The sequence below is a fragment of the Gorilla gorilla genome, chromosome 10 (genome assembly GCF_029281585.2).
Source record: "Gorilla gorilla gorilla isolate KB3781 chromosome 10, NHGRI_mGorGor1-v2.1_pri, whole genome shotgun sequence".
Taxonomy (NCBI): domain Eukaryota; kingdom Metazoa; phylum Chordata; class Mammalia; order Primates; family Hominidae; genus Gorilla; species Gorilla gorilla.
Window position 1 is genome coordinate 117793351 of NC_073234.2, and position 144179 is coordinate 117937529.

At 39.9% G+C, this 144179-nt stretch overlaps 1 protein-coding gene and 1 long non-coding RNA gene across 6 annotated transcripts; one reads left to right on the forward strand and one right to left on the reverse strand.

The window, feature by feature from the left end:
• Nucleotides 1-31974: 31974 nt before the first annotated feature.
• LOC129525959 (uncharacterized) lies at nt 31975-42874 on the forward strand. Its single transcript, XR_008670542.2, has 3 exons — nt 31975-32106; nt 33293-33387; nt 42762-42874. It is a non-coding gene; the product is annotated as an uncharacterized lncRNA (long non-coding RNA).
• On the reverse strand, nt 37300-119514 carry IGF1 (insulin like growth factor 1). Of its 5 annotated transcripts, XM_004053775.5 has the most exons (5): nt 119185-119488; nt 114499-114655; nt 59942-60123; nt 58385-58436; nt 37300-43062 (listed from the first exon to the last, which is right to left on the reverse strand). In XM_004053775.5, exons 1-5 carry the CDS (start codon nt 119245-119247, stop codon nt 43037-43039), a joined length of 480 nt encoding a protein of 159 aa, XP_004053823.1. In that variant the 5' UTR covers nt 119248-119488; the 3' UTR covers nt 37300-43036. The 5 variants fall into 5 exon arrangements, with proteins under 5 accessions (XP_004053823.1, XP_004053822.1, XP_004053824.1 ...); XM_004053774.5 differs by lacking the exon at nt 58385-58436 and having other exon boundaries at nt 119185-119514; XM_004053776.5 differs by lacking the exons at nt 58385-58436; nt 119185-119488 and adding an exon at nt 117351-117793.
• Nucleotides 119515-144179: the final 24665 nt, after the last annotated feature.

A 144179-nucleotide genomic window follows, 5' to 3' on the forward strand; every position in this document is an offset into this window, starting at 1 on the left:
GAATATGTGAGGAACAATTTCCCCATAGATTATGGAGGTTTTTGATGGCGTTTTAAGGTTTTATGACACTGAAGAGAGGAAAGGAGAAAAACTTGTTCTTAGAAACATATCAACTTTAACATTACACCAAAACATTTCATACACACATATTTGCAGGAATATTCTGATTTGCTGTGTATGTTTCCCAGTGTTCTCTCTAGGAAAGAATGCACTAAGACCTGAAAAAAGTAGTTATGATTGGTTAAAAATGTTTTGTTAAAATAGAAAAAAGTGTAGTCTTAAGTATTTTGCTGGCATAGTAGGAACCGATAACTATTGCTTTGAAATGCAGCTGTGCATTGTGAAGCTGTGAACAAGACTTTCCAAGGAAAATAGCATTGTCTGGGATGGAGGAAGAGGCCAGGACCTATAGTTGTGTCAGATGTGAGCAGGTAGTGCCAAAGTTATTTGTAGAAAAGATCATGATGGTTGAGTTCCTGGGACAATAACCTGAGAGATCAGGGAACACGAAAAGGTAGAGTCAGGAAAATCAAGCTTGGGGAATGGGGATGGGATGTGAAAGGGAGAAAAACTGAGGCAGGAAGAGGGATGAGATCAAAGAGGATACAGAATAAATGCAGAGCTACAGATAAAGCCCTCAGGACCAAAAGTCAGAGACAATCCCAGTTGTTTAATCCAGAGACAGGAAAAAGGACATCCTCTAAAAAGACCTAGGTTATGGGCTGAAGGGAGAAGATAGATAACAGGAAAGAACCAGGTTTCTCTTGGGACCCAGAGAGCAAGAGCAGCCCTAACTTCCCCCCTTCCTTTCTCTGTTCTAACACTTCTCATAAAACAATAATTTAACTTGACGCTAGAATGTGGAGATGAAACAAACTCTCTGAAAAGAGAGAGAACCTCAGAGTCCCCAAGCCGGGAGACTGACAGAGAAGCCCTGACAGAAAGACTAGCATAATGATGGGAATTGCAGTGACAGGCCATGGCCGGAAGGGATTGTCTCATGCTTTACAAGTATTGTTTTATAGAATAAGTGAGTGTGTGCAATAGGAAGCATTGAACTTGAGCTGGGCTTACCAGTAGCATGGCCTTCCACTCCACTTCTGGAAAGCTAAGACCCTAAAATTCCCTCCCAGGTGGGAAAGTGCCTTGCCTAGAGTTCCTGTCCAACAAATAATGTATGAGAGAGACCACTCCAGAGGAAGGTAGTCAGATGTGAGCTGGGGTAGGGAGAAGGGGCAGGAGACGTATATTGTGCTGGAAAGCAAGTGGGAAGAAGAGCATTTTCCTCTTTTCCTTCTTCCAACCCTCAGATAAGGTGAATCATAGGGAACACTGATTGGTAAATCCATCAACCTAAGTAGGTTCCTTTCACCACATAATGGCATTGTGTAATTTGCTGCAATATTTCCATTGTTTAGGCTATACTAGAGGGTCACTGATAATCCAAAGCAAATAAAAGAAGAGTTTGGGAAATAATTGATGTTAGACAAGGCTCCAGAATCCTATGACAATGCAATGTCTTGAATGCCTGCCTATTTTTCCCTTGTAATCTTTATGAATCCCAAAGGAATCAGATCTAATTCAGCCTTAGGGTACTTTAATTTGTCCAATTTGGGTTATTAGACCCTAAGAATTCCTTGACTTACCTCCTTTCTCCATTCTTTGGAGGGAGGGATTCCTAAATGTTTTCTAGAAGGATAGTCTTGGATGCTGTTACCTCAAACTTGGGTCCGCTACTTGTCTTGGTTTTTTTTTTGTGCTGCAATAACAGAATAGCACAGACTAGATCACTTATAATGAATAGAAATTTATTTGGCTTACATTTCTGGAGGCTGAGAAGTCCAAGACTGGGAGGCCACACCTGGTGAGGGCCTTCTTGCTGTGTTATAAAATGGCAGGAAGCATCACACAGGTGAGAGACAGAGAGAGAGAGAGAGAGAGAGAGAGGAAGAAGAAGGAAGAAGAAGCAGAAACAGAAGAAGAAAAGAAGAAGCAGAAGAAGAAGAAGAAGAAGAGGGGGAGGAGGAGGAGGAGGATGGAGCAGAAGAAAACGACGAAGGAAGGAAGGAGAAGAAGGAGAAGAAAGGAGAGGAGAGGAGAGGGCTAATTTTTTTAAATAAAAAATTAGCAGCCTCTAATATAACCTCTATTCTCATGAATGGATTAATGCTGCCATCGCAGTAGCATTAATCCATTCATGAGGGTAGAGCCCTCATGACCTAATTACCTCTTAAAAGTCTCATCTCTTAACACTGTTGCATTAGGAATTAAGTTTCTAACATATAAACTTCTGGGGACCCATTCAAACTGTATTACCACTCATTAGCTGTATGTCCTTAGGAAATTGCCTTAATCACCTAAATTTCAGTTTCTTCATCTGTAAATGGGGTACCACCTCCTTCTTATAGAGAAGTTGTATAAACTCATGACCCAGTAGATTTGAGAAGTACTAAGGTTACATATGGCACCCTTCTCTCAGGATGCTGAGTGCCTAGTATGTCTTCTTTGCCCAAATAATCCTAGGGGATCTTTCCCCAGAAGAAAGCAAGCCAATTTTGTGTGAAGGTCTCAAGGACTTGGCTCCAGAGACAAAGTTTCTCCTAAATAGCCAAACTAGTATGTGCAATGAATTGTCCATTGTTTCTTTCATCTCCCAGCTTCAAATGTTTTCTTGAAAGTCTGGCTGCCTGACAGCTTAAGCTGCTAGCCTCTTCATTAGTCCAACAAAGGACTGGGTATGAGAACTGGTGAAAATGGGTATGACCAGTACACATGTTTTAGGTGAATATGATGGTTAATACTGAGTGTCAACTTGATTGGATTGAAGGATGCAGAGTTTTGTTCCTAGGTGTGTCTGTGGGGGTGCTGCCAAAGGAGATTAACATTTCATCAGTGGACTGGGAAAGGCAGACCCACCCTTAATCTGAGTGGGCATAATCTAATCAGCTTCCAGTCTGGCCAGAATAAAAAGCAGGCAGAAGAACGTGAAAAGATTAGAATGGCTTAGCCTCCCAGCCTACATCTTTCTCCCATGCTGGATGCTGCCTGCCTTTGAACTTTGGTCTCAAAGTTCTTCAGCTTTGGGACTTGGACTGGCTTTCTTGCTCCTCAACTTGCACATGGCCTGTTGTGGGACCTTGTGATTGTGTAAGTTAATACTACTTAATAAACTCCCCTCTGTATATACGTCTATCCTATTACTTCTGTCCCTCTAGAGAACGCTGACTAATATAGCAAGTTATACCTTGCTGAGGTCAACTTAAAGGAAAGAAGTCTCACCAAAGGCTAGGGATGATATAAAATAGGAGACATTCACTGAGTGTAGATTCTTAGGACCCACAAGTACAAAAAGATGACACAATTAGGTTCTTCCATGACCTTCAATCTCATCACCCCTGAACCTAGGGTGGTCATGGTGGCATCAGTGTTCATTGCTGCTTTAGTCACAGGTTATGAAATAATCACTAGATATCACACATGTGTGACTCTGTAATGATGACTTGTGTTCCAGCCATGAGACCTGAGACAGAGTACGTCCAGCCTGACCATGGCAACCCCAGGCTTGCAGTATTCGTGCTGAAGCCTGCTCTGAATCAGGTAGTTGAGTTCAATAGTGTTTATGGGCAACATAGAGAGACTCCTGTGCCTTCTGCTGGACCCTTTGGAGAGCTAATGCCATCTCTGTTGCAGGGAGCTATGTTTCCCAGGTTCCATTACCAACTGGTTTTCAAGTAGGTTTGGCTAATGAGAGGCACTGCAGAGCAGATGAACCAGAGTATTTCTCCTCCTTTTTGCTTTAAATGAGGCTTCCAGCAGTGGCTACTTTTGTTTGTTTATAAAATTTTAGCTCTTATTGGTCAACCCCATTCTTTGTGTTTCCAGCTCCTATGGAGTGATCCCTGCCATGGTTTTAACTCTCACCAAATGGCTTTAGTTTATGGTTCTGGTAATGCTGTATTCTCTCTTTGTCCTTCCAGCCCTAGAGGTGGTGACCACTTTTGGCTGTTTAGCTCTTTCATCATTTATGTAACCAATTCCCTCTATTAAATTCTTTCTGCTTAAAATGCCTCAGTTGGTTTGTTTTTCTGACTAGACTTTCACTGTTACATGTTTCTCAGTCATTGCTACTTCATCTTCATTTTGGATTGAAGTCTCCCATGCAAGTTTTGCAGTCTCCCAAGCCACAAACTGGGAAACCAGGTAATGATTCCTTCAGTCCTTAGGTTTCTCTGAACATACCCTAGGTTTCTTTCACTGAACTCTTTGGGCTTTTGACCCTATGAGGGAGACAGGGTGCTTTTTATTTCCAAGTGACTTACCTTACATAAACACCAGTCAAGATTCCTGAGATTGTTCTCCCATCCAATGGTTAATTTCTCTTAGAATAGAAAAGCTGCTCTTAGTTCATCATTCATTTTCTCCTTTCCTTTGGTTTATGTTATAAACTCTATGTTATCTCTCTAGACTTTACTGTTGGAGAAAAAAGCCTTTCAGTAAAACAAATAAACACAAACACAAAGACAAAATAGGGATGGATGCAGAACTTCAAGGATCACATAGATCTATTGAAGTGATGAGTGGCAGCAACAGCATTACTTCAAATTTCAAGGGACAGCAATGGCTGCAGGGCAATTAGCAATTCCCAGTCATGGGAGTGTGGATCATCACACCCACTTAGTAGTGGTAACAGTGGTGTCTTTATCAACTAGGGTTTTGTAGCATGATTTTGAACATGATCCCTTAATGTATAGCATCGAAGCCTGATTTGCTGACTTTCCTAGAGATTTTTTGAACTACTCAATATAATTTTTTGGTAGATCATTACAAATTTGTTTCTGTAACTAAAAATAGTTACAAAATTGAAATTCTGAACAATGTTTTCTGATTACGAAACCATATATTCCGACATGTCCAGGTGTACTTTAATCTGATGTGCCCTCATAATGAATCTACAATATTTGAGTTCCATGTAACATTGTGGTTCCCCACAATTATTAGGTGATTAATGTAATCTACCCTTTGAAGGGCTTTGTCCTCAGCTTTGTCAATGGTGCTCAGTGGACTTGTTAGTCAAGTGGCCATGGTGGCAGAAACTGACATCCTAGCTTAATTATGTGAGCTTCCCTTCACCAAGGGTTTCTTGACATCACCAATTTGCCAGCTCTGGTGACAAACACTGACACTCCCATCTGATACCATTCCAAGGATACTGGTCAGTCACATGGTGGCTGGTGAGCCACATTTAACTCCTTCTTTTGGGGAGGAAGAAGCACTATACCATAACTAAAATAAGCACTATTTGGATTTGGATTTACTTTCCTTTCCTCCCCCACCTTGCTTCTGCCAAAGCTATCATCTGTAGATAATCTAGATTCCTTGTTCACTATCACAGTATCCCATCCAATGTTGCTTCTCACCAAGAAACTTTTTTGGGAGAGGAAGCCAACAGGCTGACACACATGAAAATTCATGTTCTTATAAACTCTCTGTCCTGGAAGCAACTGGCTTTACGAAACAGTGGAATGACTGAGGTAAGACTCAGTATGATGCCAACTTGAAGTTGAAATCTTGGAAGGTTGGGGTACCATTTTGGAGGTGAGACATGTTTTCCTGTGTTTGATACATGATGAAGACTCTTGCTGAAAAGATAAATCCAGGGACCAAGGTAAGGAAATGGGAATGCCATTTCTCATGATCACATTAATATTACACCTGTGACTCTGGACAATAAACGTATAGGATTTTAGTAGTTGGAGGAGAAATGCTTTAACCACAGGAAACAACAGATACTGCCATCCTGCTGTTTCAGGCTCCTTTTACCACTTGGCAGGGAAAATATGGGTCATAGTATTGGCTGGGGTGACTGATCCTGTTAGCAAAGATTTCTGGTACATATTTTGATACACAGTGGGATCAGAGAGGAATATAAATGAATCTAAAGGAACCTTTTAGGATTCCCCTGTCTGGTGGTAAGTTAAGGGAAGATATAGCAATTCTATATAGGCAGGAACCACTGAAAACTCAGATCCCTCAGGAGTCAAGTTTGGGTCACTTCACAATAGAAACACTGGCCATTTGAAGAGAAAATAAAAGGAACATAGATGAGTAGTTGAGGGTGGAAATAATAAATTTTCACTATGGTCTTTTTACCAGGGAAGCCATGCTTTGAGAGAAGACATGAAAAGAGCAGGACATATTTTCATTTAACCAGTTCTGTTACTGAGCACATAAAATCATAAAGCAAACCCTCCAAAGATTTTCTTCTGCAACCAGAATAAAATCCAAACTTATTTGAATTTATTCAGGCTTACAAAATACTATGTAAATTGGCACTTGCCTACCTCTCTCACTCTATCTCATTCCACTTATCCAATTGCCTGCCATGTTTAAGCCTATGGGTAAAGCTCATTTCAGCCTCAAGGATTTGTTCTAGCTGTTCCCTCCACCTGGAATGTTTCCCCCAACATATCCAGATGGCTTAATCCCTCACTTCATTTGGCTCTCTGCTCAAATGCCTCTTGTTAGTGAAACCTTCCCTTCGCACCCTATATAAACAGCACTACCCCATGTTCTCTCTCTTCCCCTTATCCATGATTTAGTTCCCATGTTAGAACTGATAACTGTATTACATATTAGACATGTATGTGTTTCTTATCTGTCCCTCTCCAGTGGGATATAATCTCCACGAAGAGAGAGACTTTTTGTTGGTTGTTGAATCCTCAGAGCCTAGAACTGTAGAGTTGCTCAAGTATTTGTTGAATACATGATTTAATTAATTTATGACAGAGAAAAGATTTGTTAACAGATTCTAGAAAGCCTTGGAAATCAGACTGAGATGTTTGGAACCTTAACATTTTGAATAAATTAGTAAGGAGTAAAATAGAAGCTATTTTAGAGAGTTTTTGAAATTGCTCAGGGACCTTTGCTGTCTTCCAAGTTCTTTGGTCATTCAGAATTGTGCCAATGACTTGCGCTGTTCTGGGGATGCTTTTATGTTGATCCCTATTCTTCAATAAGTGCCCCCAATCCTCCCTGCTGGTTACCCTTGTTTCCTTTTCCAGCTAGCAACAGACCTCTCTCCCTCTTTCCCATTTTTTGTTTAACATTTTCTTCTCTAAGTGGTATATTTTGATTATTCAGCAGCTGCTTCATGCAGATGGTGGGAAGGGGCCTTGTATATTTGTTATTGCCCAGTATCCTGATGAATGTGCCATTCGCTTCTGTGTATCAGCTTTTGAAGGCTATTCTAAAGCTTCTGCTTCGTACTTTCATTATCAGAATGTACAGGCTGCTGCTCAGATGGCTGGTTCTAGTGAAATAGATATAGTATGGAGTTAGCTCTTTACTGTCCAGCAGGGCAGTTGAGGTGGCCTTCTTTTTCCACTTGTTCTGTCCAAATCATTCTGCTTCAAATCATTGCTGCTTCAAGGTTTGTCTGGAAACTCCTGCTTTTTTTTCAGGCCTTGCTGGTCTTCTCCTTGAGCTCCTTTCACATGTATAGCTTATATCTCACATCTAAGCCCTTAATTATATGCTGTTACACATTATTCCTTCAGGGCTTCAGACACTCTTCTGCCTTCATGTAGTTATAAGTTCACACATTCCTGTCATCAACACATTTCTTCATCAGTAATCATCAGTATTAGAGAGCTTGACATGCCCCACTCCATTCTATTTGAAAACCTCTGCCTATTATTTCATTTGTCTGAATTATCTTCCTCAATTAGATTGTAAATTCTTGCATCCTTGATTGTATCTCATGTTTCTATAGTATTCTTCTAGTTGTGGTTTGATGCCTAGAGTAGTACTGGGCATATAATGGATGCTTTTTTCTACAAGAATTAATTGATTTTTTTTATTGAGTCCTAATTGATTTTTTTTCACTGAAATATAGATAGTCACCATGTGTATATATATTTGCTGTTTTTACCTCCATTCCAAACTTTCAGGACAGCTGTGCTAGTTCTAATCTGTTCTTAGATTGATCCTATGACTATACAATGTGACTACAAGGAAAATCCAGTTTTGGTTCTGTAAGAATTAACTCCATTCCTAAGATAGCAAAGACCAGGCATACCTTCCCTGCCACCACTCAGGCCTCTTCCAGCCTGACCCCCAACATCCAAGAAAGCAGGAGTGCAGCTGAAGACAGGGTACAACCATGTGAGCAATCAATTGATTGATAATTAATGAATCAATCAATCATGCCTATATCATAAAACCCCAATAAAAACTCTAGACACTGAGCTGAGTTCCCCAAGATGGTAATACTCTGTATTGTTAAACATCAACGCTGGAAAGATAATTTGTACTGAGGACAATAGAAGCTTCTCATTTGGAATCCTAAACTCTATTCTGTGTGTCTTTTCTTTTCGCTGGTCCTAATCCTTTTCTGTAATAAATTTTAGCTGTGAGTATAATAGTTTTCAGTGAGTTCTATGAATCTTTCTAAATAATTATCAAACCTGAGGTAGTTTAGGGACTTCCCCAAACTCGCAGTTAGTGTCAAAACTTAGGGCAGTCTGGGAGATTGTTCCCACTTTGGCTAACTCCAGGTAATGAAACACCTACAACCCCCCCGCCTTTCCTGGGTAATGACAACTTATCCAGTTGACTGGAATGACAACTTTACACTGTTGTAGCTTGAGAGAGACAGGACTGGATTTTCTTTGTGTTCTAATTTATTTTCTCACCCACTCCGTTAGTGCTGGCTTCGTTTCTCAGCTTCCAGACCCTCTCTGCATAATATGCCTCATCTTGTACTCATCCCTGCCTCAGCTCCAGGCTTCATGGAGGTAGGATAGATAGGAAGACCTGCAATGCAGCTGGTGCAGCTCACTATTAAGGCTCTCTAAAAGTCAGAAGTGGCCTCCTGGGAACCAGGAATGACCCTTGGCCACTGTCCCACAAACTTACAACTTCCCTCACTTCCAATCACACCTGGGACTTAGTACCACCAGGGCAGATCATTAGGTGCCTGAGGATGCTGGGTTTCCTCTGCATTAAAAACCTTTTCTGCCTCTTCCCAGTACTTCCTGATGTTGGCTTAGCCCCATGTATTAGTCCATTCTCATGCTGCTAATAAAGACATACCCAGGACTGGGTAATTTATAAAGGAAAAATGTTTAATCGACTCACAGTTCAGCATGTCTGGGAAGGCCTTAGGAAATATACAATCATAGTGGAAGGAGAAGCAAACACATCCTTTTTCACATGGTGGTAGCAAGAAGAAGTGCCCAACAAAAAGGGGGAAAATCCCCTTATAAGATTATCAGATCTCATGAGAACTCACTCACTATCACGAGAACAGCTTGGGGGTAACTGCCCCTATGATTCAATTACCTCCCACTGGGTCCCTCCTATGACACATGGGGATTATGGGAACTCAATTCAAGATGGGGACACAACCAAACCCTATTATTCCACCCTGGCCCCTACCAAATCTCATGGCTTCACATTTCAAAACACAATCATGCCCTTCCAACAGTCCCCCAAAGTCTTACCTCATTCCAGCATTAACTCAAAAGTCCAAGTCCAAAGTCTCATCTGAGACAAGGCAAGTTCCTTCCACCTGTGAGCCCGTAAAATCAAAAACAGGTTAGTTACTTCTCAGATACAGTGGGGGTACAGGCATTGGCTAATTACACCCATTCCAAACGGGAGAAATTGGCTAGAAAAAAGGGGCTACAGGCCCCATGCAAGTCTGAAATCCAATAGGGCAGTCATTAAATCTTAAAGTTCCAAAATGATATCCTTTGACTCCATGTCTCACATCCAGGGCATGCTGTTGCACAGGTGGGCTCCCACAGCCTTGGGCAGCTCTGCCTCTGTGGCTTTGCAGGGTATAGCCCCCCTCCCTGCTGCCTTCACAGCTGGTGTTGAATGTCTGTTGCTTTTCTAGGTGCATGGTGCAAGCTGTTGGTGGATCTACAATTCTGGGGTCTGGAGGATGGTGGCTGTCTTTTTACAGCTCCACTAGGCAGTGCCCCAGTGGGGACTCTGTGTTGGGGCTCTGACCTCACATTTCCCTTCTGCCTGCCCTAGCAGAGGTTCTACCTGAGGGCTCTGCCCCTGCAGCAAGCTTCTGCCTGGACATGCAGGTATTTCCATACATCCTCAGAAATCTAGGCAGAGATTTCCAAACCTCAATTCTTGACTTCTGTGCACCTGCAGGCTCAACACCACATGGAAGCTGCCAAGGCTTGGGGCTTGCACTTTATGAAGCCATGACCCAAGCTGTACCTTGGTCCCTTTTAGCCATGGCTGGAGCTGAAGCTGCTGTGACACAGGACACCATGTCCCAAGGCTGCACAGAGGAGGGGGGCCCTGAGCCTGGCCCATGAAACTATTTTTCCCTCCTAGGCTTCCAGGCCTGTGAAGGGAGGAGCCTTTGCAAAGGTCTTGGACATACCCTGGAGACATTTTCCCCGTTATCTTGGTGATTAACATTCTGCACCTTGTTACTTAGGCAAATTTCTCCAGCAGGCTTGAATTTCTCCCCAGAAAATGGGTTTTTCTTTTCTATCGTATTGTCAGCCTGCAAATTTTCCAAACTTTTATGCTGTGCTTTCTCTCGAATGTTTTGCCACTTAGAAATTTCTTCTGCCAGATACCCTAAGCCCTCTCTCTCAAGTTCAAAGTTTCACAGATGTCTAGGGCAGGGGCAAAATGCTGCCAGTCTCTTTGCTAAAGCATAAGAACAGTTACCTTTGCTGTAGTTCCCAAGAATTTTCTCATCTCCACCTGAGATCACCTTGGACTTTGTTGTCCATATCACTATAAGCATTTTGGTCAAAGCCATTCAACAAGCCTCCAGGAAGTTCCAGACTTTCCCACATCTTCCTGTTTTCTTAGCCCTCCAAGTTTCTAGGAAGTTCCAAACTTTCCTACATTTTTTCTGTCTTTTTCTGAGCCTTCCGAATAGTTTCAATCTTTGCCTGTTACCCAGTTCTAAAATCACTTCCACATTTTTGGGTATCTTTACAGCAGCACTCCACTCTCTGTGGTACCAATTTACTGTATTAGTTTGTTCTCATGCTGCTAATAAAGACATACCCAGAACTGGGTAATTTATAAAGGAAAGAGGTTTAATTGACTCCCAATTCAACATGGCTGAGGAGGCCTCAAGAAACTTATAATCATGGTGGAAGGGAAAGCAAACACATCCTTCTTCACATGGTGGTGGCAAGGAGAAGTTCCCAGCAAAAAGGGGGAAAAGCCCCTAATAAAACCATCAGATCTTGTGAGAACTCACTTAGTATCATGAGAACAGCATGAGGGTAACTGCTTCCATGATTCAATTACCTCCTACCATAGTCCCTCCCACGACATGTGGGGATTATGGGAGCTACAATTCAAGATGAGATTTGGGTGGGGACCATGGAGTCCCCACCCAAGTGGGATCATGGGATGATATGGTTTGGCTGTGTCCCCACCCAGATCTCATCTTGAATTGTAGCTCTCATAAACTCCATGTGTTATGGGAGGGACCCAGTGGGAGGTAATTGAATCATGGGGATGGGTCTTTCCCTTACTGTTCTCGTAATAATGAATAAGTCTCATGAGATCTGGTGGTTTTATAAAGGGGAATTCCCCTGCACACACTCTCTCTTGCCTGCCACCACATAAGGTGTGACTTAGCTCCTCATTCATCTTCAGCCATGATTTGAGGCCTCCCTAGCCATGTGGAAAGGTAAATCAATTAACTTTCCATGATAAATTACCCCATCTCGGGTATGTCTTTATTAGCAGCATGAGAATAGACTAATACACACTATGTTTTACAAACTGGACTGATGATAAGAATCACCTGGGGCTGTTGTTAAATATTCAGATTCGCAGCATGTCTAATGGAGATTTTGATTGTAGGTCTGGGTTTTGGCTCAGGAGTCTGTTTTATTTTAATTTAAATATTAAGTGCCCCAGTTATTCTTATGATCATCTACTACATCCCTGTGCCTTAAGTTTTGCTTCATGTCCATTTTGAACTTTAAATTACCATCTTACATATTTCCCCCGTTCTTGCTGGTGTTAGAAAACAAACCTGAATCTGTTCTGCATACCCTCTGTGTTGGAGGAGTCATGCCCTAGTCCTCATCCTGGGGTGGGCAGTTCTCTTACCCTGCCTCATTATGACCAACCCTCCTTTCTGGCACTAGGCTCTTTCCTGTGCCCCATTCCAGTGTCTGCAGTCTTGCCACATGTAAATGGACATCTGATATGGTGATCAACTCCACAAACAACTTCATTTAATTCAATAAACATTTACTGACTTGAGTTATGTCCCAGGCACTGTGCTAGGTGCTGGCGAGATGAAAAAAGGAAAGTACAGTTTAAAGGGTGTGACAGACACATAAAGAAACAGCCATAATATTGTGTGATAAATGCTTTAGCAGAAGCATGTACAAAGTGCTATGGAAACTCAGACGAGAGTGTGATTAATTCCTCCTGGGAAGGGTCAGGAAAAGTCACAGAGAAGAGTTTACATTTGGAAGGTAATCAAAAGTTCTCTCAGAGGTCAGGGAGAGGGGAGGGCCTTCCAGGCAGAGAGCAAAGCCGAAACAAATCCAAGGAGAGTGAGAGTGCTTGATTTACTCCGGCAACTTGGACTGAGTCACCCAGTGGGCCAAGAGCAGTGTTTTTTCCAAGTGTGGTCCTCATGCCATCTTCATCCATAATTCCTTGGGTAGCCTATTAGAAATATGCATTTCAAGATCTTAACCTCATACTTACTGATTTGTAATCTTGGGGTGCAGCCTGACAATGTTTATTCGTAACTAACCCCCTCAGTGATTCTTTAAACTGAAAATAAAGCAGTTGTTCTCTACTTTGGTACATTGTAATCATCAGGGAGCTTTAGAAAATACTGAGGCCTGATCTTATCCTCCAAGGTTCCCATTTAAGAGGTTTGGGATATAGCCTGGGCATCTCCATTTTTAAAGCTCCCCCAGTGATTTTAATGCATGGAACCACTGCACCCAATTTGAGGACCACAGAACGAGAGCATCAGATTTAAGAAGGCAAAGCAGGCACTTGGAGACCTGCTACAAATTATAATGGAGATGTAAAAAGTTCATGCAGAGTTTTCCATGCCATGTTGGGGAGTTTGGTTTCGATTTTGTAGATGGTGAAGAGACAATGCAAGAGGTGGCTCCTACCGGCTCATATTTCTGTTTAGGGCTCAATAAATGGTGGTGTTAGAAAACAAGATTGAATCTGGTTTGTACACCCATGGTGTTGAGGGAAGGGATGCTTTACTACCGCTCCATGAAGTGGGCTCAACTATGCCCTCAGAGTAATTGTTCTTCTTTCAGATAAAGGCTCTGAATACTCCTGTTGCTTTCTTAAGAGACACAGTGGGCACCTATCCTGTGCTCACTGTTGAAAAATCCTCAACTGTATCCCAGGTAAATTCTGAGCCGTGCAAAGCTTCATGGAGGGAAGACCTAAGGGAGATTGGTGGTGGGCATTATATATTCACATGGTCTCCATTAGGCCCAGCAGTTACAGGTATTGACTTCAACCTTGAAGTTCAGGAATAGAAGAAAATGTGTTGTGTGGATTATTGTGCCTACAGGGCACAGAGAAGTTTTGGGATAGATTGCAATGGCATAGAAGAAGGAAAGGTGAGAGGTGAGGGGGGAAAGTATAGTTATAAGCCAATCACCACTCCACAGTGAGGTGTTGGGACTTTTGTGGACCACCTTGATTAAGATAGAACCAGATATGTTGTGGGTACAGTTGTGAAGGAAAAGGAAGGGAGGTCAGAAGTCTAATGCTGGAGCCACCTGAAGACCCTGACTAGCAGCTAGTCATGCAGACCTCAATGAAGTCTCTCCCTCTCATTGTCTCTTCGATTTTCTCCCCTTTCCCTCTTCTATCTTCTCAGTCTTTTCCCCTCTTCTTTAACCCTCTGCATCCTCACTACCCATAGTGCTCCCAGAAACAACAATAAAGCCTACCAGACTCCAACATTTCTTAATGGGCCCATGAGTTACAGCCTTTGTTGAAACTTAGAGCTAAGAAGAATGTTGGTGATTTTTTGGTACAACCTCTTCAATTTGTGAATGGAGAAATGGAGGTCCAGAAAGGAGACATGATTGTCCAGGGGAAAAAAAAAAGGTTACAGAGCTAGTTAGCGGTAGAATTCAAACAGACCCATGTCTTCTGACTTTCTCTATTAGCCTGCATCTACTGTGCTATGCTCCAGTCACAATGGGGAATTCTCATGCTTTGCATGCTTTGAGGGGTAAATTGTACACTCTTCACGTTTGGTTCCTACAACCACTTTGTAAGAAGGCTATAGCAATTAGTTCATCATGTGTGCTAAGTTCATAAAGAAGGAATGTGCTTTGCTTAAGAATGCTGAGTTTCACCAGAAAGGAAGTAGAAATTTATAAAATAGGAAAGTTCAGGTTTACATAATTTTAGGCCATATGAGTAGAATTTTTATATAGTAGATTCTAAAATTACTGTTTTCCATTATCATGATGTAGAGTCCCAGAACCATTACCCTAGGACAAGGAAAGACTTTGTCTGATGGTTGTGTGTTTGAGTGCAGGAAAAGACAGGATGTGGTTACATAACTTTGGTGTTTTGACCTTGGTCTTGCTTCATTTTGAAGGCTTCTAACCTTGTTTACTGGTGCCCTCATGAGTATGTGGAAGATGAGATCATTGCTTCTCTCACACAACAGTGCAATGAGAACATTATCTGTGACATTATGGAGTCTGGGAATCCAGTGTAGCATCTGACTCAGTCCTAGCCCAGTAGCAGGCCCTCATGGGTTATTTTTTGAGTTGAGTTGAGATGAGGCCTGCAGGTCTGCAGCAAATTACTATTGATGCCATCTTGAACAAGTCGTTTTCTTTCTCCAGGCTCACTCTTGTCTCTTACAAAATAACAGACAAGAACAAGACAACTTCTGACATTCCTTCCCACTCGGAGATTGGCATCCCTTTTTAAAAAAATCCCAGAAATTTGGACTTAGGAGGCCCTTTGAAGTCAATTAGCCCAACCCACAGCTTGTTCAAGGCAGAGCCAGATTATTCAAAGAAGTAGAGATTTGGCAACTTCATGGCTTGTATAATAGTGGAAATCAGCCAAAAAGAATAATTGAGGTTAAAAAGTTATTTGAGGGACAGAATTACTCTCTTTGGTCAATATCCATCACATTAATGAGGAATAGTGAAATCTCTATTTTGCTTTGGTTTTCTCCTTTGCTCTCTACTGATATATAACATATATACATCAGTAAAATGCACAAGTCTTAAGTGTATAGTGTGAGGAATTTTTACATATGTATCTACCCATGTAACTATCTCACAAATCAAGATACAGAACATTTTGACAACTGGAGAAAGCTTCCTCATGCCTTCACTACCTTCTGTCAAGGGATAGATCTAATTTCTATCACTGTAGGTTTGTTTTGCCTAGTTTTGAACTTTATATGAATGGAACCACAGCGTATATAACCCATTGTGCCTGACTTTTCACTCGACCTTGTGTCTAAGATTCATCCATATTGTTGCATATGTCAGGAGTCTTTTTGTTGTTGTTGCAATGTGTGAATTGTAAGACTACCACAACTTAAGAATTCATCAGTGCAGATTATTAGCTACAGATGAGGAGAAAAAGTTAGAAGATTTGTCTCCTAATCTTATTATTAAGTAGCTACATGAACCTCTCTCTGGGCCCATTTTCCTCAACTGTGAATGAAGAGGTCAGGCTAAAGAATCACTAGCAATTTTTCTAATTCTAAAGGCCAAAGAATGTATGTGAATCACAGACCAAACAAGCATCTGGAAGATATGAAAAAAATCACATATTTGACAAAGAACTCATCCTAGAATATGTAAGTGACTCCTACAAATCAATAAGCAAAAAAGAAAAGTCAATTAAAAATGGGAAACATGAGTGTGTGCATGTGTGCGTGGTATTTGCTGCTGTTGTTATAGTAAAGAAAAAAATTGTTCAGTGGGAAACCTTAGGGTCATCATGATGACCATGTAATAAATATTTTCAAGTATGCAGAAATGTTGGGCCATCCACATGATGCAGAAGCTGATTTTTGAAAAAGGATTCCTTTGTATTATTTTCTGTAAGGGAGGCACCATGTTTAATTTTAGTGAATGCATGAAATGCATGTAAAAGGGCTTCATAAACTGTAAAGCTCTCTGCAAATGAAAAGCATTATTATTATTCCAGATACAATATAAGTGCAGCTGACATCAACCACCATTTATCCCAGTTGCAGGTGTAACAACCAACAAGGGTATTTTCCTTTGTTCCTTTGCCACAGCTGTGAGAGAGCATCTGAATCCAATACATAAATAACAGCTGTGATTTTAATTGAGACTTTTGAGTGGATAAGCAAGGTGTACACTGAACGCATAGCAACAGATAGGTTTTCATTTGGGCAGCCACATTATTATTTCCTCAGACTTTGAAAAGGGAAAGTTTTAACAGCCCTCTTGGAAGTGACCCTTGTTTTTCCCCCCACCTGTTCGCAGTTACTGTCACAGAATGCGTCATCACTCTCCCACGCGCACAGTGGGAAAACAAGTTTGCCATCCAGAGCAAAGGGAGTTTTTATGCTGTGTCAGGGATACAAGAGTCTGTGTATGGTTCATTGTCCATTTCCCAATTAGGCTCCCTCCCTAGGCGTTGGAGCTTCCTACCCAGAGAGCCTGCCTGGACTCCTTATCATTTCAGCAGAAATAAGTCGCATGAGAAGCCACTGCAAATCAGATTTTTGCCAGAATGCTTGTGGTCTCTGCCTTGCCCTTTTTTCCCCCAAGATTTTGCAACTCTGTTCTTGTCTTAGGAGGGTGAGAAATTATCCCATCAATGTAATCAACCCAGATTGGTCAACCAAAGGGAATTTGCTTGTTGAATCACATTTGCTGCTAGTATGTTCTTGGACAAGGGTATCTCCATGACTCTGTCCCTTGACTGGGGTGTCTAACTATTGGGTATTCTCTTTCTTGTACTGTGCATAGATGTGTTTCAGACTTTGTATTTGCCCCTTAAAGCTGCCCTTATGATAGATTTAGCAGCTCTGTAGTAATACACACTGAAAACTAATCTAAACACTATATAGTTGTAGAGTGGAAAGAGTTTCAAAGCCCAGCAAATCTGAATTGGAATCAAAATTTATCACTATACCTGGGTGATAGGCCTCAGCTGCCTTATCTGTAAAATGGGGGTAAAAATACCTCCCTAGCTCTGAAGATCATTGTAAGGTCAAGAGAGGCAATGCATGTACACCTTCCCAGAGAGGGTCTGGCCCATAGTAATTGCCTCATAATTAGTGAGAGAGATGATTGTTCCATAAACTGTACAGCTGGGGAAGATCCCCCAATGCAGACACATGGCTAGCCCAAGTTTAACAGCAACTTAATGGCAGATGTAGGAGAAAAGTTAAGATCCAGAGCTTCTTTCTACTACATCTAAGAATTGTTTCCTCAGGTTTGGGGAGGAGACAGCAAAGCTAAACACTTCAAGGTAAATTATGATGCTTTGATGATTTCTTAAGCTGAGTGGCCTATAGTTCACTGGCATAGAAGGAAGGTTTTTGTTTTAGAAATATCATCTCTGCTTATGTTTACAGCATATCTTTCCTGTTCAGCCAGACGCATCCATATTGCTTTGAGGAGAGTTAGCATTGTTAGATTAGGACAGCAAAAAGAAAGAAACTGAGGCCGGGCGCGGTGGCTCACGCCTGTAATCCCAGCACTTTGGGAGGCCGAGGTGGGCGGATCACGAGGTCAGGAGATCGAGACCACGGTGAAACCCCATCTCTACTAAAAATACAAAAAAAAAATTAGCCGGGCGCAGTGGCGGGCGCCTGTAGTCCCAGCTACTCGGGAGGCTGAGGCAGGAGAATGGCGTGAACCCGGGAGGCGGAGCTTGCAGTGAGCCGAGATTGCACCACTGCACTCCAGCCTGGGCGACAGAGCGAGACTCCGTCTCAAAAAAAAAAAAAAAAAAAAAGAAAGAAACTGATAAAATAGATTCTTGCACCCCACAATAGAAACATGGATTCGAATGCTAAAGTGTTGACTTGCAAGAGCCAGGTTCTTAATGAGAGAGGAAGAAGCTTGAGAATCCAAAGAGAAGGTCTTTAAGGAAGCAAGTTGTCCATGACATAAAGTTAGGTTACAAAGAGAACAGGGGAAGAACCAGGTCACCCCATCCCCTCTCTGGGCTAGTGGGTAGTTGATAGTGACCTGATTGGAGGAGGGAGAAAAGTGGTGGGCTGAGGGTTGGGATGAAGACGCTAGAGGGGACCATGGGGAGGAGACCTGGCAAGTATAAGTGGACAGTGTACCTTGCTTTGCCATTTAGGGGAGGGCCATGTTAGCTGTCTCTCTCAGCCTTTGCTGTTGAGAACCTTCTGTAAACATATGCTTACATATCAACCCATAGATTTTCAGCAGAAGTGATACCCCACAATGTCCCCAGATTTTGCTAAGGTCCATATGAGTTATCTATTTGGATATCTCTTTTTCAGTGACCACGGTCACTAATAAATACCGTGACACATAGGCATGATTTCCAGAAGATGCCTGGAGATGTGGAGCATAGGCCCTCAGCATTTGTACTGGATGCAGCAACCATCCTCATATCCTAGGTTTAATTTTAGGAGTTAATACAGCATGGCAATTAAGAATGTGGTCTCTGGCATCAGACTGACTGCCTTAGATCCTGATTCTCTCCTCTTATTAGCTGGGAAATTTTGAGGAAGTTTATAAAACCCTTAGATTCTTAGCTTCCTTGTCTCCTCGATCACAGTATCATAATTTCTGCAACATAGTTTGCAGTGACTAAATAAATTAATACACAGGAAGGACTTGTTAGAACAATGCCTGCTACATAGTATAGTTTAATAATTGCTTGTTGTAGTTGTTCTTACTGCCTGTGACCAGCCAAATTTGTGTGTGTGTGTGTGTGTGTGTGTGTGTGTGTGTGTGTGTGTATGGTACAGAGCTAACAATCTCTGACAGCTTTTTTTTTTTTTTTTGCAATAACAAACAGAGAAGTTATTTATTTACTATTTCACCTTTCTGGGGTTGTTAATTTGATTTTCTACTCATTCATTTGTATATGCTTTTAAGAAATATTTATGGAGCCCCTTCTAGGTGCCTATCAGGCACTGGGCTAACTGCTGGGGATAAAATGGCATGTAAGATAGGCATATCCCTGCCCTTATGTAGTTTACAACTACAACTAGTCTATTCCAATAACTCTTTTCCCTTTATCTGATTTTGGGGCCTGGGCCAATCTCCTGAGCACATTTCCTAGTGCTGGCAATCGGGGTCCTGCAGCAGGCCATAAAAGGCATGGTATATGGGTTTAATAATGTCAGGGGAAATTTTCAGTTAATCCCTTGGACTGTGGGTACACCCAGGATTCAAAGGCCAGACCAAAACGGCACGAAGAGAAACAGAGAACTGGTAATTATCTGGTGAATTGGGTCATGTGGAAAGCCAAACTAAATTACTTTCGCCAAGGAAAAAATGATTTTTTTTCTCTTCAAATGAATTTGTTTTGGTGAGATTTTCCTAGGGTCTTCCCTTCCTTGCTTTGCATTATTCAACCAGGTATTTCCTAGAAACCAGCACAGCATGGGTAAAATATAAAGACAAGGACTTCGAGGGAAATGAAAACTGCTCGTCCATGGGGTATTTGGGGAACCCTGGTCTTATTCCCAATATATAACATATAAGGAAAATTGTACTAAGTTGACAGTGCTACCATAAATCCAGTCAGCTCGTAGGTGCTCTAATTTTGAACTAAATCTGACAGCTTCTGTTTATTTGTGAAACAGATGTTTTAAGTTAAACATTTCTTATGTCTTTTTGTTCAAAATTATATCATATTATAATTTTGCATTTCTAAGGCAAAAACAAATGAAGGGAACATGCTTAATTTTTAGGTTATGAGTAATTTATTATACTTTTAATAGAGGATTTCAATGTATTCACCATCCAGGAAATGGTAATGGAAATTGCCTACTTCAACATGTAATCTATAAAATCTTGTTAAATAGTGTAATGAGAATTTGTCACTTTGTCACCTAGCTGACCTTTTACAACCCTGAAACTCAAAGTGAAGTGACACCTCCCTCAATTCAGATGAAATGCCTGCATATTTTACTGTGTTTTCACCAAGAAATCCCTTCAGCCAAAATTTCAGCTAGTCCAAGTCAATTTTTAAGCAAAGTGCATAACCAGAAATTGGCACAAACATTTGTGTATCATCCTTTCCATATTCAAAAGCTGTCTGAGACTCATTTGATTAAGCATAAAAATAACTCTGTGAATGTCATTAGAAAGGCTGCGAACATTCCATGTCTGGTCCCTTGAATTTGTATTCTGGGGATGCATTATTAAGTCACTGCTAAGTCGTTTCTCTTGTAAGAACCTGATCATGCTCTCTAGAGTCTGAAAAAATTATTTTCATTTTGAGTTTAGAAGGCTTAGTTTTTCTATTTCCGTTCAACAGAAAGGAAACAGCTGGTAAGTTAGGGAAGGCCAGTGTATTTGGCTACTGTAATCTCCACTGCCTTCCCTGGTTAACAGAATATCTTTATTCCAACCAGGGCTCCCTCCCTGCCAAATCTCCTTATTAAACTAAATTGTGATTAGGAAAGAATAAATGACATTTTATTTCATATGTGGCTCCTTTCAAACTTCCATACTCCTCTTTAAGTTTTCCTCTTACAAAACTTTTCCTTGGCCTTGGGCATTTCTCCTCCTTGGCAGACCTTCAACATTGCAAAGTTCCTGACAAGTCTTGTAGACTACTACTGCATGAAGCACCTCCTCATTCGTTCCTGTGGGATCAACTGTTATCCATGCACTTATTCATTCCATAAACATTAATTCTTACACACAAAATGGCCCTGTGTATTCTAGACTCAAGTGGTCGTCTCTGAGGATCACGTATTGGTTCAAAAATGGGATGCTGTTTCTCTCTCTCAGATTTGTTTTTCTGTTAGGTGCAGGTGCTTTTTTCCAAAGTCAAGGAAGTCCAAAATGCAGGTTGCATATTGGTGGAATGGGTTCCAAATGTGGACAGATGTTGACAGAAGTGTGTCAGTTGGGGAGTTTATTACAAATGGATATTTAGGGTCCCAGTTTCTAGAAGTTCTGAGCCAGTTGGGTGGGGCTCAGAGGTTTCTTACGTGCAGCTATATGTTGTCCCACTGATGTGTAGGGCTAGAGTGGTAGCAGCGGATGTGGAGAAAGAGGATGGATTGAAAAACGACCTAGGAGGCAGACTGTGCAGGGCTTGATGGCCACAGATAGTTGTAGGAGTGAGAACAGAGGAGTTGAAGATAACCTGTGTATACATATTTGTTCTTAGTTCATTTGCAAAAACAAAAAGAATACTACTTATTTCAGCAATGGAAAATTACCCAGGATTGTTTCAACAAGGCAACACTAAAAATATTCCCCAAACAATTCTGTGGTATCAAAAAATAAATACCAGATGGAGTATACACTTTTTGATTGACTGCAAGGAGTTTATTGAAGGTTGAAAGAAAGTAAAACTTAATGTTGCATTTAGCAAAGACTTTGACTTTTCTCCTTTGTACATTCAACCTGGGGCCATAGTGAAAGTCATATTGGGGATAAAGTGTCACTATATATTTGTAATTCAGAACTTCAAAAGGACCTTCTCTGTTGATGTAGTTTTCTACTAAAGTTGTCTTGCCTGCCACAATGAGCATTTTTTTTTTTTTCTGAGACAGGGTCCCACTCCATTGGCCAGGTGCAGTGGTGTCATAATGGCTCACTGTAGCCTTGACTTCTCGGGCTCAATAGATCCTCCTACCTCAACCTCCCAAGAAGCTTGAAGCACAGGTATGTGCTGCCACATCCAGCTAATTTTTTGTAATTTTTTTTTAAGAGACAGAGTTTCACCATGTTGCCTGGCTGGTCTCAAACTCCTGGGCTCAAGCGATCCACCCACCTCTACCTCTCAAAGTGCTGGAATTCCAGGCATGAGCCATCATGCCTGCCCCACAATGATCATTTTATACCTTTTACGCTCACTTCAAACTTTCACCCTCCAGCCCACTTCTTCACCATTATCCTCACTTTGAGTGATGGCCTTGAACTCTACCTCATGGAGAAGATAGACATTATCACATAGGCACACCCTACTTTTTCTGCTAAGTCTATAAACCTACTTGCAGCTGCACTTTTTTTTTCTTCTTCTCGCCCCACCATTGTCATCAAGGAAGTAACATTTCTCCTGCAAGATTCTGGATTTTATGCCTTCTTATCTTCTCAAGGACTTCATCAAGTTTTCTCTTTTCTCTCTTTTTTACCTTTAGCCTCTAACTTTATACTGGATCATTTTTTTAAATTTCCATAGGTTTTTTGGGGAACAAGTGGCATTTGGTTACATGAGTAAGTTCTTTGGTGGTGATTTGTGAGATTTTGGTGCACCCATCACCTGAGCAGTATACACTGAACCCAATTTGTAGTCTTTTATCCCTCACCCCCTTCCCACCCTTTCCCCCTGAGTCCCCAAAGTCCATTGTGTCATTCTTATGCCTTTCCATCCTCATAGCTTAGCTCCCACTTATGAGTGAGAACATACAATGTTTGGTTTTCCATTCCTGAATTATTTCACTTAGAATAATAGTCTCCAATCCTATCCAGGTTGTTGTGAATGCCATTAATTCATTCCTTATTTATGGCTGAGTAGCATTCTGTCATTTACATTTACATATATACACACATATATATAATACATATAATACACACACACATATATATATCTCACAGTTTCTTTATCTACTCGATTGATGAGCATTTGGGTTGGTTCCACATGTTTGCAATTGCGAATTGTGCTGCTATAAACATACATGTGCCAGTATCTTTTTTGTACAATGACTTCTTTCCCTCTGGATAGTTACCCAGTAGTGGGATTGCTGGATCAAATGGTAAGTTCTACTTCTCATTCTTCAAATAATCTCCACAGTGTTTTCCATAGTGGTTGTACTAGTTTACATTCCCACAAGCAGTTTAGAAGTGTTCCCTTTTCACTGCATCCAAGACAACATCTATTATTTTTTGATATTTTGATTATGGTTATTCTTGAAGGAATAAGGTGGTAACACATTGTGGTTTTGATTTGCATTTCCCTGATCATTAGTGATATTGAGCATTTTTTCATGTTTGTTGGCCATTTCTATAACTTTTTTCGAAGATGTATAGGTTGTGATTTTCTCCTACTCTGTGGGTTGTCTGTTTACTCTACTGACTGTTCCTTTTGCCATGCGAAAGCTCTTTAGTTTAATTAAGTCCAAGCTATTTATCTTTGTTTTTATTGCATTTGCTTTTGGGTTCTTGGTCATTAAATCCTTGCATAAGCCAATGTCTAGAGGGGTTTTTCTGATGTTATCTTCTAAAATTTTTATAGTTTCAGGTCTTACATTTAAGTCTTTGATCCATCTTGAGTTGATTTTTGTATGAGGTGAGAGATGAGGATCCAGTTTCATTCTCCTACCTGTGGCTTGCCAATTATCTCAGCACCATTTGTTGAATAGGATGTCTTTTCCCCACTTTATGTTTTTGTTTCCTTTGTCTAAGATCAGTTTGCTGTAAGTATTTGAGTTTATTCTGGGTTCTCTATTCTATTCCATCAGTCTAGGTGCCTATTTTTATACCAGTACCATGTTGTTTTGGTGACTATGGCCTTATAGTATAGTTTGAAATCCGGTAATTTGATGCCTCCAGATTTGTTCTTTTTGCTTAGTCTTGCATTGGCTATGTGGGCTCTTTTTGCTTCCATATGAATTTTAGGATTGTTTTTTCTAGTTCTGTGAAGAATGATGGTGGTATTTTGATGGGAATTGCATTGAATTTGCAGATTCCTCTTGGCAGTATGGTCATTTTCACAATATTGATGCTACCCATCCATGAACGTGGGATTTGTTCAATTTGTTTGTGTCTTCTATGATTTCTTTCCACAGTGTTTTATAGTTTTCCTTGTAGAGGTCTTTTACCTCCTTGGTTAGGTACATTCTTAAGTATTTTATTTTATTTTTGCAGCTATTGTAGAAGGGGCTGAGTTCTTGATTTGTTCTCAGCTTGGTCACTGTTGGTGTGTAGAAGAGCTACTGATTTGTGCATATTAATTTCACATCCAGAAGCTTTGCTGAATTCTTTTATCAGTTCTGGGAGCTTTCTGGCAGAGTCTTTAGGGTTTTCTAGGTAAACAATCATATCATCAGCAAACAGCAACAGTTTGACTTCCTCTTTACCAATTTGTATGCCTTTATTTCTTTATCTTGTCTGATTGCTCTAGCTAGGACTTCCAGTACTATGTTGAAGAAGAGTGGTGAGAGTGAGCATCCTTGTCTTCTTCCAGTTCTCAGAGGGAATGCTTTCAACTTTTCCCTATTCACTATTATGTTGGTTGCAGGTTTGTCATTTTACTTTGTCATTTCTGTTAGCATCAATACCTTTTCTAGCATCTTCCATTAAAAAAAATCTCTTAATTCCACAGCCCTGTTTCTCTGATTCCTCCTGGTCAACATTCTTTCTAAAAGTCTTCTACACATTTTTTTCTTCATTTCCACACCTCTCACTCATTCTTTACTTCAGCCTCAATGTGATGTTTGTTCTAATTCACCAAAGCTACTCACGAAAAGCACAAATATCCTTTACATTATAAAATACCTTACTGAATATTTTATTACCTTTCAATGCAGTAGGACACTAACTGGCTCCTTGCAACACTTTGTCGTCCTGACATTAATTTGGGGGAAATTCCCAGCCATTATTATTTCAAATATTTCTTTTGCTTTTTTTTCTTCTCCTTCTGGTGTTCCTATTGTACATATGTTACACCATTTGTAGTTGTCCTACAGTCCCTGGATATTTTGTACTGTTTTTGTCCCCAGTATTTGTTCTCTTTGCTTTTCAGTTTTTAAGTTTCTATTGCTGTATCCTCATGCTCAGAGATTCTTTCCTCAACTGTGTCCAGTCTACTAAGAAGCCCATCAAAGTCATTCTTTATTTCTGTTATGGTGTTTTTGATGTCTAGCATTTCTATTTCATTCTTTCTTAGGATTTCCATCTGTTTGCTTACATTGTCCATGTGTTCTTGGATGCTATCTCCTTTATCCATTAGAGCCCTTGGCATGTTAATCACAGTTGTTTTAAATTCCTGGTCTGATAATTCCAATATCCCTGCCATATTTTGTTCTGATGCTTGCTCTGTCTTTTCAAATGATGTTTTTGTCTTTTGGTATGGTTTATAATTTTTTGGCAGTTGGATGTGATGTATCAGGTAAGTAAGCCCCTTGTAATGTGGGGTAAGCTGTGGGGAGCAGGCAAGCCATCTATAGTCATATACTTAGGTCTCAGTCCTTTAGTGAGTCTATGCCTTTGAACTGTGAACTTCAGAAGTATTTCTCAGTTTTTTCTTCCCTTTTAGGTGGAACAGAATGGCTAGAGTGGGATGGAGTTGGGTATTTCCTTTCCCCCAGGTCAGTTAGTTTCTGATGATACCCTAGGGGGTTAGATTCTGATTAATTAGTTTATTCTGGGGAAGATCTTGTTAAGAACAGAATTCCCCGGCCTATTTCAAAATGGTTCCCTTTACCCTCCCCCTGATGGAAACATGAGGGGATTTTTCTCTTAGGCTTACTGTGGGAACTTGGTTGAGCTCCTGAGACCCCTAAAGTTTTTAATTATCTGGCTTGTCAGCACTGAGTCCCCAGTAATTAGTCAATTACAGTTCAGGTGTTCCTCCACAGCACTAGTTCCCATGGCAGTTTCTGCTCATGAGCATGTCCTGGGAAGCCATGATTCCCTGTATTTGCCTCTGTCTCCAGTCTTGTGGATAGCAGTTTGCCTTGTGTCTTCCCCTCTCTTATGGATCCAAAAAGAGTTGTTGATTGTTCATTCTGTTCAGGTTTTTACTTGTTTTGAGAATGGAGTTTTGACTTCTAAGATCCTTACCTGCAAGACCGGAAACTGGAAGTTCCTATGTTAAGAACAGACTGTAGAAGATGAAAGGATGGAGTATTATTTTTCTAGAGATGCCACAACATACTACCACAAACAGAGTGGCTTAAGCCAATAGAAATGTATTCTCTCACAGTTCTGGAGGCCAGAAATAAGACATCAAGGTGTCAGCAGGGCCATGCTCTCTCTCTGAAAGCTCTAGAGGAGAATCCTTCCTTGCATCTTACAGCTCTGGTGGCTTCTGGCATTCCTTGGATTGTGGAAGCACAACTCCAGTCTCTGCCTCCCTCTTCACATGGCCTTTCCCCATGTATCAGTGTCTCTGTCCAAATCACCCTCTCCTTGCTCTTAGAAAGACACCATTTATTGGATTTAGGATCCACCCTAGATCAAGAATGATTCAGTCATGGGATTCTTAACTAACTACATCTGCAAAGACTCCATTTCCAAACAAGGTCACATTAATAAGTGTGTGTGTGCGGGCGGTAGGGCTCAAATATATCTTTTTGAGGGATACGGTTCAACCCACTACAGCATTAAGTAACCAAATTAAATTTTAAGTGAGCAGTGGCAGGGCTTATGATGACAGTGTATATATGAAGATTTGGTGTATGTTTCTAGGGGAGATATTATGAGATTTGCTGATGGATTTCATTTGGAGTGTGACAGAAAGAACAGCATCAAAAATGACTTCGACTTTTGACTTGACATAGGATGAATAGGACTTTTGATCTGACATAGGGTGAATTTACTGATCTAGAAAGATGCAAGTTTTGGGGTGAGAGGACTGTGAAGACTTTCCCCAATTACTTTAATAATATAGCATAGAATTTAAGAGCAACACCTCTGGAGGCAAATAGACCTGGGCTCACAAATAATGTTAACATACCTTGGGGTATGTTACTTAATCTCCCTGGGTCTTGGGATTCCCATTTGCAAAATGGGTATAATAAAAATAATACCTCTCTCATAATATTATTGGAATGATTTCACATGATTATGCATGTGAGCTATTAATAGTCAGTGGCAAACAGCAGTACTTCTCCTGTAAATCTTATCTATTAATCTCATTTTGAAAGGAGCCTACAGAGATTTGGAAGACCCCTTCAAATGCACCATTCTTTTATTCTGACATCACTTTGGTGGATTAGGAAGACTGATGTGGGCAGCAGCATATAGATTAGACTGGGGTGGGAAGAGAAGGAGGCAGGGAACGTACTAAGTTGTCCATTGAGAGATGTCAGTGGCATGAGAATAGTGGGGAGAGAGAAAACAGAGAGGACGTTATTGAGGGAACTGCACAGGACCTGGCAAATGATGCACTGCGAGAAAAGATAAAGATGTCTGACTTTCTAACTCTGGAAAGTTGGAACACAGTCACTGATGAAAGTGGCAAAGTGGAAGTGTAGAGTAACCTTGGGTGAGAAAGGGGAAGGAGCATATTCAGTTTAGACTCACCAGATTGAAGTACTGACAGTATAAGAAATTAGGCACCAAGTAGAATCATGGCATGCAGTAAGTGCTCCATATCTGAATGGTTGGTAGAACTAGGTCAGTACTGTCCAATAGACATATGAGAGCCACAGATGTAAGCCATGGGTCATTTAAATTTTCCTAGTAGCCACATTAAAAAAAGTAGAATGAAACTAATTTTGATAATATGTTTTATTTAACCTAATATAGCCAAAATACTTTCATTCCAATATGTAATTGCCATAAAATATTGATTATGTTATATTCTTTTTTTCAGGCTAAGTTTTTGAAATCCCATATGTATTTTATACCCGCAGCATGTCCCAATTTGTACTAGCCATATCTCGAGTGCTCACTAGCTGCTGTATTGGACAGTATAATTCTAGGTGGAGGTGATTGTCAGGCAGTAGATTATGATAACTGCACTTCGAAAGACAGGCATCAATCTAAAATCACCTGTATGGAAGAGGAAACCAGGTAATTAGGATGAACTTTGTAAGAGAGAGAATACTAAAAGAGAAGGGAACCTAAGACAGAATGGGGGAACAATTCACTTTGCAAAGGTTTGGTTTTTCCATTAGACTGCCCAGCCCCTGAAAAGAGGTGAATTAGTAATAGTGATTCAATGCATGTTTTTAACATATTGACCTCTTGGTTTTTTAATTCTACTATTTGCAAGCATCTTGTTCATGTATTTGTTTATTGTCCGTCTTCTCATTACCATAATGTAAATCTGTTTTGCTCACAATTATATTTCCAGAATAACATCTCTCACACATTAGTGCTCAGTAAATGCCTGTGAGATAAAAGTCTAATCTCTACCTTCAGAAAATTTACAATATGATGGGTAAAAAACCATTACATAGAGGAAAATTATACTAATGATAGATTCATAGAGAATTAGATTCCTGATGAATGATATTGCTAAGGCTGGGTCCAGGAGTTCAACACAGAGAAAGAGTCATTGATTTTGGAGGAGCCTAGAAATACAGAATTGAAACATGGTCTATGCCTTAAATGATGGCTAGCCTTTGAATATTTGGGAAGCAAGGGGAAGCTTTCCAAGTAGGGTGAATGACTTATGCAAAGGTGTGGTGCATGTGAATATTTTAGTTGCAATAGCTATGAAGAAAAAGAAAGATATCAAATTGAAAATGGTGGCCACTGAAGTTTTTCATAAGGTATGCCAAGCAAAACTTTAAAAATGCTATATCAAATGGATTGAGAGAGGAGTACTGGTGAGCAGCCATTTCAATTGTCCAGAAGGCAATAAGGATTGGACTAATAAGAGTGATGCCTTTGGGGGTAGGAGGAGGAAAGATATAAGAGATGTTTGAATAATGGCCTTAGCATATTTTGATCTCTATTTTTAAAAAGAGGCTGTTATTTAGCATAAATGACCTTGAAGGATGACCTAATGAGCACTGGATGTTTGAATGTGTTGCTGAGGAAAACTCCAAGGTTCTGAACTTGGTTGACTGAATTATGGTGCCATAGACAGAAAGTTCCAAATAGCAAATTGCTTTTAGAGGTGAAGACTAGAGAGGAAAATGGGTTGAAGTCAAAGTGTTGGAAGATATCCACGTGGAAATTTCCAGTAAGCCTTCAGATGACTAAGGGATTCAGAGAATGTAGGCTCTTTCCAAATCTTCTGTTCTTTTTGCCTATATAGAAAGTGTTTACTTTATGTGTTTCGTTGTGGCTCTGTTGATTACATTTTTATGTGTGGTTTGGAGCTCCTCTGGCTTCAGACCTGTATTTGTTTTGGGCATAGTTGGAGTAGAGTGCTAACAAGCTCAAGGTCATAGGTTTGATCCCCAAAAGGGCCAGTTAGTTTCATGGAGAGGAAAATTGCATTCCATGGTTCACAGACTTGACCCCTAATCCTGTCTGCTTGTCTCAAAACTGTCTAGCATTGGTCCCAAGGGGGCCCAGTGAGAAAGTGTGAGCAGTTGTGTGTGCAATCTATTTAAACTACTGGAAGAATAACTCCAAGTGGGTTTATCTAGGTTGCTTCTTCAGGAAGTTTTGTCCGCCCTCCTTCCTCAACTCTTGGGACAGAGATCACCTTTTCAGAGACAACACCATGAACAAATGCACATGAAACTCTCATGCTCATGTCTGCCTGCATCTGCATTCCTATGTTCATTTACTTCTCAAGCAAAGGGCAGTGTGAGCACCCAGGAGCGTATAGTTCTTTGGTACAAGTGTCTGCTTGTAAGTATTGGAGTATTATCAGTTTGACTTTGAGAACTGGCTTACCAGTGTTGTACAAAAAAGCCCTAGAGAGCATGAATGTGCCCAAAAGACTCTCTAAGCAAACCTTTCCCCAACAGATTTTCCTTATCAGACTGCTTTTGCTTGCTTCATACTTTTACTGGGAAATATAAGTCAACACAGAATTCTTGTCAATTGGTCATACAAGGATACAGCATAGAATGCTCAGTGTTCTTGAGAAGAATGCCGGTATCCATAAAACAACTCCTAAACAAACCCACAGAAGGCATCTTCCACACAAGTACAGAGTTACCAGCACCTGCTGGGATGGCATCTAAAATCTGTTTTTTTGGATACTGCATTTTCAAAAATCAGTCTTAGAGGTTCTCAAATTGCTTTTTCAGTTAACAGATATACCCTGGGTCCTACAAGAGTTACCCTGAAGAGGACTTGGAATAATGCTATGCACACACTGAAAGATTCAAAATAAATCTTCATGTCTTGAAAAGGACTTGAAAATTCTTTTCAAGTTCACTTCTCTTTCAGGGAATTGGAGATTGCTACACCAGGGATATTTCTCTTATTTGGCATTGTGGAAAATTTTGAAGGCTGAGAAGTAAGAGACCAGACCATCAAATCTTATTTCATTGATTTCTAAGAATAATAGTGATGTCTTAAAAGAATATGTTATGGAATAAATATGACTAAAAGTAAAAGGCAGAATAAAATTATATGTTGATGAATCCAGCAAAACTGGTTGAAAAATTCTTAGTGTTTGGTTTGTACACAGACAAGCAAAATACTTATTTGCATTGTTCCTTCAAATTGATTACATTGAAGATAAATTATTTTAACATTATAAAGGGACAGCCTGAAAATATCAAATAAGTAGTTAAAAATTATTACATGAAAACTTTGCATGTCTGCTGGCTGGGCTGGGCTGGGCTGGAGTGAAGAAAGATAAAGAATTATGACACAGTAAGAAAATGTTAAACTTGAAATTTTTACATCTACGTTGTGGTGCAAGGATCTGCACTAGCACTTTTTACCTGATTTTTCTGGTCAGAGTCAAATTAGGGGGAAATGTGGTCAGTGTCAGAAATGTTGAGGCTATGAGTTAAGAGTATATATAGAAAACGGTGTGACACACACCGGGACCTGTCAAGGGGTGGGGGGCTGGGGGAGGGACAGCATTAGGAGAAATACCTAATGTAGATGATGGGTTGATGGGTGCAGTAAACCACCATGGCACATGTATACCTATGTAACAAGGCTGCACGTTCTGCACATGTACCCCAGAACTTAAAGTATAATTAAAAATAAAAAATAAAAAAAAGAAAGAAAATGATGTAACAAAGCCAATGGAGAGAATTCTACTTTGGCTATCTTAGATCCTTAATTAATACTCTCATTCTTAATAATAGCAGAAGTAATGATAATAGAAGTAATAGTAAAAATACCAGAAACCACACAAAACGAGCTGATAAGCAGACAAGTGCTGGACTATGCCAGTGGTTTCATCTAGCCACAGAAAAATTAAAAAAGATGAAAAAATTAAATTAATGATGAGTTTTCTATAAAGCTTAATTTACACAATTAAAGAATCTGCCCTTTTTTCTTAGGTTATATTCTTGCCATGTTTTTAAAAAATTAATTCATTTTCAGTGATACAATGGTGATGATAGATGATTTTTTTATTTCCTTATTTTAGGCAAATAAAGATTTTGACACCTCAGGTTGATTTTTCTCAATTTCTACTTTTATTTTTGGAAATTTCAATATTTTGAGAAATCTAGAAGTTTAGGAACTATTGTATGACAAGGTTTAATCCTTAAACACTAATTTGAGGCAGATATTGCTGTTATTATCAAAATGAGAGGAAACTAAACCCCACAGAAGTCGTTTTAATTTGTCCAAAGCACATATTAGAGCATGACACAAGCCCACATCTGCCTGATTTCAGCACTTGTTTCTTACTACTATGTAATTCCTGTTTGTACTAGTTAGGGCCTAGTAAGGAGAGCAGAAACCCTTCTAGACCAGGCATTTTAAACAGAGAGGATTCTTTTTTTTTTTTTTTTTTTTTTTTAAGACGTCTCGCTCTGTTGCCTAGATTGGGCTGCTGGGCTGGAATGCAGTGGCGTGATCACAGCTCATTGCAGCCTTGACCTCCTAGGATCAAGTGATCATCCCACCTCAGCCTCTTGAGTAGCTGGGACTATAGGAGCGCACCATCACACCCAGCTTTTTTTAAATTAATTTATTTATTTTTATTTTTAGGAGAGATAAGGTCTCACTCTGTTACCCATGCTGGTCTCCAACTCCTGGAATCAAGCGATCCTCCTGCCTTGACCCCCAAAGGTGCTGGGATTATAGGTGTGAGCCACTGTGCACAACCAACAGAGAGGATTTAATACAGGTGATGGAAGAGATGAGTAGCTAAATAAGGGAGGGGAGTCAACCCAGAAAAAACAACATCCTAAAATCACTACCATCCCTATGGCTAGAGATACTCAGAGAGGGGAAAAACCATCTGCATGGATCTAGATCCACTAGGGGAACAGAATGCTGCTTGCACTGGGAGGAAGGGGTTATGGAGCCAAGAGCTGCAAGTACTGCTGAAGATGCTGTTGGAGGCAAAGAGAAAAGGGGGATAATACCTGGCTTCTCCCTTCTTCTTGTCTTTTGTCTTTTGCTAATGCCTCCTATTGGCCAAACTTACCCAGAAACCAGAGCTCATAGGTGCTGAGAAATGTAGCCCATTGTGAAAACAAGCAAATCAAGGGAATGTTGGGAAATGGATATGAGAGCAGACAAGTAATCAGCCAGCACATTCTAGCACAAATCTGTATTAAGTTATTCCACTGTAACTTTTACTATAGCAGTGAGGTCTAGAGATACCAGAGGACGCTTTTCAATATTAACTATCTAAGAGAATCTACTTGGTGATAGTTGACAGATAAGGATGTCTCTATTTCCAATTCATCTTTAAAGCAGAGTGAGGCAGAAGAAATAAAAAGAAATTTGGCTCTGGGGTAGCATTATTTTTGAGTATTTTAGATCATATAAGGGTGGCTGAATTTGAAGCTCTGAACTAAATAAGATGGAGAAGCACAATCCTGGGTAGTGTTTCTTTCTTACTGTTGTCTCCTTCCCTCTCTCCAGGAACAATCACCTCCCACCTCTGTTTCCCTTTTAGAGATTTGGATTTGGGAAAGACAGTTCCATATTCATGGAGTGGAGTGGTAGCTTCAGCGATAGCACGTGTATAGGGACGTTTCTATGATCCCTGTTATCCCCTACATGTCCATTTGAAGGGAGAGACCCTACTCAGGGTTCTTTCTGAAGGAGGTTTGCACCTAAGCAGGAACCACTGAATTAAATAAGTGGGGTGGAGTTAGAAAATTATAGCACAGTTACTCAAATTTTAAATCTCCTCTTAAAAGGGAAACCTCCCTACCAGGCCACATTTCCTACCTTACTTGTAGTTCAAAGTCAAATTTTACTTTTGATGTACTGCTGCAATTGTCTCAAATCCAATTTACATCTGCTCCTGTTTTTAGTGATTGTTTTATTCTTTTACAAGCCATCTCATTCCATCACAGGGTGAAGAAAAGAACATTTAGAAACCAGATGTTGTATTAACTATAACCATTATCCTTTATGGGATCCCAGAGGTTTAATCTCTATCCATAAACAGGTGAGGAAGATACCAGCTTTCAGCTGAGCTTTACACTTAGGATGCTTCACTGAGAAGGGGGCGAAGGCTCTGCCATCCATCTGTCATTATGACTCGGGGAGGCTCATAATGGATGGGTGTAGCCCAGCAGTTTCAACCCTATCAGACCCAAAGCTCTCCTTTTTATAACATATATTTTATGATCTACCCTTTAATGTCCCTAAGTGAAATTCACAGATAATATCAACATACACAATTTTAACTAAAAGCAAAATGATGCCTGAACTGTACATAAAGGAGAAATAAAAGGAAAAGAGTTTGTAATAAAATAACATGCATTACAAGATAGAATGCTTAGGCACAACTCTCCTAGAAAACACACGGAAGTGGTCAGATGTTTATACTCGTGGAGAATCACGCATGGGACAGCTGCATGTGCGGACTGATGCAGATGTGGAGTGGAAAGATTCAAACAGCACAATTAGCATTGCCACTGATGATGTGATTTTCTAAAACAGTGAAAAAGACTTGGTAAAGTTCTACCTTTTCTTAATTTGTATGGTAATTGCATCCCTGAAGAAGTCGGTTTATGTTAAAATTGTGCAAAAACACTTTGAGTTTATAAAAATTGGAGTTATATTCCGGACTTAGGTGATTATAAACAGGATTATCTCCTACTTGAAATGTCTGGAGACCTGGTCCATACCCAATAAATGTCAGAAATGCTCTCCCCAGTCATTGCAACAGTGCCAAACGTCTCCCAAATTATCTAGGACCAGCACCACTCCACCCTTTGGGAATGCTTGTGTGGGCTGTCTAAGACCACTTTGGAGGGCAGGGATATGGGAATGTTTGTCTCATGGAACTCTAGGCTCTAAGTCCACAGTTTTTCTCCAGAAGCCCTGATTCAACCATAGCACTTGAGACTACACTAACTTCAGTAAGCTGTCAAGAGAAAAATAGTTGGATTGTTGCCAGAGGTCTTGGTAAGATTCTTTATAATCAGCTTCCAGTTTCACTTAGATGGGAATGGTTTATTCCTAGACTGTGTAAGAGCCAATACATAATCTTCTTCATGGAGGTATCCCGAGATTGGCTCTATATCCCTGGGTGTTACCTGCATAGCATGAAGTACTATCCAGAACTGATGTGCACACGTGGAAGAACGGCAGTGGAGAATGACACATTATTAGATACATTGGTTACCATGCAGAAATGCTTCTTTATCCTGATAATATCATACTCAATAATAGGTCATCACTCAAAGGTGCCATTAGCCATGTGCCTGCCTGTAGCGTGTAAAGCCAATTTTGAACAAGAAAGTATCAGTCAGTATTCTGAGCTGTCCTCATGCCTGGATTGGGTGTAAGTGGTGGAGTAGTAAAAGCAAATGTCTTCAGACCCAGATTTGATGTCCTCAGACCCAGATTCAAGCCTTCTCTGCTGGTCTGTGACCTTCAGTAAACTAAGTAATGTCTTTGAGCCTCCATTTCCTTATCAGTCAGTGTTTACAATAGTGCCTGATGCACAGGCTTGTTGGAAGGATGAATGAGATAATATAGGTAAACCACTTGGCATAATGACTGACTCACAGTAAGTGCTCAGTAAATATTAACCACCCTTATTGTTGGAGTGGTGGTAATTATCTCCAGTAAAGATCTTACAGAAGAAAAAGATGTTCTTTTAAAAAAAAAGAGGCTGTTATTTGACGTAGATGACCTGGAAGGAAGATAGAATTCCTCTTAGGGATAGAATTGGTTTTTCCTTTAGGAAAGAACACCTTTTGTACATATTCAGTAATAAAAGGTGAGCCAGCCCTGCCCCCACCCCCACCACTGGCAAAGCTGGGATGGGGGAAGATTGCCCTGCATAAGAATACAATATAATTTTCTTATAAGTTCTTTCCAAAGGAGGGGATAAAGGGTTCGATAGAAAGTAGTTCCTGGGAGAGTTTGCAGAAGAGTGGAAAAGATCTTGCTAAGATGACAGGAGGCACATGAGCCACCAGAAATTCCTTGGATTCATAGTAATAGTGATGTTTGCCATTGAAATGGAAGGTATTTTCTGTCCTGTGCTTAACTCATCCCCTTTTCATTGTTTACAAAATCTTTAGTGAAAGGCTGTGGCTAGATCACCCTAGTGTGAATGAAAGGAGAGAGGGATTGTCTGGAGTGGAGCGGGGGGAGAAGTAGTACAGAACACCATGACTATAGAAGGCAAAATGCTAAGAGCATGAACAAGACATTTGGAGGAAGAAGGGGCCCGCACAATGTTAGTCCCAGGGAGATTCTTGGACATTTTGAGGCAGCAAAGGTGGGAATGAACGTGAGATGGGACACCAATGGCACGTGAGAAAATATTAAAGAAAACTTTACTATAATTTCCTTAAAACTAAGTACAAAACTTGTGAGACTTTTTTTATATTTGGGTAACTTTCCAAATAGTTAATGAATTTTTAAAAAATGAAATGAGATGCTTTTAAACGAGAGAGATTACCAATCTTTATACCTTGTACTTCTATAAATGCTGTTGTGAATTTGATATTCACAGTATCTATTCAGTAAAAAATTGGAACGATTTATTGAAACAAAAACTCAATGCTGAGAGATCACATTCTTATAAATCTCTTGGTATGGGAATGTATTAGATGCCATTTATATATTATGTGCCTTATTTGATACATTTGAACGTTCTGGCAATAGAATATTTTCCAAACCACTTTGTGTCAGGGATTATAAGTCACTGTTGGGTGACAGTGAGGGGATTTTATGTACAACTGCTTTATTGTTAATGCATATATTGTACAATTCATACATCTCTTACATAGCTTTTGCAAGTCCTTTGAAACATATTTACTTTTAAATAGAATCTGTAAATTCTATGAGATATCTTCATTTTTGTGTGTGATTAGTTTTGTTTTTCTGGGTATGTTTTCATGTTTATTTATTGCAATGACCTTAATAAAAATGCTATATAACAGTAGAATTCTTAAGGAATGACACATTACACCAACATTATCCAAAAGAACTAATTAATCAAACATGACTAATTTTAATGTAATTACTAAAGAAAGATATACCATTTTATTATGACACTCTAGCCATACATTTTCAAAATATGCTTATTAAACAGTAAATGTGAGATAATGATTCAATTAGTTACATTTTTAGAAGTCATTAGGATTGATATTCCTCTGCCATAAGTGAATTGAATAATAATTTCAAATACAATCAGAATTAATTTAATAAAAAATATGCTTTTCAACTAAGACAGATGTAACGAATGGCCAGTCATTATTTTCTGGTTTCAAAGTAGCAGGGGAAATAATTCAGTGTCTGTAAGTTTATTTATCACACTTGGCCTATAAGTGTGATAAAAATACATGAGGCAAAATACATGATGTAATCCCAATTCTCATAGTTCATTAACTCTTTTACCAAAAAGAGATCTGACATGGTATTTGGGGCCTTTATGTAAACTGAATATAAGCTGCGTGATATTTGAAAGGTTTTGATATTTTGAATAGACATTTTCATGATACACAGACACAGATAAAAGATGTAAGTAGACAGCTTGAGGTTTCAGAGTCCCTCCTGCAGTGTGTTTAGCAGCGGGTACAAGATAAATATCCAAACAAAATCAGATTAAGGGATTAACAGAAGTGACTTTGCTATGAGTTGGTGAGTGGGGTCAATGGGTGGCTTGGAAGGGATTTTAGAGCTCTGTTTTTATTTTTCCTACTTTACATCAGTGCATTTTGGGCAAAATAAAATGAGTAATGTTTACTTTTAGGCCTCAGTAATATAAAAAAAGGCAGATTCTAAGGATTGTGGAAGGTCATGTTTTTGAAAGTGAAAGGTAATTCAGCTCCGGTTATTAGAAGAAACTCTATCTCCATCTTAACTCATATTTCAGTTGAGCAGTAACATTTGGTTTTGTGTCCTCTCTTTTTTTTTTTTTACTTTAAAAAGGCTTGGATTTTTTTCCCCTTGAAAGATCCCATCAAAGATAGTTGAAGAATGAGGAGAGAAGGACCATGTTTAAGATCAATGTAATCATACATTAAGAGGGAACACATGGGCAGGGTGTGGTGGCTCATGCCTGTAATCCCAGCACTTTGGGAGGCTGAGGCAGGCAAATCACAAGGTCAGGAGTTTGAGACCAACCTGGCCAACATGGTAAAACCCCGTCTCTACTAAAAATCCAAAAAATTAGCCGGGCATAGTGGTGGGTGCCTGTAATCCCAGCTACCCAGGAGGCTGAGGCAGGAGAATCGCTTAAACCCAGGAGGCGGAGGTTGCAGTGAGCCGAGATCATGCCACTGCACTCCAGCCTGGGGGACAGTGCGAGACCCCATCTCACAAAAAGGAAAAAAAAAAAAAGAGGGAACACGGGAAATATATGTTTTCAATGAGGTTCCTTTAATTCTAGAGTTTCAGCTTGGTCAGCCCTCTATAAAATTCTGAGGCAGATACTAAAATAATAAGGACTGGGTTGGGATGGGGGCAGAATAAAGACAGCTTCAAAAATCCCCTGGGCCTCTGTCTTATCTGTGAGAGGTTTCTTTAAAAAACAAAAGCATTGTTCCAGATAGGAATTGGTTATTTAAATTGATATCTTTATCCTGTACCATATGCACTTAAAGCTTCTGACAGTCTTCTTTCTTTTTTAAATAGAAATTACACAAAAAAGATATCTATGTATCACTTTCTAATACCTAGCAGGAAGGTCTTATAAAATATTAAAATAGCAATAAGCAAATATGTACTACAGGATTAAACACTAGCATTGAAAACAAAACAAAATCCAAAACCAAGAATCAACAACATTTTCCTTTTGTTGTTGCCCCCCTACCAGATCTGGACTTTATGGTCTTTGCAAGGGAGGGGCATAAAGTTTCACAATTCTTCTATTTTAAAATAAATGATGCCATTGCATAAATCAGATTTATCTTTTGAAAATATTGGTGGAAAGCCATGTGATTTGAGTGGAAAGATTCTTTCTTCTGAGGAGAGCCAAACAGGTTCTGCTCTAATAAATTAGCACAATCTTTTAAGATTAAAAATAGCAAAACATTTTAAATAGTCTGATTATAGCTTCAACAAGTCAAACATACATTTCTATCTAGCCTATAGTTTTAAAGAGTCTATGTGGGTTTAACTTATTATTCCTCATTCCGATATAAAAAAAGAAGAAAAGAACCAAGTCATTTTGAACATTAAGAAATTCATAAAGACTGTATAAAGTAAAAAAAAAAAAAACAAAAACAAGAAACAAAAAAATCTTCACAGATTGTTAGCCATCTCTTTCAACAATTTCTCATAAATTCTTTCTTTATCAGTAGATAACCCCCATCTCATAAGGAAATACTTTCCAACATTTCCCAAATGAGATCAGTGATTGCTTTTCATGAGAGCTACTGCTCTTTGAGATGTCTGGGTGAAGGGAGAATGTCTTCTATAAACCAGTAAATGCCAAAGAATACCCAAGGGGGATTTGGCAGAAGCTATTTTTTGCAGGTAAATCTATGTATTTTTTCTCTTTGTTCTTATTTTCTCCACTTGCTGAATATCTGTTTTAGAGCAGAGAGCACAAAAATCAATAAGGAACATACTTATTTTTTAAATTCTTCTATTTGCCTTTAAGATCTTTTTTCCCGCATTTATTCTCCATGCTCTTGATCAAGTTCAGAAGATTGGATAATATATTGCTAATTTTGCTAAGTTTGAGAGCCAACAAAACAATGGAGCCTTCTAACTTTAAAAAATTTCCAACTCCTGCCCCTGCACAATTTGGTGAACAGTACACTACTTGTGAGTGATAAAAAGTTGAAAGGTGGTGGTGGCTAGATAGACCTAATGCTATTTTATTAAGCCATCTATCTATAGAATTGTTGTTTTTATACTTTAAAAAAATATGTCTATGCTTTCTTTTTTTTCTTTTTTTCTTTTTTTTTAGTCAAGTACTTTCTTAAAGAAACAATAGCACCACATTGGCATAGCTGGCCAAACAATAAATGGGAAAGCAAAATGTGCTACATCTTTTATTCTAAGCCTTCTCCCAAGTGCATAAAATAGTAACAGAAACCCTGGAGCCACAGAGCATCAGATGGTTTCATCTACACAAACATTGACGTTCCAAGGAGAGGAAGGATTCTCAAGGGTGGACAGGCTTTTTGTTTGTTTGTTTGTTTTTTAATAAAATTTTCAAGGAAATGATTTCAGTATTCCATTGGATCCTTAGGGTGAATGTGTGTGTGTGTATGTGTGTGTCTGTGTATGTAGGGTGGGTGTTAAGAGATTTTCATATCCCTAGAAGACTGGATTCTGATGGAGAGCTGCATTAACTTTTTCAGGGGAACTGCCTCATCTTAAAAAGTTCAAATAATACTTTAATATTATTTGGGGAAGAGAGAACAGAAATTTGACCTAAGTATCCAGTATGGCCAATTAAACTGGAAATAAGCCTATGAGTTGAAAGCTCATTCTTACCAATGTTTACTGTTCTTTTACAAATATCTTGAAATTGCCTCATTCAAGAATTATAAAGCAATCTAATTCTGAAGCAAAGCTTGTAAAGTTTTGGGTTGTGACATTTTGGTTGCTCCTTTCTATGAAATCCGAGTCATTCTGCTGTAGTATATAGTAATCAACTGACTTCCAGGGTTTGCATCAATTTGTTTTCTAGTTTTAATTCATTAAAAAATAAAATAGTGAATTGGTATAATGAGTTATTTTCAGTTTATTTATGATCCAGTTGGAGAGGATTATGTGTTGGAAAAAGTTAAGAAAGATAATATGGCAATGCATCTTTCAGCTTTCCTCCTTGGGGGATTTTTGACTGTGGATAGAATTAAGTGAAGGAAATAAGTCATAGACACTCTTAGAATTATCACATCTAACTATGACAGAAAACACGTTAAGTCTGCAGAAGACTGCCTATAAAGTTTTGTTGAGAGGGAATAATTTTAAAAGGTACACACTGGGGACAAGAAATAAAAAGAAGTGCCATCTTGGGAAGAGGAGTCCAGTATCTTATTCCACAGAACCTCTATGTCTGGAAAACAGGCAGAGGGCAAAAATGATGTATAGTTTCTTTTATATCTGTCCATAGTGATTAGAACATTGCTAAGCATGCTTGAGGTGCTCAATTCAAATAATGTTGGACTGAGAGTTAAAATACTTGTTGACTGAACAGGATTGCTGGCTCCACTAAATGGGGCCTTCTTTTTGCATATATTCAGAGATCCAGGGAGTCTTTTTTTTTTTTTTTCCTGGCCTCTGATCCTTGAGGTGACCCAGTGGGAGAAAAACTGAAGATGTTATTTTTGTTTTTCATATAGACTTTCCAAGAATGTAAAATATAGAATTTGCATGAAATAATCAAGCCTGGGTACTTTTAACCAAAAAGTTCTAAGGTGAATAAAAAGATCTGAATGCTGGATAATTCATTGTTCTAATGAGAAAATCTTGATCTGCAGATAGGGATCATTTTCTAGGCTATGATGGACTAGTACACTAACCAGTGGACTCTCTTGATACCAATTTTCAGTTGAATGGATAAAACACATTCACAGAGAGCTAGGGGCTACCCTTCTGAGCAGGCATGGGAAATTTCTTGTTTTGATGGAAGTTTTTGCCTTTCAACTGGAAACTCTAGTCAAGCATATTTTAACAAACTTTTAAAAAAATGTATATACAGCTAAGAATAAGAGTAAAGTTTGTTAAAGAAGATAACTTTGTGACTTTTTATTAGATATTATTTTAATATTTCAAATTTTGGATCACTTTCCTTATATTGCCTAGAAAAGAAGGAATCATTGTGTTTTTCAAAATGAATAGAATATTATTTATAGTATTAAACGAGGTTTTACTACATATGTAGTAACTGCATAGAAGAGTCAGTGAGTGCTAACAAATAGAGTAATTAATTCCCCTTTCACTGGTAGAAATCTCTTTGTTTTTCTCCTTTTTCTTTTCCTTTCTCTCTTTTCACTTATCTTTGTATTCATAAAACCAAATGCAGAATTCAAAATCAAATTGAAAATCAAATGCTTCCCACATATTTTGAAAAGTGTTTTAAGAGATTGAGCTGTTAGCTTTTAACAACTAGTTGGCCAGTTATTTGGATAGCTTCACTGACAAGAACTGAGATGTCAGGAGCATTCAATTCACCAATCTCTAGCTATGCTATGAATGGGTTATTTATAGAATTCCTTGCATCTCAGCAACTCAAGCGCCCTGATGTTGCACCCTTACAGCAACCCAGGGTAAAAAAAATCTGAATCTTTATCTTTTTAAACCTTATACCACCCCTTTGAGGTAGGTAGATGACATATTGCCCCCATTTTGCAGATGAGGAAACTGAGGCACAGAGAGGTGAAGTGACTTGCCCAAGGTCACACAGTGGTGAGTCCATGACACAGCTGGCAGATGTTTATTTCTTCAGTGAGAAAAAGAAACCAGGACTGCTAAAATTCCTAGCCTTCTGCTTTTTCCATTCCACAGTTTCCTCTCTGGACTCGCCAGTCCAATTTGCATCAGTGGACTTTTGTGTCTGAAGTTCCTCTTGGAAGGCATAACTGGGGGGACTTTGCCTTCTTTCCCAAATGGATGGTGTTTTCAGTACCCTTCCCCTTGTGTCGTCTTTGGCTCCAGGCTTCCCCTATTGTTTTGCTTTCACGTATTACCGTTTTGGCCAGACTCTTTCATATAACAAACTACAAAATAGCACCATTATACTAAAAAACAGAGTTTTACATACTGTTTGATATATCCTGTATAATTGATATGCTAAATTTACATAGTGCTCTATATGGAAAAAATAAAAAGAGGAAAGTTACTAATTAGGTTGCACATTAACTCATCATTTGAAGGAACTCTTTTGAGTTGAAGAAACTTTCTATGTTTAAAACATATGCCTAAAAATGATTGGCCTCAAAGTTGCAACTATTTGCATTATTCTTTTTTGTAATCATGATGTGGAAAAATAAAGCTTTGTGTCTAAAATAAAATGCATCCAACTTATATTTGGTACAAATGCCACAGATGGAATCTTGTGGGTTAGAATTGGTGTGCTTCTTGACGACTTGCTGCTGCTTTTGAGGAGGCCAAATTCGGCAAATATAAAGGTTATGAAGGGAGGTGGTGGGTATAGACTAACAAGATTATCAGACACTGTAAAACAAACAGCCCGAGTTGTGTAGAAAGAAGTGCAAATAAGGAAACAATTCATAAACCACTTAGACAAGGTTGCTGAATGAATGGCTCCAGCAGCCAAGATTCAGAGAGGAATTTAGTGCAACTGGATCTATACAACACCCATGCATTTGTGGCTCTTGAGAGGCAGGGACTAAGATATATATATATATATATATTTTTTTTTCTTTTCTATAGAACATTATTGATAAAGGATCAACAGCAATCTACCAACTCCAGGACCATTTTTGCAAGGTGCAAATCACTCCTAAAGACAATGTTGGAATGTTTACTTGTGTATTTCATTGGGGGAAACGCCCATCTTTTAAATGTTATCAGACTTATTTTTTGGTAGGTGTTCCAGAGTTTAACAGGTAACTCGTGCAGAGCAAAGGATCCTGCGGTGGCATGTCACTCTTCACTCCTCAGGAGGGTCTTCCTACATCCTGTAGTTCTTGTTTCCTGCACTCCCTCTACTTGCGTTCTTCAAATGTACTTCCTATAAATAAAGGAGAAAAAGTGACATTAACTTGATGAAGTTTTATGTATCCATCTATTTCTAACATTGGGTCTCAACCTTCCATATCTTACGCCTTACCAGTTGAGCTAATAGAGAGCTTGAACCTTGGTTTTCCTGAGAAGGGCATGTATAGGTGGACAGGCCCTTAGTACTTTTGCCAAACCTCACTCAGGCATCTTCTATGTACCCCTGGTGGCGTGAATACCACAGACAGCTTTATAATCACACAAAGATGAGATCTGATTCATCTGCTTCTATCACAGATTCATTGATTGAAAGGAGATCCTGAAAAATCCAGCCTTCTGGCCTCTAGATCCTTTCCTAGTAAGAAAAAAAATCAATCACATTCTGGATTCATCCTCTGTTGTTTTATTGCAGTTTGTTCTGTTTTAATTTTTGTAAAAAAGAGATATTTATTTTTCATTGTTTTTCTTGTTTTCCTCTAGAGCAAGGCAGAGTTTTAGAAATCGAAGATTAGGAAATCTTATCATTAATTTTGAGTCTGTAAAATCATAGACATACTGGGCTTTGCTCAACTCGTAGCTCTTCTATTTTCTGGCTATGTAAACTTGTATGAGTGGCAATCTCTTGTGTTTCCGTTTCTTCATCTATAAACTAGGGTGACAATAATATCTACCTTATAGGATCAAAGATTAAATAATTAATATATATAAAAGTACTTACAATAGACCTGGCACATGGTAAGCACTACATAAGTATTAGCCACTATTATCGTTATTAAATCATTTTTCTCTTCTTAGTATTGTCATCTTTATTGGAAAGTAACCATGCCGAGACTAAAAGTCCTGGGTTCCTAATTTGGTGTTAACATTCACTCATCAACAAGCAATGATGTTATCTTAAGGATAGTGAGGGTTTTTTTTTTTTGGACAGGGTCTCACTCTGTTGCCCAGGCTGGAGTGTGGTGGTGCCATCTCAGCTCACTGCAACCTCTGCCTCCCAGGCTTACACAATCCTCCTGCCTCAGCCTCCTAAGTAGCTGGGACCACAGACGCATGCCACCATGCCTTGACAATTTTTTTTTTTTTTTTTTTTTGTAGAGACGGGGTTTTGCTATATTGCCCAGGCTGGTCTTCAACTAGTGGGCTCAGGTGATCCGCCTGGCCTTGGTCTCCCAAAGTGCTGGCAGTCCAGGCATGAGCCACTGCACCCGGCCTGGATATTGAGTTTTGCTTAGAATAGAAGCCCTGTGAGACCAGAGATGTATCTGTCTGTTTACTGTTATAGTCTCAGTGTCTAGAACAGTGTGCAGGTTATTGCAGGTGCTCAATAAATATCTGTAAAATGAGTGAAATGAATGAATGAGTATGAGGGACCCCCCTCGTGATGTGCAGAACTAAGTCATTATATTATAATACTTTTCCTACAGTTATTACTTTATCCTTGAATGTATTTAAATTGCAAAGTATGTAGACAGGAGTTTTGAAATAAAATCAAGGAGGAACTGGCATTTATATGCATAAACCTGAGGTACTTCTTTTTTTGGTTTTACCTCTAGCCAGAGAGCCCTCTACAGAAGGATGTAATGGATAATTATTGGTATACAGTGAGGTTCATAACCAAAAACAAAAGTTCTCTCCATGAGACCTGGAATCTGTAAACTGTCTTCTGGCTAAGGTAATGAACACCCACACAGTTACAATATCGTGAGGAGCTAAAGCACATTTGAGATTACACAGACCTGAGACCTGGAGAAGGTGAGCGGTTTTAATATGAAGGCTGGGGAAAAAGATCAACTGCCACCCCTTGGGAATAATACCGATTGGCCAAGGCCCATAGGGATCTGGCAGTTTTTCTTACACATGTTTTCCGGTTCTACCTGGAACATTAGAGTTATCACCAAGTCCTTCATGAAAGGTAGCTAGCGTTTTATGAGTCGATGGTCAACATCTTGTACTGACTGAATAGAAGGAAGATGGCATCATTGTGTAAAAACATTCATTAAAATAGCTCAATGACCACTGCAAAAAGGAAAAAAAGATGGTAGAAAGAAACTGGGCATTTGTATAGAATAACTTGAAATGCCATTTGTTTTAAATTCTGGCACTTTCCCTCAAATATCACAAAAGACCACTTAAGATACATTTGTTGTGGTGCAAAGCATCTACTGCTAAGTTCCCGGTAAACTTATGTTTGTTTGTTTGTTTTTTGAGATGGAGTCTCGCTCTGTCGCCCAGGCTGGAGTGCAGTGGCACGTTCTCAGCTCACTGCAACCTCTGCGTCCCGGGTTCAAGCGATTCTCCTGCCTCAGCCTCCCTAGTAGCTGGGATTACAGGCGCCTGCCACCATGCATGGCTAATTTTTGTACTTTTTAGTAGAGATGGGGTTTCACCATATTGGCCAGGTTGGTCTCGAACTTCTGACCTTGTGATCCACCCGCCTTGGCCTCCCAAAGTGCTGGTATTACAGGCATGAGATAAATGTGTGTTCTTCATCTTCCATTGGGTTCTGCTTTCTTTCTTTCTTTTTTTTGAGTTGGAGTCTCACTCTGTCACCCAGGCTGGAGTGCAGTGGTGCGATCTAGGCTCACTGCAACCTTTGCCTCCCAGTTCAAGTGATTCTCGTGCCTCAGCCTCCCAAGTAGCTGGGATTACAGGCACGCGCCATCATGCCCAGCTAATTTTTTGTATTTTTAGTAGAGATAGGGTTTCACCATGTTGGCCAGGCTGGTCTTGAACTCCTGACCTCAGGTGATCTGCCTGCCTCAGCCTCCTGAAGTGCTGGGATTACAGGCGTGAGCCACCATGCCTGGCCGTGTTCTGCTTTCTTATAGGAGTTCTCTAGAAAAATGAGAGAAGGACACATGGGGCCACAGAATAGCATCACTAATGTTCCCAAACTCCTTGAAATGTTTTTGTTCAATTCTCAATCAACACTGTTGATGGTCTGTAGCTGATCAAACCCCCAAAATAGATATTATTAAGGATGCCATCTCTCTGCCTAACTACTAACCAAATTAATTAACAGGCAGAGAAACACACTAATTTGAATTTTACCTTTTGTTTTTCTGTTTAAGAGGCATACCAGCTCAAAATAAGAAGTTCTTTAAACATCTGCAATGCCCAAACTAAGAAAATATTCAGGAATGAAATGGGAACAAATTAAAAGAAAGCCTCATAAAGCGTTTAATCTCCATTCTTCCTCTCAAGCCAAATTAATCCCAAATTTCTACAAGAAAACATTAAGGTACCATCTATGCTTCACTCTTTAAATTAGCGGGGGGCTATAGCAAAAAGAATTGAGGTTAGATTGACCAACCACATACATCCTATTTTTTGTCTCCAATAGAGAGATTCTTTTTCTTTTCTCTCAAAGCACAAGGTATAAAGTGTAAAGTCTGAGCGGAGGGATTCCCTGGTCTGTTTCTTCTGGGTCTGTCTCAGCATCACAGCAAAGCCATGGGCTGAAACTCACTTGAGTGAAGCAGATGCTGTGCCAAGTAGCATGATTCCCATGCACACACGTGCACGGTGGAGGCCATTCAAACCAGCTGGGATATCGTCTGGTTTGCATTTGGCTCTCTTCCCAGGCTGTCACATGTGACTTCTTTGTTGCAGACAATGACAGTGACAAAACAAAAGCACTCAGGGACTAGGTCTCAGTTGCATCTGTTGCTTTGCTCATTGTCTTAACTTAATTACACCAGCCACCCTTGACAATGGGCGGCAAGTGGAGGCATGTTAGCAGCAGCCGTCATCAGAGCTGGCACCCACCTTTGGTGCACTTCTTGAAGAGTTATGAAACTGTCTCACATTCAGTCAAGCAAAAACTTTTCACTTCAGCAGCTTGTCCAATACAAACAAACCAGCTGAAACTGTTTCTAGTATGCAACTAGACAGATTTTTAAAAGGAAAACAGTAGTGAGTAAATACTGTTTCCTATTGACACCAACGAAGGTAAGACTATTAAGAAAACGTTGATTCTCCAGCTCACTGGGGTTGGTTAAAGAAGTTTACCCTTTAGAAGGAAAAGGTTAACAAACACATTAGGAAATAAGTTTGTGGAGGGTTTAATTTGTGATATATATGATTACCCATTATGGACAGACACGCATATTTAGGGTGCTAGAAAAGGCCCTGAAGAGGCCATTCACCTTCTCCCATTATCTCTTGGTTCTTATCCTAGCTCCAAGCTTTCCTTTGGAAAGCTATCCACAGACTTTTCAATTAAGATTACTGTGCCAGGTGTGGTGGCTCACACCTGTAATCCCAGCACTTTGGGAGGCCGAGGTGGGCAGATCACTTGAGGTCAGGAGCTGGAGACCAGCCTGGCCAACATGGTGAAACCCAGTCTCTACTAAAAATACAAAAAATTAGCCTGGTGTGGTGGCGTGTGCCTGTAGTTTCAGCTACTCAGGAGGCTGAGGCAGGAAAATTGCTTGAACCCAGGAGGTGGAGGTTGCAGTGAGCTGAGATTGTGCCACTGCATTCCAGCCTTGGCGACAGAGTGAAACTCTGTCTCCAAAAAACAGATCACTGAGGACTAATAACAATGGCAATAATAATAATCTTGCTTAACATTTGCAAAGGCTTTACAGTTTACAAAATAATATCACTGAATCCTTACAATCACCACATGAGGTGATGCGGTGTTATTCCTGTCAGTCCCACGTACAAGCTGAAGCTCGCTAACATTTAGTAATGTGCTTGAGGTCACAGAGGAACAAACTGATAGACAAAGGGCTAAAATAATAACAGTTCCCATTACTTGAACATTTGTTATGTGCTGGGGATTGTAGTATGTATGTAAATTGCATATATTTTCTTGTTTCCTATACTTCTCTCAGGGATAAGTACTACTGTCTTGACTTTTATCTTTAAGGAATCTGAAACTTAGGATAAACAACTTGCCTAATTTCTTATGATGGAGATGTAATAGTGGTTGGAATTTGGACCTATTCCTTCTGATTCTGGAGCTCACCAGTTAACCACTCTGCTAAACTGCCTCCCCAAGAGGTAAAAAATATCTAGCGCTTTCAAGTCCCAATCACTTTCCAATAGCAATAGTTGATAATATCATGAGCTGCCCATGCTTCCAGATGGGGGTAGATGCTGGTTTGGAGGGAAAGGCTGAGCCATGGGACAGAAGACTCAATGAGGAGGGTGAGTATTACCACAAGCTGGGACCCATTTATAATGGTATTTATAGAAGTCTAAGAGCACAGTATTCAATTAGCAAAAGCAAACTCCCTAGGTATTATAACCCCGTTTTTTTCCTCCCCACCTATCTTTATGAGATTTTGCCTGAGAGATAGAATCTAAAAGGATAAAAATAGGCTCTTTAAACTTCAGGGAGGAAGCAGTGATGTTTTCAATAGACTATGTTTCCATCTCCACCCACTCCAAACAAGTTAAGTATTGTATGACATGAAGTCTAGGAAAAGCCTGGCACTCTATAAAAAATACCGGGAAAATTCTGTCCAGCATGGAATATCAGCAGCTTATTGTACAGCATAAAGTACTAACTCAGCATTGACCTTCTCCCAAAAAGGGCAAAATGAGAAGAAAAGAGCAGTGGATGATTGGAAAGAGGGCTCAGATAGCAGCTCTTTACCTGTTGAAAGGGATGTGCTATAGCAATTTTGCTGGCTTGGCCTGGGGACATGTGAAATGGTGGAGGATGATTTAGATGTCTCAGTATCAACTTTGATATCTCTTTACTTCAGGGAATCACAAGTTCAAATTCCAGGAGAGTTGGATCAGCCTTTCCTCTCTGGCAGCCAGGCAAAGCGAGGGTCCTGCGATCTACTCAGCACTTTGGGATGTGACTTTAAAACCAAAGAACAAGGTGCACATTTTGAGAAACGTGTACTCCTTGTTTATGTGGCTGCTTCTTTAACAGAGTGAGGGATATGTACTTACTGGACACAGTTTTGGTCAGCCCAGCATCACGTTTTTTTCTGGAAACCTCACCCCACTTTTTATGTGGTTGTAGGAATTCCCCCGCCCCCTGCCAGTACAACGGCTCTTCTTTGGCTCTAGTGGATTGGAACAGGGCAGGCCCCTCCCAAGAGCCAGTGACCAAGTATGGTGGGGACATTGAGGCAGACCTATTTCTGAGAAACAGAAATTTGTTGGGCAACTGTATTGCCCAACTTTGTCTCAAAAACTCCATGATGACTTTGCTGAACTTTCCTTAGACCATAGACCCACCAACAATGTTTCCAACCAATCTACTCTCTCTCTCTCCTTCCCTTGGGGTTAGGCTTGCCTTGCAATCTGATGGCTTTGCCTATCCTCCCCTATTTCTGTTCACACATTAATTCCCCCTAATAAAACCCCTGCTCATTTAACACCTTCTCATCTTCTGTTTCTTGGAGGACCTCATCTTATGCATCTGGTTTAAATCCTAGCTCTCCCACACAGTAGTCGTGTGACCTTTGATAATCACTACATTGTGCTGTCCTCAGTTTCCTCTTCTGTAAAATGAAAGTGTGGGGTAAGAGCACCTACATCACAGTGGTGTTATAATTGGATGTAATAACCCTCAGTCATTTACCTGGCATGCGGTATAGTTGTATGCAGGAGAGTCTACTGTTTAGAAAAAACTTGAACCTAATTGTTAGCACCATCAGTCTGTTCTGGCTTGTGTGCTGTAAGAGCCCTCTCTGGGTCTACATTTGCTCAAGCATTGATGTTCTGTAGAGTAAATTCTGCATGTTTGTCTCTCCACTAAAACATAAGTTCCTTGAGAGCAGGTAGCATATTTCCTTCACTTCTATATCCTCCCCAGATCCAAGCAAAGTGTTTGAGCAAAGTGGCAAACCAGGAAATGCTCATTTAATGGATGCGAATTTCCTGCAGGAATGATGGAATGGAGTTCAGGTCAACAGCAAATATTGCATGGCTGCTTACTTTCTTCCTGTGGTATTCTCTACAAGGACAAATAGCACAGAACCCCCTGCCATCTCATACAAGTGACAGATTGTATATGGTAAATATCAACTAAGAAATGCGGGAGAGAGTGCAGTGCTTGATTAGCACACTGTGGTCTAACTATCTCGGGTTTGGATTCTGCTTGACCACTTGTTAGCCCAAGACGTTGGCGAGACACTTAGCCATACTCAGCCTGAGTTTTCCTGTCTATACAATAGTGATAATTGTGGTACTCACTCTGCAAACTTCATGTGAAGATTAAATGAGGTGATTCCCTATAGCTCTTGCCACAGGGCAAGTACCTAATCAATATCAGCTATTATGATTCTTTTTAATTTACTTTTTAATTGTTACTATTGTCAAAGCAGTTTGCATGCTAGAGTGCTGCCCTTTCTCTGGCTGAATGTGGGGAAACAGTAGCTAGCTCCTTGGTTTCCGGAGCTCCGTTGAGTGCTGGGAGAGTGGACTTACAGCTCTGTTTTCTAGTGACTGGGGCATCCCTAGGAATCCCCAGGAATCAGAGGACTTTATTCCAAGATTATCTTGACTTAGCAACTTTCTTACTCTTTTAAAGACTACCACCTGACTCTATTTCAAATATTTCTGCCTGTGATGTAAAAAATCTCTATCAAAATGGTTTAAAAGCCTGGGGAACAAAGAAAAAAAAATGCCAAGGGTAGTTTCCCTTGCTGACAAGAGGTGTTTATGTTGCCTTTAATAGTCATGAAGGATGTTGTAAAATACTTCAGGATCAGGGCTCCCCAGACTGTTGATTTTATGGGCAGCTTGTTTGCTTAGCTGTTTGTTTGTGTTACATTTTTAAATTTAAAAAATGTTTAAGCTTACTATCTTTCGCAGAGGGAGTTGATTTTGGAATTGCTGAAAGGTTCAAATGTGGTATTTTAAAAAGTGAAACACCAGATTCTAGCAATTTTGCTGCTATGTGCTAAAGATTCAGCACATTCGTACCTAAAAACTGGATTTGATTATTCTTTTTCTCTTAAGCCTCCAAAATGCCGTCGTTTCATCTGACATACAATTTATGCTAGAGTTACTTAAACTGGTGTATGCAGTAACTCCTATTGCAGTGTTCTTGGGAGATGTGAGGCCTAGAGTTTTTACCTTTTGGTGTCATTTCAATGCAATAGTGATGAGTTCACAGGGTTAGGAGGAAAGGGTGTTGCCCTCTTTCACTCATTCCTTGTGTGTGTGACAAATCTGGGCAGAACATTCAAATGCTGTGTTCTGAATTTTCCTCCTCACTGAATTGAGAGAAATTTTGGAAGTTTGGAAGGCTCTCTTGAACTTTTAGGATGAACAAAATAACACTATGACAAGTTAAATTGCTTTGCCTCTGTTTGAGGTTGATGGGGGCCTTCAGCATATAAAAGTAAACATGCAGAGTGCCAGCCAGTGCTATTCCAAGGCAGAGAATGGCTCAAGAACATTTTATGCATGCATACAGTTTTAAAAAAATCAGAATTGTGGCATTGTGCCAAAAGCACCTCTACCTTCATCCTGGTGTTCTTTTGAAGAAGAAAACATATTATTATTTATAGAGAGACAAATCAGAGCATTCAATAGTGACCTAGGTAAAACAATACTGACAAAATAACAGTAATTATACTATGCATTTATTGATTCATTCATATTTTTCATTCCTTCTAGTCTTCCAGTGCCTCACAAGCTAGTCAAGCATGCCACATACTTACACCGTGACATAAACATTGCACATCCCCAACTCTACAATTGTCAGCTGATTGAGAACCTTACTCAACCGTCAACCTGCCATGGTCTTGCTCCTAATCATTTGGAACTTTTGTCTTGCCGTAATTGTGAACTAAAGCTGTGAAAATAGCACATATTTTCACAGATGGCAGGGCTAGTTGGTCCTTGATTACTTGACCTCTTGGTGCTGGCTAGACAGAAAGCCCCAAGTGAATGTTTATACATTGTACCCAGAATTTCGTAGGAACTTTAGCCATGGATCCCAGCTTGGAAGCTTGGACCATTTGGCCGGTTTGGGTTTGATGTAAAATTTCTTGGTCTTTCACTGGGAACTTACGAGTTATTTTATGAGACAAGAGCTGCCATCACACTCAGCTTTTCATAAATCTTGCTCTTAACATCTTATCTTCATATGGGCATTTTGACCATGTCAGTTAGAGAAGCCCAGGAGGACAAGGTAACCCATTGTCATCTTTTTTCCAGAGTGATCATAACAGATGCCTACTCAAATAAATGAATGTTCCTTTATCTGACCCAATGGGCATGAAAGCATATGAGAAACTGAATAGAGGAAGTTAGAGGCTAATGGTTAAGAAATGGGAAAGTGGTAGAAGAGGCATTTGATGGGTTTTGCCTGTAATCCCAGTCCCTAATAGAAGTAAGGGCAGGGGATGACAGAAGGAAGATTGGCTGGATGCATTGACCTTTGGTTGTAATGGGTCAATAATTAGACCTAGAAATTTCTAAAACTGCAAACTGGTTCTATAGGAAAGTTACTGCAGTCTATAGACAGGGACCTAGAGAATCCTTCTCTGTATGTTAGATGGAAAATGGTAGAAGTCCCTGGATCCTCAAAAGATACAATAAAAAGAAAACCAACTTATTTCCACCCCTCCAATAATGTCTTCTCTATTTCCTGAATAATTTTTAATTTAGGATGAGAAACAGGCTTTTGAGAAGACAAAGGAATCCTGCAGTTTTTACTGAATGATGGTTAGTTTTTACAGAGGAATTTACCTTCACTGAAAGAAAATCCAAGAAACTGTTCTCACCTATAATTTTGGAAAATAGTTCCCCCCAGCTCTGTAATGGGTGCAACAATGCTAGAACACAAAGGTGCACACACACACACGTGTGCACACACACACACACACACACGAAGGAAGGGGAGAAACTAATCCCCTTCCCCTCAAAACTGTTTGGTATAGTTTATTACAGATTCTAAATTGCTGCCAAGGACATTTAGAATGAAAATCAGCTTGATGCACCTTTAGCATTCTTATTTCTAACCATCATACTTCCACTTTTTAAAAAGTTAGCTTCTTGACCAATGGTTCTTAAAACTATAATCATATTAGTTAAAAAAAATAAAGATGGGAATTTCTAAAATGTTTTCTAGCTCCTGTTGTTGCTCATCTAACAATAGGCAATGAAAGTTATAATTGAGTTCCTGGTATGATAAGAACTTTCTTAGGGGCTCTCTGGAAGAATCAGACATGGACTCATAAACCTTTTTTCCCATAGCTCTCATCATTTCCCTGTTGTTCTCAATCTCCATTTCTCTCTTCTGGAATTTCAACATACGTTTATATTTTTAAATCATTTCTTTTGGACACTGGATGAAAATGGGATGGCACTAAAGGCATTAAGGAATCCCATTAAAAAAGGACCTCCAAATATGTGGGCATCAGGGAAAAGTTCTGATTCCAGTTAGGCCTTTAGGGATGACAGAAAAGCTGATTTTCACCTTGCAGGTCTGGAAGTTTTGTGGACCTGGAGAATTTTTGCTAACCTCAGCTACTTCCTCTTTAAAAATTGACCTGTCTTGCTTAGGCCAAAGGAATCAGTAACTGGGCTTTAAGTATTGAGGTGAGCATACAAACTGGATATTTCAAAACTCATAAAAAGGGATTTGGATTCTGCTTCATCTAAAACTATTAATCTTTTCATTGCTCCTGAAGGCTTCCCCTTTAACTAGAGACTATCAATGTTGCCCTTGGATTAAAAGTCAACTCTGCGTTATCTAGTGAATATTGCAAAAAAGCACTATTCTTTTCCTATGGGCAAATAAAAAGAATAGACCTCATCTTGCCCAGTGGATGTTAATGGACTTGAGAAATTGCAGAATTTATTACCTAAGAAAACAATGTTTCCCTTTAGTGGGAGGGAGGTCGTCAAGGGATGGAGGTGAGAGAAGGGGTATTGCTCTTTGGGAGCTCATTTCTTTGCCTCCTTTTCCACCCTTACATTCTAACAGTGCACACATTAGAAGCTGTGTGAGGTTTTGTTTGTTTTCAAGAGATGTTTGAAAAAAGATCAAATGCTTGTGAAAGGCACTGGATTGGCAGCCCAAGAAACTAAAGTGTCCCGGAAGCTGTGTGAGCCCAGAAATATCCTGCATTTCTATTTATTTTGGCAATTTTACTTAAGACTACCAATAACTGGAGTTCATGCTACAATTAAATTTTCCCCAGGCACCATGAAATGAAAGCACGTATTACATTTAATTTTAACTGGTTGAGAAAAATGGTGGTTTTCTGAAAGTTCATTATATGACCCGGAAACAGAAGCAATGGCTCTCACTTGGGAGAGCCAAGCTACCTATTTAAGTTGGAATTATTCATAGAACCACGGGTTCTCTGGGTTGGAATGGTTCTTAGGTCATTGAGTTCTCTTATTCTCCTACCACATGCTTGAAACTCTACTACCACATCATGGAAAAGCGTTGGCAAGCTTGGGCTTGAAGTTTTTGGTGACACAAGACTGGCTTCTACTTCAGGAGACCAACTTCTTTTTCACATAGCTCCAATTTTCAGAGGTAAGTAAAATAACGTTAACTAAAACTTGAATAATGCTTACTATGTGCTAGATACCATTTTAAGTGCTGTAATATGTGTCTCTGAATATACACCTCCCACTCCTTGCACAGACACACACATGCACACACTACACTCACACACATACACACACACAATCTCAATAAACCCTCACAACAACTGAATAAGGTAGATTCAGTTGTTGCCCCTATTTAACAGATGAGGAAACTGAGGCACACATAAGTTACATGATTTGCCCAAAGCCACAATGCAAGTAAGAGCCAAGATTTGAACCCAGGTAGTCTGAATCTACATTTTGTACTCTTAATGACTGTATTTTACTATTTATTTATTTTTTAATTTTTTTTGAGACAGAGTCTCACTCTGTCACCCAAGCTGGGATGCAGCAGCAGGATCTCGCCTCGCTGCAACCTCTGCCTCCCAGGTTCAAGGAATTCTCATGCCTCAGCCTCCTGAGTAGCTGGGATTACAGGTGCGTGCCACCATGCCCAGCTAATTTTTTTGTATTTTTAGTAGAGATGGGGTTTCACTATGTTGCCCAGGCTGGTCTTGAACTCCTGAGCTCAGGCAATCTGCCCGCCTTGGCCTCCCAAAGTGCTAGGATTACAGGCATGAGCCACTGTGCCCAGCCTTAAAGACTATATTTTAGCCTCTCCAATGCTTATAACTCTTGTTCATGCCTAGTACAGAGGTTTGCACATTGTAGATGCTCAATAAAAAATACTTTTCACCAATTTTATTTCAGGATGATTATTCAATACATATTCCAATTAGTTTCACACACAGTTATCAATTTGCCCTAGGAAACAATTGAAGTTGAAACACTGGAATTTTAAATGATTATTAATATTCTGCTTACTTCAAAGAAACATTAAGGGGAGTAATAGGTGTATAATATTCACTATGAAATTCTTAGCCAGTTGCCACCTGTAGCAATAGGTCCTTGAACAATTTCAATTTGGCCAGCGAAGGAAATTCCAAACATGCAGTACTTGTATAAGCATAGCTCCTATGCCTTTCCTTTTTTACTCTGTACTTGCCTCACTGTCTTATGTAGGAGAATGGGAATCATTTCATCTCAGCAGTGCCACTTGTTTTTATGGTGTGTCTTTCTACCACTATTCATCGGCCTATGTTACTCATTTGTCCATCCAACCATCCATCCATCCATCCATCCATCCATCCATCCATCCAACATTATATGCCATGTATCACTAGAGGCTTGGGTATTGATACTGGAAAGAAGGAAATGGAAAGATAATATAGATTCTTTCTGTTTTCTTGGTTCATATTATTCAGTAATCACATGTAGGCATTCAAGATAATTGCTTTAGAGTTGATAAAACTCATTCCGAAAAGAACTGTCTTATAGTATGTAGTTTGCTAGTTAAGCATTCTTTAACTAGAAAGTCTTTTTGTTCTTCCTTCCCTTTCCTTCCTTCCTTCCTTCCTTCCTTCCTTCCTTCCTTCCTTCCTTCCTTCCTTCCTTCCCTCCCTCCCTCCTTCCTTCTTCTCTCTGTCTTTGCCTTTGCTTTAGTTCTTCTTGAATGAAATTTGTGATTGGGTATAGTTATAGTTTATTCAAACCTTTCCACAGGACATGAATTCTTAGTTATTCTATGGAACTGTGGTCCTTTGAAGAGCCACCTGTGTCTATATGCTACTATAAGGTGATGGTTGTAGTAGGAATTGGCTTCTGTCTGCAGCTGGTCCCAAAGCATGGATGTCTTAGCTGGAGAACTTAGTATCTCCTGAATAAGGTGACTGGCCACTTGGGCTAAGGCCCGAGCCTGGCTTCTCTCTGCTCTGATAAGCCAGAATCCACTTTGCAACCACAGCAGCAGTGGCTTGGCTCCGATGTGGGGCTTTGGCGTGCTTTCAGTCCGACCTTTTCCTCCTGGATTGAGCCGTGAACATGTCCATCATATTTAAGTAATCCTGGGTTTTCAGTGAACCACTAGAAAGGGTGATCCTGGAGTAAAAAGCATGGCAGAGGCATGGAGGACCAGGCAGAAAGGAGGTTCCTTTATACCATGACATCTTCAAAATAGACTACTTGGATGAAATGCTTCACTTCTGGGTTAGTCATATTCTTACCCCAAAATGTCACCATTTGTTTGGTAGAGAACTTCTGTCTTGTACCCTTTCTCAGCTCTTCTAATTCACAACTTGGAGGATGGCGAGACTTTTTGCTTTATTATCTATGAAGACCCCAATCCTACTGATTAAACCAAGGGATCTGAAGGAGAAGATCTCTAAAATCTGAATTCTGTGATTCTATTTAGCTTTTCTTCATCCTCAGGGAAATCCAGCACTTTTGCTCTCATTCTCTCCCTTCATTTCTGCCCTCTCTTTTCCTTCTGGAATTCTTTCTTAGTTGACCCACTTTGATTATGTGCTGTTGTCTCCTGGCCAAAAGAAGAGCAGCTTAGAACCCAAGCACATCTTTACCCACTTCTGGATCTCAGAGTCCTAGTCTTCAAAATAAGGGGATTTCTGAGGCCTCTTCCAGATCTAACATAGTATGTTCCTGGGGTTCTCATGGAGCAGAAACTCAGGATTTCAGATATAAAAATAGATCTGTGGTGGGGTGGTGGAGGGGAGTGTTTTCTAGGAGCTGTAATCAAAATGCAGTGGTTATCATCAGAGATCAGAAGTCTTCTGTCACTGGCTGAATTTTGTCCAAATTCATGTGTTGAAGTCCTAACTCCCAGTACGTCAAAATATGACTGCATTTGGAGACAGAGTCTTTACAGAGATAATTAAGTTAAAATGAGGTCAGTGGGGTGGGCCCAAATCCAATCTGGCTGGTGTTGTTTCACACAGAGGATGTTTAGACACAGAGATGTGTATGGAGGGAAGATGAAGTGAAGACACAGGGGGAGAAGAAGGAGGCCACCTACAAGCCGAGGGGAGGAGCCCATGACAGAGCCTTCTCTAAGGCCCTTGCAAGGGCTGATACTTTGATTTTGGACTTTCAACTCCCAGAACTATGAAAAAATCAATTTCTGTGGTTTAAACTACCCAGCCTATGATACTTTGTTATGGCAGCCCTAGCAAACTTATACATCTTTTATATCTGATTCCAAAGTGCAAAAAAGATGAAGAAGAGTGCAGTGACCTCTTCTCAAAAGTTACCTCACAGACCTCACAGGGTTTTAGGCAATACCGGATGCCCTTTGGCCTAAACCCTGGACTTGACTAAGAAATGCAGCCTCCAATGACATTGCGGGAAAAGGGAATCTGGGAACTTCTATGACACAATTCAGTCTTGCTGAGCATTTGGGGCTAATATTTAACTCCGAACATATATTGACATAGGCAATTCTTCCATAACAGATTCATACAAAATTTAAAAATGCATATAGAAGCCTTAATTTTTATTTAAATTCTTTTATTTAATTGTGTTTTAGAGGCAGAGAATAGTGTGTCTTTTTTTGCCTCTTTTATAATTTTTATTCTTTTTTTCATTTTTGCCACTGTCTTTCTTTGGGCTTTCTAGGGCATTACATTTTTCTTTTCCATTTTCTCCATGTTTCTTAGCGAGATTCTCTAAAAGGTTACTTCTATTTCCATCACATCATCATCTAGCTCCAGCAGGCCTACTTTTCTTCATTTCCTCTATTGCATTTTCTGCTTTTCATTCTTGCTGTCTGCTCCTCTCTCATCATCCTTGCCTCTGTCTGTTTAATCCTCCTGTCCTTCATTTTCCTTTTTTGCCTCTGCATTCAGCATTTCTACTTCCAATCTCCCTCCTCTGCTCTTTCTTCTTTCCTCTGATCTGCAGACTTGCTTCTGTCCCCTCCTTCTGTTCCCCTCCTGGATGTGTCTTTGGCCCACCTTTCCTTCTCCTCTGAGACTTCGTGTTCTTGTTGGTAGATGGGGGCTGATACTGTAAACATCACAAAAATAATTGCATTGAGAACAAGTGGTTCCCATGGTGTCCCTTTGAATGAGCTCAGAATGCCCAGGCTCCATATGATGCAGGAGACAGCACTCGTGCTGGAGAGGGGTCTAGACCTCAGTCACAAGACCCACCATTCCAGAACTTTGGGACTCATCTCTTGACACCTACTCCCTCCCCAGTTAGAAACCAAGAGGCGCTGGGTCACCTGGGAAGAGAAAGAATGAATCTGCCTTTGCCCCAGCAAACACGCTTTCCTGCCACATTCACCTAAAAGTCTTTTCTGAGATCCTTGCTTCCTGCCTGGCCAGTGGCTACTGTGTTCTGTGTGTGTTGGGTCTTGCCCAGTCCCCTTCCATCCTTCAGAGGGGCTCCCTGGGGTCACATCTCCAATAAGCCACCATGGTCCTCTTCCAGCCTCAGCTGAGGTTTAAGACCAGGAAGCAGCGAAGGTGTCATGGTGAACTTCTTGATCTCTCATCTTGTGCTTTTGCACAATATTATTAGTTCTAGCTCCAAAGATTAAAACCACATGTTGGCATTTCTTTTTTCAACAGAGTCCCCAAAAGACTTAAATGAGAGCTATTTCTCTCCTTACTCAACTTCCTTGCCTTCTCTTTTTCCTCCTTTACCTTCTCTTTAGTTCTTATTCTTTCTACTTAATGGCTAAAATTTTAATCTCTTATATTCATTTGTTCATTCGTTCACTCATTCAAGAGAAATCGATCAAGTGACTAAATGTGCATCAGATGTTTTATGTACTTCTGATGGCATAGTTGGTACCTCTGAGGTTTGTTTACAGTCTAGCTCTTAGAAAATGATGCCTGCAGATTTTGATCATTACAAACGTCTAGGCATTCTTATAGCCAAACAGAAATTTCTATTTTTAATGTTTCATGTTTAATTATGCTTGCTACTGAATATGAATTTTGAATAGTTCCCATTAGCCTTTTATTTTCTTTGCAAGATTATAGAATCTCAGAACTTGAAAGGTTACAAGCTTTGTTATTAAGTACAATTATGGCAGACATTAATGATGGTCCAACAATTACTTTATGCAGGCATGTGAAAAGCATCTCAAAGTATATGCATGAGCTACTTAATTTTGACAACAAACTGATGTGGTAGATATTATTATTATCCCAATGTTACTGATGAAACTGAGGCTTGGGTACATCACATTATTTGGCAAGGGCTCTTAGCTGGTGTGTGAGAAAGCCAGGACTTCACTTTTGTCTGATACCAAAGCCCACGTTTGTTTAGCCACTGTTTTGTAACATCTTCCAATCATCACATCGTCCATAGCGGTGGGAGGGGAAATTTGCAATGCAGAGTGACCAAAGAGATGGGGATATGATCCATCCCTTTGGTGCAAAGGAGCTTTTTTGACTTGTAAGCCAGGAGACTATGGGGCAGGATTTCTGCTTGGCCCACCCACATGCACAAGAGAGAGACCACTTGAGGATGGCTGGATCCCACCCAGGTGGGCTTACCTTCTGGGTCTTGGGCATGTCGGTGTGGCGCTGGGCACGGACAGAGCGAGCTGACTTGGCAGGCTTGAGGGGTGCGCAATACATCTCCAGCCTCCTTAGATCACAGCTCCGGAAGCAGCACTCATCCACGATGCCTGTCTGAGGCGCCCTCCGACTGCTGGAGCCATACCCTGTGGGCTTGTCTGCACAAATCAAACAGAGTGGCCTCATGTTAGGGTGCAATCTGCTTTCTTCAGTCTTCCACCCAGCTCCTGCCTCTCCCCACAGCTAGTCAACCTACATATTCTGCAATGTCTCAACCTTTTCTTGAAACTTCCCCAATGATTCCTGACCCCACGTATCTTTCTGAATGCCAGTATGTCTCCCAGAGTCTGTACCACACTCATTAGCACTAACTCATTCACCATGCTATTTGTGGTAACTCTCCCTAAGTTTTGCAACCTGTAGGCAAGGATCTTGTCTATGCCCAATCCTAGTCTTTTCTTACATATTGGCTTCAGAGGATGATAGAAATATTAAAAGAAGATCATGCATTGTTTTCTTAATCTTGTTGGCAACGCTGCATTGTTTTTATAAGCAGGACAGCTCACATGTTTGCCTTTTTGTTTAACTGCTTTGACTATATAGTCAGGTTGAACATCAAAGAGTTTTTAAGTTTGGAAAGGGCTCCTCATTTTACTAATGTGAAAACTGAGACTCAGAGGTAAAGACTTGCTGAAGGTCATTCATGCAGTAAATCGTGGAGTCAAGATGCAAACTCAGATCTACTTGCTGCAAAGCCCAAGTGCCTCATTGAGGAGCCCAGGAGAACTGTTGTATGACTCTGGAAAAGTCACTAAGCTCTCTGGGCCTCAGTTTTCCCATTTATATAATGGAGTTAATAATATCTTCCTTGTAAGAATTGTTTGAGGATTAAATGAAATCAAGTATGAATAATGCATAGCACAGCACCTGACATATAGTGTAAGTCGTAAGTAAATCATAGCCAGCTTTCTGTGAGTACCGTTTCCAGGATCCTACGTGGTTTGTGAAGAAGCGTTGTCACTATTGACCGTGTACAGAAGTCTTGGGACTTGAAACTAATTACAATACCAATCTAGTAGGGCTCCCTCTCTTATCACCCCAAGAGGCCAGAACAATGAATTCTATTTCTTATTGAGTAACTGCCAAACTGAAACAGTGAACGAAATGTCCATCTTTCATGTGATTCTGTTCTAGCTCAGGCAAGGGCAGAGGGACAGAAACTTGCTTTATGGAAGAAATTTTATAAATCACGGGCACAGAAGAATCCAATTTATTAATCTGACATGTATTCAATCTTAATTCCTGACAGAAGAAAACATTACGTTTTAAATCACAAGTCTATGTTTGTGTAATAATGACACCATTACTTGAGGATAGGGTTTTGAAAGTCAGAATCCTCATATATTTTGCACTCCCTCATTGGGGGAGATCAGGCCCATGGTAATGGCCTGCTACCAAACCAGTTTGGCTGCCTCCCTGCTGGAAGGGCCAGCATTCATGGCAACCTCTAAGAACCCAAATGCTTTCCTGATGCTTGGCACAGGACCCCGGTGGCTGCTTCCTCCCGTAAGGCAGGTTTATTGTCATTCTTAGGGCAGCTGGAGGTAGTAACTCAGTGAGGGTTCATTTGTGGTCTTTCTGGGCGGAGTCTGCTGTGCAGGTCTCGAAGCAGACCCTGTGGACTCCCAATGGCTGTGGCATTTGGGAGGGACTGGGACCTGGCAAGCCGTGTCTCAGCGGGTCCCCTGAGCAATGTAAACAATATTTTTTTTGTTTTTTTGTTTTTATAATCTTTTCCTGGAACTATAAATTACAGGAAAGACACAAATGGGCTTACACTGTCCTTCGTAATCCACAAAGGACTTCTACATACTTTTTGCTAAGTGGCTAGCCAGTAAAGCACAGCTGATACCCTTTGGCTTCTCTCTTGTGGGTGGGGAGGAAGGAAAAGGTGACTTGGCCTATTTTGTGATCATTGTATCTTTTGCCCATTACAGGTAATGATTGCCCTTTGTTGAAACTATAAATTTCCTAATGGGATGTAATTGGGATTCATTTGTTGATTATGAAATGGTAACTTGATGTTTGGGGGTGGGCTGGTAGGAAGAGCTCCAGAAACTTTCAAAGTTAGCCAGCTCAGAAACAACTGATTTCAAAATTCATGGTTAGCCTTTGAAGACAGACAAGGGCAGGCTTTGGGATTCCAGGACCTATTTAGTATTTCCCTTTCAAGCTCCTCTAACTTAATTCTGCTTCTGAGGTCCCACAGGTGCTGGAGCTCCTTGTCTGCTATAAGAGGAAGACATTAACCTTCATCTTGGGATGGCAGAGAGAGTTTCTATGATTGTATATTCACTTCTTGGTGACTATAAACAACCATGAAACTCACCACATGTCGATTTCCTCTTGTAAAACAGAAAGTCATCATCATCACAGCAAAAAAAATAACAGGAAATACCAGGCATCTGGTTTATCACCTTGCTTAAATGAGCTCAGAATTTGACATGACTCAGTCAAACTCTAAGCTCATCTAAACTCTGAGCTCATGCTTTTTAGTCTGTAGATCGATGGGTTTAGGTACAGAGAATTTTAGGACTTTTCTGCAATGTTCCATAGAGAAAGTTTATCTTATGTCTACATTTGTTTTTTTAAAAAATATTGTTGAAATAGTGGTATACAGACTTAGATTTTGCCATAAATATAATTACCAATTATCTCTGGCTACCACAATCCTAGAGAGATGTTTTTCTTTGTCTACTCATAATGTCTACAATGGACTCATTGTACGTCATTGGGAATACATGAATATAACAAGTGTTTACCTATTGCCTTTTGAAGTTTAATTCATCTTTTGAAGTGCCCTGTAAGCTTGATTTCTTCTGGCTTTACATCAAAATATTTAACAAACAAAAAACTCATTTCTCACCAATTGAAAGATCATAGTTGAGGGTCAAAGTTTTGTTCCATGTCTTCAAATGCTACATATTGTTTATTTTTCCAGAACCACAATAAAGATATTTGCTGCTATGGTCTACAGGTAGAAGCCTGATACAATGTAATTTATTAGAAAGGTAATAAAACAATTGGCTTCAGTATTTGACATTTTCCTATTTGAGATAGTTATTTTTAATGACTTCTAAATTATAACTATTGTCATTTCGACTAATTTTTAAATGAGATGGAACTAATTGTTTTATCTTTGCCTTGAGAAACTCTTCATTAGGTGCTGTACAATTCTATTCCAGTGGGCAGAATCAGAGCTGGTAGGTGAATGAAAAACAAATATTGGCTTAATATAAGAACAGCATTCCTAACAATTTGAATTTACAAGTGTTACATATGGGACAGATTTCAGTGAAAAGTAATGAACTCCCCATTGCAGGAAACAGTTAAGTAAAGGCTGTAATAAACATCTGTCAGAGATCCTAGCAGAAGATTCTTATGTTGAACACAGTGGATGACTGCTATGGTCTTTTCTATTCCAGACATTCTATAACAAGTGAAGAGATGAAGGAGAAAACTGGCTTGGGCCCAGTATTCAGTATGGTTGGAAACCACTTCAAGGAAGAGGTGCAAATATATTCTAACTTAGAAGGTGAAAAGTTGTTTTCTATCTATTTGAAGTTCCCCAAGATGCTCTAAACACTTTTTAATTGTCCTTACTCGATGCTACGGAAAAAAAAAAAAAAAAAAAAAAAAAAGACAGGTGCCTGGTATAGTCCCTTCTACAGCAAGGTGTGGTCCAACAGTTGTGTTGTACTGGCATGATGAAGTGTTCATGCACTTACTCAACTGTTAGAATGAATAGGCATGTATAACATTCCACATAATTTTTCTTGCTGACAAAGTCTTGACATTAAAAATTTATATATTTATTTTGTCAGTTTTGCTTCAAAGGTTTCATAGCATGTAGACCAAAGATTGCTTACCAGACAAGTTGGCCACCACCTATCCTAGACTTTGACTCCTCCATGACTAGACATAATGTTTAGTCACAATGTACTGCTGTATCTTAAAAGTTGGCCAACAGACAGAATTCCAATGGTTAAACAGCTGGCTTCTATAATAACAGCACTTCCCTTTAAATAATGCATGGTCAGGGGAGTAATTCAATAATCTTCAGGGCAAACTTGCTAGTTACAAGGGTTTTGGGCAGAACTGTGGCATCATCAAAACCACACCAATTAGCTGAGTCTCACATTTTGTAATGGATGCAAGCAACTCGCTCCCCTCCATCTCTGAAGGGAAATGTGTAATACTGAGATTTAACCGGGGTCATCACTTCTAGAACAAAGGACTCTGGTTGTTCATCACTGGCAAAAATGGTACTACCTCCTCTACTGATGCTGCATAAGTTTGTGTTTCTTATAGATTTCTGGGAATGCAGTTGGGACAATGTATTCAGCTTTAATTTCCTTTGAAACTTCCCATCTTGCTTCTTGAGGAAGTTTTATTTTAACTATTTCAACTCTATCATTGGAAAGGGAAGACATTGATTTGAAGAGTCAGTATTTAAATAATAAAAAAACGCAAACGTTTTCAAGTTGGGAAGCAACTGGTTCTTAAGATATACATTTGTTATTCTTTGAGTTCTAAGGAATAAAACTATTCTTTAGAAATTTGCTAACAGGAAGAGGTTCCAAAGTTGATTGCTTTTTTTTTTTTTTGAAAGGAGGAAAAAAGAGGTAAGACAATTAACCTGGATTTTAAGGGCTATTTCTAGAAAATGTTCAATTATATGTCTGATAAAAAACACAAATGAAATTATTAGCTAATAAAAATGAATCTGCATTTCACTTAGATTAACTAAGGGTTGATTACACAACCAAATATTACGGTTAAGATCTGAAGAATCTGGAAACTTAGGTTTTTCACACCAGTTATTTATTTCAGAACTCCAGACACATTGCCAATTTAGAATAACTTGGAACGGTTAGTTTTTTAGGGCAAGATTTTCTCCCTGGGCCGCCTTATTTAATATAAATTCATTTGGTTTGCATTATTTTGCATGAGATACTAGTAGGAAAATTGTATAAGATATGAATAATCTTAAAGTAGTCTTCATTTTAGCATTTTAATTACTATTTTCATTTGTGGAAAAGGGAGAATCACCTCCCAATATTTCCTACATCTCTGATGGCTTTATAAGGAAGACTTGAGTCCTTTCATAAATTTCTAATATAAGGAAAATTGTGATTATAATATTACCAAGACCCCAATGTAATACATCGAATGGTTGATATTTCCAGAATTCATAGGATTTGCATTTACTTGAAAACCTTTTGACAGTCAATATTTTGCCTTTAAATTTTTGTCTATTGAAATAACAACTTGAATTAAAGCAATTGTTGAGTTATACATTGTCATGTGCTTAGTAAAGATATGGAAAGAAGCTTTTACTACTGTCAACTGGCCACATCTTTTTACATTTAGAATAACATGAGTATGTACACACATATACTCAAACACATATTAGGGAATTAAGTGAATTACTGTAGTGCCAAAGCTGTTGTAAAACATTTTGAAATTAGGATTTTTAAAAAAGATTTTCTAATATATCTATTGCCTGCCTTATACTTTGCTAGGAGACCCTGTACATTTCTGCTTTTCTGTGGAAGGATCTTTCCAAGTAAGATTGACCTTTGGCATCTTAAAAGTGAACACTGAGAAAATGTTCTCTTTTCTATGAACTGCATGTCATAAACTTTTCTTGAAAACCTATCAAATTTAGGCATCGATTTCACTTTTGGCCTGTGTTAATTTTTAATTGCCAGTGTTTGCTGGTCTCACTACCTCTCAATTGGACAAGGTCATCTTTTTCTAGGAATTATGGCCCTCTACGACCTGCCCCCACCCTCACTACTCAGCAACTCTTTCTCAGCTACTAAATCCCCATAACCCAAAAGACCAAAGTCTTCCGTTACCCAATCAAGTCAATGTTTTTGTTTCTCTGAGTCTAAAAGGAATGAAGCAGAGTTCTATGGGGCTGCCCCTTTGGTGAAAGCCTCCTTTCTTTTGGAAGCCCAAGTCAAGAGCAGGTGTGAAAAGAATGCTATTCAGCTCACCTTGGTTTCCAAGGCCAGGAAGCTAAAGTGCAAGTCCTAGGGGCAATAACAGCAAGAGATTCAAAGCAGAAACATTACTGTTTTAGGACTCTTTGGAGAAATGGGCAGACAGAGTGGGAAGCAACATGATGTATTACTTTAGCCTGATACAATGCCCTGGAGGATGAGCGTCTTGCCAGGACAGCACAATTTACTAGCTTAGGTCTGATTCCAGGGCTTGGAGGAGATAGATGTAGCCAACAAAATTATACTTTGGCAAGAGAAATGCTTTGCTGGACAGAAAAATGTTGTCCTAAGGGAATGGTTTGGTTTATCAACGTCTAAGGTGAAAGATAATCAAATGCCAAGAGGTCATTTTTATGTTTGGATTATTTCAGTGGGGCCTGCTATATAAGTTAGCTACCATTTTCTAGTTATATTGTTTGTATTATTTAGAACATATTAAAGAATTTGAGTATGATCTGCCTATGACATCTGTCATACCAATGACAGAAGCAGTATGTGAAGTGGCTAAAAGCACAAGTTTTGGAACCAGACAGTCTGGATTCTACTGTTTCTTTACTGTTAAGCTTTCATTTGGCAAAGGACTCAACCTTCTAAGATTCAGGTCCTCATACGTAAAATGGATATATAAGAGTACCTCCCAGGACTGGCATGAAGATTAAGTGAGAATGTACGCAAAGTGTTTTGCACAATGGCTGGTATATGGTAAACTATATAAATGTTAACAATTATTATTATGGTGTTGAATTGGTTAACATAGCTAGTTGGGCAGGTATCCTCTTCCTCCATTAATCTTAAAAATGTATCCTTTCCAAAGTTTGGTTGAAGCAGATGGCCTTTCTAGATATTGTTATTCACTAAAGTAAATGAATAGCTGTTCTCTTGAAAGAATATTCAAACTTTATGTTGTATAGACTGGTCTGAATAGTTTTAATCTAGAATAGACACTATGAGAATGAATCTTTCAATCAAGTCAAATAAGGCGTATGGGCTTATCTTGACCCCTTGTTACCTTTGATTTGTCCCAAATAATCCACTGGTTAAAATCATTGGCTTTTTGGTATTAATATCAATGCTTCTTATTTCAAAACAATGCTGCAAGGCCTGGGATGAGTGTGATGAAATACATGGTCAGAAATGGTTTCCCAATCACTTTCACCCAGCATAGTATTTCTCTCATCTCTCTCTACTTCATGTCTCATCTCATTCTGTTCTCTTCTTCTTCTATTTCCTTTCCTCTTCTGCTACTGACAGCCTTTGACATTCTTTTTATTCACTGATGTACTTTTGAGCAAGGCTTATGCCACTGTGGAGTTTACGGTAGGCTAGGTATTAGCATTTCATTTCCTCCCTGGAATGACTGAAAACCAGGGCTCCCTCTCCTGCCAGCCATGCTTTGGGAATAAGCAGTTACCCAGTATACAGTGTCACCAGGCCGCTTAATCACTACTCCATCTTGGACCCATGCCTGAATTAGATGAAAACTGCCAGAGAAAGAATAAGAAGGGATGTTGAGGAATCGCATACGTGGGCCTTAGCTATCTCATTTTTTTTTTCTTTTTTTTAGAAAGACTGACAACAACTGTAAGCTGAGACTGGCTCCAGCTTGGAGATTGTAGCTATGCCACCAGCATTATCTCCTGTACTTACACTCTTATTGTTATTTTACTCTTTCAGATGTGGGAAGAGAGGCCTTGTAACAAAACATAAGGCATTCGTGAGTAGAGGGTAACGCCCTCTTTCTGGTGCCACAGAAAGATGAATCAGCCAAAGGGATATTAAAACACATTCTCTTTATTTTTAGTTTGTCTCTAAAGTCTTTCATTTCTTTTTTTCTTTGCAACTTGGCACCTGCCCTCTGTTCTCAGGGGCCCTGCTCCCCATTAGTCTCCTCACTCAGGGATCTGTTTTTTGCTCAGGGCACATCTGGACCTTGTCCCAGGGGTGGGAGTGACATGGTCAGGATGGCAGGTGAAGGGGTGGTGGCTGCCAGGGCAGTCTGGCGTGTCTGGAGGGAGAGCGTTGGGAGGTGGACGCTTCTTAAAGAGAGGCATCCGGGCCTGCATCAGGGAGTAAACTGTTGGAAGACAGCCTCTACAGCAGCAGAAACAGCCCTTGGCACTGTCGCAGAGAAGGGAGCAGCCAGAGTCAGTGACAGATTGAACACAGGAGAGAGGGAAGGAGGGAGGGCGAGTGGGAGGAGATGGTTTGGTGTTACATGATATAAATAACTGCATGGTGCAGACTTGAGTGCCAGTTGGGTTGTGTGTGATGTCCCTTTCATGCTGGTGTATCAACAGTGTTGTTCTTGGATTGAGAGGTCCTGGGGAATGTTTCTATAGCACCTAGCACAGTGCCATATGCAGAGAGGGAATAAAAACAAGGCAATATGGTATATTGAAAACAACATTGGATTACAGCCCCAAATCCTCTGTGTGGATGCACAAGTCACCCAAATTCTCTGAGATTCAGCTTCTCATGTAAACAACCAAATATGCTAGATAATATCAAGCACCCCTTCGAAAAAGATGACCCTAAATATCCAGATGGTCATGCACGACCCACTTTGTAATCAATAATGTGTATATATATATATATATATATATGTGTGTGTGTGTGTGTGTGTGTGTATATATATATGTATATATATATATGGTATATTAATGTTTCTAGCTAATAATAGGGGAGTATAGTAGTGAAGAGAAGTTTGATGAGAAAACCAAGAGTTTTCTCTTTGTTAGATTTAATTTTGGATGTAAACAAGATGTATAAGCTGAATTTAAGGAAAGCAGGGATCAGTGTTGAGTCTGATGAAGGAAAATGTCTAATTTGGAGTTGGGCTTGATTAGGGGAAGGAGACAAGCCCATCTATATGGATTGCAGAAGCCAGCTCAAGGTAGGGCACAAAGAGCCCTTAAGAGAGTCATTTGAAGCAGGTGATAGAATCAAACTACATTTTGAAAACCGGAGTCCTAAGGAAAGAGAGATGGCCGTCACTTCTGTGGGCACTCAGAAATGAGAATTAGTATGAGAAGAGTCTAATAATCCTTGGGCATGGCCTTTTACTTTTATTCTTCCCAAAGTCGCATCTTCATAAGGTAAACAAATGACTCTTTCGGCCCCAGGAGGACTGTTAATATTGTTGACCAGATTGCTTTATTTCCTAGTGTTCAACATACGCCAATGTTTTCTTTCGCTAATTTCCTTGGTGTCTGTCAATGCTACATGAGTTCTCTGTGTGATATTCACTTATTTTCAGGTGGACAGATGCATAGTTTCCTTGGAAATGTCTAGCCATAACTACATGTTATCTCTGATAGTATGAATGGGCTTCCAGACAGGACATCATCTATGCCATTGGTACCCAACATCTGCCCAGAATATAAAATCAGAAGATAAAGATTAAACATAGTTTTTCAAATGCCATCCTCTTTTTTTGGTAAAATAAATTACTGCTAAGTTCAGTAAAATTTAAAAGTCTATACGAAGAGTGCTCAAGCATGTTGTGGTATTATTTTTTTCAAAATACCAAGCAAGTATGCAGACTGAGGCTGAATGGTTCATTTAGGGTGTGATAACATTATTTCAGGAATTTCAGATAAAATCTGGACTCATCAGACCATTATTTCTTTTCTTTCTGCAGGATTTTGTTGCTATTATTTCTTTCCCTTTTATTCTTAATATATTATTGCTTAAACCTGACCATGAAACTGTAAGTGCCTTCCTTAAATTATTGTATTTTAGAATGCCATATATCTTTGGATATTGCAGCAAACTCAAGGTCAACTGAAGAGGTTTCTTAGTAATCTTCTGGCCTTCACTGAGCCTGTTTTTTAGCCATTGCACTCCTCCCAATCCCCTCCCCCATGAAAACTATTTTTCTGAATTGAAGAAATGAACTATGAATAAGGAAAAAGAAAAAGAGAGGTGTGGTTTAAGTTACAGTTTGTCTCCAAGCTAAATCATGTTCTCATCTTTATTTCATCTGGGACCAGCATCATGCCCAGATTCCCAAACCTCCTTAAATGCTTTTTAACAAATGTAATTATCCATCGAGAAAAATCTCTGATTTATTTTACTGAATTCAGCAAAGAAAAATATCCTCAGCTTATGATATTGGCAGGAGAAATCATACTCTTTCTTATTTTTCTTTTTTCTTACATACTCAAACATGCTGTGAATGGCCACATCACTCTGCTTTGGGATCCACTCTGAGGCAATGGCCTTTCGGCCTTCTGGCCAACCGCTCACTTCTGTGAATTTCCTTTCTGAGAACTAGAGACTGTTGCCCCAGAAGTCATTTTCCAATTTATCACAGGACCTATCCATGGTTACAGAATTAGTTGGCCTCCTTGAGAATACGCAATGTGAGACCTAATGTGACACACAGCTGGGGAAGCTCCTTTGGTGCAGGGACACTGGGCCAGGATAACTGCTTGTGGGCCATTTTATTTCCCTGGACACTTGCCTTCTGTCTGCTCTCTTTGTCTCACATCTGGGTTTGAGAAAGCTGTGTGGAGGCATCATTTATGCCAATACTTAGGCATAAGTAGCTCTGCTCTGCTCAAGCAGAAGTGAGGGCCTAAGTTCAGGATTTAAACATTCCTTTCTGATACACAGTCTTTCAACAGGGCAGCCTCCATTCTCTCTTCTCAGCCTTCCAGCCAAGTACCTGCTACTTTGTAACCCCAATGGGAAGCCTCTTCCCTTTGGGAAAAAGGAGAATATCAAAATCCACTGACCTCTTGCTGGGTATGGTCTTTGTAATCTCCACTATGTTAACTGGATGCCTGTTTATATAAAAGCTACATTTAGTAACCTTTAGGCTGACGAATGAAATGACCCTCAAGGTATTGTAGCAGCTTCCATATGATAAGGATAGAAGGAAAGAAGTGAAGCTTTTGACTCTGAGTAGTAGGAGCTCTGATGAGAGAATGTAGACAGAGCTACACACATCCTCTTAACTGAACTGTAAGTTCAAGCCATTGAAGATGACTTAAAAAAAAGAATTTTAGTAAAAAGCAGGCTGCTGGTTCAGGAATATTTTAATCTACTTCTAAAGACTTGCTAATTTATTTTTCTTCTCAAACAACTTGTTCATCTTCTCCTCTTCATCTCTCTTCCTTGCTCTGGGTCAGGAAGACACTCTGGTAAAGGTCACTTATGAAGTCCTAGCCTCCTCATGTCTTCTCATCGAGCCAGTGCTCCCACGGTCCACTGAGATCTGCCTTTGGCAGTCATTTCCCTCAGTTGGACTCTGAGCCATCATAAATTCTTTGCATTTTTCAGAACATCTGTGCCTTCTTTTGCCACATCTTTTTTCTTGGTGCTCAACAGGTCACAAATCAGCCTGTACTTCTCTTTCCAGGCTGTTGATGTCTTAATACTCTCTTTTCAAACCAAATTCCTCTCTTGTGTCTGGCTGTGGCTCTTAGCTCCCCAGCCTTCTCATCTCCCCCATCTGGGTTAGTCATCTGTGGCATCACCAAGGGGTCTCTCTTTCTCTTAGCCTTCTATCTGGCCTGAACTTCTGCATTTCTCTGAATGTCAGAGTAACTACACATACCACACTACTAGGCTTGAAGCTTAGTTAAGTTCTCTAACGTGATTTAAATACAGTGCAGAAAACACTTCCATGGAAGCATGAACGCTTGAAAAGACTCAAACTTAGAGGATACTAATTAGCTAGTGAGAGAGAAGGCACTATAACAAGACCCAAAGATATAATCAAATGAAGTTGAAAACTATTCCATTAAACACAAGTTTCTCCTTGACATTTAGAAAAATCAGGGCGTTTGCAGTAATACATTACCAATAGCTTCCCTTTATTGAGTGCTTCCTACTAAGCTACTATAGTAAATATTACTTTTCTTGTCTTATTTACACATGTGCAGTGCCTACATGGAGGCAGCATTATTACTACATCCATTTTACATTTTAGAAAGCTGAGGCTTAGCAAGGTTAAGTACCTTGACCTAAATCATACATCTAGTAAGTTGCAAAGCCAGGTCACCTTACTCGGGAACACCTTGAAAGTGAGAGAATTCCCTGGTGATGAAGAACTCTGAAGTTGATACCTTTACTGGGATTCTTGTGGGCACATGATGCTAATATCAATGAAGAATATGGGTGAAGGCATCTAAGTGGACCCACTAACCCCAGGATTTGAGTACATGCAGTGCACAGAGTTTTATCCTAGGTATTCTAGAGAATGCCAGAAGGAATGCCATGCATGGCTTTTTCCCTTGAGAGAGAAGTCTGTGCACTTCTGCAGTTTAGGACATAGCTCTTGCATGCTCACATCTTACCCAGTGCATTGTGACCCTTTCAGTTTCAGATGGGGCAGTCAGCCTTGTTTCATAGCTTGCCAAGACCCTTGAATTGCATAAAGTTATAACAACTTTAGCAGACACTGAAATAGAGAAGTTTTTACCCATAATCTTGATATCCCAGCAAATCACTTTATCTTCATTTTTCAAAATTGTTTCTGTTTCTCATCCAGATACATACATTATTTTGGCATAGCTACAGCCATAACCTAAATTTAATGCAGTACTGTATTTTTTCCCACTTAACATGACATTGTAAGCATTTCCCATATTGCTATATAGCTTTCATAATTATAATTTTAAAACTGCAGAATATTTTACTGAGTAGCTATGCCATCATTTGTTTCTGTAACCATTTTCCTATTACTAGGCATTTAGGCTATTTCTAGTTTTATCATCATTTTAACTAATGCAGCAATAAATGTCTTTGTACACATAACATTCTACTACTCATAGATCATTTATAAGAATAAATTCCAAGGAATGGAATTACTGAGTCAAAGGGTATTATCAGACAATCCTATTTTGATGAAAGCCCACAATTTTGCATAAGGACCAGAGGAATTTAATCAACAAAGCAGAGAATTATATCCAGATTTTCTCCCGGGATTAGAAAAGAGACAGCCAAGGTGGAGCACAGACAGGGATCTTACCTGTGTCCTGTGAGTTAGAATAAATGAACCAATTTCTGTTTTCAATTACTAGTGCAGTTTCCTTTGAAGGAAACGTGGGGCGTAACCAAGACTTGAGTTTGGCATCCAAAGGTTTTCTAAGTAGAAGTAAAACCAAGGAAAATGAAAGTGATGACAAGAGACTCTGGTCTCTCAACTTTGAAAATCACCAAGTACTTGTATACATATGTAACTAACCTGCACGTTGTGCACATGTACCCTAGAACTTAAAGTATAATAAAAATACATACATACATACATACATAAATACATAAACAAATAAATAAAAATAAAAAACTTAAAAAAAAAATCACCAAGTACGTATGAGGTTTCTTCTCCAGGGTAGGGAGAGAGGTTCATCACACAGCTGCCAAGACAGCACCACACCTCAGTGTATGGGAGTGGGAGAGTTTGCATCCTAAATAACAAAGGCTCTGCTCCTGTGCTCCTTCTGAACCCAGGTCCTCTCTGGAGAACCTGGCTTCTCCCTAATCTGGTGTCTCTCCACCTTTGTTTTGGTCATGATATCCCTGACAATCTGCCTTCTCATCCAATCCAAAATTTGGCTGAACACTCCTGACCTTCTTTCACCACATTATTATTCTCCTTTTTATAAACATTTGATCACATGTAAACTTGAGCACCTACTGAATTCTAGACGCTATTCTCAGTACCAGGGATAAGAACTTAACAACACAGAAAAAAACAGGATAACAGGTCACTATCTCCTTATAATCAGGGTAACTGTAACAAACTTAAAGGAAACTGCAATGCAGGGATGCTGAACTCAACAGTTCAAGGATAATTGCTCAGAGAAATTGTTGAAGTCTCAGTCTAGCAACACAAAATTTCTTCAGGCCCCCATGAGAATTCTTGTCTGATGACCTCATTCCCATTAACCTTCTAAATATGGAAAATGATTACTTGGTGTATCATAAACAAGCTCTTAACTGTATATTAGCCTTTTTTTTTCTGTTTTGTGAAGACTGGCCTATTCTTTCCTATTTGATTTTGAGCATCTCGAGGGCAGAAACTGTCATCTCATCCTTCTGTGTTTAGAAGCACTACACTGGGCATTTGGACACTTCACAAATGCTCACTGATTGGTGGATTGACAAGTTGGGTGCACAAACAGTACAAAGAGAGAAGCAATAGAAGAAATTTGTGCTTTGGAAAGAAGAAACCTAACACCAGGGCCAGTCTCAAGTCTCCATTTCCTTTCTTGTTAAAAGAGGATGATCATCATATTTCCCTCTACAGGGTTTTTGTGAGTTAAGGCACAAAGAGAGCTTGAGACAGCTTGTGGCACAGAGCAAGCACTCCCAGAATGTCATCTCACCTCACCCTCCTTAGCATCATTATGAAGAACTGATTGTGACGTCGTGTGGTGAAGTGCTTAGAACACAGGCTCTGGAGGAGATTGCCTGGGTTCAGATGCTGGCTAAACCATTTCTTTTTTTACTTGAAAAACAAATTTTTTGATTTCACTTGTTTCATCATTTGAGTTCAGAGGGCATTTCAAAAGTACAGTCACCTCTGTATTTGCAGGTTCCATGTCCACAACCATGGATAGAAAATATTTGAAAGAAAATTAAAAATAACAATATAACAATTAAAAATAATACACATTTTTAAAATACAGTATAACAGGTGTTTACATAGAATTTACATTATATTAGATGTTATAAGTGATCCAGAGATGATTTTAAAGTGCACAAGAGAAAGTGCATAGGTTACATGCAAGTATTAATACCACGCCATTTTACAGAAGAGCCTTGAGCATACCATTTCTAACTATGTGACGTGAGGAAGCTCCTTAACCTCTCAGGTTGCATCCAAAAAGAGGCACATACTCACCTCACAAGGTGCTTGTGATGCATGCATGAGTGAACACTTACCCAATATTAGTTAAAATTACTCAGCAAAGACTCAGTGAATGGCCGTTATCTGCCTGGGCTTGGTGCTCAGAATATAGAAGAGGACACAGGATACACAGGTTACACAGTCTCCCCACATCCCCCAGCATGCCTGTAGTCCATAATGTGTATTGGCATCATCAATCCATATAGCTAATTCCAGAGAGTGCCTGGCAGTTCAAAAATCATTTTCACATACATTTTGTGCATCAGCCATTTCAACAACCTTATGGTGCCAATGGAATTATTCTCACTTTTATAAATGAAAAAACTGAGAGTTTAAGTGGCTTATGAATCTGGAAGTTCCTTTGATTTCAAATGGCAAGACTTCTCCACCCACATACTTGTCCCCAAACCTCATGAAAGGATGAAATTCAGGCCCATAATTCTGTGGAGGTTCCTGAAGCAGGTAGTGCCCAAGATAACTAACACATACTAGTGGTTTTCAAACTTGAGCCTGCATCTTTATCACCTGGATGGCTTATTAAAACACGATCAACAGGCCCCACTTTTAGAGTTGCTGTTTCAACAGGTACTGGGGTGGTGCTCAAGCACTTGCATTTTCCACAAGTTCTCAGATGATGCCAGTGCCTGTGTGCAATATCAACTCCTAATATGTGTGTATATAATATACGATCACGTCCTGTGGCACTGGAGAGAAGGGAAGAACTGCAGTCCTGGGAAAGACCTCTTATACTTTCTTACACAGAAAGCCTTCATATCTCTTGTGATAATTGCCTAATAAAGGTATCTGTATGTCAGTCTAGTAGCAGAACCAGTTTTATTGCAAAACAGAAAGAAAAAATATTATAACCCTTCAAAGTAACAAACTGAACTGAAACAAAAAACACATGTTGACCTTTTTCCCTTCCCTGAGTTTTTTATTTGCACAGTCTGTGTCCTTCTGGATTCCAGCTAGCACCTGAAGACAACAAGCCAGGTCTCAGGGAAGGAAATTAGAGCCTTCACAGATTCCCCGGCCAAATGGAAAGCGAGAAACACAAGCTAGTCTTCTGATATTGAAAGCTGCCTTTTCTAAATACTGAGTTCAATTTATTTTTAAGCTTTCCAAATTGTCAGATGGCCAGTCAAGCCAACTTGCTCAATTGTAAAATTCAGCTCAGAAGACAGACTTCCCAGGAACCCAAACCTACCCTTCCTATGCCTTTGCCCTATAACCTCCTAGGGTAATGGAGAGAAGCCAAAAAGGCAGTGTGGGTTTGGGGCACCTTCAGTACCACATCATCAAAATATCTTTTCACGGATCATTCAAAATTTGTGGCAAAGGAGGGTGGAAGGGAATATACCACTGATGATTGCCCATAGAACCATGGTAATTACACAAAGCAGAGGACATTTAATTTTGCAAAAAAAAAATTATAATTTGTTATTTATCAGTTAGGTTACACCTAATCATCAGAATTTCTTGAGCGAGTGATAGAATCAATCTCACTGAGGAAACAGGGTTAATTAATCCAACTGATTCCATACATAAGTGGCAGGAAGAAGGCACATGAAGCTCTGTTTCTTTTCTGAGCCCTTCTGATGAGACTGTGTATGAGGCTTTCATAGCTTTAAATCCAACAGTGCCCGAAGGCAGGAAATCCATATTGGGAGCACTGGGAGGGAAGGCAGGGGCCACTGCTGGCTTCCCAATTAGAGCATTCCTCCAGGCCCCTGTTTCCGTTTTCCTTTAAATAAGAAGTTGGGTTTTTAATGATTCTCTTTCTAGTCACTTCCTTCCTGCTGCCTTGCTAGGTCATTTCAGCATATGCCTTCTCAACGAATCTATTTCTGGAAAAGACAGGGGAAAAATGACCTCATTCACTCATTGAGAAGTCAACGGGGCATCCCCAGGGCTGGCTGGTACCTCTGTGTGGAGGGGTCTCCCTGGCCTCCCTAGCAGTCTCTCATGCAACAGCCACCTCGGGACTCTGCAGAGGAACCTGGCACAGGTGCAGAAACACATATTAGCACCACTTGTGTGGTGAAGGCTGAAGGAAGCTTGAGAGGTGGTAGGATGCTTGGTTTTGTCCCAAGGAGCACACAAGCTAATCAAAAACATGGACCAAGATTGATTTTTCACTCTGTTAATTGTTCCTTTGCTGTGCAGAAGCTTTTTAGTTTGATGTAATCCCATTTGTCTATTTTTGCTGTTGTTGCTTTTGCTTTTGGGGTCTTGTCCAAACTAATGTCAAAAGACAAATACTATATGATCTCACTTGTATATGGAATCTAAATAAGTTAATCTAATAGAAGTAGAGAGTAGAATAGTGGTCACCAGAGGCTGCGGAGCATTAGTTAGGTGGGGAGATAGAGAGAAACTGTTCAATGGGTACAAAGTTACAGTTAGACAAGAGGAATAATTTCTGGTGTTCTATTGCACAATAGGGTGACTCTGGTTAACAATATCGTATTGTATATTTCAAAATAGCTAAAAAAGAGGATATTGAATGTTCTCACCACAAAGAAATGATAAAGGCATGAGGTGATCAATATGCTAAATACCCTGTTAGACTTTTACACAATGTATGCATGTATCAGAACATCATGTGTACCCCATAATTATTTACAATTATTATGTGTCAATTAAAAGCAAGCATACAAACCAAAACACCAAGATGTCAATATGACCAGAGCAGAAACCTATTTGAACTTTCACACTGGACAGACAGATCCTTAGAAATCCTCCAGTTCAGAGATGCATTTTGGTAGGAGGCATATCAACCCTCTGCATGATGTATAATTATGTATGTTTGTGGATTTTCCTGGAAAGAGGACATTTAGACACTCAGAAGATTCTCAGAAGATTCCATGATCTGAGAAAACTAAAGAAGCATAGGTCGCACGTGACCAGGGTCACAAGAGAAGCTGAGGCAAAGTCAGGAAGGACTCCCTGCCTTCCTCTGCGGTCTTCTTTCTATCACACTCTTCAGAGACATCGACGACTGGCCTGCACATTGGCTGCTGGTGATTTGGAATCACATCCCAAATGCCAAATCCTATGTCAAAGGACACCTAAGGATCCAAGAGATCTTTTCAGCTCAGCATTCACCAAAGAGTTGTTCAAGAAGTTCCGTGCAAAAAGCTTAGGAAACGGCTGTAAACGTTATCTTATTTTGCAGAGTCTTAAAGTTCACCAGCCTATTCAAGATGGTCGAGGAACAGCCTATTCAAGTTCCACAGTGAAGAAATCTGTTTCATGGTACTGAAGTCCACTTTCTCCACACAATAGACCACCGGACTCTCATTTTCCAGGAATGTCCATTAACTTCCTGAGGAACAAAGGCGCCTGTATACTTAAATTCCTTCTTTTATCTCTTCTTTCAATTAAAGAACATGAGAGAGTCCTTTGGGAATGTAAACAATTACTGAGTAACAAGGCATTATAAACCATGAACACCCCAGAAAAAGTTAGTGCTGGGTCTGTCAGAAGAAAACATGAGGGAAGTGGGTTTGCTTTACAGGATTAGTTCAGAATAACAGAACTCCGCTAAACTGAAAGGTCTTCAGGGTCTCCCTCTGAGAGGGACCTCCCCCATCCAATCCATCAAAGGCAGTACCATCCTCAGGTTCATCATCCTGTTATTTCTTTCAAAACGTTTATCAAATTTGACATGGTCTTGTTTATTTGTTGCTTGACTTGTAATTTGTCTCTGTCCTCCCCCATACCCATTGGAATGTGGGATCTATGAAGCCAGTAGCCTTTTATTCCCTATTCACTGCTGTAGCCACAACACTTGCAACGGTTTTACACAGAGTAAGTGCTTAAGGAGTACATTTTGTACACATGTGGGAACACATTAGTGAATGGATACAGAAACTGTTCATCACTGTGTGTCCAGTGTCTACCCTGTGTTCAAAAGATGTTTCATGAATAAATGAATGGAGAAGGGGTGGTCTGCATTGTTTTTCATGCTCAAACCATGCTTGTGAGTATTGGGAGAAATGAGTGCTATTCAGGCCCTTCTTGGATTGATACAAAATTGAGTTTCCTTCCTCAATGATGAGTAATGGACTAGAATGTTTTTCAGATGGCACTAAGTCAGGTAAAGAAACATTAGAAGGTAGGATTTGAATTTAAGGAGACCTTTAACAATTTAGAAACGAGAAGTCATTAAAAACAGAAAGATGTTTAAAATAGACAAAAATGGGCTCCATCTGGCAGAGACAAGTACTATAACAAAATAGCTGTAGGCCCTGAGTGAGCAGGAAAGTACTACAACAAATTGTAATATGAGGCGGGTGTATGTAGAGAATTATGAAACGAAAGCCTAGAGAGTAATCTTTCCACAAAACTTGGCATTGCTGAGGTTTTAATTAGAGTGGGAACTCAGATTTCATTCTCCTATTTTAAGGCTCATTTGGAGAACCTGGAAAAGATCCAGCTAGGAGAAGAAAAAAAAAAAAAAAGATTAACTGGGTGGAAAATGAAGTTAAGATCTAGCCCAAAAAAGAAAAGGCTAAGAAGTGACTTAATCACCAGCACCAGGCATAAGAAGAGTGATTATTACACAGAAGATTCTTCCTCATCTCTTCTGAGGACTAGACAAGGGTAAACAGACTCGGGCCACATTGGAAGCATTTCCACTTAAACATCGGGAAGAATTTCTTGATTATAAGGGGAAACTTGCTGACCCCAGGCGCTGTGGGAAGCTGAGCAATTGCTACTCTGGAGATCTTTAAACGTAGGATGACAACCATCTGCCTTGGAAGGCTTAGCTAGAGGCAAGGGACCGGACCTAAGGACCTCTTGGCTTTCCTTCCATCTTTGATTCTTACGGCCGCTAAGCATCCCCATTCTACAGAAATCCTCCATTCCTGTCATAAGACAGACCCCACACTGTCCAAATCCGCATGGCTTCCCCTGGGAGGAGCTCAGTTGTTCTCTTCTGAAGGGGAAGGAAACTGATTGTGTTGCCTCAGCTGCTTCCCTTCTCCAGCCCCCACAGAGAGAGGACAGCTTTGGTCCTGATGGGCCTCCCCAAATACTGGGATGGGCCTGCTTCTCCATCTTGTGTGGGATTGGAAGATGTGGATTCAGTTGGAGACAGCCGATTTCTCCAAGAATCATGGAATGTCAGAGCTGCAAGACATTTCAGAGCGAATCCAGACCCATCTCCTTGCTACTCAAATCAGGAAACTGAGAACTTGGAAGACCAAATGATTCTCTCCAGGTAGTGCGGCTGGTTCTTTTTCCACGGGACTAAAATCCAGGCCTCTGGCTCGTTATTCTACACTGTCTCCTTGCTACCTGTGTTTCTGCTGCAGTTAGAAGGAACATTTTTAATGTAGATAGAATGTCTAAAATCCTATCTTTGGTAGCTGGACTGCAGGTGAAAAAATGAGGAAGGGGGAGCAGAAATTCTAACAGTAGAATTTCTGGCAGCATTATTCAACTTGAGTGAACAAGGATAGGTCACTCAGACTCTCCAGCACATCAGTTTCCCCGTATTTAAGTGAGGCATTTGGGCCAGGAACATTTTAAGGCTTAAACAAACTGCAATATATTATGATTCTGTGATTTGAAATTTTAGCTACAAAAATAATAATGAATAGAAACTCATCTCCTGGTCTAAAGGAATGAGTTTTTTGGGAGATCATTTGTGATGTAATTAGATGGTGCTCAGTCCTTTTGAGACTCTAAAATGGCAATTTTCTTTCTATTTTTAAAAGTAATTTACAAATTTAATATTGTGTTGGGGAATATGCTTCAGCTATCACCTGTACAAGGAAATCTCCAAGCCTCTTCTTCTATGCAGTCCCTTCACTGCACTTTGGACAGGCACCCTAGTGACTCATGGGAATTATTTTCTAAAAGCTCTATTATACTTCAGTGTCTCTGAAACCAAAGCCAATCTTTGCCATTGACCAAAGTCAATGTCAACCAAAGTCAAGTCAACAAAGTCAAATCCTCCTCTGGACTTGCTGGTATCTGCACCATTATCTTCTTGCTTACTCAAACTCAAAATGTTACAGTCATCTTTGACTCCTTTCTACTCCTTTAACCAGGCAGGCAATATATTGCATCGTGTCTTTCACTATCATAGATCTCAGGTCCTCCCACTCTTACTGCCTGCTGCTCCTGCAAAATTTCAGGCACTCATGACTCTTCTGCTTCCAGCTTTTTCCTGCCCTTTAGATGAGCTGAAGCAAAGGGGGCAGGGAACATAGAATAATGGTTTCAGGAATGACAAGTGGGAGTGGGCCATATTTGGGAAGCAGGCTATAGAGTGAAATAACTTGAGAGAAGCATGATACCCCAAATCTTCAGAGCTCGTGGGCAGAGGATGGGCTTCCCATGGAATGTGAAAAGGGGTTGCAAGTTATTTTATGTAGATATTGGAGAAAAGCGTGACCCAAGGAGACTGGAAAACCTGAGTGCATCTGGTTTATACATATGCTGTATCATTTACCTTTTACAACAATCCTATGAGATGGACACTGTTATCATCTTCACTTTACAGTTGAAAATATTGAGCCATAGAAAAGTTTATTTATTTGTCTCAGGCCACTCACTTATTAAATGCCCAAACCAGGATCCAAACTCAAGACTTTCTGAGCACTAAATCATTCTATTACACTGCTTCTTCTTCTTTCTTCTTCTTCTTCTTCTTCTTCTTCTTCTTCTTCTTCTTCTTCTTCTTCTTCTTCTCTACTTCTTCTTTTCTTCTTCTCCTTCTTCTTCTTCTTCTTCTTCTTCTTCTTCTTCTTCTTCTTCTTCTTCTTCTTCTTCTTCTTCTTCTTCTTCTTCTTCTTCTCCTTCTCCTTCTCCTTCTCCTCCTCCTCCTCCTCCTTCTCCTTCTTCTTCTTCTTCTTCTTTTTTTTTTTTTTGAGACAGGGTTTTGCACTGTTGCCCAGGCTGGAGTGCAGTGGTGCAATCATGGCTCACTACAGCGTCAACCTCTCAGGCTCAAGAGATCCTCCCACCTCAGCCTTCTGAGTAGCTGGGACTGCAGGCATGCTTTACCATGTCTGGTTAATTTTTGATTATTTGTAGAGACAGGGTCTCACTATGCTGCTCAGGCTGGTCTCGAACTCCTCAGCTCAAGCAATTTTCCTGCCTTGGCCTCTCAAATTGCTGGAATTTCAGGAGTGAGCCACTGCATCTGGCAATACTGCTTCTTAACTTGAGTAGAATCTTCCTGCCTAGACAGAAGTGAATGGGAAAGCTTAGTGCATCTTAGAGTATCTTCTAAGAGAAACTTGGTGTGAAACCATGGGGAATAAAGCCCAGTACTTGACATGGGATTTTAATTCATTTACTTGATATGACATAGTGGGTGATGCAAAATAGGTACCTTTTTCTTCACCGTTTTCCACAGTGACTTTTCACTTTAGTTTGCTTGGCCTGATAAACAGAGTGAAGTGAAAATGCATGCTCTTTGCATTTTAAAAACCCCACTACCTCAACCCCTATGATTTCAGGCTCCTTTTTAAGCTCTGCTGATTCTAATTGTCATCTCTTATGATACTGACAAGTTTATTAATTGCTTCTGTCTTGTTTGACACCATCCAACAATAACAGGAAAAAAAGGCAAGTGAGGATAAAGACATTCTTTTGAGCAGCCGCTCATTTGCTCTAACACATCTGGCTAATGGATAGAGTATAAAATTGCTCAAGAAATATGGCCGCCAGGAACTTTGTTAATGTTTTTGTGCCCAAGTTGATATAAACTGTGGAGCTGAGCCAGTCTTATATGCAGAAAGAACGGTAAAAATAAATGTTGACTAAGTATCTACCATATATGCCAGGCACTGTGCTAGGCACCACTGGTTATCTTATATCATCCTACAGGAACCTAATAGGGAGGTGTTATTGCTGTTTTTGATAGCATGGGAAATGGTTCAGAGATCACAAAGCTCATTAAGTGATGCTAACAGGACTGGCATCTAGATCTGGCTGACACTAGATCAACCTTTCATTTTGTAGTGTCTTGATTTGGGGCACTCAAGTGATAGAACGTAAGGAGCTCAGGGATAGCGTCTTTGGCAGAGATTCCTAGTAATTTCCCAATAGTTATTTTCCCTCTTTCTGCAGTAATAGAAACCCTAATTTTCAGCTAACTGTATTTTCCAGCCTAACTTAGAGCTCTGTGTGGCTATGTGTTCAAGTTCTAGGAAATGAAATATAAGTGAAAGTGTCACATGAAAGCTTCTGGGATCCTTCATTAAAAGATAACCAAAATGCATCCTTTGCTTTTTCTATCTTCCTATTGGCTAGAGCATGGGTATAATGTTGAACCTCCAGCAGCCATCTTGGCCCCTGCAGATGAGGGCCACCATGCTGGGATGGTGAAATAGAAATCTAGAAATTGCTGGGTCTTGAAGATTTTGTGGCACAGAGCTACTTTGCACAGCAGATGGTTCAGCAGCCCTGAACTATGTATCTTGGGACTACTACATGACAGAAACAAACTTCCATATTGTTTAAGCCAGTGTAATCCTGGAACTCTGTTTCTCACAGAGTATTTTCATGATAACCTCCTCTTGAATGAACAAAACAACAGATCACTGGCTGGCTACTAATGCCTCCAATGTCTCCATTATGGCTTTGTTCATTGAATTAAGATATATTTACACAGAGTTTCTGGAAAGGAAGGTAACAGATCACTGAGAGTACATAACTGAAGCAACAGTAGGCAAAAAACAGGCAACCTTGAGGTGCCTGTAACTTTTTATTTTTATTTATTTATTTATTTATTTTTTGAGACAGCGTCTCACTCTGTCACCTAGGCTGGAATGTAATGGCACACAATCTTGGCTAACTGCAACCTCCGCCTCCCGGGATTCAAGTGATTCTCCTGCCTCAACCTCCTGAATAGCTGAGATTACAGGTGCCTGCCACCATGTCTGGCTAATTTTTGTATTTTAGTAAAGATGGGGTTTCACCATGTTGGCCAGGCCGGTCTCGAACTCCTGACCTCAAGTGATCCGCCTGCCTCAGCCTCCCAAAGTGCTGAGATTACAGGCGTGAGCCACCACGCCCGGCTGAAGTGCTCATAATTCTGTGGCAGGCATTGGTGCTGCTACTGGGTGTGAGGAGTCAAGAGGGAGGGGGCAGAGTGAGGTCCTCTCTGCTCTTGACAATATGCAAAAAAGAGACCCAATTTCCTTTTTTTTTTTCTACCTAACAGTTTTGTCCAGGGCAGTTCTTTTCTAGGAAATGTACCCCATATCTGTAATTACACAGAGCAAAAGTTCAGATTACATCAGTTTGGGATTAACGGTAATGATGACACCTTTGTATTGACAATACTAGACTGCAACAGGAGAGTTAGGATCAGGAAATGAAAGCGTTCTCCCAATACCACCTCAACTTTATGGGCAAAAAGGGGGCACCCTCCATGAGCAGTCAGTCATTGATGTATTTACGCGTAAGTTCATTCAACAAACTTATTTACTGTCTACTATGTGCCAAGAATACTCTTTATAGATTAAATATTAAGAAAATATTAAGGACATTTTAAATTTATGATGACAAAATCATATCTCATCTAGTCTTCTTGCAGAACTAAGCTCAAGTCAATTTAAAAACAACGACTTTAAAAGCAAGCAAAACAATTGGTTACCTGCTACATTGAAAGCACTGCCCTAAGTGCTGTGTAGTATGTGAAAACGAATAGGCAAGGCAAAGTTGCAACCTTCAAGGAATTTGGGACCCAGTAAGGAGATGCGTTAACTCATAAATAACTATGATATAAAGCAGAATATACTTGATTGCCTCAGGCGGTACAAGATACAAGGACCGTGCAGAGGACAAATTTTGCTGAGTCACTGAGAGGTGGCCTCCACTCAAGAGCCAAATGACCATCTCATAAATTGGTATGATACCCCAACATCATTTATTAAATAGGGAATCCTTTCCCCATTGCTTGTTTTTGTCCAGTTTGTCAAAGTTCAGGTGGTTATAGATGTGTAGTGTTATTTCTGAGGCCTCTGTTCTGTTCCATTGGTCGATATATCTGTTTAGGTACCAGTACCATGCTGTTTTGGTTACTGTAGACTTGTAGTATAGTTTGAAGTCAGGTAGCGTGACGCCTCCAGCTTTGTTCCTTTTGCTTAGAATTGTCTTGGCTATCCGGGCTCTTTTTTGGTTCCATATGAAATTTAAAGTGGTTTTTTCTAATTCTGTGAAGAAAGTCAATGGTACCTTGATGGGAATAGCATTGAATCTATAAATTACTTTGGGCAGTATGGCCATTTTCATGATATTGATTCTTCCTATCCATGAGCATGGAATGTTTTTCAATTTGTTTGTGTCCTCTCTGATTACCTTGAGCAGTGGTTTGTAGTTCTCCTTGAAGAGGTCCTTCACATCCCTTGTAAGTTGGATTCCTAGGTATTTTATTCTCTTTGTAGCAATTGTGAATGGAGTTCACTTGTGATTTGGCTCTCTGTTTGTCTGTTATTGGTGTATAAGAATGCTTGTGATTTTTGCACATTGATTTTGTATCCTGAGACTTTGCTGAAGTTGCTTATCAGCTTAAGGAGATTTGGGGCTGAGATGATGGGGTTTTCTAAATATACCATCATGTCATCTGCAAACAGAGACAATTTGACTTCCTTTCTTCCTATTTGAAAACTATTTCTTTTTCTTTCCTGATTGCCCTGGCCAGAACTTCCAATGCTGTGTTGAATAGGAGTGGGGAGAGGGGGCATTCTTGTCCTGTGCTGGTTTTCAAAGGGAATGCTTCCAGCTTTTGCCCACTCAGTATGATATTGGCTGTGGGTTTGTCATGAACAGCTCTTATTATTTGGAGACATGTTCCATCAATACCTAGTCTATTGAGAGTTTTTAGCATGAAGGGCTGTTGAATTTTATCGAAGGCCTTTTCTGCATCTCTTGAGATAATCATGTGGTTTTTGTCATTGGTTCTGTTTATGTGATGGATTATGTTTATTGGTTTGCCTATGTTGAACCAGCCTTGCATCCCAGGGATGATCGTCGTGGATAAGCTTTTTGATGTGCTGCTGGATTCAGTTTGCCAGTATTTTATTAAGAATTTTCATATTGATGTTCATCAGGGATATTGGCCTTAAATTTTCTTTTTTTGTTGTGTCTCTGCCAAGTTATGGTGTCAGGATGATGCTGACCTCATTAAATGAGTTAGGGAGGAGTCACTCTTTTTCTCTTGTTTGGAATAGTTTCAGACCGAATGGTACCAGCTCCTCTTTGTACCTCTGATAGAATTCGGCTGTGAATCCATCTGGTCCTGGGTTTTTTTTTTTGGTTGGTAGGCTATTAATTACTGCCTCAATTTCAGAACTTGTTATTGGTCTATTCAGGGATTCGACTTCTTCCTGGTTTAGTCTTGGCAGGGTGTATGTGTCCAGCAATTTATCCATTTCTTCTAGATTTTCTTGTTTCTTTGCATAGAGGTGTTTATAGTATTCTCTGATGGTAGTTTGTATTCCTGTGGGATCGGAGGTGATATCCCCTTTATCATTTTTTATTGCATCTATTTGATTCTTCTCTCTTTTCTTCTTTATTAGTCTTGCTAGCGGTCTATCTATTTTGCTGATCTTTCAAAAAATGAGCTCCTGGATTCATGAATTTTTTGAAGGGTTTCTCGTGTCTCTATCTCTTTCAGTTCTGCTCTGATCTTAGTTATTTCTTGTCTTCTGCTAGTTTTCGAATTTGTTTGCTCTTGCTTCTCTAGTTCTTTTAATTGTGATGTTCGGGTGTCAATTTTAGATCTTTCCCACTTTCTCCTGTGGGCATTTAATGCTGTAAATTTCCCTCTAAAAACTGCTTTAGCTGTGTCCCAGAGATTCTGATACATTTTGTCTTTTTTTTCTTACTGGTTTCTAAGAACTTATTTATTTCTGCCTTAATTTTGTTATTTACCCAGTATTCATTCAGGAGAAGGTTGTTCAGTTTCCATGTATTTGTGCAGTTTTGAGTGAGTTTCTTGATCCTGAGTTCTAATTTGATTGCACTGTGGTTGGAGAGACTGTTTGTTATGATTTCCATTCTTTTTCATTTGCTAAGGAGTGTTTTACTTCCAATTATGTGGTCAATTTTAGAATAAGTGTGATATGGTGCTGAGAAGAGTGTATATTCTGTCGCTTTGCGGTGGAGAGTTCTGTAGATGTCTATTAGGTCCGCTTGATCCAGAGCTGAGTTCAAGTCCTGAATATCCTTGCTAATTTTCTGTCTCGTTGATCTGCCTAATATTGACAGTGGGGAGTTAAAGTCTCCCAGCATTATTGTGTGGGACTCTAAGTCTCTTTGTAGGTCTCTAAAAACTTGCTTTATGAATCTGGGTGCTCCTGCATTGGGTGCATATATATTTAGGATAGTTAGCTCTTCTCGTTGCATTGATCCCTTTACCATTATGTCATTCTTTGTCTTTTTTTATCTTTGTTGGTTTACAGTCTGTTTTATCAGAGACTAGGATTGCAACCTCTGCTTGTTTTTGCTTTTTGTTTGCTTGGTAAATATTCCTTCAACCCTTTATTTCGAGCCTATGTGCGTCTTTGCATGTGAGATGAGTGTCCTGAATACAGAGCACCAATGGGTCTTGACTCTATCCTATTTGCCAGTCTGTGCCTTTAATTAGGGCATTTAGCCCATTTCCATATGCAGAAAATTGAAACTGGACCCCTTCCTTACATCCTATACAAAAATTAACTCAAGATGGATTAAAGACTTTAATGTAAGACCTAAAACCATAAAAACTCTAGAAGAAAACCTAGGCAATACCATTCAGGACATAGGCATGGACAAAGACTTCCTGACTAAAACACCAATAGCAATGGCAAGAAAAGCCAAAACTGACAAATGGGATGTAATTGAACTAAAGAGCTTCTGCACAGCAAAAGAAACTATCATCAGAGCGAACAGGCAACCTACAGAATGGGAGAAAATTTTTTCAATCTATCCATCTGACAAAGGGTAATATCCAAAATCTATAAGGAACTTAAACAAATTTACAAAAAAAAAATCCCATCAGAAAGTGGGCAAAGGGTATGAACAGACACTTCTCAAAAGAAGACGTATATGCAGCCATCGAACATGAAAAAAAAGCTCATCATCACTGGTCATTAGAGAAATGCAAATCAAAACCAAAATGAGATACCATCTCATGCCAGTTAGAATGGCGATCATTAAAAAGTCAGGAAACAACAGATGCTGGAGAGGATGTGGAGAAATAGAAATGCTTTTACACTGTTGGTGGGACTGTAAACTAGTTCAACCATTGTGGAAGATGGTGTGGCGATTTCTCAAGGATCTAGAACCAGAAATACCATTTGACCCAGCAATCCCATTACTGGGTATATACCCAAAGGATTATAAGTCATTCTGCTATAAAGACACATGCACATATATGTTTATTGCAGCACTATTCACAATAGCAAAGACTTGGAACCAACCCAAATGCCCATCAGTGATAGACTGGAAGAAGAAAATGTGGCACATATACACCATGGAATACTATGCAGCCATGAAAAGGGATGAATTTGTGTCCCTTGAAGGGACATGGATGAAGCTGAAAACCATCATTCTCAGCAAACTAACACAGGAACGGAAAACCAAACACCACATTTTCTCACTCATAAGTGTGAGTTGAACAATGAGAACACATGGACACAGGGAGGGGAACATCACACAGTGGGGCCAGTCAGGGGGTGGGGGCAAGGGAAGGGATAGCATTAAGAGAAATACCTAATGTAGGTGACGGCTTGATGGGTGCAGTAAACCACAATGGCACATGTATAGCTATGTAAGAAACCTGCACATTCTGCACGTTTCCCAGAACTTAAAGTATAATAATAATGAAAAATTGGTATGATACCCCATTGCTACGGTTTTCTGTTTGCAGAACAGGAAGGCAGTAAAGTTATTTGTTCCCCATCCCACCCCCCAACTAGAGGAATGTCAGCACAGGTCTCTCTCAGGATGTCAGAGAAGGGACATCCTGAGAGAGGCCTGTGCTGACATTCCTCTAGGGTTGAATCCTAACCCCTTCTCTGTGGAGGGATTTTATGAATTCAAGGTCTTTTACAGCCCTATAATTCGATGGTTCTTCTACCTCTATTCTTGACACAAACTCTTGCCCTCTGGATCACCTGGGCTTTCTAAGCCTTGTCATATTATATTCACTTGGCAGAAGTGAAGCACAAATGTGCGTAGGTAGAGAGGCCTCCAAAGAACACTGGGCTCACGGATTCTCCTTTCGTCTCATCCAGCAGCATAGAGAGAGGGCGAGTTCTCAAGAAGAAGTGCTCAGACATGTCAAACGTGAGGTTACGAGATGAAGACTTCAAAAGTGTTTTATTAAAGTGATGGACTCTTCCGAATGGAGAAAATCCATCCTGAGTATATCTGTTTTAGAGGAGTGACTTTTCATATAGTAGATTTTCTACAGGGGAAGTGCTTTCTTCCCAGGGTTTTTATATTATTCCCCTGTCATTCTTTTTCTTTTTCCTCACTAAATTTCATGCTCTCCTTGCCCAGTTCACTTATTTGCTGCTCAAAGCTAAAAATCTCCCTACTTTTATGCGACTCTCCTAGAAATTGCTCCATGACAAAGAGTAAGAGAGTAGCATAAAGAGCTAAATGAACTATTTTGGATGTGACAGGAATTGTATTTGCCTTTTGGCGCTGCTTTCCAACTTTCTTTGTGAAGCATCTCTTGCTCCGATGGCCCCAGCAGCTCTCTGCCACGAATGGAAACAGCCATCGTACACTACTCCACTTGGAGACAAATGGATGCCCAATTGCTCTGGGACTAAATTCGACTTGATAAAATGCTGCATTTCCAGATTTTTCAATCTCTTCTTCGCCTTCCATCTGAAGGCTAAGGCCTTCATCATCTAATCTGGAGATGATTATTATTACTCTTTCTGTGTTGGCAAATACAGATACAGGGCACATTTGCCTTTCTTTCAAACTCATTTGGGAGACTTAAATAAGTTCTCTTGCTACATTTAATTTCATTTTCTCAATATCTATGTGCTGTTTGTCAATACAATAATATACTTCCATCTCTGTCTCTGGTTTTAAATCATTCTTTCCAATTTGAATAAGATTCCAATAATACTTTGGGCGGGTTTTCAGAAGAAGGGTCTTGGGTCATTTCTCCTAAACCTCTGTTAATTGAAGATAGGATTTGGGATCTAGGAATGCAGAGTCACAGAGGTTCAGCCTTGAAGAAGCTTTAAAAGATCTTTATAGTAGATTAGTTTAGTTGCTTAGTCTGTTAACCTGTTATAGTAGGTTAGTCTGATGGTGTCAGTGGATAACAAGGAGAAAGATTTTGGAAAACCAGAAAGGCTACTGGTAAGAAAATAAGCAGGTGTCAAAACATACACTCTAAAGTTATATCAAGTGAGTCACAGTTTCATATACAGAACTTCAAGAATGGTTCTGCACACCTAGTGTAGCTTTTCTATTCTTAGAACTCTTCTACATAGACCAATTGACTCCTGGATAGGAATTAAATTCATCAATGAAGTTTTTATCAAAACCTGTAACTCCTTGATGCATTTGATCTTCAAGGATAAGAGAGTATGGCTCTCCTTTGTGTAGATAATTTCAGTATATCTCAAACAAATAATGTGAAAATTACTGAGCGCATTTTATTGCTCTCTATTTCATTTGTTTACGCAGAGTAAGTAATGAACTTCCAGGAAGCCAGAACTTCTAGAAGCTCAAGATCAAGGTGCTAAGGTGTAGGCCTGTGGACAGTGAGGCTTTCTTGCCACAACAAATCTAATACCAGTTTTTGTAACAGTGGGTGTGTAACAATGCATGCCGTAGATGATGAAAAGAAGAGAAAGTGAAAAGAAGATGGGAGATCGATGAGAAAGATATTCCAACCATTGGGAAGGAAAGAAAACTTGAGGAATATACTGTATAGCTCACCGCTCAGATGATTCCAGTGCACAGGGATCTCTCCCTTCCTTGCTATTGTTTGGCACTTGCCATGTTCACCTTTCTGGCTATCCTCTAAGCATCTGAGGCAGGAACCCTGTCAGTTTGGTTCAGTGTTGACATGGTTTGGCTGTGTCCCCACCCAAATCTCATCTTGAACTGTAATTCCCATGTGTGGAGGGAGGGACCTGGTGGGAGGTGATTGGAGCATGGGGGTGGTTTCCCCCATGCTGTTCTCATGATGGTGAGTGAGTTCTCATGTGATCTAATGGTTTTAGAAGGGGCTCTTCCCTCTTCGCACTCTCTCACCTGCCACCATGTAAGATATGTCTACTTCTTCTTTCATGATAAGTTTCCTGAGGCCTCCGCTGCCATGTGGAACTATGAGTCAATTAAACCTCTTTTCTTTATAAGTTACCCAGTCTTGGGCAGTTCTTTATAGCAGTGTGAAAATGGACTCATACAAATGTCATATCCCTAGCATCTGTTATAGAGCCTGTCATAAAATAGATGCTCAGTAAATATTTGCACACTAATCAATCATATTTTAGCACTGAACTTTGCAGATCTGTAACACTCAATCTGTGTTAGGGGGGTCTTGCCAATTACAAAATTGTAGGCCATTCAGCATGCTTATTTGACATCCTTCCAGAAGGCATGGTGCTCCTCTTACTGTGGTTATTGACCCTCTGAGTTTGAAGATAACTAATGAAGACATTGGAAGCGTACTTTTTAAAAAGATAAGACATTCTCTTCTTATTGGCTAACTGCACTTATGGGAAAAAGAAGTCTTCTGAGCCAGAAAGAGCTGGGTCAAAGAGGAGCGCTTGGGCTGGAATCTGCCAGAGAAACTTGGCCCTTTGAGACATCTGAGCAGCAAAGCAATTTAAGGACATGGGCCCTAAAAAGAAAACAGCACCTGCTTTGCTGAGCAGCCTTGTCTGGAAATTGCTGGGTTAGCAACACGTTGCACCCTGTGAAAACTTGTGACTTCAACATGAGAAAAAAAAGGCTTTAATTAAATTGGGTGTTTCTGAATCTTCCTCAGGGAGTTAGGATTTGGGGGTCGCGAAGCTGAGAACTTTATTAGAATGAAAGTAGTCTTCTCAGAAATCCTGGAACCCCACAGTTCTTAGTGAGATACATCATTCATGTGTGGCTGTGCTTTTGCCTTTAGAAGCACTGCTGCCATTAGCATTCTTTTACAGTCAAGCAAGGCTAAAGCTGGAATAATGTGTTAGGTGTGTGGCCTAGGAGGGTCTACATTGTGCTTTTCCAAAGTGTTTTTTATAGGATGTAGGTTTTCAGGAGTGGGAGAGTTCCCTATAGGGCTTGGCATTTGTTTGTTTGTTTTGCTTTGTTTTGAATTTGGAAAGATGATCTTAAAGAGGTATGGTAGGATTAGGAAACTTTTCTTCAGGCCTCAGTTAGTGGCCTCCGGTATTCAATTATATTCAGGCAATGTTAATTGAGCACTTTCTACATGCAAATCACTGTCCCAGGTTCTGAGGACATACAGAGGAATATGATGCCAATTCTGGTCTGAATAAGTTCACAGATGAACACATTCTTAACTCTAATATAAGTAAGGTTGGGAAAATTACTGTATGTACAAAAAAAGAGAGGCCTCTAACAGGGAAAGATAAGTTTCTTTTATGATGAAGTTGGAAGAGGCATTGCTAGGAAAGAGATGAGTTTGGCCTTAAAAGTTACTCAGCATTTCCATGGCTAGGGATGTGGGGATGGAAGAAGAAGCAAAGAATAAATGTATGCTCTATAGAGCATGCTGTCAAGGTTGTCAGGTACCATGCATGCTTGGGTAGGCTGCCTGAGTTAAAACCCTGGATTTGTTGCACTTAGAATCTATGTGCCTTTAATCACATTCTGTACTTCTCTGTGTCTCAGTGTCCTCACTTGTAAAGTGAAGATAATGATAGTACCTATTTCACAGAGTTGTTAGGTGATTCAGTGAGTTAATACATGTAAGTGCTTAAAACAGTGTCATGCATATAAGAGCTTGGAAAGTGCTAGCTATTATAATTCTTCAATATAGATGTGCCAACCTATCTTTCTGGGCTTATCTTGCACTGCTCTGCACTAGCCTAACACCCAAACAACTGGCTGGATGTCTCATGCACCTGCAAACATACTCCTTACTTTGCTGTCTATGTGCTCTTCTATTGAGTTAGTTTCTGTGTCCAGAATTTCTCCATCTATCAAAATCCTCCCTGTACAATGCCTACCTTAAACACATGATGTGACTTCCAGAGAAACATGAGTACTCTCACAGCACTTCACAGGCATCGTGGCAAGGTTTTGGAAGCTCTTCCCTTCTGAAGCTTGCCATTAACCACGGCTACTACCAACCCTCCAGAGTAACTCATGAGGTCTAGGGAATGACAGGGTTTTCTCTTCCTACTCCCTAGAAGGAAGTACATGCCCCATGGGGAAGGGAAGATTCATCTTTCTGCTATTCCTAGATTTCCCTGAAAGATAACAGCAATACAGAGGAACAAGATAAACATTAACATCTGATGGCCACCTGCATGTGCCAATGTTTGTCTTAGCTGAGTCTGAAGGCCATTGCCACCTTTGCGAATAAGCCAGGGCATGACACTCTCCATGAAGCTCCCAAGAATATTTAGGCCAGCCTATTTAAGAATGGAAAAGGGCCTTATTTCCTCAATTTTGAAAATTGTTCATAGATTGAGCCAGTAGAGTTATCCAATGTGGATGTAAGATTCCCCATGAAGGGGTCAATTGAGTCAGAGGCAAATGTTTGCTGCAGAGCCAGGCTGTTGGATAGAGCCCCAAATATTTGGGAATGCAGGGATGAGAGGGAAGAAGAAGGCTTTCCTATTTGCTGTTTACCTATCAGTCTGGGGACAAATTGGTGATTTCAGGCTCATGCCTCTATATCACAATGCGTTAGTGTCCACCATTAATGTGGTGCTTGGCAGAGAGGTTCAGGGCTGAACACACAAGGGCCAGAGCTGCTTTTCCACATCAGCTCTCTCAAGCCTGGAGAATCTTGGCTGGAAGTGTGGGGGAAGGGAAGGGGAGGAAGGGAGGACATGGCCCCAGCCACCCACCGTGCCATTCCTGGGTTTTGATTAAAGAGGAAAATATTGGCTCTGACATTCTCGATTTGCAAGATCCAAATGTATTTTGACTTTTTAGAAGAACTAAGGGTTCAGGTTTCACAAGAATGATCCTGCCTAGAACTTCTGACTCAAACTTAAAGCTGTTTGGCTTCTCAATAGTTGAATGCACAGCAAGTGCAGTTAACAAAGTGACATTGCTATGGCTGCAAGTTGCACAACAGCATAATGTCAGCCTTCTGATGAGAGCTGGGCTGTTGAGCAATGCCACTTGGAAGAGAGAGGTCACACACAGAAACAGTTCTAAGAATGTTATATCTTTATAAATATTCAATATATTTCTTTATGAGTTAGGACCCAGACTTTCCAAACCTCTGATTCATGTTTTTCCAGAAATCTCAGGTCAGGCAGTACATTTTCAGTTGACAAGTTAAGTTCATTTTGAAATATCTCACAGCGAAACCAGAATAGGGCATTTCAAGTGGGGGAGGAGTTCCACACAGAGGTCTCCACTCATTGCATCTACCCTCTCTTCCAGTCTCTACCTGCACCCCTTTCCTTAATGCTTAGTTTGCAGTAGCTGAAATCAAAAGCCTCCATGAGGCAAGTTGGGCAGACTCAGGCAAAATTCCCCATCCTGTCATCCTAGCAGGGAAGAGACCAGCATTCTAGTATGTCCAGTAGAGGCCTGAGGCACCCTGCAATCTCTCCGCCCAGGTTGAACCTGGCAGTCAGCTTGGATGGGAAGTTGCCATTTCTCTCTCTGGCCCTGGGAAGAGACAAGTCATGAACACAGTCAAGGACAAGAAGTTGGTTAACCATATCTAAAGAGTTGGGATCCCATTGGATATCGCTTCCTGGAGAATGAAAAAATATGGCTCCATATCAGGCAGGTGCTCAGCAGCGATGGCTTATGGCCCTTCCTCTACTGATCTTTTCCTTTATCTCTTTGGTCATTATGCTCAGTGTTAATATGGGTTGCTAAGGATCCACATGTACATGGTAATTTGGTAAAACATCTCCCTCACAGAAAGCAGAATTTTGGAGGAGGGCGTAGTGGCCATCTTAGGAGCATCTGAGGAGAAAGTTTTGCCCCCTTTTGAATTCCTAACACGGACATTCAACTTATTCAATTTTTTCCATTTAAAAAAGGTGTGTGTGTGTGTGTGTGTGTGTGTGTTTGTGTGTGTGTGTGTATTGTCTAATCTAGAGATCCTGAGGAGCTAAGAAGTATGAACAAACGCACTTCAAAGACTAAACTGGACATAAATTCAAATGAGAAGAAAGTCTTCATTAAGGGAAAATCAGAGAAAATACCTCCGGGAGGAAAAGGTATCAAATCTAACTGTTAGCATGTAATAATATTTTGTCAGGAGTTTTTCCCTCATTTCTGCTCAACTACAGAGTTTCAGCTAGCATTAATCTTCTAATCAAAAGGGAACAAATCTATTTATAATTGACATAAATGATAGTCCTATTTATAGTTCTCTTTGGCGTTCCATGTTTCTCTGTGGGAGATTTTCCCTGAAACAAAAGCCTACTTTTTGAAGCAACTGTGTTCCAGGGACAGCCTTGATCATTTCTGCTGCCCGAGAGATGTATTTAATTAACCTCTTATCCCTACTCATGGGATGGCGGAATGTGAAAAGTACTGACCAATATTACAGCAATTCCTACATTTGCCCTTGTAATTCCAGTCCACAGAAATCACACATGACCCAAAAAGGAATGACAGTCCCCACGTTCCAAAGGAAGGGGCATGAATGCATCTTGGCTAACCCACTTTCAACTTCAGGATGTACTCTAGCCTAGCCCTCCCTCAATTCTAACAACACTTCACTCAAATTACCTCTGGAAACTGGTAGCGGGTCCTGATTTTCTAAGAATTTTGTGGCAATTCCACAGGTATTATCTCCCCTGGTACTAAAAAAACTGCTTTGGGTAGGCAGGCAGGGCTGACTGTACCCATTTGACAAGGGAGAGAATTGCCTGACAGAACCCAGCTAACCAGCGAATTCAAGGCTTTTCAGGGTGTCCAGGTCTCCACACCTCATATTCAGAACTCTTTTTGATATCCAATGTTGTCGTGCTGACAGCAAAATAAATATTATTCAAATATACCCAGACATTCACTTAAATTCTCAAACTCTGCTTAAATTCACTCAAATTCTGCTTCATTTATTAACAAAACTCTGTTTTGAGGAATCCTCATGCTAAAAGAAAAGCAACCAACAGTGCCCATGTTATCTGCATCAAATCCTATCTGGACCGGGGGATACAGAGGATAAGATGGGAGGCGAACCTCATGACTCCAGGTAGAATTCTGACGCATCATTGAACTTGAATTGGAAAGACTGGCCTGGCAGCTCTACAAAAGGAGGGATTTTTTCCTAAGCTTTTCATCAACTCAAAGTCAAAGCGGCTTGTTTGCCCAGCGTTTCTGGCCTCTCTTAGTCTATAGAACACAACCATACCTCTACCTAGCCAAGGACCCAGGCAGAGAGTACATGAAGGTGCAAATTCCACCTACTTTTAAACATTAGTGGACGATTTTCACAAGACTGTATATATATAGAGAGAAGGATGAAAATTTTTTGTATTCTTTCAGAAATTCAGTAAACATATTTTGAGATCTGCCATATCCAGGAAGAATATGAGAAAAAATGTTATTTTTATACATTATTACTTACTTTAATTCTATAGGTTTATGATGATTATTCTGACATATGGGTAAGAATTGTTTTCTTAACCAGATTGAAGGTAACCTTAAGGCAGATTTATATGTTACTTTTTGGGAGCATGATGGGTGTTCATGAACGTTAGTTTTCTGCTCTGGCTTTTTCGTTTCAGCTTCCCCTTGGTTTCTAGCACAATTCTAGGTACACAGTTATCCATAAAACATTGCTGAATTTAATGACATTGAAAAATAATGACTTTCTTCTTCTTGGTCAATATTTTGCAACTGGTCATTCCAGTCAAAATTCACTAAGTTGGATCCATTTCTGGTGCCTGAGATTTGATTCTATAATCTTGTAACTTGTTGACAATCCTTCTGCAGGGCAAACAGGAATGTGAGCCCCTTTCTAGTTACTCAGAAACTTTAGAAATTGACACTTCTGAATGCAGCATACGGAGTTCTTTCTGTTTCATTTTTTCTAGCGTATTTGTGCTCTACCTGGCATTGACTCAATTCATTATCTCAGCCCAGCCCCCAGGAATAGACTGACTCCTGCAATTCTAACACAAGTTGTGCATACTAAAGGATTTGCTGATTCTCCTCATGAGGCATGCAATAGTGTTTTAATCTGGAGATCACAGCCAGCTTCCAACAAAAAGGATCATGTTCTGTTTACCTAAATTCCCTTAGTAGTTTCCTTTAGATACAGCACTTCTCACTCCGTACTTGAAAATACCGAAAAGTCCATGGAGGCCTTCCGACTCAGCCATGTCTACATTTCAAATGAGTTACTGCCTTCCTAAAGGCACACATAACTAATCTAGGCCTGTAAGGCCAAATAAAAATGAATAACAATTAATTCCATGCAGACATGGATAGTGCAGTGTATGAGGGAGTAAGTGGGATCTTACAGAGATTAATAAAACATAGCCCTCACCTTTGCAGAGCTTATAGTTAAGCAGATGGTAGGAACACTGACCAAAAAAAAAAAAAAAAAAAAACAAACAAACAAAGTGCTGTAAGAGTAATATTATTGCTTCTCTCTCTCAGAGGAAAGAGGGTTGACATCTGGTAGAAGATTTTACAGAGGAGGTGACATTTGAGAAAAGAAGAGAGGAAAGTCCAGGAAAATAAAATAGGTGGTAATAAGTCACATAGGTTGGATGTTGGAATATGTAGGGGGTCATTTGTAAACTCAGTGAGTCAATCAAGTCAATGTCTCAATGACTACAGCAAGTCATGCAGGCAAGTGAAGTAGACCAGAGCAAGGCAATAGAGAGTGGTGGGGGGTTTTTGGTAAAGCAGAAAGCATGTGCCAATATGAAGGGGAGAGTCATTTAGTAAATACTGACAGATAATTCAAATTTTAGTAAAAACACTGTATTCACTACACAAAAACACTTATGAGGACTGGATACAACTTACAGATTGCCAGTTTGTGAGCTCTGCTGTAGGGATACATTAAGAAAGTCAGATAGAGACCTTACATAAAATGCCTTACTGTCAAATTGGGGAGTTTGGACTCACTCAATTTACATAGCCATGAATGGTCCTTGGATGTTGTTTAGAAAAGGGATAAAGTGATAAGAATTGCTTTGGAAAGATTAATCTCATGGGTGGGACGGCTGGCCTCAAGCAGTCTTGCACACAGCACGATCATGGAGGAGGCTGTTGCAATAGTTTTGGTGGGCGATGAGGAGGATCTAAATAGTGATGGGACTGGAAGGATCTTCCAGTAAATAGGTAACAGCTGTTATGGATCTCGGTGCAAAACAAACTGTAAGGCTACAACTTGTTTTGTCTGAAGAGTTGGGTTGATGGTCTCCACTGTGCTCAACACTTAGGGTGATTGTGCAACCCATCCATTGCATTGGCTGGGAACCTGGCCTTTCCTGCTTTACAAGGTCACCGGCTAAAAACTCCACTTGCTCTTGAGGAAATATCCCTTTGATGATGTCTAAATTTTTGAATGTTCAGTTTTTAAGATCTGCCTTCTTCCTTCACCAGAATGACTTGATTGTCTTTTAAATTCTAGCTGAGCTGTACCCTTGCTCTGTTTGGGGAGGGCTATACAGTTCTATAAAGATGAGGTTTGTGTCTTATTTATATAAACCAGCAGCAGTTAGTCTGGTAACTATGTGATAGCACAAAGGCAATAGATATGTTTTGAATGTAATAAAATAGACAAGTGTATAGTTAATATCCAACGAGATCTTGCATATTTGGAGCAGGAGTGGCATAGGTCAATGTATGCTGAGCCAGATAGGTATATAATGAATAAATTAAGCCTGCAAGGGCACACACTTCACATAAAAGGGTGACCAAAAACTGCCACTCAAGAATGCGGGCTCAGCCATGCTGGATTGCACCATTTTTTTCATAAGAGAAGTTGTTAATCTTTTGTTTTTGCTTATAATCTCTTGATTTTTATATTTCCAAAATTAAAACAAATACATATTGGGTGGACCAAACAAAACATGTCTGTGGACTAGATGCAGGTGGGGTGGGAGTGGAAACGTTTTGTGACATTGCTCTAGAATATCAATTCCATGTGCATAGAGCTGTGCTTTACTCATTTCTTTCATCATTAGTTTTGGCTAACCAGAAGACACTCAATAGATGGTGTGGACTGGGATACCATAGGGGAGAACTATTCCCATCTGACTCAAGCCTGCAGTTGTATGACTGGAATTTCATGGGTCCTCCCACAAAGAAACCTCTTTGAAGGGATGGCATCATTCTCCCTTGGGTATTGCTAAACACAGAGCAGGTGCCCAGCTGATGATTCTACAATTAAATTGGGCAGAGCTATAATTTTACTTCCATACATTTTACTAAAGCATCCAGCAAAAGGAATGAGAGAATACTAACAAAGAAACAAACAATAATCTCCATATCCGTCAGATTTCTTAAGGGATTTTAGAGATTTTCATGAACAGCAGTAAATATTCATTCTGGAAAAGGCATTAGAGATTATCTTGTCAACATTAATTCAATGGGTAGTATGCCAATGAGTCAGGAATATCACTGTATTAAAATAATATGCATTAAATCTAAACAAATCAAATATATAGTTTTGGTCTAAGTCCAATACTATCTTATCCTTGTCAAGAATATAGACAAGAAGTGACATGTTCTTAAAGTTCAAGAAAAGATGTGTGAAAAAAATGTGAAAACTATATTAGTGACTTTTTTTCCCTGCCAAACTGGGAAGAGAGATCACAATTATCACATTTCAAAGGTGGAATGTCTTGGTTCATTTACATATCATTGTTTTAATGGCAACAGGTTTTGAGACCCAGGGGACTAATAATCAAATCTACCAAGTTATTTAGTGGTAGAGTTCTGAGTAAATCCAAGATTTTCTAAGTCTCCAATCCAAAGGCCCCCCTTTCTTTTTATTGTCATTTCAAGAAATACAAGTTAAAAACTGGTCCCCTCTCACTTTACCTGCTCTGCTGTGGGACAATGTCCCTTTGAAGAAGCACACCCTTCAGATATCAAGGCCTTCATTAATGACCTTCATTAATGGGCTCAGGCTGGGGAACTTGAGTTTCAGAATGACCCTTGTAAAGACCCGAAGCCAGCTGTATCTCTTTGAAAAGCAGATTTAAAGTTTACCCTTCACCTTCTGATAGATGACCAAAATAGACTTTTCTTACCTTAAAACCATTTCTCTAAAATCCCAGTGGGAACCCTAATAGAACTAATTAACTCAGACCCATAAGAAATAATATTAGAATCTGGCTGAGCATAACAAAAGATGAAATTTGATATGAGTAAAACACACATTCGTCCACTTAATGCAATTAGATTTTTTTCTTTTTTTTGAAGCACTCTTGCTTGGCTGTTCTTGAAAAATGTAACTATTGAAAAAGAAACTGGCAAGATCTTAAGGACTGGGGCTCAGTTCCTGGCCCCAGTGATGGGCTTGGAAATTGCAGCTACAGCAATTAGAAGTTCCAATTTCCAGTTCACAGAAGGTCAGGCCATGGGGTTATCCTTGGAGCAGTTCTATAATTCCTCTGAGGAAAGGTTCCACCAACTTGAGGGAGTCTGGACCAAATACCAGTGAATCAGCATATATATTGTTAATGGCCACAAGCAGGTTTGACCTTAACATCATTTTTGAAATCTGCAGTGACAGTTGATCTTTTTGTACTCTGTCTTATCAAATGTGAGCCACGAATTAGCAAGTACCTCTTATTTCCTGCCATTCTCTAGATGGGGCTTCTCAAACCTTAACACGCATCCAAATCCTGTGGGTATCGGGTTAAAATGCAGATTTTGATTTAATTGGTTTGGGGTCAGGGCCCCTGGCTCTGCATTTCTAAAAAGCCCTCAGGTTTCTTTGAGTAGCAAGACTCTATGTCTATGTGTATTTTCACACACTAAGCTTTGTTTTTCCTAAGCAACATTGATACATTCCCCTTAGACAATTTGTTAATCAAACCAATTAGCCCGTTGTAAACAAGAGATACAAGAGATTGTTTCTTGCCACAAAACACTTTCCCTAGCCAGTTTTCAAATCTGGTTTTTCTAAGAGACAGACTTTTCTGTTCTTTATTATTACTGTTGTTTTTGATATGTGTGTTGGGGAGGGAGATCAAAATCATTTATGTTCATTGAAACCAATCATCCACTGAATGACTTTAAAACACTAAGTGGCCAGTGTCTACTTCAGAACCAGCCAGAAGTAAGCCTTTCTTTGTCTTTAGCTTACACATCATGATGCTTTTGTGCAATGTTACTGAATCCCCATCTGACTTATCTGGTAAGAGAGATTTTCATAATTGCATGCAAAGCACCGATAATCTACAGAAATGCCAGCCAGATTTGTGGCACTAATACCTTTCACAAGTCTTATGATTCATATGACTCAGGGCCCACAGACTGTCTAACTTAAGGGAAACCTGAAATGATGCTTATTGTATGTGTGTCATTGATCTTCTCAGAATTCATCCTCAAATATCTGTTCCATACTAGGAGGTAAGAATCGGAAGAAAAGAAGGAATCTTTGGAGAGCCAAAAACATCTCTACACCAAATTGAGAGAGTGGAATTATAAGGTGAATGCAATTAACTGGCAGTCGCATCTATGTTGAGAACACAGTCATCCCTTTAATAGGGAACATTTGCTGTGCTTGACAAACTCACAGTGAAATGGTTGGATCCATAGGAAGGAACATGCTGAAAATAGTTTCAATATGATCCTGTTTTTTCACTCAATAGCCATTGATTGAGGGTGTCCAGCCAAAAACAATGAGAAAATGAGCCAACAATAGTCTTACCCTTTGACCATATTAGATAAAGTCGCAGCTGAAATTTGTTATATGTTTCAGGAATAACAAAGCATCCATATGGAACATATATTTGGCAGTGTGGCAGCTGATGAAACCAGGAAAATTAGACAAATTATCAATTGCTCGCTCCCAAATTACCCCAAAAAGAAATTAGATCCATTTTCAGTAGCTTTGCCTTCAAATTTCTTCATTCCGTGAGTCACCACTACCTTCTGCCAAACTAAATATGTCTATGAACGGCTGGAAACTTTAATGGAAAGAAACATAAAACTCAAACTACGTAGGAAAATTTAAGCTTCTTCATGGAAGATCTTCATGGAAGACTAGCAAGTTAGGAATGTGTGAAGACAGACAACACATCGATAATTCCTTTTGTTTGGGGTCACTTCTGAGTTAGCGAGCAATGCAACATGCTGGCTTGACTTCAAATTAAAATCAGCTCTTTCCTTTATTTCTTTTGTAAGCCTCCAATCCCTCAAACTACTAGGGTTTATTAAGGTACACAGTCCTACAGTCAGGTCGATCAGATTTGGGATAAAGAGACTTCATGATGTTATCCGATGGATGGTAGAAATTAGTAAATGAAGATTTCATGAATGGCTAAGAGCTTAATTTTCTAGAAACTATTCTGAGGTGTTACACCAGAAGAATATGACATAGCAGTTCACTTTGAGTGTATGGACTGTGGTTATGAGCACTACCCTCATATGAGTTTATTGAGGTTAAGTTTAAAGGGTCCAGCTGTGCAAAGAGCTCTGGACCAAGCATGAGGTGACTGAAATGTAGCCTTGGCTTTCCGACCAGTAGCTCCGGCTTTTCCGACCAACTTTTGTGACCTCATGCACATCATGTTTTTTCTGGACCTTGGTCCCCTCATCTGGGAAGTGAGAGCACTGGATCAGATTGCTCTATATGGTTCTTTCTAGCTCTCTAATTTTTCAATTCTGCATTGGCAAATAGAAACCACTTGTAGTGTTCTCTAAGATCTGGTGCTCCAGCTGTGATTCATACCTTAGCCAGGGATGTACCAATTGTTGCATACCTTCCCTTGCCCACCACTACTCCTTTTAAATAACTCAGATAGAAGTAGAGAGGAACTGAGTGGAGGTTCTGTTCTCACTTTCATAAGTAGACCTTATTGGTGAGGGTCTAGTAGCCTTTGAAAATTACCTGTTGACTAGAGTTAGCTTAATCTTGAGCTAGGCATTTTCAGTGGAGCAGTGGTGAAGGGGTCCTAAGAGGTGACATCTCAAGTAGACTTGTTGACTTTTTTCTCCTATATCTTCAATCTCAGATCCAAAATGATGTCAGTAGCAAATTGTAAGTCATGGTATATATTCTGGGGACTGGAAGAAGGAAGTAGCTTTTGGAATGACATTTTCAATATCAAATCAAGAAATTTTATTAAGTGCTCCATACTAGATGCTGTGAAAAACAGGAGGGGGCAAAACCCTTAAAACTTAGTCTGTGTTCTTCTGAAAAAGCTCAAGATAAAATAGAGAGAATGAAAATTTACAGTAGCAGCAGTAGCAGTAGCCAGTATTTGATTGTGTGGTTCAAAAGTGTTACAACTGCATCAAATGTTGTGTCTCTGGGAGCCATGGGATGTGAGGCCCCTGGGATAGAAGAACCACAGGGTCACTGGTCCATATGGTGATAAAACTCACAATTTTGATTTCATCAAAGCCATTCTGAAACAAAAAAATTTAATTCCCCTAAGTCAGGCTGTGATAAGAAAACAGTTTGGATGTACAACTTGAGAGTGCGAAGATACTTTTACTGATTAGTGAGTACATTTCCTCTGCTGAATGCTGCTTTTTGAGGCTAAGCAGAAATCACCAATAGCTGACTTGAGAGAATAGAAATCTTTTGCCTATATGTGACATCTCTCAGTGACTACCCAATCACCTCGTGGGGAACAAAGTCTTTAAGCAAGCTCAGTGTGGTAAAATGATAGGCCCCATCTCTTTGCTGCTTCTTCCAATGAGAGGAAATAGTGATACTGAATGAGCATTCTGAAGATCCATTAATTAACTCTTGGGTGGTCTCAATGTAAAGTGATATGTGAACAGGAGGCAGCAACATGCTTTTCTTTTTTAATTAATGAGGTTGAGAAGATACACTGCCAAATTAACTTTTCCAGATTATAATTGTTGCCTAAGGTTTTACAGAAATCATGGCATTGATCTAATTTGTGAGCCATGATTTGGGATACAAGGCAAAAAGCATCCAATTCAGTTCATCAATTGTGACTATTTGGATGGCCCTTCGTTTCCAAAGCACTTCTACAGCTGAGCCTCAGAACAACTCAGAAGTGTATTTTTATTCCCATTTTACGATAAGCTATGTAAGGCTCAAGGACGTTAAGTGACTTCTCCAAGGTCATAGAACTGTTCAGTAGGGGAGCTGGGTCAGGCCCAAATGTGGAACTTCTGACTGTTTCTGAGCAATTGAATGACTGTGATAGGACTCAGATAGGAAAGGCACAAGAAAAAAGGAGAAAAATTGTGGTCATTACCTTTGAACCAGGCTTTTTCACTTGTGAGGAATTGAGAGTTTATTTATTATGTGCCTGACAAGGGAACAGCCACATATGTTAAGGTCAAAGACAACCGGCTGGGTGCAGTGGCTCACGCCTGTAATCCCAGCACTTTGTGAGTCCAAGGCAGGCGGATCACCTGAGGTCAGGAGTTCGAGACCAACCAGGCCAACATGGTGAAACCCCGTCTCTACTAAAAATACAAACATTAGCCGGGCAAGGTGGTGCATGCCTGTCATCCCAGCTACTCGGGAGGCTGAGGCGGGAGAATTGCTTGATTCCCCTAGGAGGCAGAGGTTGCAGTGAGCCGAGATCGCGCCACCGTACTCCAGCCTGGGCAACAGAGCAAGACTCTGTTTCAAATAAATAAATAAATAAATAAATAAATAAATAAATAAGATAACCAACTTCTTTTTAATTTGCTCCAGGTGGTCTCAATCAAACTTCTAAGCACAGGGTTCTACTCTGAACCATTTCTGCCTGCCCTTCCTTCTCTTACTAAAATACATGAATTCCATGGCTATAAGGCAAGAAAGAAAAGGCCTGCAAAAGGTTTTAAATAGCCTATAGGAAGAACTTTTATTTTTCAGAGAAAAGCTTTCAAAACCACAGAGACTCTTCTCATGGCTTGCTCCAGGCAATGGACCATAGGCTCTGGATTAAACAGTGACTGAGAATTGATGTGTTACTTTCACTCATGGTTTTCCAATCTCTCTAGTTGCCTCTCTTCTGGAGATTTGTCTAGTCTAGGAATCTCGACTGGGGGGTGATTTTGCCCCCAGGGGTACATTTGGCAATGTCTGCAAACATTCTTGATGGTCGTGACTGGGAGGAAGGGACTGCTGGCACCTAGTGGATAGAGGCCAAGTATGTTACTAGATATCGTATAATGCACAGGGCAGCTCCCTCTCCCAGCAAAAAATAGTCTGACCCAAAATGTCAATAGTGTTGAGGCTGAAAAACTCTGTTGCCAATGGCGCTTGGGGAAAGTTGAGTGAGGAGTATGAGAATAAGGTAAGATTTTAAAACAGTCTGGGCATGGTGGCTCATGACTGTAAATCCAGCACTTTGGGAGACCGAGGTGGGCAGATCACTTGAGCCCAGGAATTTGAGACCAGCATGGGCAACATGGTAAAACCCCATCTCTACAAAAAATACAAAAGTTAGCCAGGTGTGGTGGCATGCGCCTATGGTCCCAGCTACTGGGGAGGCTGAGGTGGTAGGAGGATCACTTGAGCCTGGGAGGTTGAGGCTGCAGTGAGCTTTGTTCACACCACTGCACTCTAGCCTGAGCAATGGACTGAGACCCTGTCTCAAAAAAACCAAAATGAAAAAACCCACATCACTTGGTCTCATAAAGAGGTTGGGGATAGGTTCAGCAAGGAGGGAGAAGAAAAATCTATAGTGTCCTTAAATCCATTTAATCCAGAATTCTAACTCTTGGTGCTCCTTTCCCCAGTTTTACAGGTAATCAGGAGTTGGCTGCATGTGGGTTGGCTCAGTGCAGACTTTCTAAATCACTTGCCTCTGATGAAAGACCCATTTCATCCGGGTAAATGGCACAGAGGTAGTACCATATTCCCAGCAATACTCTCCGGATTGCTTCTATGTCTGACAAATTTTCAAAGTTTAAAAAGGTCCCTCAAATAGCCTTTTAGTACCTCATAAAGACCAGAGATGAAAGAAGAAAACCAGAAGAGATTCATAGAGTATTTGCTTGGGAGTCTGCAAAAAAATCAGGTGTAAATTTCTTTTGGCTTGGGACAGTCAGAGAAATCTCCAGAAAAAAAAAGCTGATCCAACAACTCGTCAGACTGTTTCAGATTTTCCAGGAGCGCAGCTTTGCTAAGTCATTCCAAAGCATTTCTACCAAAGTTGACATTGGAGAGAGTGACCCTAGAGTCAGAATAGTATAATATACAATAATAGTCAAATTATGACCTTAAGTGGACGGAATGCCGAAAGTACATGTGAAGGCTTTGCACACCATATAGGAGACAGGCAGGGAATCACTTTAGTTTGTACAAATTTCCACAGCAAGGGAGCAAAAGTGTTAACCTAAGTCTCAGGTGAATTTATTGAAAGGAAGGAACCAACAAGATCTATACTCATTTGGATGAATTTGATTGGTGGCTTCTCCTGGTCATTTTAATTTACCAGGTAACTTTGACACAGACATGGCTAATTGTTGCTAAATGGAGGAATACTGCAGTGGGATGAGAAAAGAGAATCACAGTATCTTCTCCCTTTGTCACTAATTAGCTGTGTGACTTTGCACATGTCACTTCTCTCTGGATTTCAGTCAGCATTTGGCTAATTCTTATTATTATCATTTTCATGTACATGAATGTATGGGGTAAAAGTGCAATTTTGATACATGACTAGATTGCATAATATTGACAAGATTATTTTTCAAGGACTTCTAAGTTTGTAGCAATCTTCAATTTTATTTTCTTTGAACAATCGGGTAGTTTTAAGAGGGAGAGATTACAGAGATGTATACTTAATCAATAATCAGGTTCTTGGGTATTTCCTCCCCTCTTTTTGACCCCTCTTTTTTTTGGCATGGAAATCTTTATTCCTGCAGAATGCCTGAGCATTTAATGCAAAAGATTTTAATTTAAAAGAGGCTGTGTGGTCTCTGCTGGTTGCACAATTTCTCTTTGTGTCTGTGCTGCTGATGATCAAATATTGCAAAGCCATTAATTACCTTAGGACAAATGCAGAGGGCCACATGCAAAGGTTCTGGCCAGTTGCAGAAAGCAATATGCCAGATGTAAAGTAAGTGAAGGGTTTTTCTTGGTATTTAAGGTTCAGTGAAAAAGTAAGAGGGGCAGCTATGCCAAGAATGAAAAGCCAGAGCTTGCCAAGTGCTTCTTTAAGTGGCTTTAGCCAATGTGAGACTAAACAATGCATTAAATAGGCATACAACTTACTGCAGTTAGGGAATTGCTTGTCAAATAACACCTCTTTGCTATGTTTTAAACATGATCTCATGTATAGATAAAGACAAACAAAATGCTGTGTTGTCATCTCCTTAGTCTAACAGCTAATAAGGCCTGGGGGTTTGAACTTTCCAGGCAACCTAAAGTAATTCTTTGGGATGTCTCATGGAGAGGTGTACGATGGAACTCTGCCAGGGCGGCAGCTCAATGCGAAAACGATTTTTTGCCACCATGGGTTGTCAAAGATGTCTGGCTGCACAAAAGAGCAAAGCCCTTGCAGGCTGTTATCGAGAACAATGAGACATCTCCTTGGGAGAGAACTTGTGGCTATTTTCACTGTGTCTGAATCTTTGGTGTGGGCTGTAAAACCAGAAGGAAGGCTGCTGAAGAGATGAAGTCAGCTCTAATGGAGACCTTGGGCAATGATGGCACGACACAAGATGTGTGGTCAAAGTATTGGAGGCCCATTGAATTAGCAGAATGCCAAAATTCTCTCCTGGATCCAAAATGTCTCCCCTACCAGCCACTGGAGGTAGGATACATTTCAATACCCATGGTCTTCAAACAGCTCGTTGAGTAATACCAGCAAAGGTGGCGGTCTTGCATCCCAACCACTGGCTGCTCCCACATCTCCTTTATTTTGGGGAAGTTTCTTCCTGTCTGGATTATGGTGTCTGTGACCACCTCCCATTACTACGACTCTAATAGCACCCCAAGAAAAAGTTTGGTCCAATTAAACAGCATTTTTTTAGTAGGTCTTTGAGAAAAACCAATGAAACAAATAGTTGCAAGTAATGAAGCACTTGAGGTTTGCAGGAAGAGGAAGAAGATTTGAAGTTGGGCAGAAGAGAAGCTCCCCAGATCCTACTGCATATCCTGGTGTATACAGGTGAGTTACAGTGTTCTGTCTGAATTCAGTCTGTGAAGGGTCTTGTACAGCAGCAGCCTCTAATTAGCCTCTTCTAAAAGAAGACTTTTCTTGTGCATCCTGAGGAAGTTTTCTTAGCATTTCCTCAATTTTTCCAGAAGCTAAAATATAGGGTCATTACATAGATATCTCTCTCATGCCTCTTTTCAAGAAAGTGTTCAAAATCAATTTAGTCACCCTGGGATTCTTGCTCCTTATCTCCCAGAAGACTACCGGGATTTTGGAAGCATCTCCCTATGCTACACACTTCTTGGAGGCAAGAGAACCTAGCTTTGTTTCTGGAACCATTCAGTGGGGTAAGTTACAAAATGTTCATGTCTCACATTGCTCATTTGTCCCATGAAGCAATAATCTTTGCCCACCAAAAGTGGAGTCAAGACAAAGTGAGAGAGCTGATACAACTGGATTTTGAAAAAGTAAATATACTAGATAAACATAACATTCTTCATGTGATTATTACTAATACTACTATGTAATTCTTACTACTCATAATAGGTTTTTAATCAGCTGCTGCCAAGGAGAGAAAATGAATGTGTAATTAATTGGGCCGTTCATATACCTCTGCATTGGCAATAGATTCTGCAATTGATCTCAGAAGAGAATAATTAAGTGTAATAGCTCACATATGTGGTGCTTACTGTGTGCCAGGCAATATTCTAAGTTAACATATTCCAATATAATAACTAATTTAATCCTAACACCAACTCTATAAGGCAGGCCCCATTTTACAGATGAGAAAATTGAGGAGCAAACAGGTTAAATAACTTGCTCAAGATCACTCACCAAGTAAGTTGCAGAGCTGGGGTTCAAACCTGAAGTGTTTGGCAATAGAGGCCATGCCCTTGGTCTTGAACCCTTCGCTCTCCTGTTTATAACTCTCCATCAGGAGGGAGATGGTCTTGAAGGGCATTAGCATGTCAGAAAAAAATGCAAATTATTTTCTAATTTTGCATCATTTTCTTAGTGGTCCTATGGTTGCAGAAACTGGTCCTTTACTATTTAAAGACAGGAACAAGCATTTGGGGTCAATATAAAAACACATTGCTTCTCTTTAATAATATCTGTAGCCTATTAGCTTAGTGGTACTAATGAGGCCAGGGTCATAAGGTCAAACCCCACATGTACCAATTAGTTTCAAAGAGAAAAGCTTTCCCACAGCTAGTGACTGTACCCCTAACTTCGACCAGCTGTCACACAGATGCATAGCAGGCAGTCTAAGGGGTGCCAATAAAAGGAATGAAAATGGTGCAACTCAAATCCAGCCCCACTCAAAACAATGCTAATGGTGGGCGAGTGTGATGTCAAATTCACCAATTATACACTCTCTTCTTTAATTGAAAAGGTAATAGGCTGGGAAGAGGCTTTTGGTGAAGGTTTAGAAACCTGTAGATTCTTATTTGTCCCCTCTAATTTAATAAAGGGCATCTAAAAATGTACATACTCACTTGACCTCACAGTCAGGAGAGTGAGAGAATGTAAAGATGAGAACTGTCAGTGGCTCTATCCTAACAAAGAAAAATGACAGTCTGTTTTCATGAGGCGTGTGCTTCTTTGGCTCCTTGGTCCAAAAGACCTGCATGTATTTGGTCATATCTAAGCTTCGATTCCATCCCCGAGGGGTTGAAATCCAGCTTAAAGCAAAACAAAACGAAGAATCTGGCTCCTCTTACTTTAAGTGGGTGGAATCTCCTATCTCTGGGGACCAACAGAAACTATGTAAATAAGATAAAAGAGACTAAATGTTATTTGGTCACTACTTAAATCCAAGGTTCTTCTTTCTTGAATAGCACCAGAGCTTTGTTAATTACAACCTAGACTATGAGTCTGTTAAAGCTAGAAGAGGTCATTTATTTTAATAAAATTCCCTTGTTCTATGGACAAGGACGTTTAGACCCAGGAAGTTTAAATGCCTGCCAAACTCCTACAACTAATGAATGACAGGTCTGGGAGTAGTTTTGTGGGCAGTATATATCAAAGGAAAGAAGCTTGACTTAATAATAATAACCTAGATCTAAGAAGGTTGTTGCAGTCAATAACAATGAAAGTTCATTGTAAAGTTTCACTTAAAGCTCTTACAAAACAGTCTGTTTTAACACATGAAGAATGCCATTCGTTTATTCAGACCTGTTCTTAATAACTATACATTGGAAGTATGTTTTACAAAAGCTATAAATCCTGAAGAGCTGAAAGAATATCCAACTTTCTTTTCTAATTGATTTACTTCTCCATTTCCCCAGACCGCCAAGGTAAAGCATATACAGTTTATTTAAGGGACTGTTTATAGACTCTTAAAACTAAAAAAGACCCCAGAAACTCTCTTTCTTTCAGTCGCTCTTAATTGAAACCATCCAAGATGGTTGGTTGTCTGTCAATTTTTTAAGAATCTCCAAGGAGAGAAATTCCACAGGCCCATAGCAGCATGTTAAAATGGTTAATCACCATGGCTGTCAAAAATTATATCTATGGTAAGCTTCACTTCTCCTATTTCATTTGAAGCTCTTTTTCTCTTGGTGTTTTTCATGCAAAATGAGGTTGTAATGAGCCACCCTTTATAAGGGCTCCATCAGTCTAGTAAGAAAATCGCTAGCTCCTTCCCAATGTGCTTTCATCTCCATTATGCCACCATTTTTCTCACAGGACTGCAAGAACACAAGGCTGGCTGATAGGCTCTCCTATCTTCCCTATGATGCATAGGAAAGAATGAGTAATTAGCTCTTCATTGGGTCTTTCATTTCATAAAATGTCTAGGGAAGCTGCATTAATTATACATGAACTGTTCCATTTATGATGGGATAATGTTCACAAACAGATAATCTAGAAGGTTGCTTTCACTGTGCTGTAGTGGAACTTGGGCTTGAAGGGGAATATGAGCTCAATTCACATCATTGGGTCAATCTACACACAGTAAGCATTACAAAATATTTTATTCTGAACAGTTCTAATAGAGTTAAAAAAAACTCTCCTTGTTAAATATTGCAGATTGACAAAAATGATAGATATGGAGGCAATTTTCTTTTAGATGTTTGAATTTCAAACTAAAATCAGAAACTGCCTTCTACTACTAAAAAAATTGTACTTCCCAAATGGATTTGAAGCAGTTTAAAATAAAAGTCACAGCCACAATATAACTTTGAAAATAAGCGTAAAGAGAATAATAGGAGTCAACTGACAGTGTATAGAGGTGGGGAAGAATGCTTTCCTCTAAAAAGTATTTCAAAGACTGTATGTGCTTAGAGCTGACTTCTCCACACACAGTAAATCTCAGCGGATGAAAAGGAAACTGAATGAAATTTGTTGACAACAGTTAATGCCTGTAGGAATAATTGGCTCAGACACAAAACAGACATCAATGTAGCCTGGGGATGACCAAAATGCAGCAGATCTCTAAGTCATTGTTAGTATATATTTTTTCAGTTCAAAAAAATAAAAGCAGTTTTATTAAATAACTAGATAACCATGAGGTGAGAAGTATTGTCCACAGTACTTGACAACCTTAATTCTTGATGGTTCTTAGGACCAAGATCCCAAACAAGTAATTCCATTCTATTCAATTGGATTCAACTAGACTCAGTTAAATTCAATTCAATCCTGTCAGTTCAACAATCAAATATGGGCAGCTACTATAGCATCCAGGCTATGAGCTAGACACTTGGATTCAAATGTAAATAAATATGTCCTTTGGCATCAAGAAGCCCATTGACAGGGTATTATTCTTGGCAGGGTAGACCAAAATATTCAAGAAAAACATAAAGGATATAATTTATTCTCCATGGTTATTTTTCTCTTATGACAATAATACTTAGTTGCATTTTTCTTTTACCACTCAACTGTAAGCCCCTTGAAGACAAGGTCAATCTCTCATTCATTTCTAGGCATCTCATTCATATCTCATTCAATGCTTACACATAACAGATGCTCCATCAATGTTTTGAATTACATGAAAATAATCTAAATGGACTAATTTCTTTTGGGCAAATAAGATTGTCCAGTTGACTAGAAAGTTAGCAAGAATACTTTTGGGCACGAGGGTATGTTGAACACTTCTGTGCATGAGGGTATGTTGGATTAACAGAAGTCATGGAATTCTATAAGGCAAAACTCATGACACACATATTTTCAATGACAATACTGACAAGAACATATGATTTACAAAACCACTTTCTAGCTAAAGTCATACAGTAAGCATCAAGATTTGCTATATATAACATTTCCTTTTCAAGTTATTGAGATACAATTTTTAAAAATTTGCTGAAATTTGATTGTTGCAGTAACAGAATAAGAGAACCTGGAAATTGGTTTCCATTTTAGTTGTCCAATATCCTTAAGTGTCTGTGCAAACACTTATAAGTATCATACAGTTACTTAGGAACAATCATTTTTTCCATTCTCATTTTTCATCATTTAATGCAAACATCATAGGCATAGAAAGATCCAGTTTTCATGCACTGCGCCTGGAAATTCTGGAGCAATGTCATGTTGAACATCACAATTCAACCTGGCACGTAACAGAGGACACTTCTAGGCTTGGCAATTACCTAGTGAACTGGATCAAAGGAAATTGCACAAATGGATTATCAAGGAAAAAAAAAGTCCTCTTGGGCATAATAAGTGAGAACCACTTTTTCATTTTTTTAAAAAATGAGGATCAGTAGCTGCAAATTATAGAATAATTATGACCCACTGTTGGATCATGTGATGTCTCACAGTTATCTTCCATAGGATATTTTAAAGGTAAAACAAGTCTGCTATTGGAAAATCACTCACCCAATGCACTGATTCATCTGCTCTGCAACAGAGAACTGGATAGAATTGCTTTATTGCCAGAAAAATAAATGCCAGTCATTCAATTAAAGGACTGGCTGGAAGCAAATAGTGGGAATTTGCCTATTCAAATAGTAGAAGGCACTTCTGATTCTTTGTCACTAGTGATTTAAAAACTATTTGTTGCCAAATCCACTGTAAGTACTGATCGCCAATCCCCTCACAAGCCTCTTTCTTCCCATCTCCCTTACTGATCTCCAGACTGGTATACACAGGCCACCCTCTACCCTGCCAGTCATACACATACATACCCCACCTGCCTAGAGAGAGGCTGACATTTGGGAAGGATGAGAGAGACTTCAAGTGTGTGAGTCATCACAGGAGCTATTCAAAGCATAGTGGGTAACTGAGGTAAGCTGTCTACACTGGAGTGATATGAACCTTTAAGAATGACTCATGCTCAGTTTCCTGGAACTCTCTAAAACTCCAAAGAATTATAAGGAACAAGCATCTGGCTTTAAATCTTTTGCTGTCCTATAATATACAGTGAGATAGATGCATGGGAGCTAGATTCTTTAAGTGATCAGTTCCCACGGGAATCATTGACTTTTGCTTGTGTGTATTATTTATACGCCTTGACTTGGCTGTCTGCTTTTTACTGGCTGTTGACTTTCTAATCACCTAAGAGCTACTTAAGAGATAAGTGATTCTGTACTTGTCAGAGACCCTTTTCCAGATGGTGACATCATTGATGGGTCCCAGAGAAGAACTGTGCCAAAAGAGAGCAACAACAAAAAATCAAGGTCAAGTGGCATAGAGGGCAAATCAGTATGGCATTTCAGTTTGCATTTAGAGACAGTCTATGTATTTGCAAACAGGCCTGCCTTTAAGGGGAGTTAACCTTCTGTCTGTTCATGGTGATTTCATATTGAATGGAGACATCTAGGATATGCCCTTTAATATTTTTTTTCCCAGATCCACATGACTGGAGAGTCCTTACTATTTTACTCCAAATCACATAGCACTTACAGCAGCCCTGCATGTGTTCCATATGTTTATATGTGCGCCCATAGGTTTTGCAAACAAAAACATCAATACCTCAGGGTTATTTTGTCCTGTCCTTTCATTGAAAGGAATGGAATAGTGAGGGTGGATCATAATAGTTGAAAGAAGGCTTAGCAGGAAGTAGTTAAAGACAAATTGTTAAGGAGGAAAATTCCATCCTAGACCTGCAAAACCTGCCAAAGTCCCGCCAAAACACTATGCTTACTTTAAGGTGAGGAATCTCAGAGGCCTAGGATGGCTGCCAGACACGGGCAGTCATTCAGTTATTCACACACTCCCTGCGGCTGTAAATCCACAGAGCTGTACACTTTAGACTTGAGCAGCACATTGAGAGGGAGGGCTACTTACTGAAATAAAAGCCCCTGTCTCCACACACGAACTGAAGAGCATCCACCAGCTCAGCCCCGCAGAGCGTCTCTGGTCCAGCCGTGGCAGAGCTGGTGAAGGTGAGCAGGCACAGCGCCAGGTAGAAGAGATGCGAGGAGGACATGGTGTGCATCTTCACCTGCCCAAGAAACAGAGGGAGGGTCAGGTTTCCCCCTTGATCCTTGCAAGGGGAGTGGGGTGGGACAGAAGTGCATTGACCCCCACGATTCCACGACTGTCATTAATCAGGACTACCCAGCACAGAAGTCAACAGAGTACATGAGAACCCAGTGGGAGTTGTGGATGGAGCGTGTCTCGGCATCCAGCAACCTGTTTATTCCCCTGGCTACTGTGGATCTTTGGAGGAGTCCTCCCTGAACTCTTTCTTTATGGGTTCCTATTTCAATTAATTGAGACAAAACATCTAGAAACATTTACTACGGAAATGAAAGATGCTATTATTACAGTGGGATCCCATATCACTCTGAGACCCTGGTAGAACTTTTGAATTATCAAAGGTTAAATTGTGCTCAGTACAGATTTGGGGCCAAATAAGTTTTGTTAATTTAAATTCTCTCAATATTGGCCATCCATAGATGGTATATGCATTCATTATTGAGCAGAATATTTTTAACCAAAACATCATTCCCTACTTTTGACTAAAAATAATTTACTATGGCCAAAAAATGGCTTTTGACAATACTATATATCATCACAGGGTTTTGTTTTTGTTTTGTTTCCTCGATATGAGAGAGAGAGAGAGAGAGAGAGAGAGAGAGAGACTGATTCCTTACCTGGGACATATCAGCAGTTGACACAACCACAAATAGAAGAAAATAACAGAAACAGAAAAAAATATGAGAATCGAAGAATGAAATTGGCTCCAATAGAAACCACTCCTGTATTCTAAAGTCTCTGGCCTCAAGTCCAATATCAAATCAACACATGTTGAGAATCCCTTCTGTGTATACGGCACTGGGCTCAAACTGGCAAAAATCTTTTATTTTATTTTTAGTCACAGGAATTATGGCTTCATCTCTTGGAGGGACTTGTGTGTCACTGTATCTATTTTATAGCAAAATATACCAAGGGACCCCTGGTTGGCATGACTTAGTCAATGATAGACCGCCAAACGGCAGCCTTGCCAAAAGCAGCAGTCCTGTGGCTCAAGTCTCCATCCTCACTCTAAGTAGTAGAAACCATGCTAAGATGATCATTAAGTTTTTCCATATTGTTACTTGTGGCACAAAGATGTGGCTTTTTCCAAGAAGCCTCTCAAGGTGAGTGGCTTCACTTCTCTCAGATGCATCTACTTTCAGCATCATGGGAAGAGTCCCTGACAGGGTGTTAGGTGAGGGGCCCTATTAAAAGGGTTGTGGAGTCATGCTGGAAGCTATAATTATAAAAAGAGCATTTTTTGAACCGCAGAGTAGTGGCAGGTCCATTCAACCCCATCACTTTTGGAGAAACAGTCATTTATTTTCTGACTACCCTCCTTGCCCTCCATGGACTCTCAATTTAGTGGCTCTGTATCAGTGGCAAAATTTTCCCCATCATTCTAATGATGATTTCCATTTTTTGTAGTCAGACCTTCACCTCAGCAACTGAGGGGAAAAAAAAAAACCCAAACCCCTGTCTCTCGTTAACAAAAGGTAAATATTTAGTTAATGGTTGTAAAGCAGTTGAAGATGAAAAGCGCCCTCTATTTGCAAATGATCATAAATAATGGACATAAAATAGAAGAGGAGGTAAAAGCTCAACTGAACATTTACTGCATTTTTCTCAACAGGATCTCCGCATGGAAGTCTTCCACCCCTTACATAGCCCAAAACACTGGGACTGGAAGAAGCATGTTATCATCCAGTTCTCATTTTTTTTTTTTTTGGTTGTAAAATTAGTGGGGTTTTCCTGTTCAATATTTCCATTGGAAACCTCAACAAATCCAACCCACCTGGACCTCATGGCATTTTTCAAAAGAACAAACCTGTGACTGATCTTGCAGAGCATACCCCTACACTGCGGGAATGGGCCAGTTCTAGAAAGTATGTTATTCTACCAAATCCTATTTCTCCACCCCTCCCTTCTTTGTTGCGTTTATAGCAATGCTGAAGGCTAAGCACCTGCAACTGTAGATGCCTTCAAGTTCTTCAGTTTTTGTGAAATCCAGGGAAAAAAATTACTCAAGTTATAGCCTTAGTGAATTTCAAACTTCATTAGATGTCAAAACTATATTTTTAATAGTTAGTTCTAGTATAACACATTTAAGTGCAGCAATACATATAAGTCTCTGGAACTTAAGAATTTAAGATTTTTTTTTAAATAGATTTCTCTTTCTCTCTTTTTTTTTTTTTTGCTGAGTTATATTGTCAGATAAATCTCAGTACTTATAGTTCTAGGACAAGATAGAACCTCTAGTGCATTTTCCTTTAGTTTAGGGAACAGTCCAGTACACCCACAGAGAACCAGAGAATTTATCACATTATGTTCCCACAAATGAAAACAATACCGTACTTGCTTAGGAGTTTAAAGTGTGAAACAAGTGGTCCCATATGTTCATTATTTCCTTGGCCTTTTATTTTTTCAAACACAAAAGAAATCAGTAGAGAGAAAGGAAAGATATGATAGAAAAAAAAAGGGAAGAATCAGAAAGACATGAGAAAAAAAGAAAAAAAAATCAGAAAACACTTTCTCAAAAATCATTCACAAACCCAAATTTTAAAAGTTCTTTTTTTTTTAATCTTAGATAAATGGAATATTAATTGATTCCAGATGTCTGGGCCACAATGAAAATGCCCTGTAAAATTTGAGGGCAACAGTCATAAGAAAATACTCACTGTAGGTGTAATCATTTTTGTTTGTTCCAGGTCTTTTACAGCAGGTCAGGGTGGGTATTATGAGGCCGATGTGAATAGAAAACTGAGGTCTTAAAAACATGTGCTGCTTTGTGGGTGGGGTTTGTGAAAGCATCTAGTTACATTTGGACACCCAGGCAGGTATGCTATTATGAGCCTGGGTAAACTGCCTTTTGTCCATTGAAACAATGAACAAATTGCACAGCTGGGATTTAAGTCAATCTTTTTCCCCCAATCAAGCCGCCTATTTCCATTGTATGCCTATTGTAGCAGCCCAGATAGTGACCCAAGCTCCAGTCCACTCCCTTACTCCCTTCCCCCGACTCACTCACTTGGAAATACCTTGAGAGTCAGAGTACAATCAGCTTGTGAGCTCTGCCTCTGGGCAGGACACCTTTACTCACTGAATTACATGTGAAAGACCACGCAGCTCCCTCAAACCACTTCCTGCTTCAAGTACAGAAAAAAGTAACAACTTATTAAGAGCTCCACTTCTGAAGTGTTGAGCATACACAGCATGAAAAGCGCATTTGGAAACAATTTTCTTAACTTGTAATTAATGCAGAGATAACGTTCCACAGCCTCTTTTATGATCCCCTAAGTAAGGAGACAAAAACTCCAGCTGCTAGATCACATAGTATGTATGCACAGTGACGTCATTTCTTTGAAAGCAAGGTGGCCTGCATGTGTTGGCATCTCAGGAACAGCAGGATCAGGTGCCTGACAAGGGTGTATCTTTAACTCCTGGAGCCACTTACTTGACTAGGGAAAGTCGTAGTGGTGAAGTGTTTGAAAGCAGCAACTGAATGCTGCACTAAGTGGCAGAGACGTCTTATGAATTGAGCCCTCAGGCAATTGAATCGGTGGAGCCAGTGACAGCAACTTAAAAGCGCTTGCAAATTGAAAAAAAAAAAAACAAGTCTTGAAGGATATAATTTTGCTGAGAATGGAAACTAGAACTACGGCCAGCAATCGGAAACGAGAAGTCGGTGCACTGACAGCAGCAGCCAGATTTACCTAAAGGGACTTCACGACACCGAATATAAAATCAGAGTTTTATAACACAGAACCCCAAGTCCAAACTTTGCCCATGGAAGTCCTCTTCTAAACAGAAAAGTTGGGCAAGCAGCTCTTAGAAAGTTTCTGCTTTCCATATACAGTATGTATTTGTTTAAATTATACAAATATGCAAGGTCAGCAAGAGTTGTCAAGGAGTTCTTTTTTGGAAGAACAAATTACACTTTACTCTAACTTTAACACTCTCTCTGGGCATAAGTGCAGAGTTCCGGGACCTTAGCTCCAAAGATCATATTTAAAAGCTTTAATATCATCTAAAATATAACCCTTCATATATAGCATGCCTTGTAAATAAAGTCCTGATGAGTTACACACACAGAGACACATACACACAGAGACACATACACACATGCAAAAGAACATGGTCTTAAACATAAAACATCTGCACCTGCAAAAGAAAAAAAAAATCCCCAAGTTCATATCCATGCTCTATAGCCCTTAGCCATAGAGAGGATTTAAAGGAATCTTCTGTAATGACACCACGGAAGCCCTGCAGAAGTGGAGGATTTAGCATAAGTACCTTGCAATAGTTTCTACTCATACAGATATCTGTGCAAATGCATCCATCTCCCCGAGCTATTTTTCAGATTCCACAGAATTGCATATTCAGCAATTTATAAATAACTCTCAGTTCCGAAACAATGAAAATTTTAAAGTGAAGAACAGTTCTAGGCAGAAGCAAACAGTACACAATTTAAATAAAATTCCCCAATGACTTCAAAGAGTAAGAAATATTTACCTTCAAGAAATCACAAAAGCAGCACTTAAATAATTGGGTTGGAAGACTGCTGATTTTTCCCATTGCTTCTGAAGTACAAAGTCTGAAAATGAATTGGTTAGCAGGAATAATGAAGCAAAAAGAAATCCAGAGAGATGGGAGATGTTGAGAGCAATGTCACATTTCAATTTTGAGGACTTTATTCCATTGCGCAGGCTCTATCTGCTCTGAATTTAGCAGTGACAGTGAGATTTAGCAAACAGAAGAGGGATTTAGAGAAAATCCTCACATTTATCTACAAAACACAGACACTGTAGACAGGAAACAGCTGGGGGAACATTTGCCTTCTCTCTCTCTCCCTCTTCTGGCAAAGTTATTGAGTAAGGACTTTTTTGGGCATGGTGACAAATAACATCATACCTTTGCATTTTAAAACTAGAGCACAGAAGCATTTTTTTCCCTTAAAAGAATGTGTGTTAGTGACAGGGTTAGCAGACATTAAAATACTTATGCTGCCATAGAAAATAAGGATCTGTTTTCTGATTAACTTTCTGCTGGGCATGAAGACACAAACGTCTGCTAATACACCTTACCAGTATTAAAGGAATATACATGGGGGATGGGAGAGCAATTTTACATTCTAGAGCAAATGCATAATTTAAAACAAAAAAAGAAAGAAAGGACGATAAGACCCTCTCCAGCAAACTCTACAATTTTAACCCTGAAGTGACTGGGGTAAAGTAGATTGGAAGACAGCACTCGGGTGACCCCGTGTCCCAGTTGCCAAGTGAGGGGTGTGATCTCATTTCCTAGAACCTATGGAGGGGCAGGCAGCATTGGATTGGTCCCTTTAGGACACTGTCTCATACTTTTTCTCCTGAGATGAGGCAAAGACTATGCCGAGCTGTAAAACCTAACTGAAATAGAACATTTTTCTTTATTTTTCTACTAGGCTGCCTGTCACTGTCCCCTCCCCACCCCACCGCTCTGGGAGAAGGGTACCTGGGGGGCAAACAATTTTCCTGTTGTTTGAATTTGCACATAACTCAAACCTGTGTGCGTGTGTGTGTGTGTGTGTGTGTGTGACAGAGGGAGTCTGTGTGCCAGAGTGTGTTTTCTTTCTCTGATTTTTCTGTATTCTAAATAACACCAGCTGGCTAGCAATACCCTCTCGAGGGTTATGATGTCATTCAAATCCCTCAACTGGGTGACTGGCCGGCAACATGGTCCAAGCCAGCTGTTTTGCTATTTATAATGTACACTTGCCTTTGCCATTGAGAATTCAGTTCTGATCTTTTGTCGATACAGTTTGTACCTATTTCCCTTTGGTTTTGTGAAGCAGTAGATAAGAAAGTGAATTATAAAATAAGGTTGCAAAAGCCCAGAGCAGACGTACCTCTTTCCCTAGAGAGCTCTCCAGGCCTGGTTTCCCAGGAGTGGTGGAAATAACCTGGACCTTGAATTTTTTCTTTTTTTTTTTTTCCACATGACTCTCAGGGGACTGACACATCAACTGAAAACACAGGTCTGCTTGAAATCCTACTCTGGCTCTTTGTGTTATCCTGGGGCCAGAAATTTGTTTGTAGAAGTGGGTGCCCTAACAAAAAACAAACAAACCTGCTTTGTTTGGAAGGGGGTTCGGTTTGTTTGAGTCTTCTGTGTGGTTAATACCTTGTAGCAATGTTTACCTTTCAGAAATCAAAGTTAGAAATCTGAAATTATGTTGTGTCAATGGTGCACTATGTTCAGCAACATTTTGTGAGCTCTACTATGTGCCCAACTACACACATCCCTAGGAAAACAAAGAGGAATAAGATATGGTCAAGTCCCTTCAGGGGCTTTGAGCTGAATGTCAGAGACAAAGAGGAAAACTTCACAGTCATATGATGGGCATGTGCTCTTTTAAAAACATGAACAGTGCACAATGAGAGGGAGTGACACATTCTCTGGGAAGACAGGGGAGTAAAATCTTTTGGAAAATCCAAAATGAGGGAGGCAGATTGTGTCATGAGAGGCTTTGGGGTACCATGTTGGGAAATTTCAGTGGGTGGGATTTGACCCAAAGAGGACACTAAGAGGTATCATCAAGAGGTGGCCCGGTAGGTGGCCCTGGATTATTCTTAATGCAGGGATTATCCACATGTGCAGATGTGTGAGTAATCCCTGCATTTAATAATAATCCATGGCTTCCTTTAATAAGCTCTCTTTGTACCTTGATTTGTGACAAATCTTTTTCTTTTCTGCAGTTTTTGTGGATCACACCCTTTCTGAAAAATGTCTATTCTCTTACAGACTTTGAGGATGTAGATTGTATAAAACAAAAGAGCTGATCTCTCCTGTCTTCCAGATGAGAAAAAACATCTTTAACCAAGTTTGGAGAGTCAGATACTGGCTGGAGTCTTGGTGCTAAGTTCCTTGTTCCAACATTGGACACCACTACAGGTGAAGGCCAGGACTTTGTTTAACCCCTTCCCACTGCAGTTTTAGCATACTTTAATTGTTCCAATATGTCCTAGAAGCTAACTATATGTCTCCAAGTCTATCACCCATTTTGATGTTCTCTCTTGGCATGCTCGGTGCACAGATATAACCTTATCCACAAGCATTTCATATGAAAGGCTGTTTTGGGGACAGATGCTGTACTCCAGCGATATTGACACACTGACTCACAGTCTCTCGGTTTTATAACCCCAATTACCCTTAAAGGATAATTAGGTTTTAATTTATGTCCTAGTTTTTATGTCACAATCAAAGAAAACTGAAATTTCAGTGAGTCGTAATTGTCATCAGCTGTGCTTTGGAAACATTCCGATGAGAGCTATCAGTTTCCAATGGGGGAAGCAATTTCCTGAGGTGATTAATGTATATTTCAATTTGGAGAATGGTCTATATTTTTGGACAGGGTGAGCCAGCAATGGAGCAGGGCAATAATTCCTAGAGAAAAGGTCATTTTCTTGGCTAATTCCAGGAGTCAATATGAAAATGAAAGAGCAATAAACATGCCACCAGATTACTTTTTAATGGCTAAGTGATGTACCTGTTTAGGAGTAAAAGAAATGAATGCACCTATTACTACAAATCCAAGGTAGTAGTAAATCTAAAGCCCAAGAGGAGTTCAGGTTATGAAGTCCCATTAGAGAGAAACATCTAGGGTCATTATAAAAGTATGGAATGATTATGTAGTCTCCTGCCTGCAAAAATCTGACAGTGAGATATGGCCACCAAAATAGCTAACCGCAAAGATGTGCTTATCATAAGAACATCCACTCCTGGAAATTCAGAGATTCACAGTTTCACCTTTTGCATGTGTAATGCCTGTGGGATATAAATAACTCTCCCCTAAAGCCTTCTTCTTGAGTAGCATATTTGCATAAAGCTACAGCCTCAGAAAACTTCTGACACCTTTCGCACACACACAGAAAAAATTGTTCATTTCCTTAAAGGGCAAGCTGGCTAAGGTTCACAGAAAGCAGGGGTGGGGTGGGCAAGGAGGCCCTGTCTTCCCCCCAACTTTTTTTTTCTTCTCAAGCCATGTTCCCAGTCTTTCCTGTGTTAACTGGAGAGGCGTTCATCCAAAAGGTAATTTCATATCCATGTACAATAGGGCATATTTACAATTTATTTCATGAATGTCTTTTCTTACTCCCAAGGAAAGCTCAGAATGGACATTTGGAGGTAAGGGAATTTTGGAATCAAATAAAGGGTGAGGCTTAAAGTTCTAGGGCAACCATCAGGCAAAGAACTTGGGGGAAACTATTGGATGTTTCTTTTGGATCATGGTTTGTGAGGAGGGTTGGTCATGGGTTGCTCAAACTAATGTTTGAGGTCAAGAACTTGTCAATTCAGAATATAAAACTCAGAGGAAAGACAGGGCCTCAAAAACTCAACATGCTGCCGAGGAAGGGGCCTAATGTCAGCTCCAAAACATCTGCTCAGAAAGATTCCTGTGATTCCCCAGGAAGATTTGCTCAAAGGAGCTGCTCTAACTCCTTAAAGAAGTGTTTCGCCCACGACTAGGGAAAACAGAAATAGGGAGGAGAAATCCTCTCACTAAAGAAATCAATGCTTTCTTTTCAACATCAAACTTGGATCTTATTTCTTCTAAAATGTCAAAAGGACAAATGCTGGAAACAGAAACGAAACTGTTGTGGTTGTGTGAGCAAAGTAATTCTTCGTTATGGCAGAGGAGAAGTCACGGCATGGGGTAAGGATGGGTTGGTGGAGTGAGAGAACTTGAGGACTCGTCACACTTGCCCCACGTTGCATAAAATGTGGGGAAAAGAGACACCAACGCCAAACTTCAGGGGCAGGACCCACATAAATGCTTTCTTGGGGAATAAAAAAATGTGCGCGCCCTCTAGTGGACTTCTGAGAAACTGCCACTGCACTCTTGACCGTGGATGCGTTCTGGCAGGAGTGGGATTTTTTTGAAAGCTCTGGATTTAAATACATTTTAAGCTACACTTATCTTTAGTTTTATTAAGTCTTTTGAAATAAGTAAGATAGATGTTCAACTCACTGTATTTAAAAAGGGGAAGATTGATAAAGGGAAAAGAAAGATCATAAACTTCATCAGGGCATGGATGGATTCCTCATGGCCATATTCCCAGCACTTAACTCCGGGTGCATGAGCTCAAAACATTTTGTTGAATGAATGCAAGTCTGGAAAACAAATGATGATAAAGGTAAAATATAAAAATTGCATAAACTCTTTAAGAGTAAAATAACCAACCTCCTCATTTTATAAGAAAAATAAGACCAGGAAGAGGGGCGGTTGGAGGATAGAAAAATGACTTCTCAAGCAAGACAAATTTAGGTGCTCACAAAATAGAATTCAAACCCAGTCTCCTTGTCTGTTCTGCAGTATTTCTATCATGTTAGTTTTCAAAATGTGGGTTATAACACCCCTGGTCAAAGACGTGGCATTAAAGAATCACTTAAGTATAGAGATGGTTCCATTTACAATTCCCTTTCTGATCCTGAATCTCCAAAGGAGAAAGTCTCAGTTTGGTGCTAGTCTGTCTTCAGTGCTTCCCTAGCACTCATTAGTCTCTCTTTATTTTATTTTTTAATTTAATTTTTAATTTTTGTGGGTATGTAGTAGGTATATATATTTATGGGACACGTGAGATATTTTGATACAGGCATGAAATGTGAAATAAACACATCATGGAGAATTGAGTATCCATCCCCTGAAACATTTATCCTTTGTGTTGCAAAAACCGCTCGTTTTAACAACCAAAAAGTGAATCTGAAGTCCAAAATCTTTCCAGACAGAGGTTCCTATTTTGTTTTTATGGAATTTGCTTTTAAGCAAACCTTCTATTTAAGGCAAATGATGCTATATTTAAAATAGATATTTTAAAGTTTAGTTTTAAAATGTATGTATATAAGTCTTAAGAACATCAAGTCAAGAAAAACATATATATTTAAAGTAAGTAAATAATTTGACAGGTGGCCGACCATTATGACACACAATTGTAGGTGGTGTTTGAAACCCTGATGTTTGGAAATCACTACAATAACATGTCATTGTGTTAGAAAAACAAATACATAGCCACAACATAAAGACAGGAAACAAAGACCCTCTACATAAAAAGATGCCACCATATAAATGCATTAATTACATTTCTAGATAATTTTGATCTCCATTAAGCTCACTCATTTTTCACTTCAGTCTTTCATAGAGACTGGAAATGTTGAAGAGGGGTTGGCAGACAGAAAAGCATCTGAGTTAGGCCTTGAAGCATGAATTCACCACCAAGATGGAAAAACAATGATAAAGGCTATTCCAGGCAGAGGGAACAGCATGAGCAAACTTATGTAGGCATGAGAAAGTTCACAGTGATGGGGGAATGTGGGAGATGAGGCTGTGGCTGTGAGCTCAGAGTCCTACCTGTGGAACCCTTTTACCTCCCACTCCCCGTCAGTAGCCTCCTTCACACAGTTGGATGACTTGAAAACAGTCTTAATTTCCTCATGTTCCCTTGTACACAAAGATTTGTGTGTAACTAAGTCTGTGATTAACCCTGGGAATGGCACAGTGCCTCAAGGTAAATATGTAATAGCTGACGTGGGTTACATCAGAGCCTAGGCCCACGAGAGGCAGGCCTGGGTAAGAACTGAGGTACCTATTGATCATCTATTCACCTTTCCAGATATTCCATTTGTAAAGCTTAATTGCAGTGTTTATACTTTGGGAGGTAGATTTTAATGATTACACTTGATAAAGATTTTCCACTGTAAGAGTTGAGGCAAGATCTTGTTTCTGGGGAGCAGTGAACTCTCCAGGAATGCAGGTTCATCAGAGCATCACATACTTCATGTGGGATGATTAAGGAAGTTTTATTATGCTCCGTGAAAGCAGGGCATGGAGCCCCAGACTCAATCTTTTACCTCAAGGTGGCTAACTGGGGAAACTTCTCAGGGTGCTTCCTGTTGGGGTCCCCTGTATAAACAGAAGTTAGGACACTCAATTGCAGCGGGGATGCTGCATCTAGAAGAGCCCTTTGTAATGCTCTACCTGGGAAGCACATACCCTTCAAAATAGTATCTTGACCTGTCTGGGTGCGGTGGCTCAAGCCTGTAATCCCAGTGCTTTGGGAGGCAGAAGTGGGCGGATCACCTGAGGTTGGGAGTTCAAGACCAGCCTGACCAACATGGTGAAACCCCATCTCTACTAAAAATACAAAAAGAATTAGCGGGGTGTGGTGGCGGGTGCCTGTAATCCCAGCTACTCGGGAGGCTGAGGCAGGAGAATCGCTTGAACCCAGGAGGCGGAGGTTGTGGTGAGCCAAGATCATGCCATTGCACTCCAGCCTGGGCAACAAGAGAAAAACTCCATCTCAAAAAAAAAAAAAAAAAAGTACCTTGTCCTCTGCCCAGCACAAACCCTTTAACACGAGTTAAACACCTTGCAGACACTCAGATATTCCTAGGACACCCTTTGCTCCTTTTCATAATACCTTGGTGAAGACCTCAGCTTCTTTCGGAGCTCCAGATAAAATGTTAAGCCCAGTTGTATTAGTCATGGTTCTCCAGAGAACCAAAATCAACAGGATGTATACAAGTATATATAGAGAGGTTTATTTTAGGGAATTGGCTCACATGATTGTGGCAGCTTGGAAAGTCAAAGTCTGCAGGGTAGACCAGCAGGCTGGAGAACCAGGGAGGGGAGCAAAGGCAGTCTGCTAGCAGAATTTCTTCTTCTGAGGAAGAGGTCAGTCTCTTTTTATTAAGGCCTTCAACTGATTAGATGAGACCACTCGCATTATGGAGGTAATCTCCTTTACTCAAAGTCTACTGACTTACATGTTAATCTCACCTTAAAAAGTCACAGAGACATCTACAATTATGCTTGACAAAGTATTTGGGTACTGTGGCCTAGCTAAGTGGACACATAAAATTAACCATCATATCAGTGCCTCTCAAAAGGTGCGCTCACTGGTCCTCCCTCACTAAAACTGAATAGTAATAATAATATTTTCCAAGTGGCAAAAAAGAAAACCCAAGTTAATAAATTATATTTTCCAATTCTAAGTTTTCTTATTCATTTTTCTTACCCTGCGGCTCCTGCACTTACTGTTTCTTGATCATCGCCAAAGAGAAGTTGTGACCACTTGACTTGGCTGTGTCATTAATATTTTATGAAGATGACACTCATTGGCAACAAGAAAATAAACAGTGGGTTTTTTTTGTCTTATTCTAGAACGCACACAGCACTCAAACACATGCAAACAAATACAAAAATAGGCACCTGTGCTTAGTTTCTCTAGATAATAAGAAGTACACTCATTCCCTTACAAGAAAGTTAGCTGTTTAGACCAATGGAGAGAAGTTTCAAGCCTAAGGTGATATTTGAGTTGGGATGATTTCCTGCCCTTTAGCAACATTGGGAGAGAGCTTTTACAACATGTTTATGCCTCTAGAGACTGACTCTGTGCCTGACCCTATGTGGGACTATGAACCTTTGTGTAGCATGAGGCAAGTGATTTTTAGCACCTCTAATACTTTTTTGCATTTTTTTTTTTTACATTAAGCAGGTATTTTACAGTCAGGAAAAGTCTTCCAAAACAATTATTGGAAACATGATTGATAGGTGATATTTGTACCATCTGTTCTTAGTGTTGACTGAAAATGTAGCATATACATGTGTGTTTATGTGGATGTGTATTTTTTAAATTATACTTTAAGTTCTGGAATACATGTGTGGACGGTGCAGGTTTGTTACATAGGTATACATGTGCCATGGTGGTTTGCTGCACCCATCAACCTGTCATCTATATTAAGTATTTCTCCTAATGCTATCCCTCCCCTAGCCTCCCACGCCAGACAGGCCCTGGTGTGTGATGTTCCCATCCCTGTACCCATATGTTCTCATTGTTCAACTCCCACATATAAGTGAGAACATACGACGTTTGGTTTTCTGTTCCTGTGTTAGTTTGCTGAGAATGATGTCCCTGCAAAGAACATGAACTCATTCTTTTTTATGGCTGCATAGTATTCTATGGTATATATGTGCCACATTTTCTTTATCCAGTCTATCATTGATGGGTATTTGGGTTGGTTCCAAGTCTTTGCTATTGTGAATACTGCCACAATAAACATACGTGTGCATGTGTCTTTATAGTAGCATGATTTATAATCCTTTGGGTATATACCCAGTAATGGGATTGCTGGGTCAAATTGTATTTCTGGTTCTAGAAGCTTGAAGAATTGCCACACTGTCTTCCACAATGGTTGAACTAATTTACACTCCCATCAACAGTGTAAAAGCATTTCCTCTATTTCTCGAAATCCTCTTCAGCATCTGTTGTTTCCTGGCTTTTTAATGATGGCCATTCTAACTGGCATGAGATGGTATCTCATTGTGGTTTTGATTTGCATTTCTCTAATGACCAGTGATGAAGAGCTTTTTTCATATATTTTTTGGCCACATAAATGTCTTCTTTTGAAAAGTGTCTGTTCATATCCTTTGCCCACTTTTTGATGGGGTTGTTTGTTTTTTTCTTGTAAATTTGTTTAAGTTCTTTGTAGATTCTGGATATTAGCCCTTTGTCAGATGGATACGTTGCAAAAATCTTCTCCCATTCTGTAGGTTGCCTGTTCATTCTGATGATAGTTTCTTTTGCTGTGCAGAAACTCTTTAGTTTAATTAGATCCCATTTGTCAATCTTGGCTTTTGTTGCAATTGCTTTTGGTGTTTTAGTTATGGAGTGTTTGCCTATGCCTATGTCCTGAATAGTATTGCCTAGGTTTTCTTCTAAGATTTTTATGGTTTTAAGTCTTCCATTTAAGTTGTTAATTCATCTTGAGTTAATTTTTGTATAAGGTGTAAGGAAGGGGTCCAGTTTCAGTTTTCTGCATATGGCTAGCCAGTTTTCCCAACACCATTTATTAAATAGGGAATCCTTTCCCCATTGCTTGTTTTTGTCAGGTTTGTCAAAGATCAGTTGGTTGTAGATGTGTGGCACTATTTCTGAGGCCTCTGTTCTGTTCCATTGGACTATTTATCTGTTTTGGTACCAGTGCCATGCTGTTTTGGTTACTGTAGCCTTGTAGTGTAGTTTAAAGTCAGATAGCATGATACCTCCACTTTGTTCCTTTTGCTTAGGATTGTCTTGGCTACACGGGCTTTTTTTTGGTTCCATATGAAATTTAAAGTAGTTTTTTTTTTCTAATTCTGTGAAGAAAGTCAATGGTACCTTCATGGGAATAGCATTGAATCTGTAAATTACTTTGGGCAGTATGGCCATTTTCACGATATTGATTCTTCCTATCCATGAGCATAGACTATTTTTTCATTTGTTTGTGTCCTCTCTGATTTCCTTGAGCAGTGGTTTGTAGTTCTCCTTGAAGAGGTCCTTCACATCCCTTGTTAGTTGTATTTCTAGGTATTTTATTCTCTTTGTAGCAATTGTTAATGGGAGTTCACTCATGATTTGGCTCTCTGTTTGTCTGTATTGGTGTATAGGAATGCTTGTGATTTTTGCACATTGACTTTGTATCCTGAGACTTTGCTGAAGTTGCTTATCAGCTTAAGGAGATTTGGGGCTGAGACGATGGGGTTTTCTAAATACACAATCATGTCATCTACAAACAGACAATTTGACTTCCTCTCTTCCTATTTGAATACCCTTTGTTTCTTTCTCTTGCCTGATTGCCCTGGCCAGAATGTCCAATAATGTGTTGGATAGGAGTGCTGAGAGAGGGCATATTTGTCTTGTGCTGGTTTTCAGAGGGAATGCTTCCAGCTTTTGCCCACTCAGTATGATATTGGCTGTGGGTTTGTCATAATTAGCACTTACTATTTTGAGATATGTTCCACCGATACCTAGTTTATTCAGAGTTTTTAGCATGAAGGGCTGTTGAATTTTATTGAAGGCCTTTTCTGCATCTCTTGAGATAATCATGTGGTTTTTGTCATTGGTTCTGTTTATGTGATGGATTATGTTTATTGGTTTGCATATGCTGAACCAGCCTTGCATCCCAGGGATGAAGCCGACTTGGTTATCATGGATAAGCTTTTTGATGTGCTGATGGATTCGGTTTGCTAGTATTTTATTGAGGATTTTTGCACTGACATTCATCAGGGATATTGGCCTGAAATTTTCTTTTTTTGTTGTGTCTCTGCCAGGTTTTGGTATCAGAATGATGCTGGCTTCATAAAATGAGTTAGGGAGGAGTCCCTCTTTTTCTCTTGTTTGGTATAGTTTCAGAAGGAATGGAACCAGCTCCTCTTTGTACCTCTGGAAGAATTTGGCTGTGAATCCATCTGGTCCTGGGATTTTTTTAGTTGGTAGGCTATTAATTACTGCCTCAATTTCAGTACTTGTTATTGGTTTATTCAAGGATTCGACTTCTTCCTGGTTTAGTCTTGGCAGGGTGTATGTGTCCACCAATTTATCCATTTCTTCTAGATTTTCTAGTTTGTTTGCATAGAGATGTTTATAGCATTATCTGATGGTAGTTTGTATTTCTGTAGCATCAGTGGTGATATCCCCTTTATTATTTTTTATTGTGTCTATTTGATTCTTCTCTCTTTTCTTCCTTATTAGTCTGGCTAACAGTCTATCTATTTTGTTAATCTTTTCAAAAAACCAACTCCTGGATTCACTGATTTTTTTGATGGGTTTTTCGTGTCTCTATGTCTTTCAGTTCTGCTCTGATCTTAGTTATTTCGCATCTTCTGCTAGCTTTTGAATTTGTTTGCTCTTGCTTCTCTAGTTCTTTTAATTTTGATATTAGGGTGTCAATTTTTGATCTTTTCTGCTCTTTCCTGTGGGCATTTAGTGCTATAAATTTTGCTCGAAACCTTGCTTTAGATGTGTCCCAGAGATTCTGGTACATTGTGTCTTTGCTCTCATTGGTTTCAAAGAACTTATTTATTTCTGCCTTCATTTTGTTATTTACCCAGTACTCATTAAGGAGTAGGTTGTTCCGTTTTTATGTAGTTGTGAAGTTTTGAGTGAGTTTCTTGATCCTGAGTTCTAATTTGATTGCACTGTGATCTGAGAGACTGTTTGTTATGATTTCTATTCTTTTGCATTTGCTGAGGAGTGTTTTACTTCCAATTATGTGGTCAATTTTAGAATAAGTGTGATGTGGTGCTAAGAATGTATATTCTGTTGATTTGGGGTAGAGAGTTCTGTAGATGTCTATTAGGTCCACTTGGTCCAGAGCTGAGTTCAAGTCCTGAATATCCTTGTTAATTTTCTGTCTCATTGATTTGTCTAGTATTCACAGTGGGGAGTTAAACTCTCCTATTATTGTGTGATGTATTTAGGATAGTTAGTTCTTCTTGTTGCATTGATCCCTTTACCATTATGTAATACCCTTTGTCTTTTTTGATCTTTGTTGGTTTAAAGTCTGTTTTATCAGAGACTAGGATTGCAACCTCTGCTTTTTTTTTGCTTTCTATTTGCTTGGTAAATCTTCCTCCATCCCTTTATTTTGAGCCTGTGTGTGTTTGCATGTGAGATTGGTCTCCTGAATACAGCACACTGGTGGGTCGTGACTCTTTATCCAATTTGCCAGTCTGTGCCTTTTAATTGGGGCATTTAGCCCATTTACATATAAGGTTAATATTGTTATGTGTGAATTTGAACCTGTCATTATGATGCTAGCTGCTTATTTTGGCCATTAGCTGATGCAGTTTCTTCATAGTGTTGATGATCTTTAAGGTACCAGTTTTTCCTTTACACATTTAGTGCTTCCTTCAGGAGTTCTTGTAAGGCAGGCCTGCTGGTGACAAAATCCCTCAGCATTTGCTTGTCTGTAAAGGATTTTATTTCTCCTTCACTTATGAAGCTTAGTTTGGCTGGATATGAAATTCTGGGTTGAAAATTCTTTTTTTCAGAATGTTGAATATTGGCCCCCACTTTCTTCTGGCTTGTAGGTTTTCTGCAAAGAGATCTGCTCTTAGTCTGATGGGCTCCCCTTTGTGGGTAACCCAACCTTTCTCTCTGTCTGCCCTTAACATTTTTTCCTGCATTTCAACCTTGGTGAATCTGACAATTATGTATCTTGGGGTTGCTCTTCTCGAGAAGTATCTTTGTGGTGTTCTCTGTATTTCCTGAATTTGAGTGTTTGCCTGTCTTGCTAGGTTGGGGAAGTTCTCCTGGATAAAAATCCTCAAGTGTGTTTTCCAACTTGCTTCCATTCTCCCTGTCACTTTCAGGTACACCATTCAAATGTAGGTTTGGTCTTTTTCACATAGTCCCATATTTCTTGGAGGCTTTGTTCATTCCTTTTTATTCTTTTTTCTCTAATCTTGTCTTCATGCTTTATTTCATTAAGTTGATCTTCAATCTCTGATATCCATTCTTCCGCTTGATCGATTTGACTATTGATACTTGTGTGTGCTTCACAAAGTTCTCAAGCTCTTTTTTTCAGCTCCATCAGGTCATTTATGTTAGTCTCTTAAGTGGTTATTGCAGTTAGCAATTCCTGTAACCTTTTATCAAGGTTCTTAGCTTCCTTGCGTTGGGTTAGAACATGCTCCTTTAGCTTGGAGGTGTTTGTTATTACCCACCTTCTGAAGCCTACTCTGTCAATTCGTCAAACTCATTCTATGTCCGGTTTTGTTCCCTTGTTGGTGAGGAGTTGTGATCCTTTGGAGGAGAAGAGGCATTCTGGTTTTTGGAATTTTCAGCCTTTTTGTGCTGGTTTTTCCTCATCTTCGTGGATTTATCTACCTTTGGTCTTTGCTGTTGGTGATCTTCGGATGGAGTTTTTTGTTGATGTTGATGCTATTGCTTTCTATTTGTTAATTTTCCTTCTAACAGTCAGGCCCCTCTTCTGCAGGTCTGCTGGAGTTTGCAGGGGTTTCACTCCAGATCCTGTTTGCCTTGGTATCACAAGCAGAGGCTGCATAACAGCAATGATTGCTGTCTACTCCTTTCTCTGGAAGCTTTGTCCCAGAGGGGCACCCGCCAGATGCCAGCCAGAGCTCTCCTGTATGAGATGTCTGTCGACCCCTGCTGTGAGGTGTCTCCCTGTCAGGAGACACAGAAGTCAGGGACCAACTTGAGGAGGCAGTCTGTCCCTTAGCAGGGCTCAAGTGCTGTGCTGGGAGATCCGCTGTTCTCTTCAGAGCTGGCAGGCAGAAATGTTTAAGTCTGCTGAAGCGTTGCCCACAGCTGCCCCTTCCCCCAGGTGCTCTGTCTCAGGAAGATGGGAGTTTTCTCTATAAGCCCCTGACTGGGGCTTCTGCCTTTCTTTCAGAGATTCCCTGCCCAGAGATGTGGGTGTGTATTTAGTTACTCAGTTTTGTGCTTTACTCTTCAAAGCTTTTGAACCTCTATAAGTATTATCTTGGTCTTGGCTTGCTTATTTGACACCTGTATTCACTTGCTCATCAAACCTCACCCTCATTCTTCCACTTTATTTTATAATGTCTTTCAGGTCCATCTTCTTCCTTTCCATTTGCCTGGCATTGTTCCATAATGGATTGATGAAATCCTGATTATTGCATGAGCTTCTAACTAGTCTTCCCTCATGGCAATCTAGCCATTGTCTGGTTGCTGAAATCATCTTCCACACATACCATGTTCAGCAACAAGCAATGCCTCCTCAGAGTCCTTTGATCACATCTAAGCCCCCTCCTGCCATTCAGAACACTCTCTTCCTCAGCAACCTCATCTCTTGCTAATGTTCAGCATGGCTTCTTCATAACTAACCTGTTATTGTATACCAGTATGTCCCTAGCTCCCAGCTTAGTGCTTGGTTTTTAATAGGTGCTCAATAAATATTTATATATTAATTATGATATTAATAAATGCTACCATTACTGAGTTTGTATTTTGTTGAATACTTTATTTCATATTAGTTTTAATAATCTCATTTAATTATCACTCTATTTCCATTTTTAGTTCAAAGTGTCTGGGGGCAATTCTTGGAACATACCAGACACCCAAAAATGTTTGGTGGATAAATGAAGAGAAAATTGGGCTAGAAGTTAAATGATTTGGTTGATGTCCTATGGCTAGTAAATTACAGATTCCAGATTCAAAATCAGGTTGTTCTAATACACAACACTATGTGCTCTTCCAACCCAGCACTACAATTTCATGCAGAGTTTTCACTATACTATGTTACCTATAACAAAACAAAACAAGCAGCCAGAGAAGCATAAATAGACAATTAGTCTCCATAAGCAAGAGTTGGAAGAGTCCAAGCCAGAATCTCAGGCAAAGTCCAACTCTGTCAGGAAGCCACTTATACTCTTCCAGTTATAGTAAGAGCAAAGGATAGGTTTTCTGGGGCATGTCTTTCTGGAGCCTTATATGTAGGAAACTGAAGTAAAGCAAATCATAATGCCAAACTTTTATCTACTGTGTCACACTCTGATTTGGATAGGATTTGTTCTGATGAGACGTAAAAGCCTTAACGTTCCCACTTAATAGCCTTGAATGCTCTATTTCTTACAATCCTAGAGTCTAGGGTAAACTCTATCTGTACTTCCTAAGGTTAAAGAAGCATCTACATGTTGTCCTAGGATAAATAACATAGCAAATTCCTTTCAACCTGCCCCAGAATCAGTGCAGTTTGGGGGTTTTCAGAGGCTATTACTTTCCCTGTTTGGCAGTTCTCAAATGGGCTCATGGTAGATTAGAGACAGTTTCTGAAGTCATGCTGACTTTCTTGAAATTCAAGATAGTATGGTTTAACCAGGTTGTATGCTTTCTGACTAGCATTTTGGCTTTTTGCTCCCAGTTCTTCTTTGTGGGTTTTTTCCCTCTTTTCTTTTCCCACTTTCCCTGGCTAATGAATACTAGCTGAACTAGTTCCCTTTCATCAACTGCTCTCTGGCTTCACATCCCTGACTCTTCACAAGGAAAATGGTGACTTCAGATTTGGATCTTGCAGGGGTTAGAGCACTGCCAACCCACTGGCAGGCTCTTTCCCAGCTTGGGTTCCCATCGAGGTAGCAATCCCACATCCTGGACTGGTGAGCTTCTCTGTGAGGTGCCAAAATTGTTAAATTCACTCCACTGCTTTGGAAAGCGAAGACATCCAGAGGCAATTGTAGCATTTTCAAAGTTTAGAGAGAAGTTAGGGCTTCTCAATGAGGGCATCTATTTTTCCCAAGAGGGCCTCTATTTTTCCCAAGAGGGCCTCTATTTTTCCCATGATGTTTTCCCAACATCTGGCCTTTTCCAACCCCCTCACTTTTGTGGATTTTGCAGATAAAGCAAATGTTTCCAAACCAGTGACTATTCAGCAAGTGCTGCCCCCAAGGACAGGCTCAGTGGGGCAAGGAAGTCCTGTGATCCAAATTTGAACAACTCTTAGGACCCAAACACAAAACATAAAACCCAAAGCTGCTGGAGATTGAAGGGAATCTTTCCAGTGGGAGGGAAGAAATGATAACCTATGCTAAGTGAAATCAGGAATAACTGGACAATAACAGTTGTTATCATTCAACACCAGTGGTGGCAAATTTGCATTTTTGCTGTTTATAAATACCAGTTCCACAGGATCTCCATTGATCCCTTTTGAAAAATTTCAGTGGCACTCATGTCCCAAGCATGCCAAACCCAGTGTTGTGTTTATCCTACAATACAAGAGGGAATTTCTTTGTGAAGGGAAAACCATTACTGAAATACATGACTGCAAGATGCAACTCTTTAGTGGGGGCAATCCAACTAGTCTCATGGAAGCCAGGTCACCCCAGACTGGAGAAAACTTCATTCTCTTGGACCTACTAAACTATGTTGCCTAGAAAATATGTTAATACAGTTGATTGTCAAACAAGTTGGTTAAGTCCAGAAAATGGGCAGGAAATACCAGGCTGGGTTCACGTAGGTGCCCTGAAGTACAGCATCTCTTTGAATGAAACTATGATTCACTTTCTTAAATAAATGTCATGGGGTAAAATCATGCCTTATACAAACCAGCTGAAATGTGTGATGTAACTATGTTAACACGTTTTTATAGCCCTGGAAGAACGCAATGGGGTGGGGTCTATCAGTAATCATCTAAAGACGCCGAGTATACATTCCAGATGTTCATTATGTCCCAACCATTTGTTGGGAGTAAAGTGGAGGCTTTCTCCTTGTCCAGGAAGTCTGATTTTAGTAATTGAAACAGAGACTAACTTGAAATATCGTATGTCTGGAATTATAATACTAAATCTCATAGTTCCAGTTAAGTAAGTGTATATGTGCGAAATAAAACAAACATATAAAAAGCAGCGGGGGGAGAGAGAGTGAAAAGGGAAAAAGAAAGAGCAAGAAAAGGCAGTACTATAGGACCTTTGCACCTAAGCTCTTTCTTTCCCATTTCAGCCTCACAACACCTTGTTCATTTCTACTGTCAAGCTGAGCCTTTACCGATAAGGTCCAGGGACATGGGAAATAAATGCACATGCATATCCGATTGACTGGATCACTGAGTAATGGACCTGTGCAAAATCAGACTGTTCAATGGCCTGCACTATTGGAAAAAGACACTCACTTGTTGTGCTGCTTAAATTGCAAAATCTCCTCCAAAAGGAATTAATTCTGAGCAGTCTTTAATGAATTCCCTTAAAAAGTATTTAGACTTTTAGACTGTAGAAATCTGCTTCAAACTTTCTTTATCCTGGAGGGTGAAGTGTTGAATCACATCAACTTTTTTTGTTGGAGATATTATGAAATCAATATAACAACCCACGCCCTTTACAGTTCAACCTGGCTGACCTTTGCAAATGAATATACATACACACTTTGCATTACATAATTTCACCCATCCTTCTGGTCAAACTGGACTACTTTTTACACTCTAGACATGCTTCATTCCATGTGTACCCTCAGCTCCTGCTAAAGAATCCTCATCCCTACCTCAATCCCAATGCTTTGGGCTGAAAAGTTGAGCACATTTACCACCTGTCCTTTATTAATCCTCCTGCCATCTCTTCTGTGCCCCCAACCCCTGCACCAGCTAGAAGTGAGGATTCACCTCTGTGAACTCCCATATCACTTGAGTCATGCCTTCTTCTTTCTGTGCATTTATGTAAATATGTAGACACTTATCCATATATTTATTGATTCCTTCATTCATAAAATATTTATTGAGCATAATAGCCAACATGCCATGAAATAGAACACGTTGATGAGTAAAACCACACCCCATCTCTCCTTTTATGGAGTTTACCATCTACTGCAGGGACACCGTTATTCATTAAATAATTATACTAATTAATGTATACTTACAAGCTGAGCTATGAATTGTACAAGAAATATATGTTCCTTTTTTCTGTTTGTTGTTTTAAAGAGTGTAACAAAGGTACTTGATCCGAGTATGGACTGAAAAGGAAGGAGGCAAGGAAATCTTCCTTAAGGAATAGATATAGACGCAGAGAGTTAAGATATCTCAATTTCTTAAGGGAAGAGTTTACTCAGTACTAATCTATGTCCTAGAGCTTCAAGCAGAGCTGGAGGGACTCAATTCTTTTTTTTTTTTTTTGAATGAAACAGCATTTATAAATGCAGGTCAGAAGAAGTGAGATGCAGAGGCTCAAAATACCTTCCTCCCTGTCTACCCAAGGAAAACAGCCTCTCTTAAAAATACAAACAATTCCTGGAAAGGTTACATTCACTGGGAGCTTAATAGGAATTGCTTTGGGGTTTTACATAAGACTAACAAAGCTTATGCTTTTCATTAACAGTATATTGCCTTCCAACATGTCCCACCTCCTCACTGAAAACTGCTTCCAAGACTAGCCTCAAAAAGGAGGTTACAGTCAGAACTGGTTACTCACTTCCTTCTTAAAGACCACATGGTCACCCTACAAGCTTTTGATCCTTCTTGACATCCCATCATGAGGACTCTCTAGACTGCTCTGTCCATCTCTCAAACTGACTTTATCTTCTATACCCCTCCCCCAGATCTTTCTATTGTGCCCTCTGGAACTCACAGCAGGCCGTCAGCAAAATTCCCCATTTCCTCATCTTCTTCTGCTTCCCCTTTTTTCTTTAACTGAAACCCATGTGCCTCTGGAGGACAGTGATTTTGCCTAGTCCTCTCTGTGGAGACTGTTTCTTTTTCTCTTGTATTTCATGCACACCAGGGTCTGGAGATGATGGATAGATGTCCTCCTCATTCCCTGTGACTATTTTCAGATGATTGCTCTCCCTCTTTCCCAAACTCATCCATCTCCAGCTCCTCTGGAGCACAAGTTATCAGAATATACCTCCTTCTCTCCCACCTTGTTGCCATTATCCATTGTCGTTATTGTCAGTCCCCTTCATTCATTAAAGATTTCTTGTCTGGATCACTGCCTTCTTTCCACCACTGAGTCTGTTAGCATTCTTAAGTACTTTGGCATCTATGTAGACAGTCTCTTTGACAACCTGGCTTCTCAGCTTTTTTGCCTCCTTGCATTCAGTCATCTGTTCTTCCACCGTACCTCATATATCAACGCTAATATACCCTAGACTTTGGGTAACTTGCATTACCTCCAAGGTCTCCATTCTAAGTATTCCACTCCACGTATGCCATTGTCTATTTTTCCAGCTCACCTCTTCTCGTACTCCATCTCTAACCATTCCTTGCCACTATTGGGATCTCAAATCCTTTGATTCTTCTATGTTTCCTTATTCTTTATCCCATTATGCCCTCAATTTCCCTTTTACCCAACCCATCATTCTATGACCCATTGCGTGACCCATCACTTTACTCCATGCCCTGTGTGTATATACCTTATCCATGTCTTTTCCCATCACATTTGTAAGGAAAAACCACAGTTCTGAATCTCCATCAACTCCATGTCTACACCTGTACAGCTGAATGTGGTTGGAGAAAATGCATAACCAAGCTGAATGGCCTCACTTTAGATTTTTGAACACGAACATCAAATCACTACTCAGCACTGTCTGGAAATGCAAGACCTTTCCAGAAACAATGTGAAGAACACTGGGGGAAAGGACAAGACTAGGAGCAAGAAGATTGGGTAGACTTCATACAAAAGATTCAGATAAGAGATGATGGGTCCATGGATTAGATAAGTGGTCATAGGAATGTTGGTCATACTTGTTATCAAAAAGACAAACGATAACAAGGGTTGACAAGGCAGCGAAGAAAAGGGGACCCTGGTATACTGTTGATGAGAATGTAAATTAGTGCCACCCATTATGGAAAACTGTAAGGAGGTTGCTCAGAAAACTAAACATAGAATTGCCATATGACCCAGAAATTCTACTTAAAATATTTGAAATCAGTTTGTTGAAGAGAAGAGATTCTGCACTCCCATGTTCATTGCAGCACTATGAAATCAATGTGTCTACAACAGATGAATGGATAAAAATGTGGTATATATACCACAGAATATTAATAGCCTTTTAAAAGAAGGAAATTCTGCCATTTGTGACAATATGGATGGAACTGGAGAACATTATGCTAAGTGAAATAAGCCAGGCACAGAAAGACAAATACTGCCTATTCTCACTTACATGTGGAATTTATACAATCAAACTCATAGAAGCAGAGAGTAGAATGGTGGTTACAGAGGTTAAGGGGAAGGGTAAATGAAGAGATAATGGTCAGAGGGTACAAAATCTCAGTTTGACAAGAGAATACATTTTTGTGTGCTATTACCCAGTGTGGTGAATATAGTTCATAATAGGGTATTGTATACCTTGCAATTGCTAAGAGTAAATTTCAAATGTCCTCACCACAAAAAATGTTAAGTATCTGAGGCAATCGATATGTTAAGTAGCTTGATTCAACTATTCCACACTGTATTCATAAATCATAACATCATTTTGTACCCCACAAATTTATACAATGATAAATTATTGATTTACAATAAAAATTTTTAAAAAAGAAAAGTTAGAATACTAGTTTACAGAAACCAAGTGGAGCAAGTGTTTTAAAAAGAAACAGGAGAGGTTGGCAATATTAAACTGAAACTCAAAGTACAAATCAGAGTCACCTAAAGGACTTGCTAAAACATAGGTTACTGGGTCGCATCCCAGAGTTTCTAATTTAGCAGCTCTTGGGTGGGCCCCAAGAATTTAGTCTCTAATATGTTCCCAGGTGATATTTGTTTTATGATGGCAAACCACTGCTGTAAAGATTTTGAGTGAGTTGAGATTTGAAAAGAGTTTATTGTTTTGAAAATGAGGAAAAGAAAAACATATCTATGTTGTGTTGGGTGGAAAAAGATGCAGGGAGTTAGGAACTATCAGGAGGAGAAGATATGAGGAAAGTAAGGGTGGACAACTCTTTCAAGGCACTAAATTATCAAAGAAATGAGGCCGGGTGTGGTGGTTCACAGCTGCAATCCCAGCACTTTGGGAGGCCCAGGCGGGCAAATTGCTTGAGTTCCAGACCAGCCTGGGTAACAAGTTGAAACCCCGTCTCTACAAAAATTATGCCTGTGGTCACAGTTACTCCGGAGGCTGAGGTGGGAGGATGGCTTGAGCCAAGGAGGTAGAGGCTGCAGTGAGCTGAGATTGAGCCACTGCACTCTAACCTGGTGATAGAGCAGGATTCTGTCTCAATCAATCAATCAATCAATAAAATATGAAAGAGGAGTCAGATAGGGGGACTTACAGGGAAAGCCTTTTCATTTAAAGTTGAAAGAGATTTGGGCATGTTTATTTGGTGACGCCAAAGAGCTTTAGTGAAGCTCTGAGAAACAGAAGGGAATGGGAGGGACAGGAGGCGAATGCTACCTTAATGAGCTGGAGGGGACCAGAGAAAATAGGCGAGATCCGCAGATGGAGGGGCAGGTAATTGAGAGCCATGGTTGGTGGCAGATGTGGAGAGGTTTGTGAATGGAGGAGCCCATCCTTTCTTTGTTTTGTTTTGTTTTTTTGAGACAGAGTCTCCCTCTGTTGCCCAGGCTGGGGTGCAGTGATGAGATCTCGGCTCACTGCAACCCGCGCCTACCAGGTTCAAGCGATTCTCCTGCCTCACCATCTTTGAATTGCCCAGTTTTTCCTTTAAGATAGAAAGCAAGCTCATCTGCTTAGAGCAAAAGAGAAAGTGGCAGAGCAGGAGGTTTAAAGAGAGAGGAGAAAGCCTGAAGTAGCTGCTGAGAAGAAAGGGAGAGTTGACCATGGACAAACACATGCTGTAGTCAGAGCAGCAAGGGCTCAGCTGTGGTTGGACTCCATGATTGCAGAATAGACAGACTTCTCCCAACACTTGGCAGCTGTGGTTTAGAGGCAGAGAAGGCAGACTGGAATTTACCCAGGGTAGCGGTGACTTTCTCTCTTGCTCTTTTGAGAACAATAATACCTCCATTAACGAGTGCTCCGGGAATAAAGCTCTTTACTATGAAAACAGGCAGTTTGAAAAACAAAAACATGTCCATAAATCATGAAAGCAGAACATTTGCAACCTTGTGACAAAATTGCTCAGCATGCAGTTTCTTTTTGTCCTGGATCAGACCCTAGTCTAGATCAACATGTAAAATCTTTGAAGATTGTCTTCTGTCCCAGGTCCCCTTGACCTGCTTCAGGGGTCTGACATCTCCTGTTCTCTTCAACCCCACCCTTTAGCAAACCTGGGAAGGATTTGATAATCAATCTTGTTACTGCTGATTACAGATTGTTGGAATCCCTTACTCATGTGTTGCTTTAGTTGAGAATATGTATTTCAAATGTCTTTTCTCCAGCTGTGGAATAATATTGGACTTTCCTTCTTTAAAAAACATTTAGCAATGGCAGGAGTACAGGAAAAGGAGATAGTATATCTGATTTCCAGTTCCCTGTATTGTATGCAACAGCCAGAAAGGTGTCTGAAACAGAATATGCTTAGCAGGCATCTAGTGAATGGATGAACAAATGAGTAAATGAATGAATAAATAATGATGATAAGTTGGGGTAGGGATAAAACTGATGTGGAAAGAGAAAACACACATTGTTGGTGGAAGTACAAATTATTACAACCTTTGTTGGAGGGCACTTCTTAGTCGGGTTTCCTTAGAAGTCAACCAAGACAGAAATTTTGAAGGTAAGTACTTGCTTTAGTCCATTTTGTGCTGAGTCTGGGTAATTTATAAAGAACAGAAATTTATTTCTTGCAGTTCCAAAATCAAGGTGCTGGCATCTAGTGAGGCCTTCTTGCTGTGCCCTCATAGTATGGAAGGTGAAGGGCAAAAGAAAGTGCACCTACTCCTGCAGCACTTTTTATGTGTGTGTGGATTGTAGTTAATAAAACAAAATGCAGACTTCTTTCCCTGCTTCTATTCCCCACCTTCTAATCTCAAGGGAATTGAATCTTAAAGAATTCCAACAATTATCTGGGGGCTCTTAGAAGCCCTGATGTTGGGATTATTCCATCCCAAGCCAATCACAAAAGTGAGTCCTCGAGGCTTCTTTCCCTGTTGCATTTTTTACAGGTCTCTGCTTTTCTGCAACCAAAAGACATGATGGCTGATGAGTGTCTTTTTAAGACAAACACAAAAAACAAATACGTTCTGCTTCAAGCTGTACTAGATGTCCTTGATAATTGGCTGCCAGTTGAAATGTTCTCATCCTTAAAGAAAGTCCCCTAAGCGGTTATGACACTCTTTTAGGCAGGGAAGGCACTCCTTAGGGGTACCTTGAGAGTACTCAAAGCTTTTCAACATTTGGCTGAGGAGTGGTGTGTCACAGAAGTGTCTGATTAATGTAGATCTTCATTTTGAGGAACTGCTGCTTTTTCTGGTATGCTGGGGGACAGAGGAACTAATTTGCCCTCATGAAACTTGTGAACTGCTGCTGTTTCTTCTGCTTTCACAGCCTCTCCATGGAGGAGAGGATTAATCAGCTAATTGCTCCATGTAATCAGTATAGGAAGCCACATTTAGAATAGAATGCCCAGCTTAGATGGTTTAATTTTGGGCAGGGAGTAGGGGGAGAGGTACAGAATCCCCATTTCTCTTTATCGGCACTAGTGAATAATAATAATGACAAAGATCATAATTTTCTCATCTGAATGATCACAACAGCAACCCTGAATGCTCTTCCTGTCTCTAGTCTTGCCACTTTTAAAATAATCTTCCAAGATGTGGCTGCAGTGATCTTTTTAGAATGTGCACTTAACTCTGATGATCCATTTCCTGAAGACTTTCAGTGGAACTCTATTTTCTTATAAAGCAAAATACATACCATTAACCAGGGTACTGAAAGCCTTTCATGGTCCAATCCTTGTCAAATTATCTAGCCACATCACTTTCCACTTTCCATATGTTTATGCTTTCTGCAGTGTTTACTGATATTTACATGAAGCTTATGTTCTCCTATATTTGCAAGGTCAGAGATGCTGGCCCTGTGGGTTTCCATGGCCCTGTTAGAGTCTTTCTCTGTCATAGTATTTAATACCATGTATTGTAATTTTATGTTTTATTGACCATATCTTTTATTAGATGGCAAACTTTTCTAGATAAATATAGTCTCTTATCTTTATAATCACAACATGCAGTAGGCATTCAATAAAAGTTGTTTATATAGATGAGCTCCCCTCTACTCTTTTCCCATCAAATGCCTTTGCTTGAATGCCTCTAGTTCACCCACCTTTGTAAACACCTCATTCCACTCTTACTATTTTAACTGTAGTTAAGACTAGCATTGCAGATTGGGTTCCCCAAGCAGAAGACACTGCAATGAAGATTCATGTGCTGAAATTTTGGGGGAGGTTTCTCAGGATCAGCACCTGGGGAGGAAGTGAAAGAAGCAGACTGGGAAAAGAGAGAAGTTGGGCTGTGGTATGGAGGCAACAAAGCCTTAGCTGACCCCATGGAAAGCTCTAAAGCTGGGGTAGTCCTTGAGGGTTGCCCAAGTTGCGGCAGAGAGGCTGAGTTTTTATATCCCTACATCAACCAAATGTTGGGTGCAGACTGCCCCTGGGAAGGGTTATAACCTTGGGTAAGGTTATAAGTTCTCTCTTCACCCAAGGGCAATTGGTGTAGAAGCCTGAGAACTGAGAGCTGTTGAATGGCGACACTTGCAGCATTTGAGGTGATAATCGGGAATTTCAGTCTCGGATAGGGATCTGGACAGTGAAGCATTCTGTATCAACTATAAATATGAACTCTGGAGTCAGAATGCCTGTGTTTAAATGTGAGCTCTACCATTTGCTAAGTGTTCCAGTTATCTATTGCTATGTTACAAGCCACCCTGACACTTAATGGCTTAAGAAACAAGTCATTTATTTCTATCACAGATCTGCAATTTGGGTAGGGTTCAGTGGGGATAGCTTATTTTTCTGCACTTGGGGTTAGCTGGGATGGCTCATCAAATGTTGAAAGAACCACCTCCAAGATGACTCAATCACATGGCTGTCAATTTCAACATGGACAACATGGCTTGAGTTTCCTTATGGCACGGTGGCTGGGTTCCAAGGATGTACACTCAAGACAGCTAGGCAGAAGTTGTATCACCTTTTATGCTCTGGCCTCAGAAATCACAGAGCATCACATTCTGATAGAGGGGTGTTGCTGTGGTTTGAATAATCCCCCCCTGCCAAACTCATGTTGAAATTTAATTGCCATTGTGACAGTATTAAAAGGTGGGAACTTTAATAGTAGCAATTAGGCCATG

Excerpts from the sequence above, each read along its gene's own strand:
- IGF1 (XM_019039346.4), bottom strand. The coding sequence starts at position 119,247 with ATGGGAAAAATCAGCAGTCTTCCAACCCAATTATTTAAGTGCTGCTTT. Across the intron at positions 114,656-119,184 it reads GCTTTTGTGATTTCTTGAAG|GTGAAGATGCACACCATGTC; the intron begins GTAAATATTTCT and ends TTTCTTGGGCAG. Across the intron at positions 60,124-114,498 it reads AGACAGGGGCTTTTATTTCA|ACAAGCCCACAGGGTATGGC; the intron begins GTAAGTAGCCCT and ends TGATTTGTGCAG.